This window comes from Uloborus diversus, chromosome 2 (genome assembly GCF_026930045.1).
Source record: "Uloborus diversus isolate 005 chromosome 2, Udiv.v.3.1, whole genome shotgun sequence".
In the NCBI taxonomy this organism is placed as follows: Eukaryota; Metazoa; Arthropoda; class Arachnida; order Araneae; family Uloboridae; genus Uloborus; species Uloborus diversus.
This window is the reverse complement of record NC_072732.1, coordinates 112,576,973-112,721,151: the sequence shown is the minus strand read 5'-3', so window position 1 is coordinate 112,721,151 and position 144,179 is coordinate 112,576,973. Positions and strand designations below refer to the sequence as shown.

The 144,179-nt window shown below is 32.3% G+C and overlaps 3 protein-coding genes across 4 annotated transcripts in view; 2 read left to right on the top strand and 1 right to left on the bottom strand.

The window, feature by feature from the left end:
• Positions 1 to 33,292: 33,292 nt before the first annotated feature.
• LOC129215993 (basic salivary proline-rich protein 2-like) lies at positions 33,293 to 72,649 on the bottom strand. Its single transcript, XM_054850125.1, has 9 exons — positions 72,583 to 72,649; positions 72,365 to 72,453; positions 71,499 to 71,712; positions 55,031 to 55,168; positions 51,466 to 51,534; positions 45,220 to 45,768; positions 43,089 to 43,301; positions 35,565 to 35,654; positions 33,293 to 34,349 (listed from the first exon to the last, which is right to left on the bottom strand). The coding sequence occupies exons 1-9, from the start codon at positions 72,604 to 72,606 to the stop codon at positions 34,242 to 34,244; spliced, it is 1,494 nt and encodes a 497-aa protein (XP_054706100.1). The 5' UTR covers positions 72,607 to 72,649; the 3' UTR covers positions 33,293 to 34,241.
• Positions 72,650 to 73,102: 453 nt separating this feature from the next.
• LOC129217253 (N-acetylgalactosaminyltransferase 7-like) lies at positions 73,103 to 118,519 on the top strand. The gene is made up of 12 exons (XM_054851527.1): positions 73,103 to 73,239; positions 74,844 to 75,007; positions 80,028 to 80,263; positions 81,397 to 81,563; positions 83,273 to 83,480; positions 83,845 to 84,021; positions 85,804 to 85,921; positions 88,749 to 88,874; positions 94,252 to 94,470; positions 100,146 to 100,244; positions 111,597 to 111,722; positions 113,277 to 118,519. Exons 2-12 carry the CDS (start codon positions 74,885 to 74,887, stop codon positions 113,412 to 113,414), a joined length of 1,737 nt encoding a protein of 578 aa, XP_054707502.1. The 5' UTR covers positions 73,103 to 73,239; positions 74,844 to 74,884; the 3' UTR covers positions 113,415 to 118,519.
• Positions 118,520 to 129,343: 10,824 nt separating this feature from the next.
• LOC129215991 (isoamyl acetate-hydrolyzing esterase 1 homolog) overlaps positions 129,344 to 144,179 on the top strand; it is a 34,340-nt gene continuing 19,504 nt past the window's right edge. For both annotated transcript variants that reach the window (XM_054850124.1, XM_054850123.1), the window contains exons 1-3: positions 129,344 to 129,540; positions 136,943 to 137,001; positions 137,819 to 138,032. In XM_054850124.1, coding sequence (XP_054706099.1) covers positions 129,481 to 129,540; positions 136,943 to 137,001; positions 137,819 to 138,032 — 333 coding nt within the window. In that variant the 5' untranslated portion in view covers positions 129,344 to 129,480. The remainder of the gene's footprint in view (positions 129,541 to 136,942; positions 137,002 to 137,818; positions 138,033 to 144,179) is intronic.

Sequence of the window (144,179 nt, the reverse complement as noted above, 5' to 3'; positions counted from 1 at the left end):
TGAATCGCGAAAAGACTCAAAAACCTCTAAGTTAAGTCTTGGAGTAAATGTTAACTTTATTGACAATGAATATCCTACACTCCCTGGACAATGAATTAGAAACCCAAGATCAATATTTTATTGAACCACCTTTTGCACGGATTACTAGTCTGATTCGTTGGGGCATCGAGTCCACAAGCTTCTAGAGTGCATTTATATCCAGAGAATACCATGCACTGGCAATGCAGCTTTTCAGATCTTGTAAATTAGATGGAAGAGGAAAGTGTTGTCGGATACGTCTTCCCACCATATCCCACACATTTTCTATGGGTTTAAGATATGGGTTGTGTGGTGGCCAGGGAAGGTGTTCGAGGTCAGACCAGTGGTTGGAAGTAGCGCGCTACAAGTAGCGACGCTACTGTAGTAGCTACATTTTTGAGTAGTTTGTAGTGTAGCGCACTACTTTTTTAAAAAAGTAGTGTAGTGAGTAGTTAATTACAAAAAAATAGTAGTTTGTAGCGATTTCTGGAAACTACTTTTAAATAAATTTTAAAAAAAAAATAAAATAAAGGTTCAAACGAATTTGACTGGCACAAATTTTACACAAGTACATCAGCGGAGGCAATGAGAAACAAGACTCATAAAAACAAAAGCTGACCTCAGTCATTTCATTTTTACATCATACGTTATATCTGTTTGACGCCATTAGTTTGTTTGCCGTCGTAATTTTCATATTTCACCAATATTTATATTGAAAAATGCATTTATTTTCGCAAAAATGAAGACATTAGTGATTTTGCGAGTTGAAAATTTGGTGAATTTTAAATGAACAGACCGAAGATTGAAAAACAAAAATATTTTAGCGAGGCTTAAATTTTCGATAGTATTCACCAAATAAAAAGAAGCTACTGAAAATGTTATAAAAAAGGATGAAATTGAACTGTTCTGGAGGACTTACAATACTTACGAGCATTAGAGTGTTTGAGAGTATGATAACGGATATTTTTCTTAGTGTCTTCTGATGAGCTAATTAATCACTTTTTTTTGTTCAATCCTCTTACGGTGTGTGTGTGTATTAAGGTGTCCCCCCCCCTCCCCTCCCCCCAAAAAATAGAAAGTTGAATTTTCAAGTCGCACACTCTCTTACATTTTATTCTTTTTCGTCAAAAAAAAAAAAAATCATTTAATTTGAACAACAGCAACAAGTGCCTATTATATCTGAAAGTGTGAACCAGCGCTTGTGTAATGCTAAGCCAAATTAAAATAAAATGTTTTTTTAGAAACTCAAAATTTCTGTTGATAAAACGCTGCTCCTATACCCCACATATGCACCACAAAAACATTTATTCAAATTAAAAACTATTTAGATATCCCACACGTGGCCTAACATTTATAATTTTCTTGAAAAAAATAAGTTTTTGATACATACTTTCAGAAATGTAAGATTTTATGAAATTATCCGCTGAAAAATATATAGAAAAGTAGGTAATTAGCGTTAAATAGAAATTTTTATTTTCCTGCATTTTTTAATTCTCCCAAATAGTACTCAAATATATGGATTTTTTCCAGGTTGAGTTAAAGTTCTCAGTTAAAATACATTATTTTTTTATTATTCGTTTGTTGTTGATCTGTAAATGTGTTCGCCAGTATTTCTTTAACTTGATATTCTATTTAAATTTATATGTAATTTTTTAAAAGATAACTGAAAAAAAAAATCAATTTTTTAAATAAAATTATAAATTTTAGGTCAAGTATGGCATGTCTAAATGTTCTTTAATTTGAATAAATCTTCTTGTGATTCGTGTGGGGTGTTGGATACAGGGGCAACGTTTTATCAACAAAAATTTCGAGTTTCTAAAAAAAGTTTTTTTTTTTTTTTTTTTTTTTCGATTTGGCCTAGCATACAAGTACTGTTTTACACTTTCAGGTGCAAGTCGGCACGGGTTGCTGTTGTGCAAATTATATGAAACTTTTTTTCACGATTGTTTTGACACAAGAGGAAAAATACAAGAGTGTATGCGACTTGAAAAATTGACTTTCATTTTTTGAGGGACAATTGTGTATGCTTTTTATTTACTTATTTTTTGGAAAGTAGCGAAGTAGCGACTATATTTCAAAAGTAGTTTGTAGTTGCTACATTTAAAAAAAAGTAGTTGTAGTTGTAGTTAACTACATTTGTAACAAAGTAGTTGCAGTTGTAGTTCGCTACAAAAAAAATGTAGTTTTTCCAAACACTGGGTCAGACTGATGCTCAACGAACCAGTTTTCAACACTTGTGGCACGATCGAGTGTCGTATTATCGTTCATGAAGTATCCATCACTATCAGGATAAAAATGCATCATTGCAGGGTGCACTTGATCTGCCAGTATATCTAGGTACCACACGGTTGTTTGTTAACCCTCGAGGAACAGCAGGGCACCACTTCCATACCAGCAGAACATGTTCCATATCATGATACTCCCTTCTTGCACAGTGGTAGTAAGGCAAGAAATTTCTCTCAAAGGTTCTAATTCATTGAACAGTGAGTATAATTACTAATATTCATTTTTGCTTTTATCAGTGATTGAAAAGCTTGTCCCACCAACAGACAGAACAAGTATAATAAAAGCTCATCAAACAGGTGAAGTATTATGAGAGCACTATTTTAATCATATAACGCTGATTCAAATCTGAAAAACCAATTTTTTAAGAATATAAACCATAACATTTTTTCAATAGCTTTAAAGCAGTAATATTTTATGTAGTTTTCGATATTCCATTCCTCTTTGTTATTATAGTTAAGGATTTATGCATAGTCATATCTACTATTAGAGGAAAAGGTGTAAAATTGGGCATAGCTTTAAGTATGGGCACCCCTCCCTAGCGGCTATAGAGGATTCTGAAGACTGGTGGCGAGTGCTGTAGATGATGTCATTTATTGATACAGATATCAGAAAGCAGTGAGGAAAATTATTTCAGATAGTGTATATGCAGTGTGAGTTATTTTGGAAATTGGAGTTTTTCTGGACTACAGACTTTTAAGACATATGTGAAATCGTTTTATTTTCATGTTCTTACGTTTAGTTAAAAACAACTTCACAGCGATAGCCAGAAAGCGGGGATCTTTAACTACTTTTTGAAGCACACCGTTAATCATCTATGCTTTTACTCTGCATGTAAAAGTGGCCATCTTTCTTAGGTTGTAGTTGGTGTAAATATGAGTCCCCGTTTAAAGGGTGCGTATAAGTATACCACTTTTTTTTTAAACCAATAAAAATTATTTTTCAAGCGATGCAACATGCATCTTTCGTTAAGGAAAGTTCTCTCAAGACACTCGGGAAGAGGTGAGTGAAATGTGTTATGTGCCAAGTGTGGCCATACTTAGATTGTGTTGGGGCTGAAACAGCCAGTTATGTTTGCTATTAATTTAAATATTTTTTTCTCTTGTTATAAATAAATTCTCAACCATTTTGCATTGCTTTTATCCTGTTTTAAAGCTATTTTTGGTGACTTTTTAAGAGGTCCCTTATTTACACCCTATTTTTTCTGGCGCTTTTTTTAAAGCTTTTTGAAAATCGCCGTTTTTGAAATGAAATCATTGTTTTCCTTCTAGCATTTAGGATACTTGTTATAGTTGTTAATAGAAAACTAAAATCTAGAGCTTTTCGAATTAAAAGTAACTTTAAATCAAAAACAAAAGAGAGTGCTCATATTTACACTTTTTCCTCTAATAAAGCAGAAAGTTTGTTTGGGTCTATATCTGTCTGTCTGTGTGTTACATGTGCAGAGCTTAGACTGTTCGGTCAATTTTCGTGAAATTTGGCATTGAAGCATTGGGAGCGGTTTTTTTTTTTTTTTTCAAAAATTCAATTTTTTTTTTTTTTTTTTCTATTTCAATTTTATCCTCATTTTTCCTATACTTTAACAAAATAGGGGAGAAATATTTCATGAACAGTTTTAAGTTTTAGGTCATTTGAAAGCTTGGAATTTTCAGAATTGGAAGAAATTTGTTCGAACTTTTTACGTGCCTTTGGAGAGCAATTGGATCTGTTTTTAGAAAATGCGGATCCGAGGTATACCTTAATCAAGCCAAGTGATTTTGAATGATTGAGCCCGAGAATAAAATGAAAAATCAAACGATGAATGAAAGCTGTAATAATAACTTTTAATATTATCTACCTGTTTCCCAGCGTTGTGTTCGAATAAAGCGATCGGTTAGCGCTAATTAAAAGCGCTCTTATAAATTACCTATTAGCCGATTATGTATGAAAACATTTTATGGACACTCATCACACTAACGTCATGAAATCAACCGCCCGGGTTAACCGGTAGCTCTATTTCAATATGACCTATACGAAATTTTGAAAAATTTACTTCTAAAATTTCAAAAGCTTTGGCCATTTTTTTCTTTCGAAATTAGCTTCCTTTTATACGCAAATCAATATTTCTACGAAAGCAAACTTAGTGAATTTTTTTTTTTCAAATATGTCTTCATATTAAATTCAAATGAAGGTAATCCTCCAACAATAAATTAAATACAACTCATTAGAGTATTGCAACCTTCAGTTTATATGACATTCGGCGATAATATTTCATTATAGTTAGTATTATGTCATCAAAACAAAGTTGGTTGATTTACAAAATTGAATTTGAAATTGAAATTAAAGGGATTTCTTGTGATAACTTATTCTTGTAATACGACACTGTACGCGTTTTATTACAATAGCTATCGCATCTGTTTTTTCAAGTAAAGCCCACACTTTACCTGCATCTTAAAGCGATTCCCCAAAAAGTCATGAGTTATTAGCATAAAATGACCAGTCTATCCGACATCTTCTTCATTCTTTATCTTTATCTTTATCTTTATCTTTATCTTTATCTTTATCTTTATCTTTTCTTTATTATTACTAATAATAAAGCTGAAAGTTTCTGTCTGGATGTCTCTATTTATTTTTCATTGCTAGTCTTTTATCTTTATCTTTTCTTTACTAATAATAAGGCTGAAAGTTTCTCTGTCTTGATATCTGAATCTCTGTCTGTCTGTCTGGATGTCTGTGACGCGCGTAGCGCCTAGACCGTTCGACCGATTTTCATGAAATTTGGCACAAAGTTAGTTTGTAGCATGGGAGTGTACACCTCGAAGCGATTTTTCGAAATTTCGATTTTGTTCTTTTTCTATTCCAATTTTAAGAACATTTTCCCGAGCAAAATTATCATAAGATGGACGAGTAAAGTACCAAGTTATCACAGCGTGGAACCGTAACATGGGCAAGTCAATTGGCGAGAAGTTAATTTTCAATATTTGTAAATACACAGGCGAACCAAAACACCTTTTAATTTTCTACTACAGGCAAAGCCGTGCGGGTACCACTAGCTAATAATAAAGCTGAAAGTCTGGATATCTGTCTGGATGTCTGTGACGCGCATAGTATCTAGATCGTTCGGCCGATTTTCATGAAATTTGGCACAAAAGTAGTGTGTAGCATAGAGGTGTGCACCTCGAAGTGATTTTTCAAAAACTCGATTTTGCTATTTTTCTATTAAAATTTTAAGGACATTTTACCGAGCAAATTATCATAACATGGACGAGCAAATTATCATAATGTGAATGAGCAAATTACCATAACGTGAACGCGCAATCTACCATAACATGGGCGAGCAAGTTAACATAGCAAATTGGCGAGAAACTCATCATTTATTATTTGTAAATACACAGGCGAATCAAATGAGCTTTTAATTTTCTACTACGGGCAAAGCCGTGCGGGTACTGCTAGTAAGTAATATTTCAACAATACAACCGATTACTTCCAAATAAAAAGTATTCTAAAAACAAAACATGCCATCTCTAATGCTAGTAAAATAAATTAGTTTGTAAATTTTAAAGCATGCTATTATTGTCAATTACGTTTTAGTGAATAGCTATTTCTCTGTAAAAACGAGTTTTTACGTTGCGCATAAGGGAAAAAAAATCCATTATTTGAATAGCTCAATTAGAATGAAATGGAAAACACAGCAATAAACGAAGGCTCAATAATTGTGTAAATGCTACAAGATGATCCAAGAACACTGTCTAAATTGCACTAAAGTTGGAAATTATGGTGCCATTAGCTCCTGTAATAATGATTACGCACCTCGAAAACTACACATTGCCACCGAAAATAAAATTCTTCAGCGAGTTCAAATACGCCATAATCAATCTAGCCCATTAGGCAGATATTCATGAAATTGCTCCAACCGCCGGCGTTTCGACAAATTGACTCAAATTCGAAATTAATTCATTTTAACTGGAAATCTTCCCCTACTTTAGTTTTGCGAAGTATATATTCATTTCCGTTTGGCATTGTAAGTTCTTATTCCTTGACCAGTTGAAAAATGAAGCTTAATCTGCATTTTCGAATTTCTGCAGCTCGTTTAATTAGAGTGGTTTAATGGCCTTCTTTAACTGCGAATCGATGTTTCCTTTCCTGTCTTCGCTGGTAATCAATAGAGTGGAATATTTAATCTCAATGGAGTAGCAGGAATTAAATTCCGACTAAAAGTTATGAATGCCGACAAAAATTACTGCCGATCACGTAATATGGTATAGAAAGAACAGAATAGGAAAGAGAATGCCGTTTGACCTATGAAAACGTTAAAGATTTAATGGTTTCACAGAAATACACTCAGGATCTGGCTATGACTTTTGAGGATACTGGGCACAAACTGTATTTGGTGTCGCTACCCCCTGTTTATACTAAACTAGCAGTACCCGCACGGCGATGCCCGTGCTAAGAATTTAAAGGAAGTCCGTTGAATAAAAAAACTCCTCCCCCCCCCCCTTCTGATGTGAAATACGTACACACTTTTTCAAAAAAACCTATTAAAGTCTATTTGGAATTTAAAGCTATTCGCCAAAACACTACAGTAGATTTAAAACTCAAAATAATCCTTCAACTGTGTAGTTCATCGCTTAACGTGTCGAACAACCACGCTACTACAACCTTGCCTTTTAGTGAAGCGGGGATTTTTTTTTTCCGCTTCAATTTAAAATGTTTCATCAAATACACACTATTATAATAAAAACGTTAGAAAGCAAAACCTAACATAAAAATCCTACAAAATCAAATTATGTAACTGAATATCGAAGAAAAAAACGCATTAAAAAATCAATTCACTGACCATAACAGTCTCACAATAGCGTAGCCAACCACGCGTCTGAGCAGCGCGGCATGGTTGTTCGCAGCTATCGACACTGTCGGCCAGCGCCCTCTCGATGAGTTAACCTACCCCGCCATCATAGGAATTCATATAACTAAACAACTAATTAAACATTTAAATTGCAATTACAAAAATTTCGGTTAATCTGATTTTTATTTTTAAAAAAGCTAAAGCCTTCCTCAATAAATGGACTATTCAACAAAAAAAGAGTTTTTCAGTTCGAACCAGTAGTTCCTGAGCTTAGCACGTTCAAACAAACAAACAAACTCTTCAGCTTTATATTATAAGTCTAGATTTAGATATTGAAGTAAGAAAATATCAAACCCCGGCAAGGAAAGTGACACAACTCAAAACTTAGGTAAAACGTACTAACAACACTGCCAAGGCAAAAAAAACACCTTCAAAACGTTTCTGACTGAACTCTTGCTTATGTAAAATGACCCCCTGAATCCAAATATGACCACTATTTCCCCAATCACCTCCCATTTTTGGAAAGGTGTCCTCCAATTTTTTTCAGTTTTCGACAGTTTCGTTGCTATTATTTTTATTTGAAGGGAAAGAGAGCATTAACCCTTCTGAGGGACCAGTTAGGTTCAATGTTCAAAAGCATGAACATTTGGAGTAGAGGTGGACAATGTCGTTCTTTTTAATGATCCGTTCATCTGAGGATCGCTCATTCTTTTGAACCGTTCATTCAACTCCGTTCATTTGAACGACTCCGTCCACTTAAAAAAGTTGCATCTCTCTGAACGACATACTCACGTACATTCTAAATGTTTCTTTAGATCAGTTGTAATCTTTAAACGAAAAATAATTAAAATGATCGAAAAAATAACTAAATGAAGTAAGAAAATATGCCTATGAAAAATGAATCAAAAAAAAACTTTGGTCAGGTTTAGATGCATAAAGCAATTATAGTTCGTTTTGTAAGATATTTCTCAGTTGCAATTATTTTATTTTAGCAAAATTCGAAACAAAAGGAAATTTTCCCCTTTTGTTAAAAAACAGCAATGATTTTTTTAACATCAAAAATTAATGCCTTTATTTGTTTCTTTCCCTGATTATAGTTGATCAGTTTTCCGGTAAGATATGTTTTCCATTCCAAAAATCGCAGGTTCTATAGCAGCATGTCAAAAAAAATCGAGTATTAAATTTTTCCCGCTACAGCACATCTCGGTGAATATTGGTCTTACAAATGTGAAACGTTTTGTGTTGGAATTATTTTTTAATGGAGATTATTTCCCTAAACATAAATTAGGAAACCTACGGCAGTATATAAAAAAAAATAGTATTTTTTTTAAATCGTTGTTATTTTTGCTTCAAACTTTTAATACCTTAACTCTGCATCTGATTTTGAACATTTTTACAATTGGAAGTATACATCTATGACTAACGTTTGCGAAAATAACAGTTTTGCAGGTTAAACCGGAATATCTTGTATACATATAGTATTACCAATAAACCATGTACAACGAAAAAAGTAACAAGAAATGTATCAGTATCTCAGCCGGAGTACCGGATAACTTAATTTAAAAAAAAGACTGAGCTAAAAGTATTAAGGAGTTTCAAAATTATTCCGCAGTACCGATGAGAACAGAAAAAAAAAGAAACACTTTTTGTTTCAAATTTATACAGTAATAAACCTTATTAAAAATCTCTCGATATTGAATGTAAAATAAGAGACTTGGAAGCAGGGCTGTGGAGTCGGAGTCGGAGTTTAAGAGTCGGAGTCGGACTGATTTTGGGGTAAAGGAGTCGGAGTTGTTAGAAAACATGCCGACTCCGATTCCGACCTTCTTTTTTTCTTTCCTTTTCACTGATTCTCCTTGCATTTTTTGAAAATTTACTACCAATTGGTTCGATTACGTGTATAAATAGCTACTAATGAGAAAATAACTGCCTTGAGTGCTTACCGAACTTTCTGTAGCCGTCCTCTAGTTTGCTTGCTTTTTAACTTAACTAATAGCAACTGTCAGCAAACGATTTTATTTTCTAACATTTTCAAGTAATCACTTTCAAATAAAAATATAAATATAGTGTTTTATTCGATCTCAGTTATAAAATAGCAAAAGAAACGTAACAAATTAGTAAGTCGAGGCCCGTAGCTAAGGTTGAAATGTTTAAGGGTGATCGACAAATTCAAAGAAGTTCTGGCGCGAAAGCACGAATCCAAAAGATTTGATGAAATAATCTAATGTTTTTTTCTTTTTTAAGACTATTTTTATAAGCTTGGCTCTCACTAAAAAGTATGGAACGAAATAAGTGTAAATGATTTCTTGATTACAATTACAACACTCAATAATTGCAGTTAATCTTAAAATCTTTATATTAAGGTTAATTCTAAAGCAGCCAATAAAATTTAAATTAAAAATTTAGAGAAGAATATAGGTATAGTAAAAGCTATTCGTACAAATTTGTATACCACCGCATTTTGTGTAAAATTAGCTACTGACGTATATGTGCCCTATTTTCGTTGAAATTTTATTGATGAAATATAATTTAAAATATATTCGCGAAAATTTTCAGAATTAAAATACTTATATTTTTTACAAACTCTGAAATTAACTTTGGGTGTCATCTACCAGATGGGTGTCACCCGGGGCAAACCACCCCCTCTCAAGAACTTGGATTTAGAAAAAAAAGCTTTTTTTCTCTATAGTTACAGCTTTAAAAATTTGAAAGCACACGATTTGATCAATATCTATTAGTCAAACATTAAAAGGGGGCAAATTACAGATAATCCTTTTAAATTTTTTAAAAAGGGATTTTTAAGTCATCTCACTTTTTAACTCGTAACTATTGGAAAATTTGATTTTTAAATTGAATTTCTAACGCTGTATGCGTCTTGGGTTTACAATAAAAAACAAAATGCGAAATTTTCATAAAAAGGAATTAATATTTCAATCTCTGTTTAGAGGTTCCCCCTTCCCCTGAAGGGAGAGAGGGAATTGAAAAAATACAATAAAAATAAAATTTAAAAAAAAAAATCCGGAGTCGGAGTTGGAGTATCTCTCTCTCTCTCTCCCTCCCCTTTCCTCTCTCTCTCTCCCTCTCTCTCCCCCCTCTCTCTCCCTCTCTCTCTCTCCCTCTCTCCCTCCCTCTCCCTCTCTCTCTCTCTCTTTTTTTTCATTTTTTTAATTGAATGATCAATGACCTGACATAACACAGGGCCCACAACATAATCTACCTTCTTTTTCAAAGATACTTTTATATTCTGTACTGTAGTGCCCTGGGTGTTACCCTTTTGAAGGGTGACATCCAAAATGAAATCGCAAGCTTTTGAAAAACATAAAGCTAAAATACATTTTTAAGACTGAAAAACCATTATTATTCCCTTCGTTTGAGATAAATAACAAATATCATAGGTTTTGCCCCCAGTTTCACAGACATTTAAAGTTTTCTTCCCCCTTACATATATAGGTCATTCTCCAGAATGTGTAACTTTTGAACGAAAATATTTTTCAATTTCAAAACCTTTTGTATCTTTTTTTTTTTCTTACATGAAAGTGTTACCTACTAGAAGTAACCATAAACAATGATTCAGCTAATTTCTAATTATTTTACTCATAAATAAAAATAATTTTTAAAAAACATTGTTCACGGAAGTGAAAAAAAAACGGGGAAAAAAAGGTTACTGTTTGTAAACAAAGTCCAATTTAGTATCAAAGAAGTAATTTTGTTAATTGTGCAAACAATTAGCTATTTTAATGATTAGCGTGAATCTTATCATAAGCTCTCTTAATTATAGTACGGCTTAAAGTTTTAGTTATTTTTTTAATTCAAATTTGAGTTAAAACATAGTATAGAATCAATGTATTTCCAAATTTGAAAATTTGAGAATATACCGGTGATTTATAATTTTGGTAGACTGCCTAAAATTGATGTATTTCCGCTCCATCATTTATTCTCATTTCAGAAATAATGACATTGATCTCTGTCACGGAGCTGAGATTTACGGAGGTGAGGAGTTTTCTATTAATAGAGGCCTAATGGATACATTTTTCAGGGAATAATTTCTTTTTCTTCGTTGCTATAATCAGCACATATTAAGCATATGAAAATATGTGCACTTCTTTTTTTACATTAATTTATATCCCTGAAATTCAAGTTCACGGAGGGAAGAATTTCCCATATTCACGCTTGGTTTTTTAATACAAAGTCTATATTGATGTTTTTTAACAAAAATTTCACAACTTCTTTATGACTGAAAATAAACAAGGGGCTCCCTTGTATCATGGGAAACAAAATGAGAAATGGCATGTTATGTTTTGCTAACGGAGGTGAAAATTAATTGCGTGGCATAATTCCTTATCCTAATAAAAACAAACTAAAGCATACTATTAAAAAATTAAATATACTTATTAATATTTGAGAAAATTGTGAAAAGAATAATAAATAAATAAATACATACTTTTAATTAAAGAAGTTATTAAGCAACATAAACAGTCACACCATGCGTCTATCATGCCACGGAGGTGAGAATTCCCATGTTCCCAAAAATATATTAAAATAAAAATCATTATTAAAAAAATTGTTGGCAGGTTTAAATAGATGTATTTTTGATGAAATTAAAAAAAAAAAACTTTGTCGAATAAATTGTCCATTAAAGTTTTTGCAGTAAAAGACTTGTGGCATCAAAGTTACACTTTTTAAAGAATGGCCCATATTAAAAGGTAAAATTGAAACTGAAAAACAGAGGGGAAGAAATTTTTGGATCTTGAAACGTCTCTGCACACATGCGTCTAAGGCAATTTATATAAAAAGCGCTCATAGTTTTTATTTCTCTTTTGCACATTAACCCACTTAAAATTTCATAATAACATAAATGTAGTTGTTTCTAAAAATTGTATGAATTTCATGTTTTTATAGAACATTAAAACCTTTTTTTTTTAAATTTTTTTGGCGTTTGTAGGGGTGTGACACCACAAACTACCACCCCGGTTGTCACCCATACTAAGTACGATACTGCTGTACAGTGACTCAGGGTAACTTTGAGCAATTACTTATTTTATTATTTCTTTTCTTTTATTTTTATTTTTTAAACTACGAATGCACTCACCTCACAATCTTATGAAATAAGTTTCTTACTCTCTGTTTTACAAAGAAAATGTTGTCAACACTGTACACAGTTCATTTCAACATTCAATAATTCTGAAGTTCCTGTTTGGAAGTTATTTTTGAAGTTGTTGAAAGCCCTATATTGTAATATTCCATGCAATATAAAAAAAAACTGAAATCTTGTCAGGTTGCGAAGTACAAATGGGGAGTTTTTCAATATTGAGAAAGTCTAATTTGCTGCATGAAATTTATACTAATTTTATTAAGATACTTTATTTTGCATCTCATTTCTGATGTTGCTCCTAGTTGCCCTAAGTAGCAGGATAGCTAAATACTTGGCTAATAACTCATTGTAAATGAATTCACCAGTTATTATTTCTTCATTTTAGACAACTATGCTCTAGTTTAGGAGTGTTTCTTTTGTTTATACCAAAATATTAAAAAAAAAACCTCTTGAAATAGGAGTGGGGCAGTTTGAAAAAGAGAATTTGCGGCTCTAATTTACTTTGAATGACTGTACAGTAAATTTTTCTATGAAGAAAACTATAGCTCTCTTCAAAAATTAAAGGAATGAAAGTTTTGTTTCTCGTAATGAAAAAAAGTGACTAAATATGATTCAATCATGCCTCATCTTTAAAATTCACGTAACTAAATTTGTACCGCTAAATTGTAGAACTACAGTAGATTCTTTGTTCTGAACACTCATGGGACAAGGGAAAGTGTTCAGATTACGATGGTGTTTGTTATAGAGGGAGACTGGATTGGATAATGCATATTAAATCGCTGGAACCATCAAAATATGTTCGAAATACCTGAGTGTTCACTTTAGAGAGTGTTCAGATAGAGAGAGTCCATTATTCAGCAATTTATTTTGATATTTCTTTTTTATTTAGATAGCAAAATCTTTTCCTATCGGTTGTGTTGGAGTAGCTGCGTATTATATAGCTCAAACAATACTCAGTTATTCCACTACGTAAGTTTTAACTGAATACTCATGCATTGGAATAATTGAGTATTTTTGTAATATATATAATGAGTACGGAAAAATCCCTCCTAACGGACATCCCTCTTATTCGGAAATTTTTAATTCCCCGATTCCAAGACAAATAACATTATTAAACCCCTATCCTGCGGACACCCCTCTATTGCGGACAAAAAAAATTGTCCCCTTAGTGTACGCATTTGAGGGGTTTTACTGGATTATGTATTACGAAAATAGTATCTATATCTATATTATGTGTATCAAAACATGAAAATTTATGAAGAATTGATAGTTATTTATTGTAATAATAGTGTAGAAATTTTAAAAACATCTTCTGAATAATATTGAAAGGATTGCAAAATCGGTGGTACCAGAAATTTAAAGGCGCAATTATTCATCTTTAATTGAAATTGCAACCTTATGTAACTAAATGTCCTTAATTTACCTTTATTACCTTTTTAAGTACAGTTTTTAAATTCATTCTCGCTATTTAAAATTATTTTTGCTTTCCTTTATATTGCGAAATAAAATCGTTTTAGAAATATTGAAAATGATGAAAAACATTCTCCCAAACATGCATATTTATATAAATAAAAATATATATGTCAAATTTTAGAGTTGTTTATTTATCATAGATGAACTTGTATTCATGACGTGAATGGTGTCACATATAGTCTGAGCTCTTATTTTACCAACTTTATGTTTCCAATATTGTTAACTAATGATTATCCCCTGTGTCTTTATAAACATTCTTATCAGCAATGATCAAAACATTCCAAATCAATTCATGCATTCACCAGTTAGATAAAAATCTTTTATTATCCCATCCTCCCATTCAAAAGCTAATTATACTTATTCCTTTAATGGGCAAAACTTCTCTTTCTCGAAATGGCAACATGAAAGCACTACTTTTGAATAGCTTTAAATTGCCTTCTGCAGAAAGTAAATGCTAAAATTATCACTTCTTTTCTTTGCACAGCATTAACATTAAAGGGAATCTCCGAAAATTCACATTTTGAACGAACATTTGACTTTTCTTACCTGTAAAAAAAGCGAAGAACAAATATCTTAGTCTCCGCATTGGTAGGAAACGAGGCACCAAGTTTTATTGAGCATCGGTTATTAAAATCACAAACGATCGAAGAGAGCTGGGGCAGGTTTTTCTAAGATTCGCAGTTTCATTAATATTTGGCAATGTGCCACATCAAAGTGGAGCGCTCTTCCACTATCTTTGGCGATGCGGAGGCTCATCTGGACTAGGGCCAACTTGGATCCCATCACTCGCTCTAGGGTTGCTATGTGCATCCGCAGCTCCCGCCAAGATTTCGCCACGAGTGACGAGAAACATTACGAAATTAACAAAGCACTACTAGAAAATCTCAGACTCTTTTTGCATGGGAAAAGCAAAAAAAATAATAATAATAACAAATGAATCAATAGTAGCAGTAATAATAATAGTAGAAATAATAATATTAATTGTAATAATGATAATTATTATTACAATAATAGTAAAAATAACAATATTAATTATAATAATAATATAGTTATAATAATAATAATAGTAAAAATGATCGCAGTAAATATAGCGTAATAATAATTATTGTTAATATGCCAATAACGACAGTAATAATGATGATGATGATAAACAACACATGAATGATTCTACAACGCTGGGGAAGCCTGCGTTCTATACTTATACGTTAGATTAGTACATTACTCATATTAGTAGTACTACTCATACATTCATACTAATAACAGCTTATTAATGTGGAAAAAAAGAAAAAATAATAATAACAATAATTTTAAAAAGATAATCAATAGTAGTTTAAAAAAATTATAAATATAATAATAATAGTAAGAATAATAATTAATAATAATAATAATACAATAGTTGTAATAAAAACGTTATTATAGTCTGGACTATTATTATTATTACTAGCAAATCGCCCGTCAAGGTATAACGGGTGAAAATTGCTTCTACATTTGAACGAAGCAATTGCCTGTTTAGTGATATTTTGATAGTTGAAATTGTAACCCTAACGCTAGTGAATTAACCCAAAATTCCAGTAGATTGCGTTCATTGTTGACTAGTTTTTCGTTTCTTCATTCCCCTAAAATGACACAGTCTTACCAGTAAAACAGTTAAGTTACCAAATCGAGTTTAGCCTTGTCAAAATAAAGCCTTTTCCTGTATGTTAAACATTATCAAAACATATTGTCAAATTATCATTCCGTGTCGCAAGTTTCAATGATGAAACACGCGAGTTACTCGATCATCGGCTATTACCTATTTGAGGATTATTATTGTGCCAATAACAGGAGTAAAAATTATGATGACGATAAACATCATACAATGGATGATTCTACAACGGAGGAGACGCCTTATAAATTATAGGTAATTATGTTTTTCGTAATAATGATTAGGAGCCATTCGTAGAAACAAGAAACCCAACGAATAGAGTCCTGTCGCAATTCGTGATTGCAAAAAAACATAATTTGAATTCAAGACGTCAAAATTCAAATTAATGACAGGGGCTGGATGCTAGATGTAGTGTGCTGGCTGCTGGATGTTGTGTACTTTTTTTTGAGCAATCATCACGATTGCTTATTGTTTTCCTTTTACCGTCCTTGACGTCCGATTCCTTTTTCAGAATGAACCAAGGGCCTCTGCAACACCGCCGTCCACCGGTCCATGCTGAAGCTGATCCTCTGGTCCTGGGACTCCACTAGTAGCACCGTCCACCGGAATACCCTCCTCCTGGGGGGGGGGGTCCATGTCCTAAATACACACACTCCTCTCACACACACTTCTACATACACACATATCTACACACATATACGTTCTTACACAGATACACAAACCTAGCCGCCCAGGAGGAGGGGCAGGCTTGGGAGGACAGGCGTCGTTTCTAAAAACCATAGCCCCCAATGAGTAGGGTCCTGTCGCAACTCGTGATTACGAAAAACATAAACATTTTAAATGTCAGAATTTAATATATATATATATATATATATATATATATAAATATATATATATATATATATATATATATATATATATATATATATATATATATATATATATATATATATATATATATATATATATATATATATACATATACATACATATACATATATATATATATGGGGGGTGTTTGTGTGTGTGTATTTCTTGTTTTTCTGTAGGTACAGTTAGTTCAGTTATTGTCTCTTTTGACTGCGTGTCATCTAGTTTGTCTTTTGCTGTGATGTATGCAATCCTAACAGTCGTCGTTGGCTGTTTAAATTTCGCCAGTTTCTTTCTGCATACATGTTTTCTTATAGCATTCTTTACTAGTGGTTGTTTGTGTAGGTGACAGCGTGCTTGCAATTGAAAATTTCGAGGTAGGTGTTCTTATTCTCTGTCATTTATGTGTCCAGTTAGAATCCAATGAACTGCAAATGTGGTCAAATTTTGATATCATACTAAACTTTTGCAATTCTAAGCTCTTGGCAGAAGTGTCGCCTCAAAAGATTCGAAACTGATCTGCTTTTGCTAGAAACTTTAGTAATAGTGTTTTGTCATTCACATGCCCTTTTCTTTTGTTATTCACATGGCTTTCTTGAAAAGTGACTGGCTCAGAGATTTTAGACGATGGAAGCGTAGGTTTGTTTGTAATATTAATATTTTTTTAAACAGGACAAAGAAAAATTTTAACTCAATGATTTGTTTTTAAATTGAAAGGTTAAACTAAAGTTCTTAATGGCCAATAATAATCTTAGGAGAATGTAGTAACAATCCATTTATTTGCTGATCGTCAAAGATTCCATGTAGTACCTTTTGTGCTTTATATTCTACTTCAGTGATGAAATACGTAGAATAGCATAAAATTAAGCCAACGATAAACATTTTTATCACATAAATATAATTTCTAACCATTCTTTGCTTAATCACTTCTAAATTCTTTTCTATTATTTGATATACTATTCGATTTACTTAGGTAATACTATAATACTGCATCTAGATTTTACATTCATTATAGTTGTACATTAGTTATCGTCAGTTCTAGAGCTTGAATACGCCACCTTGCGGTTATTTATGAAATCAGCTAACCAGGTAAACATTTTAATTTTGCGTGGACAAGGCAGATGTCTCATTGAACAGGTTATATGTGACGTAAGTGGGTTGGTCTTACTTTTAGTGGGTTAGTCTCTTTCAGCCGCCATTGACCAGAGACTACAGCGCCTCCTATAGTGTACTTGAATTTCGAATAAAATGCTTCCAACTTAGATATTTAAAAACATTAGTCCGTTTTATAAAAGAGTCTGTTATGTCACTGACTTGTATTTTATGTCTGTACGAAAAACAAAATTACAAAAATACAGTAAAATACAAATATGTGAGCTCTGTTGCTGTCTAATTTTCATTATGTTACCTGTAAAGTATCTTCCAAATTGTTTTCAAACTTTTAAACCATTTCTTCCCCTTTTTTTTCCATTACTATTATTATTATTATTCTTAACTTTCATTAATTCCTAACTTTCAACTTAATAGTTTCAAAATATAATATTCAAAAAGAAATACTGCTATAAAATATTATGTTAGATAAAATGCATAACGGAAATCGACTCTTGAACTTTGATGAAAATGAATACCTTATTAAAATTTTTATTTTTAGGATAGTTCCTTCAGAGTTAAATTCTTTTAAAAGATATATACTATCTACTCTGACATTTTTCTTTTTTTAATATGGGATATTTTAAAAATTAAGGTAAATATTTTTTAACAAAGCGTGAATAACAGCTTTTTTTATATATTATTATATTTTACACCTATTACAAACCTTTAAATTACCTCAAAATGTTTAAAAAAATCGTAACAAAAAATTTGATTAAACAACAACGTTTTTTCTTTATTCAAGGACAAACGGTTCAAAAAAATGAATTGTAAAAAATACGAATATTCTTCTGAAGTAATGTCTTAAACACGTTGGATCTGGAAAATTCCACAGCTAAGAACTCGCCAAAATCGAAGGTTTGGGGCGATAAATGTTATTTCTGATCCCCCGTGTTTACCGTAACGGCCGCCCTCTGAAGGGTCCAGTAGTTGAATGAATCCGCGCTTTCATACCTGTCTTCTATCCGAAAACAGCCAGGTGGATGTGGATGCTGCGTTTTTTCACTTGCGCTAGGACTGAAGTGATTTATTTGCGCTCTTACTCAACCATTACGGAATTCTTGAAGAAGTAAACTGAGATATATTATTTCTTTTCCTTTCGTCATGTTCATGACCACTCTTTCTCAAGTTTTGGGAACTATTTATTGTATGGCATTTCTCAAAAAGTCCTATTAGCATTTCCTGTCGAAATAACAGAACTTGTCCTAAATTGATTCAAAGTGCTTCAATTAATTTAACCGTTATTTGAAATTGGAAGTTTTTGTTTCAAGACGTTTCAAAGAAATTCAACAGTGCTCCTTTGCTCTAAAAATTTCGTGCTACGCAGAAACTATCGTATTTTTCAAAAATGTTACTAAACCGATATTAAAAGAATCACTTTACACTTCATTATCATTGTTCTCCCCTATAACGAAAATCTAGGAATGGGTTAGATTTTTTTTTTTTTTTTTTTTCAAAAAATCACTAAAACAAAAGTAGTAGAATAATAGCACCAGTGACAGACATGCTTAAGACATCGCTCTCAGATTAACTCAATTTTATGAGCTTTTTAATGTATATTCAAACTTTTAAACTATTTTTCTCTCGTGAAACTACATCTCATTTAACATTTGGAGACAGTTTAAAAAGACTTGTCTGTTCTAAGACAGCTAACAGTTTGGATCTTCTGAATTAGTTAATTATGTTTTTATTTGCTCAATTTCAAAAAAAAAAAAAAAAAAAAAGTCCTACCCCCAGTAACAGACACCGAAAAATCTGATGATAGCCAGCAACAAATAGGATGAGTAATGGACAAAATACCCTTTTTCTCTCCAAAATGAGCAAAAGTTCTTTATTTTTAGAACTAAAGTCTCATTAAATGTAAATGAACATAAATCACCAGCTGACTTCGTGGTGGCTGTTCATAACCTTCCACCACTGCATTGTAAGTACCAACTGACTCATGAAATTCACTCTGATTACACTAAATGGTTGCACCGTATTCATGGGTCGCAGCAGCATCAGTTTTACCCGCCTAAAATTCTTATTATTAAAAGCCAAACTTACGACTGTCTGTTACTCGACCCTTCTGTTACTGGTGCCGTTACCCTACCCATTTTTCGAAATTCCGAGATTCCATTAAAACTTTGATTCAAAGTTCCGTCAAAACTAATTGGAGTATGCGTAATAAGAGTAACTTTGATCAACAGTTGCTCTAGTTTCAATCACTGAGAAGAGATAAAATGGAGGGAGTGAAGACTTTCTTACGTGAAACAAAGACTCCAAGTCATGTGATTGATTTTAAAGTAAAGCATTCTCGAAGAAATCAGGTTTCTTTCGCTAGTTTCACGCAAAACGTGTCAACCGTTCGTCGTTGTTGAGTCACGTGAATTGGAGTCGTAGCTTCAGCTTTTGCTAAGCTAATGATTGGACTTGCACCCTCCATTTATATTCCTGCTCTAAGGTTTTAATTGGCTTACTCATATTTTAATAATATTACTGGATGTAATGATATAAAATTGAGAAGTATCTAAAGTTTCGCTGAGATACCAAAAATTAAGAAATAACAATTGTAACGAGAAGTTTCATCTAGAACTAAACTTGGTGTACTTTCCTGTACACCAATTTCCTAGCATCACATTCATCAAGATTCTCGCAATTAAATAAGGTTGAAAATTATTTCCAACGAAACTTGTTTACAACTAAAACTGATTCATGAAACTAAAAATGTCCCGTTCATGTAAAAAGGGGAAAAAATATTTGATGATATAGAATCTGCATCAAATTTTATTTCTTAAATTGTTAGATTTTATTCCTCCGTAAATTTAAAACGTTAACCACTCTTCCATCAGAAATATTTTAAATTCATCTATTTTGTCTAATATGTAACTGTGTTTTGCGATAGGCAAGCTGAAGAACAGAACTCAAGAGAAAAAAAATTTAAAAAAAAAAACGCAGCTTCGAATTTGAATAGATAAAAAATTAATAAACAATCAAAAAACTTCCTTATTTTCAATACAAACGCTAGCTCATACATCAGTTATTCTACTTAAAATTTTCTAAACAAAAGAAATCAATGCGAAAATAATTAAACGAAAGAAAAAAAAGTTAAATATTAAATTCCATCAAAATTGCTTTACTAAAAAAGAAAATCGTTTTCAGCTCTTTCTTTTCGGGGGAAGAAAGGCACCTCAGAGTCCTTTTTTTTCACTGTTCACAGAAATATAAACAAAAAAAATTTAACTTTAGAAAAAAAATAAGTCCAAAAAAAATTTGAAAATTTTTTATCATATACCGATGATTTATGTAAGATAAAACAGTTAGTATTTGAATGCTCAGACGCAGCATTCACACACAGTATGCAAATGAAACTTGAGATGAAATAATTCAACTTATTTCTGTTGGAAATGAAGCAAACAGGTGGATGTCTCGGTAATTGGTAATTGTGGGCGTCGAAAACTTTGGTACAAATAGGGAAAATTACTAAAGTTCTCAGTTATTGAAATCTGGAGTCTTTTTAATTAATATAGAGGCCTTAATATCATATATATATATATATATATATATATATATATATATATATATATATATATATATATATATATATATATATATATATATATATATATATATATATTGTGTGCATGTACACTAACGATTTATATAACATAATTTAAAAAAATACAGAAATAACTGGTAGGAACAATTACAAAAGTCGCTGAATTTTTCATTGCTTCCAGTAAACAAAGACGCGTAATGTATTATGACGTTTAAAGAGATCTTAATTTCACCATCATTTGATTTTTGTATTATTAAACCATTTGCAGCATTTTCTTTTAGGTAAACAATAAAGTACTCCAAATTTCATTTTTTATTTTCCGTAGCCAAAAATGTTTTAAAAAAAAAAGTAATTAAAACGATAAATTTTAATTAATTAAAAAAATCATCTCAACTATCATTTTTCCAGGATAAAATTATTTGTTTTGAATTCACATCATTTTGATTCAGTCAATCAACTGACCAACTTCTGTCTATGTTAAGTCTACGAGAAATATTATTTCGGTTTTTATTAGCAACTTTTTTCATATTTTTGAGACCAAAACTTAAGAATAAATTCAGAATCCTCACAATTTTTCAACTCGTCGGGAGTAACAAATATTTTTAGTGATGTTGATTTTTTATATAAAAATGTTTGAAATTCTACCTTAGGCATACACATTTTAATTTTTTTGAATGTTTTAAAAAATACCCTCAATGTACTCAAATCAAAATGATAAACCGTTTTATACTGTTCTTCTTCAAGAGATTTTTCAAACAAAGCGTGCTGGAAGTAAATTCGTCTTTAACTTCGGCTAAAATGGCTTTACTATCTCCGTAGACGGTAATGTTAAGTTTTTGAACGGTTCAAAGTTGAACGAAAAGGGGAGGGGGACTGATAAACCGACAGACACACATTTCCCTATCTCAATACACTAATTTCCAATTTTTCAACTTTTCAGTACTTGCATTTTTATTCAATTTCTATTTCACGTTTTTTTTTTTTTTTTTTTTTTTTTGGCTCAATTTTTACAGTATACAGTACTTTATTTCTTGCCTTTATTTATTTATTTAGTTTTACGGAGAAGTACAGTAAAAACCTTTTAAAACAAACAATTAACATGGATCTAATAGCCCAGTAAATTTAGGCCAAAAATAGGGTCGATGCTCCACAAATTTATAATTAGCTGAATTTTTCAGGATTAGTTCCTGCACATGTGTAGAACAAATCCTGAAAAGTCCCCTAAGTTCCTATGTGAGTTTCCATCCAAAATGGCGGATCAAAGATGACCGCATAGTACTTTTTGTTCTCCTTATAACTGGGTCAAAAATGAAAAAATTTAGTTTTGAAAAAAAAAAAAACTGTAGGCTCTAGAAGTATTATTGTTTTGATATATAACTTAAAATAACCAATAAAAAATTTCTAACATTTGTTTTGACACCAAAAACTGAAATTTCTGTGTTCTTTGTAACATGCAGCAGAACACATAAGCTACTAAAATAAATAATTTTTCACATTTTTTGGGGTCTTTTTTTTTTTAATATTTTCCCTCATACATTAGTCAATAGTTGTTCTTTTCCAGTTTTAAACAAGAAGTTCTGTCTAGAACTAAACGAGCCTACTTTCCCGTATACCAATATCGACTTTCTAGTATCTGATCAGTATTCTTAAAATTAGCTGAAATCATAAATTATTTCAAACATATTTTTTAATATTTTAAGCTCATTTCGAGAAATAAAGTAGGTCTCGCTCATTAGATACGTAAAAAATCAGATACGTAAAAAATAAATAAAGGTACAAATAAAATAGCAGCACCTTTTAAACAAAGCAGCTAAATACATTTTTTCCATCAAAAAAAAAAAAAAAAAAAACTTTCAATCGCTTTCAAAAAGGAAAAAAAAGGATTCAAATTGAAAGCTCATTAAAATAATCACATCAAAAAAAAAAAAAATAGTTCGTTTTTCTCCTGTTGCCAAAAAAAATTTTAAGAATGAGTTAATGCACTTTCAAAAATAAATAAAAACAATAAAATATCAAGTTTAAGAAATAATTTTCATTGTCGAAAAAAAAATCGTCTGCGCATATCTTTATGCAGAAACATAAAGGATTTCTCTGCCAAAAAATGAATATACATAAATTAAAACTTTAGCTTGAAAATAAAATCAAAATATATTTAAAACAATTATTTCACAGTAAAAACCATGGCTGTGGAGTCAGAGTCGGAGTCCATCTGATTTTTGGACAAAAGAGTTAGATTCGAGAGCCGAAAGTTTTAAATTCAAAGACTCGGAGTTGGAATCGGTCATTTCCCCCAAAAAGTCCGCAAGTCTACCAATATTTGCAGAGACGGAGTAGGACTTATTATTTGATACAGGAGTTGGAGTCAGAGTCGAATTTCCAAGAGTCGGAGTCAACCATTTTTCCTCCGTGCATACATTTTTGCCAAAACTACGAAGTCAGATTCAGAGTCGGGAAGTCAGAGTCCGAGCAATTTTCGGACACAGGAGTCGGAGTCGAAGTGAGAAGCACCAAAATTATCGGAGTCGGAGTCGGGAGTAGGTCGTCAAGAGCTATTTCCAACAACGTTTGTTTGAAGCAAATCCGCCTTTACGTTCGGTATCTATATTGACTTTCAGTTTCCCCGTAGGCGCTAATGTTAAGAGATTTGAACTGTTCAAAATTGAACGAAAACTTATTCAAATCAAAAATATATTTACGATACATGTTTTTCATCAAAAGCTTTTCCCTACAAAGTTTGTTTGGAGCCACTTCGCCTCTAAGTTCAAGATTTATTTTTCTTTTGAATTTCCCCGTAGGCGATAATGTTAAGTTTTTTTGAACTATTCAAAATTGAACAAAAAATTGTTCAAATCAAAAAATAAATTATGGGAATGAGATTTCCTCGCCGAGATCTTTCTAACAAAAAAAAATTTGTTCGAATCGGACTATTCATTCAAAAGTTACTAGAGGGGGACAGACAGACAGACCGACAGACATTTTTCCCCATCTCAATACCCTACTTTCCAATTTTTAATTTTTTAATATTTATCTAACTATTTTATTTATTTTTTACTTTTTTTTTTTTTGTTTTTCGGGATATTTTTAAGATGCATTAAGCCTTCTTTCATGCTTTTTTCTTCTTTCTCTGTCTTTTACTGGGAAAGTAGGCTAAAAATGAAATGTATGTCTGAATTGGTGCTAGTGTTTTACCGACATTTCCTCATAAAAAAATTATAAACATATATGATCTGGAAATTGTATTTTGTTTGAAATGCAAAATTTTCGGTGTGAAAATTCAATGCTGATCTGTTTAGTTGTTTGAAACTACCATAAATCGTAAAGTAGCGATTGCTCAATTGCGATAAAAAACATGCCAGAACAGCTCCAGACCAGTCGCAGTAATAGGTACTGATACAGATCTGCTCTCGATTTTAATTGAAAGAGGTATGTCTGAAACATCACCGAATATTTTACCCCCAAACCAATTTAATGCAAAGAAAAATGTTACAATATATTGAAAGTACAAGAAGCCTTGGGTCCCTTAAAGCCTTAAAGTATCCTCTTCTTTTGCTCCACGCAGCCACAGGATGTGACTCCGACTCCACGTCAGCTATATTCAGAAAGGGTAAATCTTGAGCTTTCAAGTTGCTAAAGGAAAACTCAAACTGCTTTCTCTGATCTCACAGCTCAGTAGTTTTAAGCTTGATCTATCCAAAAAAGGTCACATAGATTGTAGAAGTGCTGCTGAAACATCTTTTTGGTGGGAGTAACACTTAATTCTCTAATCATCTTACAATACAACCGCTATAATCATTAAGTAACCTTAACTCCTTCTTCAAAATTTAAAGCTTGGCAACTCTTCCACCCACAAGTGCATTTGCTTCACAGCATCCATTTTGTGTTTATCCAATAGTACAACAGTGGCTTAAGAAAAACATGGATCCAATTAAATGGGGATGTGTTATGAAAGGAGGTGGACTGTTCACAACGCTTTTGTCACTTCACGAAGCTTCCGAAGGAATTCCGCATTTAATGTTTTGTGACTACAAATTAACAGTAATTATGTGAGACTATGATCTAGATGCCAACGAAAACGCAGACCTTTAATGTTCCAAGTTTTGCATGCATTGTTTAGGGAAAACATGTACAGTAGGCGCCGCTTAATGTGATCACGGTTAATGTTATCATTCGCTTAATGTTATCAGAATCACGAAGTCCCGGAACACTTGTATGTTAACACACGTTAAAAAAGTCGGATATTGTAATCGGTGTCTTCGTTTATTGTTATCACTTTTTCATAAACTTTAAATTTTTTTCACGTTTTTGTTCCTTAATTAACAGAAATACATAGGCAAACCCTGATGAGACTAACTTTCTTTGTAGCATATTGTGGTTTTCAATAGCAGTTCAAAATTTTTCTAGGAATGAAGCTACAGAAAGTTCGCCCCCCCCCCCCCCCAGTGACCACAGACTCCCCCTAAGAAAACTTTCTTTTGCACCTAAAAAAAATTTAGTCGCTGGACATGTTGCAGGCATTGATGTAGGACCTCCATTGTTGCCATTATTTTGTGAACTATTAAAGAATTGTGTCGAGATCGAAAACAAAGCGAAGTTAAACTAAAATTTAAACAACATGCAAAACCATGCTGGAAAAGATAGAAAAGCAGAATGTTCTTTGAAACTGGTTTACGAATGTCAGGGAAAACGGTCATATTTTACTTCACCTTTTTACTATGTGATAAAAAATTGCATAATTTAGCTTTAACTTTTTATAATTCAGATATTTCCATTCTGTTAATTTAATAATTTATAATTTAAAACTGCGTTCAGTTGAGTCATTGTGATTTTAATTTGAGGTTGCCAAAATAAATGCACCTTAATTGGAAAAAAAAATCATTATTTTGTGTCTCCTGCATTCTTTTCGGTTATTGTTATCAGTCGGTTATAGTTATCAAATTGTATTTGTCCTAAAGTGATCACATTAAGCGGCGCCTACTGTATCGATTTAACTTCTGTGCACAGTTTCGAAGAAGAGGATGACGATATTGAATGTTGATGTATTTTTTCCTCTAGATTTTTACTGACATTACTAACTTCTCTTGATATATTTTACATTCTTTTCAAAAAGATATTATGTGTCAGTTTTTAAAGTACTAAATAAATGATGTTCTGCAATTTTTTTGAAAATTAATGTTTTTCGATAAACATTAATTTTCAAAAATAATGTTTTTTGACAAACATTATTAGGGGATATTATATTACTTTTTATTTATTTTCCGAAGCATATTTATTCATTTTGTATTAATTATTTTTTGGCAACAGGGGAAAAAATTCGAGGCGCTTTATTTTTCCGGAAGAAAGAGAATAACAAACGGGGTTTTATTATATACTAGCATTCCCGTACCCGGCATTGCTCGGGTAATGGAATTAGCTGGGGTTAACAGTGCTTGGTGCACCTAGTTTCGAAAATCCCCTGTAATAATAATTACTTATCTTAATATATAAAAATCTTCTGTGCGGACGTTTGTCATCATAAGGCTTTTAAACGTCTGGACCAATTTTGATCAAATTTTTTGTGTGCAAGCATGGTTTCGAAGGGCGATGTATCGAATCGGAAACGCTTTTGTTAATTAATTAATTTAATCATTGAATGGTTATACCTCCCAAATGATTAATATTTATTTTAACCTATTGTTGAGCGAGAACTGAAATAAATATTTAACCTGTTGCCAAAGGACAATAAGAAAGCCAGTTCTGCTTTTTGTAATGAAATTTCCTACTGTGACATGTGAATTGAGAATAGATAAAACGTAGAGAGAGAATGAAGCCTTCCATTTCTTAAAAGCAACAATTTTAGGTCCCGTGACATATTTTAAAGTAAAGTACTGGAAGGTTCACGCAAAACGTGTGTTCTGTCGTCGTAGTTGAACCATGTGACCGGATCGGTGCTTTAGATTTTCCTAACCAAATGATCAGAAAGTACCGTCCGTACTTAGCAACATTTGTTTCTCGGCTGATATCCATCTGAGTTTAGGCACCAATGTCAAGAATACGTTAAGGATTATCTAACTAATCAGTACATTATTAAAGGAAAAGATTGAATTTAAAGACGAAACAAATTTTATTTTCGTCCAGATAAATTACAATAGGATAGTTCTGTACACGAAAGATCAGTGCAGTGGGAGATCTTTATCCTTGGTGGAAAGAACAAACTAGGCAATATATGAAGTTTAAAAAGTTTTCGTTCAAAAGATCGGAGCGCTAATCGGTCGGAGTTGGCTTCGCTCACTGATCGGCTGGATTACAGTAACGTGGTGGCTTGGCGACTTTGCTGTAAACAATAGTTGTGTGATCATTTGTTTACATTTTAAAGCTACTGTTAATGTAATTTATTGTATATTTTGTTTATTTGGCGAATAATTTCCAATTGCAAAGAGTTGCTTTTCGTTTTTAAAGAGTTTTTAGTCATTTTAGTTGAAGAAATCGTTTATTTTACATCGTTAGGGGGGGGGGGAGGAATGAGTGATTTTCGCTTATTCAGAGAACTGTTTTTTACCTTTATCATTTCTTTATACGATATCTTTTTCATTGTTTTATTCTTTTTCATATGGGGGATGTTGCAACGGGATTTCCTGTTTGTTCTAGATGGGTAGTTAGTTTTTTACACTTAATATCTGAGGACGCTTTTTCTCCTTTGAGTATGGCTGAAAGAACACACCATCAAGTACGGGAAAAAAAATAGTTACTAAAACAACTGCTCAGTGGGCATTAGATAAATCAAGTTGTAATAAATATACGCATTCTGACACCAAGCAGCTTAAAACCTTTTCTTTTTTCTTATTTTTTTCAACAAAACGGTTCAAACACTTGATAGTTTATTGAAATGTTTTTACTTTTCAATTTACAAAGTTTGAGCAGAACAACGTCTGTCGGGTCCTCTAGTTACCTATAATTTTTGCTAAGTTTGAGAGGATCCCGGGGTCCCTGGACTCCTTATATATATGCCCTTGTCCTTAACCGATCTTAAACTGTTATTAACGATCCTTTTAAAGTATTGATTATCTTTGCAAACACAGACCATCCACATTTTATTGTTATAACCTATGTTTAAGCAAGAACTTCTTTGTATACAACATTTTTAGTTTTTTTTTTCCTGGTGCTATAACATTGGCCGTGTGAAAAAAAGTCTTCTCTTAAATCGATCCCTGCTAATTTTAATGTCTGTCCTTGTGACTTATTAATGGTTATTGCAAAGCAAACTTTAACAGGAAACTGCACTCTTCTAACTTCAAAAGGATAGTCCGCCTGTGATGATGTTCTTAAAAACTTCGTTTCTAGTTTTGAAAAAATGAAAGCAGAAGACAGAAACATTATGATTTGACTTGAGAAAAGCCTCGAAGAATCACGTGAGAAACAAAAACAATATCAAATTTATAGTTCGCTATCGACTAAAAGTTGAGATGAAGTACTGAATAATGATTTGAATGGAGGAAAGTCTTCGAAAAAAAAGGGATTTGAATTTCAATGACAGGTTTTAATTTCGCAGAAATTAAGAGGTTTTAATTAATTTCTCCCGAACTAATTGAGATTTCAAAAAATCCTTTCTTAGAAGTTACTTTCGTAATCATGCGGACATGCCTACCAAATTTCAAGTCTGAAGCTTCAGCGGTTTCGGCTGTGCGTTGATATATATATATATGTTATCTCAGGACATTGATTTTTATATATTAAGATAATGTATTTATTTTGATCAGTTTTATAGTTTTATTATTATTATTATTATTATTATTATTACCTTTTTGAAAGCGATTTAAGACTTTTTTAGGAAAAAGGTCTACTACTATTTGTTCGTTTATTGATATTTTTACGTATCTCTTTCATCAGATAAGCAAAGCATATTTTGATTTTAGAAATTAATTTAAAATGTTAAAAAGATGTTTGACATAATTTGCAGTCTTAGTAAATTTAGAGCATCCTACTGATTAGATACTAGAAAAGCTATATTGGTATACGGAAAAGTGGGTTCATTTAGTTCTGGACGGAACTTCTTATTTCAAACTGTGAAGATCAAGCGAAAACTAAAGACTTAACTATTTATTTCGTTTTTTAATTTTTCCCACATTCAGGATGCCAAAGCACAACTTTTTCTTGCTGTTAGAATTCGCTAATCTAAAATATCAGTTTTTCGACCAACACGCTGTAAAACTGTTTACGCCACTACTCCTCTCTTGTTGCAGAGAAAGCTGCTACCGGAGCTCCGCAATAATTTATTGCAGCTGAGGTCTATGCGACAAGAAACAAAATTGAGAATTTATACTAACATAATTGAAGTTAATTTTATAGGAAGCTCATAGTTTTTAATTATAATTTTAGTATTTATCATCAGTTACTCTTTCAACATTTTTCACTACTCTATTTATTACTAAAATAAAACTTAAAAAAAACACGCTTTTGTAGCAAAATGAAGCAAAAAGTAAAAAATAATCTTTGGATAATAAGTTTATAAAGTAATTGACCAAACACTTAATTTTAATGTAGTAAAAAAAACCGTGGGGTGCTGTCTATTTGTATTTTTGCATAGACAACAAATGGAAGAAATGCAACACAACTGATAATAAGCCCCCACGCCTTTTTGTATTACATTAAAATTAAGTGTTTGGTCAATTACTTTATATACTTATCATCCAAATATTATTTTTTACTTTTTAGTTAATTTTGCAACAAAAGCGTGTTTTTTTCCCCCTCTTAGTTTTTTAAACTATTATTTTTTCTTTTTTTTTCTGTTTCAAAACTTTTTATATTCATGAAATTTGCCCCCCAAAGAAAAGCGACTAAAGGTCTCGGGTGACATTCAAAATGCGGTTTCTCGAACTCTAAAAGAATAATTATACTCCTTAAAGTGTCTAAAAACGTTCAACTGTGCTGATAAATTGCCTGTCGAGAAATAGTCTAATCCAGCTAATCCGTCTCAGTCATCGATGTATGCGTACGAAAATCCTATTTATCTTATATAATTAAAAACTGAGCGTATGTATCTATGTGTATACCTATATATGTATCTATATCCAAGTTTCTTCTCCCGAACGACATTGAACTGACCATGGAACCAGGTATCGATGGATTCGCAATCTTCCCGTCTTTATGTTTCCCCGTTCTTGTATGGCCATCTGACGCCAGGTTAGTTTTGGGCTATCCAGCTTCCTCTTGCCATCAGGGGTCCACGTGAGAGCAGTTCTTGTTGGGTCTGTTGCCTGCATTCTGAGAACATGGCCTATCCATGACCATCTGTGCTTTTTTATCAGTGTGATTATGGGCTTGCAATTTGTATGTTTGTATAGGTCTGTATTCGATATTTTATTTGGCCAGTATATGTTTAATATTCTTCTCAGACTTTTAGTTTAAAAGGCATCAAGCTCTTTTTCTTGCTGTCTAGTTAGCTTCCAAGAATTGATGCCATAGAGTCGAACTGCTCTAACTGTTGAATTGAAAATTTGTATTTTGAGTTTTGTGTGTACGTTGTTAGATTTCCAAATTTTATACAGAGATTTGAAGGTACAATGAGCTTTTTAAATTCTTATTAATATATCATTATTTGCACCTACCTCAGATGAAACATATGCTCCAAGGTAAATAAAATTGTCAACTTCATCTATTTCCTTTCCATTTATGCAATTTTTTTCATTTTGGTTACTTTTGATTTTCAGCATCTTCGCGTCTTGGCTTCATTTATTTTCAATCCGACTTTTCCTGCATTTTCTTCCAGCTTACTTGTTTTTAACTTCATAGTTTCAAGGTTTGATGACAATAGTACGATGTCATCTGCATAGTCTAAATCTTTAAGATGATCATGCAAAGCTCAAAATACTTTCCAGGACACACCTATTAAACTTTTGTGTTGAAACATTCTCCCTGCTCAAACTTTCTACATAAGTGTTGAGCATTTATGAGCACTACCGGACGCCATCTTTGATGACCTCAGAGCAGGAAAACGAACCAGTGGAAGATGTTCAACCAAGTCCAAAATTCTTTCTAGGACATCAATTGAACATTTTTGAAAAAAAAAATCTCCCTACTCAAATTTTCCAACACGTGTGCTGTCAGATTCTAGACTAAGTGGAAAAAATTAAAAGATTAAAAATAAAGCACCCCGTATCTGAATACTGAACTTGTTTTCGGGGGAAAAAAGGAAGGGAGGGTTTTTAATTGCAATTTGTGTTGCGGTATATCTCCGTTTTAACAAAAAAAAATCATACTGACATGCTTAGTATAAAGTGAATTTTTAATCAAACCCTTTCGTATTTAACAGTTTATTAAAAATGCTACAAAAAAAGGAAAATTAAAAACCACCGACCGAGTCGCAAATGTATAATCAAGAAGGAAAATTTAAAATTCTTTTAAAAGCCTTTTATAGTATTAAAATCAATTACAAGCATTTTATTTGATAACAAATAGAAACTGGCAACAGATGAAAATTCAGTGGCATGGCAACAAATAAAACAGATAAAATCATTGCTTTTAATTTCCTTGTCTGCCAACAATGGATTCGGTTACCAATCCTGTGAATAGACTTAGCCGTATTTAAAATCTGCTTTAAAAAAACAGTAATAATTCGAATTTTATGTAACATGGAAGTTCCGAACACATTCTATCAGACGCAGCAAAAAATACTCTTTATTTTGTTACCAAATTTAAAATTTTTTAAAAATGTTTTCATTGCAAAAATCGCGAAAAACCTTTTAGAGGTTTTTAATTAATATGTTTGTTAATTAGGGTCATCCGAAGACGCAACCTAGCTAAGAACACTCTCGATGAACTCTCCTTTTCAACAAAAAAAGTTTTCCAAAATTGGTCCATCCGTTTAGGCTCTAGAGTGCAACAGAAACATACACACAAACACACAGACACGTCAAACTTATAACCTCCTTCTTTTGTGTGTCGAGGGTTAAAAATACAACTTGATAGAAAAATTTTAAGCAAAATGTGTGGGGGGGGGGGGGGGGGCGGATTTTGAAGCTTTGCCCCACCTCGGAAACTTCCTAGGTCCAGTACTGATAATTTACATTCCTTCATTTAATAACTCCCATTTTTATTCTTTCATTCACTTATTACCTTATTCGTTCAATCATTTTTTTTTTATATATTAACTTATTTATATATACATTTATTATTTTATTGTTTCATTTCCTTTTCATTTATTCTTTTGTTTACTTATTTATTCGATCAAAATTACCTAATAATCGAATAAAAACTATTTCATTAGACAAATATTATATTTTTCATTTTACCCCATGAAAAAAAACAAGTAAAAATTTCCCACCTTTTTTTGGAGGTACAAATTTAATGCCAAAAATAAAAAATGATGTTTCAACGCAAGCTTTGTCATAAAATATATTGTTCTTTCCTTATGTGCCGCAATTTTCAGAGCAAATCTTCAACTTGTTTATTCTGAGAAGAGCAATTTATCTAACTATTTCACTTTACCCCACATTCCTCTACTATTAATATAAAGTTTACAATTTATTTTATAATCAAAGAGTTTAAAATGTTTATTAAATAAGGGAAATTATAACCTTTAAAAAGAGGCAAAAAAGATTGCTTTTTAATCTCAGCATAAATGCTGTTTGATCTACAAACTTCGTTATTGGTAGATATGAGTCACATGATCAATTTTAATTTCATTGAATAACTCCTACAAAACTAATCACACAAACTTTATTTAAATGAAATTTCAGTCAAAACTCAGCTATGTTTTTTGACACAAAAAATTTTAAATTATTTCAAGATTTCCATAATAATGGGACATAAGTAAAAAAAAAATTTTTCTAGGTGGTTATTTTTGTTTATAATTGTTTTTACGTCAAAGACATAATTTAACTGATAATTTATATTGTTGCATTTCTCATGCAAATTACATTTTAAGTCCTAATATTTTGAAGCTGGGACATCTAATAATCTCCTTATTATTCCAAAACAAAACCTATTTTCATGAGTGCAACTCCAACATTTTAGAAAAGTCACTAGCTATAGAAACATGAGAAATGCTATTTAATAAATTTAAGTACTACTGAAATGATAACAGAAGTTGACAAATAAATTGATTCAATAACGCCCCAAAACCAAAAAATATATTCCGGTTATGCAACTGAGATAAAGGATTATGGAACATAAAATTCCAATAGCTTTCTAGAAGCTCTAGAAATAAAATTTTAAGTGAGGAATTATTGAAACATATAAATCCTATAAGGAACAATTAATGATATCAATCAGAAAAGAAAATATTCCAAAATGACATTATTTGTTTGCAGTAACTCATCAACTAATAATGACATTTTTAAGCATAAACTAAGAAAAGATACAGTTCAAATTGTTAGTGAAAAACTTAAACTCACAATAAAAACAAGAATAAATCAGACCAATTTCTGGAAGGATAATTTTATTACTCAAAACTGAATAACTTCAATTCACATAAAATCAGCAATAAACTTTAAATTGTAAAACAGCTTTAACAATATTTTATAATACATATTTTATTACATAAATATAATTAACTATATTTAATATTTATTTAACAATGTTTTACACGCTTTAGCACCAGCATATAAAGTTCATTTTTGTCAAATACTGACGTATAAAAAGCATCTATATTATCTATGTTACAAATGCATAATAAGACACTTTAATGCAATTTGAATGCCAATTCTTGAATGCCTATTTTATCAATATCTATCCCAAAACTTCAAATTCAGAAACTGCTATGATAGTACCTTATTTAAAATAATACTTAACTCATTAAAAATTTTATATAAAATTTATGTCTTCATAACTATCCGAGTAATTATGCAAAAAGCGGCTCAGACAAAAGTTTATGAACAGAGAAAAATAAACAAATAAAACTAGAAACTTTGTTCTGAAAGACGTACTATATATTTTTCAAAATAATAATATTCTTTTAAGCAGGAAATTTCTGAAAACAATATTAATAACACTTGAATTATTTTTCATACAAAAAGTTTCGTTTTGGAGCGTTTAACAAAATTAATTACAAAACTTTTTAATTCTTAACTCAACAAAATGCATCTTAGCTAAAATCACAGTTTGAATTCTGGCAACTAACTCAACGTTTTTAAAAGTATAGGTTTTTTAAAGCAAAAATTATTATAAAGCAACTTTTTTTAATCAAATTAATTTTGAAACATTTTTATTTAAAAAAAATTTTTAAGTAGATTTAAAAATATTGTACATAATAAATTTGAAGTAATGTTTCACAAGTAAAAAAACACATGAAATCACACTGGAAAAAAAAAAGTCTGATCAGAAAATGGTAATAAGTGGTTTCATATATGGCATATCAAATGAGAAAGAGACTATTTTAATCACTGGAACTACTGCTACTACTGCTACTACGACCACCCCATCCACCCTTATGCTTGTGCTTGTACAGTTTCTTCATCTTTTTGGGCTTCATCATTTTCCCAACCTTGATAAATAAATTATTGGATAAAATATAACAAACTCATTTTAAGACCTTGATTTTTTTTTTTTTAATTTGAACATTTAAATAAAAGTACAACACTTATAAAGTATTCAACAAACATTTCATTTTTAATTATTTTACTTTAGATATGGACAGCTCAGAGGGATTGCATTTAACCAGGCACGTGCGGTGGCCCAAGCTGCTGTAATCTAATTGTCTTCATATCATTATTCATACTTTATAATGTTTGTTTGAAACATATCTGTGTTTTCAGAGTAAAATGTGTTAATGCTAGTAACTGCCATGTAGAATAGAACATTTTTTATGCAGCAGGTAATACATAATACTGATTCATTACAAAAACACATTAAAATGCATATTGGCAAGATGTTAAGAAAATAAAAAATGACAAACTAGGGTCGAAAATATATAGCATTATAAAGTTCTACTAAAATACCAACATGTTTAGATTTTAGAAGCAAATACTGCATTTAATTCAACAGTTCATTTATAAATGAATGTCATGACCCCTATGACCGTCCCTTTGTATTTGCCACTGCACTCTGATGGGAATCCTTCAGCAGGTGCTTGTTGGGGCAAGTGTGTTTGCTCCCACAATACAGCAATGACGAAACAAATTCTAGGTTTTAAAAGATAAGGTTCCAATGTGAAGGAAACAAATGGAATTTGTTGAGGAATAATAAATTGAATTATTAAAACAAAATAATGTTTATGGCCATTCCACTAAAAACTCATTTTGTCCTGCATGTGGCAGTTCCTATACTTCATTAAAAAAAAAAAAAAAAAAAAAAAAAAGAAAGAAAGAATTTGATATGATAGTAACATTCTTAAGCAACAAAACTTTGTTCATTATCCTTTTAAATTGTTATTTTTAGTGAAATGTATGAAGTGTCATGTGTAGGACAAACTATTTTCCATAGAATAGCTTTAATAGCATTTTTTTTTTTTTTTTTTTTTTGATATTTGATGGTCCTAATAATGTCCTAAGATTTTGTCTAATTGTGTCCTAATTTTTTAAAAATCCCCACTCCAAACCTTGTGATACAACCAATATTGAAAACTCAAGAGATTATAAAAAGGAACATTAAACACAAAAATAATGCAAAACCAAATACTTTAAATTGAGATGACTTTTACCTAGACTACCGGCAAATACATGAAAAACGAATTACAATAAAAAGCTTTTTCCATACTTACAGGACTCTTGCTTAACATGTAAGCTCCAGCCAAAGCTGCTGCTCCACCTGCCATAGCTCCTCCAATAGGCATTGCACTACTACCAGAATGCTATTAAAAGCATTTCAATGCATTAAAGTTAACCCAAGCAAAATAAATATATATATCTTTTATTACAATTCTAATACATACAAAACAAAAAGTTTTATAATTTATATAAATATTTTTGGTCAGTGTTTCCTATGACCAAAAAAGGTGCAGGGTACTTCTAGATAAACAAGCACTTTAATCAATTAAAATGGCACTTTTTAAATAGAAGTTTTGTAGCAAAAAAGGTGCTTCTTTTTTACTTTTTTGTATACTATGTGCATACAAAACACAAGTATTTTTCAACAGTATTTCTTTTTCTTTAAACAAAAAAAAGTTTTTTAGTACTTGATTAAAACAAAAAGCTGAAAACAGAGGAAATTCTGATTTGCAATATTCAAATCCAATTCTAGTGGATGAGAAAAGTGATGGTGATGCATTTCAAAGTCAGGCTTGGTTTATTTTTGAGATGAAGTTTTGTTAAAACATCTAAGGGGCAAGGATGGTGATCGTTAACATAAAAGATTCAGGGTGTTGTACCTTCCCAAAAATGCCAGGGGGAAACACTATATCAGCAACACTGACAGCTTCAAAATGAACAAGAATACAGCTACTTAAGCTTTTTGCCTCCAACAATGGTATTAAATGCTCTTGTCCTTTGAGCAAGTTTTCTAGTCTTTAAGGCTGAGGTTTATGCCATCCCGAAGTGTTGCTATGAAATCAAGGCTACAGGAACACATGGGTTCACATCTGTTTTGATAGTCAACCAGAATTCTTTAGATTTTGATGAATAGTTCAGCTGCTAGTGACTGGTTTAAACGTATTTTTGCCTTTAGCAGTCCTTGCCACAGACAAAAACTCATGAAATAATTTCACTACTATGTTTAATGGTTGAAAGTTGATGCATTGAATTTTTCCCATTTACTACTTTGTTCGATTAAAAGTTTCATTACTTCTGTGTTTTCTTTTTACAGTAACATCTTGACGCTCTCACGTTCAAAATTTTACACTAAGATTTCCCAACAATGACACCAGATTATCATGACCTTTTAAACCAAACCCCTTAAATTCCTCCAACACTTTCTATTTTTCTCTAATGTATGCATGCATAACGACTCCCAAGCAACCACTAGCACTTTTACACGATGCAATGGTACATTTTGGATTATCCACTAAATAAGACCAACTTTTTCAGGTGGGTTTGAATGAGTTTGGTCGTACAAAGCACAACAAATACCACAATTAGAATAATCTGAGCATTATTTTATTAGATTATTTTAAAAGGATTAGCAAAATGTTTTATTACAAAAAATAACCGAGGTAAATGTTACATCATACGAGGTGTGATCAAAAAGTACGGTGAATGAATTTTTATAGCAGCAACTGCATAGGCGGATTTAGAACCAAGTTCCTGGGGGGGGGGGAGGCAGGATTTTTTTTTTTTTAGTTGTATTGATTACAACTGGCTGGATTTAGACTCTACGTGTCTCTAAGCCATTTCAGGTTTTGGGTCTCTTTAGTAGTCCGGACAACTTTTCTGTCAGTGACAAAAAAAGGCCATTTTTTAAAGCTTCCTACTCCCCACTATGCTTTAAATATAAGGTCTAAAGTGAAATAGAATATCCGCAATTTTAAGGGGTCCGGGGGTTTCTCCCCCTAAGGAATTTTTGTAAAACAGATGGAAAATTCTGCTTTTTGAAGCCTTATAAGGGGTAATTGGAACTACAAAAATATCGGAAACAAACAGCAAAATATTCTTTTGCAAATTACGATAATACACAATAGAAATTGTTTCCGAATTGACAAATCAATGACAGCAGTCCTCAGAGAGAAAAAGCGAGGAAGAAGAGAAGATTATACATTGTTATTTGCTTACATTGATTGTCGGTTCAATTCAATTAGTTTTTGATCTTGCCTCCAACCCACCCACAAATACAACAATGAATTAAATACAAAATGATCAATAGTAAAAAATGCTTTAAAAGAAATGATGTATACATATAGGAAACAAGAGAGCAATATGCTACCCATTTGGACAATTCATAATTTATACACTTGATAAGAAATAAAATTAAAGCACACTTTGCTTAGGAATTTCAAAAACTCATCTATAATCCGTTTCAAGGACTCGAGAACAATTAAAATTATTAAAGGCACTTCATTTGCCCTTTCCAGTCCCTGAAATTTAGTATTAGATTGTACAGTTTTCTATTTTAAGTTAAAAAGAAAAAAATTAAAAATTAATTTGAATTTTTACATTTGAAATTCAAATTATGTTTTTCGCAATCACGAGTGTGTGTGTGTGTATGTAGGCGTGTGTGTTTGTGCCTGTGTGCAGGTATGAGTGTGTGGGCAGTTGTGTGTATGTGTGTGTAGGCATGAGTATGTGGGTAGTTGTGCGTAGGTGTGTGTGTATGTGTAGGTGTCTGTATGTATGCGTGTGTGTGTGTGTATGTGTTTGTGTATGTGTGTAGGTGTATGTATGTGTTTGTGTATGCGTGTAGGTGTATGAATGTGTTTATGTATGTGTGTAGGTGTATGTATGCATTTGTGTAAGTGTATGTATGCGTGTGTATGTGTTTGTTTGCACGTGCGTGTATGTATGCGTGTTAGTGTAGGATATTGACGCAACCTGGAGACGGCTTTCGCTATAGGAGCAGCATCGTGAGGCGGCCGGTCCACGGTGATGGTGCGGCGGGTGGAGGTGGGAAAATAAAATGATAGGACGCCAAAAACAGTCAAGTGAAAGCAATAAGCAATCGTGATTGCTCAAAAAAAAACGAGATTTCTCATTACAACAATTTTTTTTTTCAAGTAAAAGCAGTGCGAAAAACAAAAAAAAATAGAGGTAGTGTTTTTCTCCCTCTGCGCTGAACAGATTAACAATATGCAATAGACACAAAGCAATACAAAAGAATTTCCAAAATTACTGCACTTGGGAAACATCAATGTATGAAGCATGTGAGTCACAAAAATTTATCTCAAGTAATGTGTTACAGAAATGTGAGAACCATGATTTTTACATTTTTGATGCAGGAAGTGGCAAGGAGCTAAATTTGACACATATCGACATTTCTCCCCCTACCGTCTCCCATATGTTATAAATTATGTTTATGGCTTGTAGACACACTTTTCCAAATTTTCAAGGTTTTCAAGCACTTTAAAAAGAAATTTATTTTTTCAAGTACTTTTCTTTTTTTTAAAGAACAAATATGAAGTTTTCAGGAGTTGGGGGCCTTCAACGAAACGAGTGCCCTAAGCAAAAGCTAGTTTAGTTTATAGGTAAATGTTTTTTTTTAAATCTTTGTTTCAGTTTCTAATTTGTTGAAACAATCTTTAATAATTTTAAGTATTTTCAGCTGATTACATAGCTTGTTCAGCCGATATTTTTACTCATGTACTTGCCCTAATGGTTTTCAATTCAAAGTAGTCATTTTCAACACATTTCAGCAACCCGGTGATGGCTTTACTCTCTTGTAACACCCCCAGTGTACGGTGCCCCCCCCCCCCCCATCAGAGAAGGACAGTCGCTATTCTCTACATCTTCATTTCTGAACTATTCAAAAGAAAAAAAAATCATGATTTTTTCTTTTATGATTTTGGAAGATGTGTTGTTACCATTTATCGAGTCCTCCCAAGACTGGGGGGCATTGCCCCCTCTCGGCCCCCCCATAAATCCGCCCATGAGCAACTGCTGAAGATACATCCATATGCTGTGATTTATCCAGTAATATGATCATATGAGACAAGTAGGGACTAGTTCTAACACGTTTGAACATGTCAGTCTTCAGCCAGAGCCACTAGAGTGAGGTTGAGTTTATTGTGTCTCTCTCGCAAATGGATTCCAAACAACGCATGAACATAAAGTTTTGTTTTAAGTTGCAAAAATCTCACAAAATGTTACGGCAATAATGTGGTAGCTCTGAAGACTGTGTACAAGTGGTATGACAGATTTAAATACGGAAATGATATTGTTGAAGACAAGCAGAGTGTGAGATGTCCATTAAGCTCAAAAACAGAAGTTGAATGTGCAAAACGTGGGAAAAAATGATTTGTTCCAACAGATGAATGACTATTTAAGAGCTGTAGGTAGATCTTAGCATCTCATATGGTTCCGTTCAAATCATATTAACTGATGAGTTGCATACGAGACGAGGGAGTACAAAATTTCTTCCCAGACTTTTGAGTGATGAACCGAAAGAAGATCGTGTTTTGCGAGTTTTTGGCCGGAAAAGTGTTTCTTTCTGTCCACATCCGCCATACTCAACGGATTTAGCATCATGCAACTTCTGGCTCCCCCTGAAAAGTAAAACTGTGCTTAAAGGGAAACGTTTTGAATCATTGTTGATATTGAGAGGGCCACGACCGAGCAGCTGAAAGCCCTTCCGAAAGACGCTTTCCAGAAATGCTTTCAGTCATGGATAAGTGCATTGCTCGCCAAGCACACTACATTGAAAGAGATTAAATCAAATTATATGTAACCTTATTACTTTTTAATAAAAAATTATTTACCCTATTTTTTGATCACACCTTTTATTTACACTTGGTATTAAAAAATCTTCTTTTATGAAACATATAAAAGATAATTCTTATATCAAACAAATTCATGCAGCACAGTAACTACTCTATCAATTCTATTTTCAGAAGAAGGTGTATACTTCAAGGAATATTTTCCTAAATTATAATGTAGTTAGAACAAATTGTTCATTAGATTAAAGATTAAATGAAATCAGAGTTCTGGTTTTACAAGATATTTATTGCAGTTACCATGCATAGAAGTGTTAATTAAGCTGACAAATTTTTAGCCTAAACATAGTTTCCTGACCTAAAAAATGCGATATAGGACATCTAAAAATTACTTCCTGAAAAGATGTACTATTTATGTACATCCATAGCTGCCAACCTCAAGATAAAAAAAATAGGAGCACTTAAGGGAAAAAATAGGAGCAATGAGGGTTAAAATAGGAGCACCAAATCGTAGTCTGTGCTAAACCTTTCTTCTGTACCGTAAGCTTCTATAAATTCTAAGCACCATTACAATGCGTTTCTGAATTTCCATGTTATAATTTCAACAAAACTACAACCAAGTTTAAAATAAAATTATTTTACATTAAAAAAGCATCATTACGTAGGTACATATTGAAAAGTAAAAAAAAAAAAAAAAAACAAGATTACTGTTTGATTTAATAAAACTGCAACCCTTTTTAAAAATATTCTTCTTTCATACATATCCTACATGTATTGAAAATGCATTGCATAAGAACACATTGAAGATTTAAAAAAAAAAAACATGATTACTTCTTATACTTGGAAGTAAAGAAACTTCATAGTAAAGGTCAAGACTCCGAAACCTTCTAAGTGGCCAGTGGCCACTAGACTCCAAAAGCTTAGTGGCCACCACTGTCGCCAAGTTTTGAAACACAAACTGGAGGGGGGGGGGCAGTTTTTACAACTTTCATTAAAAAAATAGATGAATAAGACTTTGCACATTCTAAAATAGAGTTATTCAATACTTTTTTTGTACATGGAAAATTCAAGTTAAAACAGGTTTCTGATTTATTAAAAAATAAATAAATAAATAAATAAATACATAAATGAGAAGTCAGCAGGAACTTTCATTTTAGATGAAATAGTTTCAGTTTATAACAAAGCCTCCGAGACAATAAGGATCAAACACATAAAATTTCCCTTTCAAAAAAAAAAAAAAATCAATAAATAATAATAATAATAAAAAAACATAACTCTTTGCCTTTTGTTATTTTTAATAGTTTACATTGAGACAAACAACCAATTCTGTTTTCGGAAACTTAGGCTAATAATAGTCTTGTCTACTTTCATGTTGCAAATGACCAAACATGGCAACAACGCGAAAAATTTAAGATGATAGATTTTTGAATTTGTTGCATTAAAAGTAATTATAAATAATTAATAATCCTTAAAAAACTAAAATTTAGATGAAATAGATAGTTTTTAGCACATTAGCATCTAAACCAATCAAGATAAAATAATATTCTGAAGAAAAAAAATTTTGCATTTTTCAAGAAAAAATTAAGAATTTTCCGAAAAAAAAAAAAAAATAAGAAGCCCATTTTGCATTATTTTCAATAGTTTGCATTGCAATAAACATCTAATTCCAATTTTGAGAACTTGATCACTTTAAGAGTCTTGTGTACTTAAATCTCGCAAATGACCAAATATGGCGACTAAGTCAAAAATTCAGATATGAAATTTTGAATTTGTTGCATGAAAATAATTTAAAAATAAAAAATCCCCATTACACTACAATTTAATTGTGAAGTTTTAGCACATTCGTGTCCAAAGCAATAGGGATAAGATGAAATTTTAAATAGTATAATTGTTTTCATTTCTCAATAAAATTATTTAAAATAACCAGAAAAAAAAAATATTTTGCAGCACATTCTGCTTATTTTTATTAGTTTGCAGTTAAAAGAAACCCCCAATTCTGTGTTGTCTTTGAAAACGAAAGCACTTAAGCATCGTCTACTGGGGCATTCCAAGGTATTTTTGACATTTATATAGAGTCCGTAACGTGACCTTTTTTGCCATAACTTTTTAATTTACTGTTTGATTAGCATATTATTTTATTCTGATCTTTTCCTACCAACACACCAGCTCAAATTAAAATAATTTGCAAATCAAACGGTAAATTAAAAAGTTATGGCAAAAAAAGTTCACGTTACGGACTCTACATAATGTCAAAAATACCTTGGAATGCCCCTACTTCCATCTTGTGAATGACCAAACATGGCGGCTACGTTTTGCACATAACTGAAATACTCGATGAAAAAACGATGTTCTCCGATCAATCAAACGCTCCCGCTCAGTGTTTATCCTACACTAATGCTTCCAGAGCATCAAATTGCTTTCTTTTTTGTTGAGTTTGTGCACAATTCCTGCCTTAAGGAAATTTCTTCTTTTTCCTCAGAAATCGAAAAGTGTACAAGCAAAGTCAAAAAAACGGAGTTTTTAGGAATAAATCGGATTTTCGGAGTACGCAATTAAAATCGGAGAAACTCCGGGAAAAACGGAGCACTTGGCAGCTATGTACATCTTTTCACAATTTTGATTTAATTCATCATTATAATTTTATATTTTATGAGCAATGTATATAGTCATACATGAATTATTCAGTTGATATCCAAAAAGATGTACTTTTAAATCGTAGAATTATACCATGAAACAAATATACTTACATGAAATTTATTTATATGAATATCTTAAATGTAATTAGTTATAGAGAAATGTAGTTAATTACAAAGAAATGTAATTAATTATATAGAAACCAGCAAGAACAAGTAAAACTAAATGCAAATGCTATGCATATGAAATTCCTTCCACACTTTAAAGTGTATTCAATATTGAGTGATTTGTATGTATGGTAAAATTTGAAACTACAGGATCGATAACAGAAGAAAGAGTCAACCACCTGCAACTTACACCATGCTTGTTTCCACCCAAAAGTGAAGAAACGCCTCCTAATAAGGCTCCAGGTCCAGCCCCCATTCCAGGCATACCATGCCCATGTTTATTCTTTTTGTGGTGCTTTCCTCCCATTAAAGTAGAACCGGCAACACCAGCCAAAGCAGCTGCTCCAGCTGCGGCTAAAGGACCCAAATTCATGCCACTACCACTTTTGTTTTTCTCTTGGTCCTAAAATTAAATGCAAAGAACAAATATAATTATTTCAAATTGATACTAGAAAAAAATTAAAACATTATAATTAAAAAAATATAGAAACTTTTTTTTAAACATATATTTGAATGGATAAAATAGATGAAAAATTTTAATAACAATACATAAAATAAAAAGTAAAAACAATAAGCAAAGTAAAAATCAGAGAAAAAAATTCTATTTATCTGTTAATTAAAAAACTCAAGTGGGGTGTTTCTAATTTCGTGTATTGGATAATCTTTTCTTGTGGAATCTCTAAAACACCACTACATTTATATGGGTCATTTTTCAAAAAGTGTAACTTTTCTGTCACATGCCTTTTACAGTAAAAACTTTAAGGAAAAATTCATTTAACAATACTTTTTAATTTCATCAAAAATATATCTATTTAAAAATGCCTCCATTTTTTAACAATAATTTTTATTTTAGTGTATTTTTGGTTCACAACATGTGAATTCTCACCTCCGTGGCACGTCACACTTTGTGTGACTGTTTATGTTGCTTAATAACTTGTTTAATTAAAAGTATATACTTATTTATTTATTATTCCTTTCACAAGTGTCTCAAATACTAATTGTTTAAATACATTGAATTTTTTAATTTTGTGTTTTAGTTTGTTTCAGTAGGATAAGGACTCATGTCATACAATAAATTCTCAACTCCATTACCTAAACACAAAAGGCCATTCCTCATTAACACGTTGCAATAAAGGCATCACATTTTATTTTCCACAATACAAGGGAGCCCCATTGCTTATTTTCAGCCATAAAGAAGTTGTGAGATTTTGGTCAAAAAACAAGAAGATAGATTTCATTTTAAAAACAAAGTGCAGTTATTGTGACTTCTCACCTCGGTGAACTTAAATTTCAGGGATGTAAATTAATGTAAAAAAGAAAAAAAAAGTGAACATGTTTTTATATGTTTAACGTGTCCAGATTGTAGCAACGAAGAAAAAAAATATTTCCCTGAAAAATGTACCCTATTAAATGGTGGCCTATATGAATGGAAAATTGTTTGCCTCCGTGACAAACCTTATCAATGTCATTATTTCTGAGGTGAAAATATATGATGGAGGGGAAATTCATCAATTTTAGGCATTCTACCAAAATTATAAATTGCCAGTATATTCTAAAATTTACTAAATACTATTTTTTAACACACATTTGAACTAAAAGGATAACTACTAATTAAAACAATGTAAGCGAGAAAAAAGTAAAAGTTAAAAAGAATTTATAAAACACTATTTAATTTGAACATTTTTCAATGAAGCTAAAAAGACTAGGAATGATAATCAACAGACAAAAGTAATAGTTTGAAACTGATTTACTGTATTACTGGTTGCAACCAAAATTTAAAATAAACTTGAGGGAATTTAAGAACCCCAGAATGGAACGACGATCTATATGCACGCACACCCCTCAACCCCAGCTTTCTAGTGAGTTCCGTAAAAACCTTCATTGCACTACATCCCCCCCCCCCCAACCTTCATTTTTTGTGAGAGAAACAGTCTAAAGTGGAAAAAAATATTGGAATGTCTCCAACTTTTTTTCGTTATGAAGAGATTTTTTCAATGTATTGAAATAATTTTTCTATGTAATGGAAATGGAAATTTGCTGTGAGTTCAAATTTGAGAAAACTCTATGTGTGGAAGTTCGATATATGGAAGTTTAACTGTAATTATCTTATATGAAGCGAAGGAAACATAATTAGTCATATTAGCGGATTAATTACATGTGTTTTAAATATCATAAAATTGTTTTCAAATCAGTGAACTATTATTACTCTTTGCTCTTATTTATACTCTTTTTTTTTCCAAACTCAATTCATGTAATACTTTCAAAAGTATAACTAGCAGCAAATTATTTAAAATGTTCAGAGAAACAAGCAAGTTACTCACAGGATAAACAACATGTGTTCCTGGATAAGGTCCAGGTTGTCCTGGATAAGTACTTTGGGATGGATGCATTCCCTGAGAAGGATATCCACCATGTTGTGAAGGGTAACCACCTGACTGAGGTGGGTATCCACCTGCCTGAGAAGGATAACCACCTGATTGAGATGGGAATCCACCTGGCTGAGAAGGATAACCACCTGATTGAGGAGGATATCCACTAGGTTGAGAGGGATAACCACTTGGTTGGTGTGGATATCCACCAGATTGAGAGGGGAAACCACCCGACTGAGGTGGATATCCCTGTGGGTTTGCATTTGAGCCAGGCACTGGACCATAAGGTGTTCCACTAGATGGAGAAAACGGTGAAACACGGCCTGTAGGATATGCATTGCTGGGTGAAGTTGGCCCTAAGTTGGAAGCTGGAGGGTAAGGATTGTAAGCACTTGCAGGAGATTGAGGGGAATAACCGCCTGGTGTAGGCCCAAATGTTGGATTTGTTGGGTATGGTAAAGATGACATATCATATGGAGAAGCTGGTCTCCCAGTTTGAGGCTGTAAATAAGAAAATGAAAACAATGAAAGAAATATCCCCAACAGCTTAAATATAAAATCCTTAATAATCTAACAGATTTGAGGCAAATAAGAATACATTTAAATAATACAGTAAACTCAGATTAGATATGGCATCACAGAAAATTCTCTTCAAACTAATAGGCTGTATGTTTTAAATTTGTTAGCTAAAGTACAGAGCTAGATAATGTAGACGCATGCATGCACGCCATGTGCAGATACATTCATTGACGTGACACATTCGTCACGGAGTTGCACATTGTCCGATAATCGTAAAACTTCTTTAATAAAAGATAAAGATTAGATCAATTGAAGATCAATTTGAAATGAATAAGAGGTAAAGATAATATCTTTACCTCTAATTTGTTTTAAATTAATATAGAAATTATTTATTTAGATTGCAAAAAATATTACAAGATAGTATATACGCAAGTGCGTTTGGTGGATGAATTCGCTGCTATCTGGATACTAATAGCCACAAAATCTATTTGAGAGATATTCTCACCAATTCATTTTAAAAGCTAAGTGGAAACTAAATGTAAAGTTTCTACTCACTTGTATTTCTTTAATAATGAATAAGCATTTAATATTGTCCCGTCCCTTTAAAGGACTCTGGTTTCAAATCGTGTATCGGAAAAACAATGTGCAAACATCAGATCGACTTCAAACGACGTGTTTGTCAGGAAGAAGGACGTGACGTCAGAGCATGAGCAGATGTGTGATGTAATCTTCCGATGACTCCGAAGCAAATTGATTGTTCTGGAAGGATCAAGACTGGTTCTTACGTACGCATATCCGGAGTGACGTGCCGCGTGTGCGGTGATAGGATATAAGCTGATGGAATGAGAAGGAAATCACTTCTGCTCGCGTTTCTCATTTTCGACTGACAATAGTCATATTTTTAAGAGGATCGTTCGCTGTTGAAGCAACGTCCTGAACTTAGGAGATGGCTGTTAGGATTTCGCCATGAGAGTTAGGGACTTAATTCTTTTTTGAAACATTTTAGAATATATCTTGTTAGGGTGTCAAATTTTTTTTTTGGAAAGATGTCCTTTTGGAACATGAAGATTGATTTGAGTATTGTTGAAATCCCTCATACTTGTTTATACTATTTACAGAGGTTTTTATGATTTACAGTTGTTAATTATTAGATTTATAAATAAAATGATTTAGTTTTTCAATTTTAGTTCTGACAAATCATTCACTATATAGCTACAGAAATGCGAAATGGAAAGGCATCTGCTAAACCTTAGGTGTTTACCTTCCTTACAGGAGTTAGACACAAATTGTTAGGTCAACAGATACATTCACTGCCAGCACGCGCATCTCGCAATAATCATTCAAATTCTCACTGCGTAATTCTAATTTATTTTAAACTGATATTATTTAATTAATTTGTAAAAGTTATAAATAGATAGCATAAACAAAAGCGCGTAAGGTGTATACATTCGCTGCTGTGCGGATACATTTGCGGTGGGCACACGCCTCTCGTGATAATCGTTCAAGTTCTTACTTTTCACTTTTAATTTGCTTTAAACTGATATTATTCAATTAATTCGTAAAAATTATTAACAGATAGTATGTACGCAAGCGCGTAAGGTGAATATACTCGCAGCAGTGCGGATACATTCATTGTGAGCACACGCATCATGCGACAATCATTTAGGTTCTCCTTCTTTACTTCTAATTTGTTTAAAATTAATATTACTAATGTAAAACGTAGTAATCATAGCTAGAGAATATAGATGAGCGCAGATACATTTTCTGATGTAAGAAAATATTTGCTGCTTTGCGGATATATTCATCCCGGACATGTGCATCTCGCCATAATCACGAGTAATGTTCTAGTTTCTCACCTGTCCTTTTTTTTCCTTTTGATAAAAAATTATTAAAATGTTGAGCCTCCCTTTTCTTCTATGCATCAAGTGGTGACAACTGAGCAAATCTTTTCATGTGCCTTTGTATTTCCATTTTTTCTCTTTATTTTGTGCTTATATCAAATCAACAAAGCACCTCTGTGGCTTTAAAGCTTATCATATGGGGCCAGCAAGTTCACACTTGCCATATTTTTGGAATTTTGCACTGCACCCAGCGTAAGCGCCACTCTTTCAGTTTTTACAAAAAATTTGAAAATATAAGTTGTTTCTGTTTTTTTTTCTGAAGATGTCTGGAACGTAATTTAAACAGCTTAAATATTTCAAAAAAATAAAAATTCTTAACTACTAACTGACAGTTAATAACTCTAAATCTGACAACCACGGACTTTGCTGAATTTCGGATCGCTGTTGAAAATTTTTACATTGAGCATGAAAAAAACTTTGAACGATCGCCTTTATGGATGTTTAAAAAAGTTATGAACTTACTTTGAAATAATTGCAGAATAAACTCACTTAAATTTCTGCACCTTAGTTCAAAAAACGATGCTTAAAGCAGGAGATTCGAACATTACCGCAAAATAAGAATTCCGCAAATTTTCCCAGTCTTAACTCGAAAGTTTGGACATTTTTCAATTTTAGCTCAATTATTTTAACTAAAAAATAAAGACATAAAACACATTCTGGCATAATTTTATATTATCTTCCCGTTAAATAAAAAAAGACTTAAATTACAGTAAAAGCTAATTAGCTTGCAGATACTTTTGAGTTGCATGCGTAGATACTTTATATTTTTATCTGACTCTGCTTAAGTATTGTTTGGAAATGTGTTAACTACATGAATAATATTGTACAAAAATTTTGAGTTTTAATTTTAAATATCTATGTTTGACTAGTTTACATGTTTCAAAATATCATTGATAAGGAAATAAACCTCTGTGAGCAAAGATTTTCCTTTACTTTCTTGTACAGACATTTTGGAAAAGAAGTATTAAGTTTTTTCTGAGAAAAAAAATAGATTGCCACACCGAAATGAGCAAAAAAATTCTACCATTTCTACAGGAGATTGATTCCCCCCCCCCCCCCGGTATTTTTAGGAGGAAGCTGCACCATGCCCCCTTTCAGGCAACATTTGATAAACTCTGCCAACTTGCTCAAAAGGTAAAAATTCACTCCAGCATGGTTTTGAAATGTGACTCTTGTCATCCTTGTCCTCTAGAATGGGTGTGGTAAGAATATACAACAACAATTGGTTCTTTTTTACTACAGATTTCTTTTGAGAAAGTCAATTGAAGAAGTGGTCTTTTACCAGGATGCACCTTGTCCCATTTTAGATCTAGGGTGGGGGTTCCTGAACTTTTGCAATTCAGGGCACCTTGGCCTATCTTTGTTATAATATATGCACTAGTTGCGTTGCCCAGCCTTGCATGGTCTACCTCGAAAATAAAAGTTACGTCAAGTGACGCATGTTCAACAATCAGGCTTCAACTAGAGGAAAAAAAATACTGTAAAATTTCCCGTAAAAGTAATCTTTCTCAAAGAATGAAAACGGCAAATCCAAAATTCCCTAATAAATTAAACGCAACCTTCCTAATTATCTTCTGCTGGCAGTACAAAAAAAAAAGAAAGAAAGAAGATAAATTGCCAAATAATAATCAAAAGGAGACATTTCTATCTCAAAACAAAAACAAAATTTTAATCGGCAACAGTTGAGAAAAAAAAAGTGGCAAACTTCTGAATGGTTTTCATGCTAATTTAAAATGAGATAACGCGCAAACAATAATTTTCCGACATGAAATTCTCTTCCATTAGGCATAAAAATGCTTTTAAATTTTTCCTGATGTTTTTACAGCCTTGGTTCATTTTTTGAAATTCAAAGGAATTAATCATTTTCAGATGTATTTTTGCGGGCTTTCGAATGGCGGATAACTATCGGATAACTATTTTGTGTAGAAAGATCCATTTAATGCCATTTTTGGGCCCTGAAACTAAAATTCAAGCGGCTCGGTACTTTTTAAATATTTACCCCCCCCCCCCCCCCCTACGTTCCTTCTAGGGTACCTCCCTGCCAAATTTGGTTGCGATCCAAAGTAATCTGCGGATTTGTATTGAGAACATACATACACACATACATATTCTCTGTTTTATTTATATAGATAATTATTGTGGACATTTTGCGGCACCCAGTTTGTGAACCCCTGATCTAGGCGAAACACTAAGAATGCATTTTGTAATTTTAGCAACTATTTGAGATAAATAAACTCAAAACCATTTTCGTAAAGTATTTTTCAGAGAACCATTGTTGGTGTGCAATAAATATACAGTCAAACACACTTATAAATAGCACAAAGGAACCATGATATTTGTTCGTTACAGCCAAGTGCTCACAAAAACTGGGCTTGTGAAAAAAATCATGAAAATTCATATGCACTTGCTTTATTATTTTTTTTTAATTTCTGTACAATACCAAAGTTAGCTACGATTTGCTTTGAATGGTTTCATTGTTTTTTTTTGTTTTTGTTTTTTTTTTTTTCAAGAAATACTCATGGTCTGGAAAACATTGTCATTTGCACCCCAGGCTTCAGAAATTTTTTTAACATTTTTCTGCATATCAAAAGCATGAACTATGAAGAGCTTGAAATGTTTCACAATTGTCATTATCATCATTAGTGTTTTTTTTTTATATTTATTTATTTACTTTAGCTTGAATTTGCCCTGCAATATCTTTGGAATTGACAACATCACTGTCAGCAAAAATATAACTTTAAAATTCTTCCACAAATTAAAAAGAAAATGACCATCACCACTGGTTCTTAGGATTAACGGCTCATCACTATCTTTGGGTTGAGTTTAGAATGATATGAGAGTTTGACTGTATGTCATTGCATCTACTCTTAGAATGTAATCTATACTAAGATTTTTTTCATTTTCAACTTACTGAAATAATCTATAAGTATCCTAATTCAACTAACACTAAAAGTCAAACACTTATTTATCTAACATTAATTAAAATACTTATCATGAAACAAAACTTAAGACAAATTTGTTTTATCAATGCATCAGATGTAACTTGTTCCATTTGTAACAAGAATCCCCCCCCCCCCCTAGGAATAAGACTACACCAAAAAAAAAATTTTATAAACATCCACTCAAAATGATGAATACTGCAGTGGGTTTTTTTCCCCTTTTATTGAGGGCACCACTGAATAATTATGTGCAACGTGTCCTTAAAAAAATTCCCCGTCCTTGTGTTATAGTATGTGGAACTACAAAATAAGGTCCAAGAAAAAGGAAAGAATTCCCCTTCTTTAGTTTAAGTATAAGCAATTCTTGTTGTTATCAAGTTTTTTTACATGATACAATAACTTTAAAAATGTCAATTTCAGATTCTAGGTTCATATAAACACAAAATCACTTAAAATAACAGAGATTACATAAAAAAGAAAGGAATGTACAAACAGAAAACAAATGTAGAGAATCAGGTATCCAGTTTCAATATGATCTCTATATCTGATCAACAAGAGATACCGGAATTCTGATTGCAAAATAACTCCCTATCTGAGGCATCTCAATATATAATGGTATGGTTATTTTTTTCTCCATATCAAGTATTTTAAGTGAACATTTAAGAGATTGGAAACATGAAAGGTTTTCAAAGGCCTAAAATCGTTAATGAAATTTAAACAAATTTTCAAGAATTCTCAAATTGTGGAAATAATGTTCAAGAAAGTTAAACATTCAATAGAACTATGTACATGCGATGAAAATATATCAACAAAATTTAAATCAAACAAGTAATACAAACCGTGATATTACTCTGAGTTCCAGGACTTAGAACAAATCCAAGGGGCTTTACTATTTCTTCACCTGATCCCTAAAATATTCATATACAATTATATACAAAGAATATTGATGAATTTGATTTTCCCTATACAGAAAATTATAAAATGAATGAAATGGTGTTATTTGTCTAGGGCAATGATGTTCAAATAGGGTATACTCCACGTACCCCGTACACTTTCAAACATTTTTTAGACATATAGCATATACCCTCAAGCTTCAAAATTTTTCATATTATGATATATTATGTATATGATCGCACATACTTTTTGTGAATAACTGATACTGGGAGTATACTCTCAGAAAAATTGATAGGAACATCATTGGTTTAGGGTTGTTTTCACAAGAAATTTTACAAGTTATATAAAAAATCAATTAGACAAATAATTTTTTGCAACATCCAAAATTGTTACTTAATTTTTGTTAATTTTGGAAAGCATCATCCATTCCCACAAACCATATTTTCAAAATAAAACGGAAAAATTTTTGATGGCCTGTCATAAATTTCTAGTACACAGGGTTGCCACGGAAGTTCAAGAATGAAATTCCCTGACATTTCCAGGTTTTCCAGGTGGTTTTGAGAAAAATTCCAGGTTATCAATCTCCATCTTCATTTTGCAATTTTAATATATACATCTCAAATTTTGATAAAACTTACCTCATTTTCAAACTTTACAAACAATGGCTACCAAATTTAATTTACTCAAGCTGAAATAACCAAAAATATGTACTAAGGGTGGTTCAATTTTTTTTTCTCTCTCGGCTCGAGTCCAAGACACCCCTTATTTTTTTTAGACTTACTAATAGTATTGTGCTGTAAAAATTTTAGCTTCTTGCTCAAATTTTGAGAGGGTGCTCAATGACCCCTCCATTTAACATTAGCTCTAGCATAGAAAAAGTCAAATTTAGAAACATTTAATTTCCCCAGCTGTTTTTTTTTATGTAAATAATTATTTTATTGCAATGAATATGCATATAACTCATGTAGATTATAGTATGTAACATTGTTTTTTCAGTTCAATGAATTTTTTTAACCCCCTCCTCATACTTATGAAGTTTGAGGGAGGGGGTCGAGCACACTCTTTCAGTTGGAATAGGAAGTTAAAATTCCCCCAGTATTTTACTATCCACAAGTCTAAAAACAATTTGTGGTGTCCTGTTTTCTAGGAGAAACCTTTTTTTTTAAGTGTATTTTTGAACTACCCTAATGTACTAACACAAGTGAAGCAAATCACTGTAATAAACAATTAATGTAAATGTAGCATATCTAATTTTCAATAGCGAGGAGCCACTGCCTTACATCAAGTGAAAGAACTGCAGAATTAGCAATTGTGACATCTGTATCACAAAAATAAAGTTAATTGCTAAAATATTCTGAACTAAAACTTATGAAACCTAAACTTTTTCAATTATTGCTTTCTACCCCTCCAATCCATTGAACTCAAAGCGCCTTTAGACTTTGGCCTGTAAAAAAATCATGCACCTTTTAGTTTCACATATTTCCCCTGTTTGTTGCTCATAAAACAGGGGTGCTCCCCCCCCCCCCAAGTTCAATAGAACCCCCCCCCCCCCAATATTTCTGAACGCCTTAGCGCTTTTTTTATTTTTAACCCTCTTTTTTTATTTTTTTTAACCTATTTATTTATTTTTAATTATTATTGTTTTGAAAAAAAAAGTGTGCTCGCTCCCCAATAAAATACACACACACAGATGAAAATAATAAAGTAAAATAATATGAATTTTGTCATCTTGAATTCAAATTATGTTTTTCGCAATCACGAGTGTGTGTTTGTATGTGTGTGTGGGGGGGGGGGGGGTATGTGTATGTGTGTAGGCATGTGTGTTTGTGTCTGTGTGCAGTCATGAGTGTGTGGGTAGTTGTGTGTATGAGTGTTTGTGTGCGTGGGGGCGGGGTATGTGTATGTGTGTGTGTAAGCATATGTGTTTATGCTGCGTGCAGGCATGAATGTGTGGGCAGTTGTGTGTATTTGTGTGTATGTGTAGGTGTCTGTATGCATGCGTGTGTGTATGTGTTTGTGTGTAGGGGTATGTGTGTGTATAGTGGTGTTTGTGTATGTGTGTGTTTGTGTGTGTGTTGGTGCGTGTGTGTGTAGGATATGGACGCAACCTGGAGACGGTTTTCGCTAGAGGAGCAGCATCATGAGGCCGGCCGACGCGACCGGTGGTGCTGGCAGAGGGTGCCGCGCCGGTGGGAAAAATGATAGCACACCAAAAACAGTCAAATGTGAAGCAATAAGCAATCGTGATTGCTCAAGAAATAATTAAAAAATCCCCCCCCCCCCAAAAAAAAAAAATTTGGTGCAACTTGCGCCATAATCACTCCTGTGGGCACCCGTCATAAAGTTAAAGTTTGAGCATTGCTCAGAAACTTCTCTGATGTGCAGATTTTTTTTTAATCGGATTACTTTTATTTTGAAAGAAAGAAGCGCATTGGAAGTCTTAAAAGATCACTACCAAAATGCTAAAAGATTAGCGATACTTCTGTAAAAAAGAAACTTTCTAAGTTTAAAATTGTCTAATGAACTAAATTTACAGAACAAAATTGTTTAGAATAATACGATTTCATTAATTAATTTAAAGAAATAATATAAAATATGAAAAGATTATTGCAGCTCATTAAAAACTTCAGTCGGCACTCCCAGACAAAACAACGTGCTGTGCATCATAACAACTTTAGAACTGCTGACGTAAACAAGCAGCAGCACTTAAACAGAGCCCGCTCAAACGAGGAAGAAAAGAAGTACCTTCTGTGCATGTCCGCCTGCTATGGTGCACGCCGACTGCTATGGCGCATGCACGTGCCAATGACAGAGTTGTTGATAAAAAGAACTGCAGGGGGAAGAAGAAAGAGGGGAATGACAAAACGACGAATGGGAAGGGAATGGCGGCGAAAAAAACAAGGCAGAAAGTTTTTTTTTTGATGTCATAGACCACAGGCCACGCTAAGAAGGATCAGAAATATGCAATTTTTCATTTTCCCGGACATTTCCCTGATTTTCGGTCATTTTCATTTTCCCTGACAATTCCAGGTTTTCCCGGTTTTCCCGGTGCGTGGCCAGTAAAACCTGTAAAGTTGACCACCCTTCTAAGTTGACCACCTGTCTAAGTTGACCGCTATTTTCAGGCAAATTAGACCTATATCATATAATTCAACCTCTATAAGCTGATCACCTCTTTAAGTTGACCACTGAAGTAGTGCACCGCAAGTGGTCAACTTACACAGGTTTCACTGTAGTAAAAGATTGCCTGAAGGAGCTATCATTTACAAAAAAAAAGGATTTAGAAGAACCTTATCTCGGCAATAAAACCTTATAATATTGCACTAGAAAATTCATCATACACTGAATGTCATAAGGTTACGAGAAATGAAAAGCAAAATTTTATTGATTCAGAATAGAAAGTAAAAATCACAATTCTACAGCAAACTCTTTTCAAAAATTTAAAGTTTGATCATGATAAAAGTTCTATAACATATATACTAGGGGAAAAAACAAAAACAAGATTCTTACTTGATTCATTGGAGAAGGGGATGAACTTTCAATTTTTATACAATTAACTATGACATCACCATCAATGGCTAGATATGAAACCTTTTCTAGAGGTAGTCTGTACCGAAATTCAGCAAAATGCTGTCCATTTATTGCAATCTAAAATTAAAGAACAGATTTGGATTTTTACGTATGAAATAGAACACACAAAAAATAAAAAAAAGCAAGATTATGTTAAAAAATAGTGTTAAATCACAATGGCCACAAAAAACTGATTTTTGAAATGTTTCAAAACAGTTAAGAAAGCAATCAAGTTGCAATCAAACACAATTATTTAAAGTTGACAATTGAGTAATTATCTCACTATAATTTCTTACTTTTACTCTTCAAATCATCCAATAGTAAGCAACATGTACATTTTTTACAAAAACAAATGTAGTCATTTTTATCAGTCAATCTATATTCTTCAAAATGTAATAATTTCATTTTGAAACAAAATCTTCTGTAATTATGAACATTAACTCAAATATAATATACACAACTATGTACACAAAAAACTGCCAATTTACTACTGGATTGACTAGCATAGCTAGTACACATAACCAATTTCAAGGATAACCCACAAGATTGAAAATAGCAAATAAATCAGTACAAATATGCATTTTAGCAGTTTATACATACAGACACAAGAGCAGTTGCACATCCAGAAAGGGGACTACCAGCACAAAGCCCATGCCCCAGCCCAGAGGTAGAGTAGAATGTTTTTCAAAAACTTTTCTTGTTATTAAAGAGAACAAAAGAACTCGTCTAGGGAAAATAAAGTTATCTTAATAGAAAAAGTGTGGATAAAAATCTTTCAATACTTGCAGACTTTTGGTCAGCTAAATATGTCCCAGCCCTCCTACTCCTTTTTTTTTTCATTTTTCCTTGTTTGTCTGAATATAAGAAAATCTTCAAAAAGTTTTGCCTTGGAACCTTCTCGCCCCTCCCCCTCTCACCAAACTCATTAATCCAAAACCATCTCGCCTTGTTTCCAATACTTCAATATTCTAAAAGTTCCAGGGGACAGTCCCTCAACACCTCATTTGCCAACAACATCGAAAGGTGTTTAACATTGATTTTGGGGCTCCAATCCTGAAAATTGCCAAGCAGGTTCAAGCAAGAACTTCCGAATCCTCTCTTTCAAATACAGCCAATTTGCGATAACTCGAATCTAAAGGGACCAACGAAAAACTTCGACTTATCGGAAGTTTGACTTACTAGTTTCGGTTTTTGAGACTTTAATATTAAAAAACACCGAATATTTTAATTAATATGTACATAAAAAAGACAAAAGTACAGAACTTAAAAGTTTTTAAGCACAATATGCACAGTTCAAAAATATTGATAGAAAAAAAAATCAAAAGCATGGTTTTGATTTCAATACTACTGGAACCACTTGAATAGAGCTGATGCAACTTCAGGAAAGGTGCACATCTTCATTCGTTTCAAATTCAGATTCATGGATTCTACTGCTTTAGAAGTTTCTATTTTTTTTTAAATATCGTTGACCGAGTATTTGCTGAGACATCTTTAATAGTAAAGAAAACTCACTCTGTTTCTCAGGAAGTGATCAGCAAATGATTGAACTAAAGACTGAAGGGGAAGGCATCTTAACTATGGTCAGCCTTTGAATAAAGGTACAAACAGTTAACTTGACAGCTTAAAAGCAGATTCGTAGTCCAACAACATGTCAAAGTGTAAACAGTACAATACAACAAAAGAAAACAAGCTAACTCACTTCCACACGTGTAACTGCTTTATCACACATTGGCTCAACAGGTGTTCTCCTTGCTTTAGAGATCTATTGGGCAGGAATTGCAAGTGAAGGTGAATTAATTTTTCTCTCATAATCATTTGTATCTTTCTTTTTTTTTTTTTTTTTTCGTTCTTTCGAAAAAATTTCAAGTCTTCAAGCTGTGACGTCGTGAGTCACAGATGTAAAGATTAACAATTCCAATCTTTTCATTAAATCAAATCACACCACGAACAAGGAAGGACTAAACCCCTTTTTAAAATTAACGAAAAAAAAATTTATTTACAGAAAAAAAAAATAAAAATCGTTACATTGATGGGGTTACAAATTCAGGCAAACACAGTTGCCTCAGTGGTGGTCACGAAAAAAAAAAATCACGGTTTCCAACGAAACCGGAGAAATGCCTAAGGGCACCTGTTTCTCTCAAGTCCTAGAGCAATCTGCTTTTCAAAAGTGTGGATCGAGGTCTTTTTCGAAGAAACGGGGCTTGTCCACTAAGCCCCCTTAAAATATCCCATTGGTGGAAACTTGGTGACGAACACTGCTACGTTGTTTTTGTAGAAGAAACCAGGGCCCGGATTCGTTGGTCGACCGGCGCCTCATTAACATGGAGCACACCTCCCCGTCTGCGGTTTTTCGGCAACGACAAAGTCGGACACCGTCCAGGGCTGTCAGGCAAACTTGTCACACCTGGTTTTAAAACTGTCCGAAGTGGTGCCAGACAGTCTAGTCCTTTATTTAGAAGCGGTATTCCAACAAAGGCACAAAGGCGTAGAAGAAGAATAGCTGTCCGTCAGTTCCACAGAGTACGGTCGGGCATCCCCGTCGCACAATGGACGCGCGGCATCAAAAAGGGCACAGGACTGAAGATGCCACAGCTCCTTCAAGTTAAAGAAAGTTAACTTCGAGGTATTGAGAATAATTAGCATGGAATTAGAGACAAAGGGGTCGGGACTAGATAAAAACTTTGAGTTAATGTAATATTCAAGTCATCGGACTTCGAGTTATCGCGAACTGACTGTATCATCCAAGATCATGAAAAACTGAGTGTTTTAAACTACAAGAGTGGCAATGAGAAACAAAGGGATGCAAATGGACTTTTTAAAGTTTCGAGAAAAAAAATGCATTTGAAGTTCACAGATCCTATGTGGCTTTCATTTACTTTTTTTTTATTAAACATAATATACATTGGCTTTTCACTCCAAGGCGCCCTGTTCCTATCACTATTTGCGGTTCAACCAGTTGAATGGGACCCTGAAGACAGCTCTGATTTTTTGATTCAGAAGCCGAGCAATCCGGGTACAGCACCCAAGAGGTACCGTGTCTCACTTGGAGGACTTTGCGCCCATGAGCATATTTAACGTTCCCCAGTCACCATCAATGAAGACGGTGGATCTTCTACTGGTTAGGATCAAACTCGGACCCTTCCTGTCACAAGTTTGATGCCTTACCGATCAGACCGTAAGGCAGTGGGGACCATACGGTCTGATATCGGTAATGATCTGATCGGTCCCCATGGCCCTAATGGCCTTATACATGATAGAACCGCTGCGGACCTCCACCAGAGTTTCCTCTGGTCTTCTTGAATGGCCCTAAACAGCAGACCCTACAAGGGCTACTGGTACTATCCTTTGCACCAATGCAGAAAAGATGTTCTCCTACCATTTGTACAGCTTATTTAGAAATTTTGGCACTTATGCATCCCTTTGCTTCTCAGCGCCTTATTTAAGCGAAACATTCTATTTAAATTGAGTGAGCAGATGCTGACTAAAATGAAAACTACAATTTCAAAAAAATTAAGGTGAGAAGCCTTTGAACCCTTTCTCCTAACATCATTGAATATTGCTTAAATACTTCATTCTTTGGGATTTCAATTAGTAAAAAATTCCAGAGAACCCCAGAACTTCCCTTCAAGTAACATCATTAAAGGTTACAGGGGCAGTTCTCAAAAGGTGGGAGCAAACACAGATCTCAACTTTGAAGCTTCAACACCAAATAACTTTCATTTGAATTGACTCAAAAATTTTTGAGTTAAATAATAATACTGTATAGAGACAAGAATTGTCATAAATTATGGAAAAAATGCTCTTCAAATACCCTTTAAAAAATATTTTCTTTGCTAAAACGCACAATTTTGGACTTTCAAAAGGTTAACTGAGCAAATAAACCATTAAAAAAATTGTTTTAATTATTTCCAAATGTTTCAAAAAAAATTAAGGGTATAAATCTCAAACTGAATATTTTTTTAATAATATTTTTTACAAATTAAAAAATTAAAGACAGATTATTTATTGTGTAAAAAATTTTAGAAAAAAAGGAAGTTGGAAGCTTTTCATGTATGTCCAAAAGTTACGATGTTGACAATGCTATTATTTGAGGACTAAATATATGATTTATATGTTTTAAAGGTATTTTTCGATATTAAAAATCAAATGTTAATCATTTTAAAGTGTTTTCATATGTTTTTATGCAGTATCTTTGAAGCAAAATCATTTTTTTTTAACATATATGTGAGAAGTCCAAATTGCGTTACGATCTAGACGCCGATAATTATGTCCATTTATTGAATATTATAATATGATCTTCTGTCTTGTAACCTTAATAAAAAAGGCTATTATAATGTTAATTTCTTTAATCCATTGGTATTTTGCACAATTAATACGTTATGCATAGAACATTACATAAATAACAGTAGAAACTCAAGTTATGATCGTAACGAATAGCAAACAAAATGCGGCAAAAATCGCCAAGTAAACCCCGACTGGCGACAACTCACAGCATACGATAAGCAAATGGTTACCAGAGAGTAACTTAGGTTTTTGCCCACAGCGTCGGTTTTGGCGACTTTATCACCTGCGCTGGCAAAATGGATGAGGGGGGGGGGGGTTCCGATTCTATAATATCGAAACCATAACAAAACTTTATTATTTTAAGACCAGTATATAAAGTAATTCATGTACTGCATAAATCCTCTATTTTTCAATACAGAATTTAAAAATAGATAAAATTTTCATTGGAAAAGTTCAAAAACTGAAACTTTCATTATCATGATGTCCAAAATCTGTTACCTACTGGGGACACAACTGTACATGTCCAAAAACTGTTACCTACAGACCAATCATTAAATTTGCTATTCAGGGGTCGATCCAGGTTTTATTTTTTGGGTCCCCATTTTGTGAAAAAAGGAAAATGTTTTTGTAAAAAAGACCTTCTCGTGATTTTTTTCTTGGAAAAGATTATATAAAAGCTTTTTAGCTGTCGTATCGTTATAGAAAAACCCTAGACAGGTTTCAGGGGTGATTGCAAGTTCTTGAAGAATACCTGAAAGCTGTCAAGAGAAAATGCGCTGGGGGGAAGTAAGACCCTTAACATTTTATTCGTAATTTGACACATACGTTACATTTATTGTTTTTTACAAATATACATATGCAAGGCACACTTTCTTAAGGTGAAAGTCTCACAACAGATTTCCTGTTTGCCCCTCTCAAATACTTTTAGAGCAATGAAAATTGCACATGGTGCTGAACGTAATGATAACTCCTAATAAATACAATATGAACAGACTCAAAGATATCACATATTTCTTAACACAGAAGGGAAATACTCATTAAAGATGCCATGTATGTGTTTGAAAAACTTAAAAGTAATTAAAACCCAAAATAATACTGCACCAGTATTCAGCGTTTAATTTTTTTGACATTTGACGTTCTTACAAAGTAGGTATTTCGTTTAAAACTTTGCAATTTAATGATGTTAATAAATATATAAAGAAATTTTATTTGTTTGCCTCTTAACAAGGTACAGTAAACATCAAAAATGCGAAAAATTCGTTTACCATGGCGGATGTAAGAAATCAAGATCTTCAAAAGAAATAAAAATATAAAAACATCATATAAAAGAATTATTTTAAGTAAAGTTATTTTAGAATTGGATTTTGAAACTCAACACAAATTAAAACTAAATATATATTACGTAATCAAAGTAAAGTTTAGGATTTTCCTGAAAACAACGGAATTTCGGTATTTTCAAAGATAAATGTTTTGAACTGAAATTTTTGATAAATACGTGGCATTCTTACCACAAGTTAGCAAATGTTTTTTTATTTCATTGTCATCTAAATTTTCTCCCAAAAATCTAACTAAAGATTCAAAATTCTGAGAAATGGCCCATTGCTTCTTGATTATAAAGTACAAAATTTGAATAAACTTACCAATCAATTTTCTGGGGTTTTTTGGCTTCATTTCCAATCTCTGCACTTTCAGTTTTTTTTTTTTTTTTTTTTTTTTTTTTTGAGAATTCCTTCTTTTGCACTAGATTTATGTATATTGACAGCCTCTCTGTGATTTTTTGCTGCCCTAATGTTTTTTTAAAAACTCTGGTGACGGCTTTTCTTGATATCAACTCCAATATTTACTCAAGGTTTGCTCGAATCACTAACATTCATGAAAGATGAACATATTTTGCACAAAAAACCCTTAGCTGAATAACTATAGTAAAGCCAGCTATACAGCTTTTCATAATTTGCAATATACTTTTCATTTATTGCATGCTTCCTATTTCCATTTGTACTCTCAAATACAATGCTTGAATCATTATTTGATGGCTCAATCTCAATATCATCATTAGTTGAAGTTGCTCCAGATTCACTTCCAGTATTCTCTGCCTCAAAAATCATTATACTTTCGCGAACTGCCTCACTGTCATTTGATGTACAATATTTTACCGCATTTACCGAGTGCTCTAAAACAGGAACATTTGCGTTACTATCTTTTACCACATTTTCCGATTGCTCCAAAACGGGAACATTTGCGTTACTGTTACTGCATGATGAAGTGTTGGTAGCGATTTTGGAACCCAACGTTCCAAGAGCGAAATTTTTTAACATAATACGCAGAATTTCGGGAGGTACCTCCCGTTGTAGGACTTCCTCGTTTCATATTTTAATTTCTTGATGAATAATTTTCAACGAACAAGCGATCTCTCCAAACTGAAATTATTGCGGCTGCTTCCTCCAGCGCTCCATTATCCGCTAAAAACGTAACGAAATATTTTGCAAAACACAAATAATAATCGAATAGAATAACAATTTATTCTTTGATGCGCTTAAAAAATGTCCACTTAAACATGCGAAGGCGCGAACAAGCTAACTACGAAAAATATCGTCTGCGCTCCTGGATCGCAGACGATCTGTTTCAAAAGAAAAATTAATACCGCGAAAGAAAACGAACTGGAATAATACACAATTACCACATTTTTTAAATTTATCGTCTGCAGTTTTTTTTTAATTTATCGTCTGCAGATCCCACTCAATAAAACTTTCTTTGTGCGCTATTCCCATTGCTCACCATTAGCGGACATACATTAAAAAATTGCAAAATTGCTCATCTCGAAGTTTCATATTTATTTTAAGAAGACAGCAAGATTAAATAGAATGACTGACGATATTTTTCAGCTGGCATTGTATTTCATCAATAAAAGAAGGAATCTAGGAATTAAACTACAAAAAAAAAATAATAATACCGTTATTCTTTTGGTTCACTGTATGCTGTACGCTCAAACTAGCGTGACTTTGGAAGCTATCTTTTGCTTCTACACGTACAGTCTAGAAGAAAAATAGCAGGAAAGTAAAAATGAATGATGCATTTTAAACCAGCAATTCTCCGCAGGCGCCAGTCCGCGAGAAAATTTGACCAGTCCTCGAAGAATTATACCCGTTTCCAATAAAATGAAATTTCCTTATTTTATTTTTATTCCTAATTTTATACGATATATTATGCATTAATGTATCCATTACTTTGCATAAGTTTTTTGGTTTCTCTCCAAGATTTAGTCTCTTATGAAAATGTACACAAATTAGCTGCGCTTATTTTTACATTCAAAGTGTGTAAGTTATTAAAATCAATCTTACAATTAACTTTTGTAAGTTTGTTTTAAGTAGAAGGTTTTTCTTTCTGGCATTTGTTTTTAAAAAAAGGTGAAAACAGGTTAGTTGATTTTAGTGAAAAAAAAGTAAAAATTTTTACTGGTCCGTGAAATTTTTTGACGAAGCTTTACCAGTCCGAGTGTCAAAACAAGATCGAGAAACGCTGCTTTAAACTAAAGAATATGAGAAAAAGTGGGTACCCCTGGCCTAATCACACCCTTTTTTTTTTTTTTTTCATTAAATGCAATCGTGTCAAGTGAGCTTTCGAGAACGGACAGTATCAACTACAGACTACAGGGAATTTCGCCAATCGGTTGTTCGGCGTTTCCCGCGTTGTCACTCATACTCTAACAGGATTTAATTAATTGCCATACAATACGATTTGCATCAGCATGTGCCAGTATTCAATGCGAATTTCTATTGCTATTGATTAAAAAAAGGAAAATATAAGATTTTCGAGTTTTCTTCTTAACCTTTATTCGGGAATAATTTTCAGAAATTTTGCTCGTCCGTTCCGTAAGATAACCCCTCAATTATGAACCTTAAACTTTTTCAAAATAAACTGAAGGAAATAGGAACAAATTGAAAAAACAGGAGAATATTTAAAAAATTAAAAAAAAAGAAAAAGGGGAAAAACTAGAAGATCTGCAACTGGCAAGGTTTCAATTTGCAGCTAACTTTGAGAATTAAAAGTGCATAATTTGACAAAATAATATGGATAAATGAAGGATGTGCGTGCAACTAAGACACAATTGAAAGTTACAATGATTCAAAGGAATATTTAATTCAGAAGTATTTGGACATTGAAGCAAATCAAACCAACAGAATATAGGTGATAAATTTGCCGTGGCGTGAAATGAGTCAGTCTTCATTTCGCACTCATGGAACAGCAGAAAATCCTCGAATCAATTCTTCATCACGTGCTCATTTTTTTTTCTTGGTTTTTGGCTAGCCACCAACCACACCTCTCCCGTCCCCCCTTCCGCGTAGATGCGTACACATTTGCGGTTTAAAAATATTGTGAAAAGGCTGCTTTTTTATAAATTTTTGTGAAGGGGCTGCTTTTACGACGAGGAATTTTGTGAATGGGACCGCTTTTGCGATGGGGAATTTTGTGAATGGGGCCGCTTTTGCAACGTGGAATTTTGTGAATGGGGCCGATTTTGCCATGCGGAATTTTGTGTCGGCCCCAATTAGGCGCTGGATCGACCCCTGCTATTTATTAATTTTTATTAGAGACGTACCGAGTAGCACTTTGGCCGAGTAGCCGAGTACAGAGTACTCTGCCTTTCACTACTAGGCCGAGTACCGGGTTACCAAGTACTCGGCATTTCACTACTCGGCAGGGTTACCAAGTATCAATTATGTTTTAAGAAGAACCACCGACACATATGTGATGAATTTTGAACTTATTGGAATAGTAGTATAGACCTCCTTGTTTATATAAAAGTTTTTAAAACTAAATTCCTGCTGAAATTTAATTACGCATCATATAAACAATTTTGTTTGTGTCAAAAATTTTATAAAAAAATTATTTTTAAAATTAAAAATAAATAAATAAAAGGTATGATTAATTAAGTTGGAATTAAAACAAATTACAGTAAAATCCTTCTAATGCGGACACTAACAGGACAATTTTTTTTTGTCCACAATAGAGAGGTGTCCGCAGGACAGGGGTTTAATAATGTTATTTGCATTGGAACTGGGAAATTAAAAATTGTCCAAATAAGCATAGGTGGATTTAGGCCAAAAATTTTGGGGGTGCAACAATAACAGGGATCTTGGGGGGGAGGGGGTATTCCTGGGACAACAAGGCAGTGACAAAACCAGAAAATAATTTTAGAATGGAATGGGGAGCACTTTTAAAACTGTTTTCCTCATCGAATAACGAGCTCCGGGGGGGGGGGGGGGGCTCTCCCTGGAAAAATTTTGATATTGTGATCCTGAAAACGCAGTTTTATGCTGTCTCTGGTGATATAGGAGAAGGAAAAGTTCGCGGAGACTGCTACGAAAAGTTTTAGGAATTGAAATCTTAAAAACGCAATTATAGGTCATATTTGTTGACGTTAGGGTAACTTAAGAAAAGTCCTTGATCGATTTTTTGAAAAGTAGAGCAAAATCAATCCCCCTCACTGCATTTTTTTTTTGTTATTGAAGTTCCAAAAACGCAAGTATAGACAAATTTTGATGATGTTACGGGGAGAGAGGTTCTGGGTTTTTTTCCTAGAAGCATCTCGAAAGAGAGAAGTCCTGAGAAACGTTACAACTATATTCAGTGATGTTAGGGAAAAAGGTTTCAAGACTCTCTACCTTAAATTTTTAGATTTTTTTTTTTTTTTTTTTTTGATATGATAAAGTAATTATCCTAAATAATCCTTCACAATTAATATCTTAGACCTTCTTGGTCATTTAAATCAAATTTATCTTTTCCGGGACGTGAAGTAAACCGGCCAGGACACCGAGATTTTGTTTGAAAACCGGGACGTCTGGCAAGCCTAACTTCAACTTTCCTATACTAATCTGAGCTTGATTACCCATCAGGGTTAGCCACTATAGAAATATTTTTATTTATCGCCTGAAATGGTGCCTTTAAGATTCAACATCGAAAATTTTCCAAGATCAGTCATAAAGCACCTCTTTCTCACTTTTAAACACTTCAATTTCGAAAAAAATCCGGAAGAAGCTATTGAGCCCCTAATGTCACTAAAAATAGTTAAAAAGTTACTTCAATGTTGGTAAACTTATGGAAGGACACCCTAAATTCCATTTCTTGCATCATTACCAAATATTGCCTAAAATTACGATTTTTGACAAAAACTTCAAATATTCTATTAATCTAGCCACTCTCCTAGTATCTATGACAGCAGTTGAAAGACAAATTTTTAACATTTAACGAGTGTGGACCAATTTAAGTCAACGTAACATACAGTGACATCGAAGTCTCTGATTTAGAAATAACTTTAAAAATTGTTGTAAAAAAAGAGACATTTTAGTTTTTAAGTTTTAAAAACTTTTTCTTGGTAAATTTGAGTGGATTATTAACACTATTGTAGGTAAAACGCATCAGTATTTCTTTTCCTAACTAAGAAAATATTTTAATAATATAACTCATGCATAAATTCTGAGGTTGTTTATCCTTTTAAAAAATACTCAGAAAAAAATAGGCATAGGCGGCTCGGACGAGGGGGCAAGGGGGCAATTGCCCTCTCACTTTCAACAGTAAAGGAACTTTACTCCTCCACTTTTCTAAGTTAAAACTAATGGTTGAATAAAAAATGATAAATGATCCATTCACGAGTTTAAAGAAATAACTGACTTAATAATTGCTTGTTTTATGCGTTTTTCATGTTATTATTTAGTAAAAATTAAAATGGAACTTTAATTTTGGTAGGAGGGAATTTTTTCTGTGGCCATCTGGTCCCGCTTTTTGAGTCCATTTCTCAAAGAATGAGACGCAGGGACTGTCCCCAAACGATTTTTTGAAAAACAAATAGAAATATGTCCCCCCCCCCCCACTACGTCTTTAATTATTCATAATTGAAGTTCCAAAAACACAATGTAGACAATTTTTTATGCTGTTACCGAAAGGAGGGTTCTGGAGCTCTCCCCTGGAAAATTTTCGAAATTGAAGTCCTAAAAATGAAGTTCTTATGCAACATCCTATTGTAATAGGAAGAGGATTTCAAAGGCTGATGTTCCAAAAGGTTCTCCCCTTAAATATTACGAAATTAGTTTTGAAAACCAAAATATTTAATCTTTGACGGTATTAGAGAAAATGGGTCGGAGGCCCTTGTTCGAATATTTTCCAAAATTAAAATCTCAAACGCATGAGTGCAAGACCATATTTGATAACGTTAGGGACACTGCAGTTGTTCAAAACTGAAGCTCCAAAAACGCAATTTTAAACGATTCTTGATGTTTTTAGGTGATTGGAGGATCTTCCTTGGAAAATTTGTGAAGTTAAAACCCAGGAAACGAAATTTGAGATACTCCGGAATAACTTTGGATGAGAAGAGGGCTTCAGAGAAGAAAAATTTTGAAGACTTGCTTATTTTGAGACGAAAAAAAAATGGAAAAGGGGGGGGAGTTAAAGAAAGAGGGGAGAGGGGGATGAGGCACACAATTTACCGCCAATAATCTGAAGGCGTTGAAAAATTTATATATTGAGATTTCTCTATTTTTGAAAGAAAAGGGTTTTTTCCCAACATTATTTTTTTCTTCTTAAAATCACTGCATTTTCCCAAGATGCGTTCTTTTGTTCTCTGCAATGATAAAGAATATTTTTTACAAAACATCAACTCAGCATTCTGTGAGGTGGGGTGGCACCGGTACTGTGCCCCTCTGAATGCAACAATGCAGCAAGAAGTCCGGGAGTCCTCCTTCGAAAAAGTTTGAAAATTGGCCTTAAAAATGTTGGTTTTAAGTTGATTATGAAGCAGATTTTATTGATTAAGTTTGTTACAATAGTCATGTTTTTCTTTTTTTTGACTTGATCAGCCATAGTTGTTTTAAAATAGAAGAAATTGTAATGATATACCAATAAATACCCAATTACAAAGCATACAATTATTCTATAACACATCACTGAATAAAAAAATTGTCAATAGAAATTTATTTATTTGCATAAAATTATTTATTACGTTTTTTTTTTTTTTCAAATCGATAAAATTATTTTAATTATTAATATGAGCACAGTTATAATATATTTCTCGCACTGGCGACATGTGGTGATACACTGGATTTGTTTCAAGTAAATTTACTTGCATTGTACTATGAAAAGAGAGAAAAATCCAACTGCGTTTCTGGGAGAAATATACTAAATTTTGATTTTTTCAAAACCTAACAAAAATGTTGGGGGTGCGGCGCACCTCCTGGCACCCCCGTAAATCCGCCTATGCACATAAGAGGGGTGTTCGTTAGGAGGGGTTTCACTGTATACCAATCAATTATAGTTCTAGTCCGCCAAACATAATCGATTTTTAAAAGCAGATAAAACAAATGTGCAGGAACACTGCAGACCCCCCCCCCCCCCCCCGTTAAAAGGAACGTCTTTTTCAGTGCATAACATGTGAGCTAAAGAATGTAAAGACATTCGACAAAAAAAATCCGACTTTTGTCGGATGCCTTTAAATCCACGAGCTCCCATTTTGTGCATTGAAAAAGGAATTCCTTGTATCGCCAAAACACGTGTCTGCAGTGTTTCTGCACTGTGCTTTTAACGTTGTTTTATTTCCTTTTATTTTTTAAGCAAAGGTATTTTTATATTTTTTATAACTAATTTTTGTTTGTAGCAAAAATTCATTTTTAATATAAAAATTCCATATTTTCTATACTTACCTTTTTTGCATAATTTTAAATAAATAAGTTTTATTAACTTTGGGGACATTAAAAGAGAATTATTCCATTGAAGCATTACTGAAGCATTACAAACTTCATTATTCTCAAAATTTAAATTTGACTTATAAATTTTAATTGTAAATGATCGCAGAATATAATGCTTGCTCTTTTTTTTAATTTTTTATAAATTTTAGTATCTGTCTTGGACAATATTCAATTTTTTGTGACTACTCGGTATTGGCAGAGTATCTGATCAGAATTTGGCCGAGTACCGAGTAGTTACCGAGTACTCGGTACGTCTCTAATTTTTATAAATACCTGCTGTCTTTTTATGTTTGTGTATGATGTTCTAGGTGTACATGCTTTTCAATAAAAGCAAAATTGATTTCAAATTCCAAAATTTTAAAAATGGCTCAAAAGTAACGTTTTTGTACCCACCTTTTGAGAACTACCCACAGTTGAATTTTCTAAACTCCAATGTCGAAAATTGAAAATGGGGTGAGAGGATAACAACATTCTACATTTCAAAAAATCAATAGCGGATAGTCTATAAGCGCTATTGCTTTACCGTAACGTCAACAAGTATTGCCTCTAATAGTTTTTTTAACCGTTTACCCCCCGCCAATGTTCCAAAAATGGAACATCATATTTAAGTGAAAATTTTCCCAAGAAATAACGTTAAAATAAACAAGTTTTTTTTAACACAGTTTAGTCTTATTTCAAAGTATTTTTTGATTTCCTGCTTGATTGTTTATATGTTTTCAATTATTTATTGCGATTTTTCAAAGATGAGTGTTTTTTTAGCTTTTTGCAACTTTTTCTTATAAAATTTACCAAAAATTGGTTTTTTCAGAAAATGTGATGATATTTATTATAGTTGTGAAAAATACTTCAATGTATGATTTTAAAATGCTTGTAGAAATGTACAATGATATTTCCGAAAGGTGTACCCCTTCAAAATAGCATGTTCCAATTTTGGAACATTGGCGCTTTTAGGGAGTCAAATTTCCAAGAAGTAAATTGTTCGATTTCCAAGGGGAAATTTCATTTTTCGTAATATATGTTTCTTTTTTTTTTCTCATTTTGAATGTACTCTGATGTAGATGTTGGCAAAACCAAGTAAGTTTATATTTTGAAAGGATATGACGTTTCGTTTCGTTAGCAAAGAAAATAATAACAGTCTTCTGTTTGACGGACTATATGGCTCCGAATCCACACCTGCTTGGACAGCTGCATTGTCACATAATAATAAAAAATAATATTAGTGAGAGTTTTATTCTTCATATTTTAAATGCAGTTCAATAATTCGCTAGCTTTGTTTTCGGGCGAAACGAAATTCTGTTTGACGTATACCAACTGTTCATAAATGTTAAAAAATGTCTACAAGATTTCTTACTGTAAAACAAGCTGTGGCTTATTTAGAGACATTGTCAGATTCGGATTTGTCAGATGTAGATATATGCCAATTACCCCCTGATGAACTAGGCAATATCACTGAGGAAGAATAGATGTTGACAGAGATGAAATCCTACAATTTTTTGGTTTGTTGCTATTGAGTGGGTACCATTCTGTTCCTTCTGAAGATATGTATTGGAGCAGTACAGAAGATACATCTGTGCCAATTGTACTAACAGTTATGCCTCAAAATTGTTTTCGAAAAATAAAAAACAACTTTCATTTGATGGACAACCATGAATTAAAACAAAATGACAAACTAAGAAAAGTTTTCCTTATTTACGAAGAATTGTGTAAAAACCCTCAACAATTTGGTGTATTTCATGAAAATTAAGCATAGATGAATCTATGGTTCCCTACTACGGTCGGCATTCATGTAAAATGTTTATTAGATGAAAACCAATAAGATTCGGCTTCAAAATTTGGATGCTGTGCTCTTCAAGTGGATACCCATATTCCATGGAGATTTATTCAGGCAAAAAAGAAGGATCCCCTGATGTGCAATTAGGATCCAGAGTTGTAAATGATCTATTATCAGTTTTGACTGACACGTCTAAGCATGAAGTATACTTTGATAACTTTTTTACATCATATGACTTAATTTCTCAGCTATCAAAAAAAAAAGTGTACGAGCAACAGAAACAATTCGGGAAAACCGAACTGGCCATTGTCCACGGAAATCCAAAAAAGCCCTTTCTAAAGAAGATCGCGGAAATTTTGACTATCGATCTGATGGATCAGTGTACATGTGCAGCTGGAAAGATAATGCAGTGGTTACAGTAGCATCTAATTGTTATACACATGAGCCACTTGCATCTGTAAAATGTTACTCAAATGCGCAGAAATGCAAGATAGATGTGCCACAACCTCATCTTATCAAGAGATACAATGAAGGAATGGGGGGTGTGGACGTCTTGGATAAACTTTTAGGGAGCTACAGACCTCATTTGAGGAGTAAAAAATGGTGGTGGAATCTTTTTAGTAATGCGCTGAATATTTCAGTTGTAGCTAGTTGGTTACTTCATTATGATTTACACGAAGTCAAGATGAAGCATTTAGAGTTCCGAAGAGAAATAACTCACCTCCTTAGAAAAAAAGTACGAGTGGAAAGTCCTCCAGGGCCTCGTTGTCATTTACATAAAAGGTCAAGAATGTCTGACGGACATTATATTGTATCTGCATCCCAAGGACGTTGCGCGGTGTGCAAAAAAATACGACTAAGAAATGTTTCCATTGCGACAAACGACTTCACCAGCAACGCTTCCTTTCATATGATGGGCATTAGATATTTCAGTATTGGATTTTCTGAATTCTGATATGTACACAAATGCAATTTAAAATATTATTTTTTCCGCAATAAAGTATGCTAAGATAAAAACCGCATTCAAAACCTCTTAGTTTAAAAAAAATTCTCTGAAAAAAAAAACTTCATGCAAAACGCCAATGTTCCAAAAATGGAACACACTGAAAATCATAGTAAAAAATTTTTTTTCTGGAAATTTTATTTTATTTCTGTATTTACTAGACATAAATAGACATAATTTCAAAAAATTACTCAAATTTGATCATCCGTCAATAGTTCGGCGGTTAAACGGTTAAAGCTTCAAACAGAGGAGTCGCAGAACTTTTCTAACCCTAAGATCATTAGAGACCATCTGAGACAGCATCTTTAGAGCAACGATTTCAAACGTTTTCCAGACCCAAGCGGGGGGGGGGGGGGGGGGGGGGATACAAGAATGCTCTGCCTAAAACTATTTTCTGGATGTGCCACTGCACAAGAGGTAAACATGAACATATTAATTGAGAAAGATCATAAATCTGTAAATTTGCTTCTTCAGAAAAGTAGACAAACATTTCTGTATTGAAATACAGTGAAATCGTGTTAAAATGACATTCAAAGCATGACAAATTTTGTTTGTTGTAACAGATATTTCATTCTAATATATTGCAGTTAAATTTTCTTCCGATACATACATTACCTTAAAATGATCAGTCTCAGCAAGAATTAAAATTTCAAATCCTTGATCACAAGAAAGTGGAAATTGAACTCCATGACTTTCTTCAGGTCCCCAATGTTGATTTTCTAATGAATTTCTCACAATTCTAGGAGGAGGTGAAAATACTGGACTTAAATGAAGGGCTATGTCACTTCTCTGATAAGTATTATCACTGTTTTGAAGATTTATTGAGAAACTAAAAATGAAAGAAATTGAATTCTGTAACTGCAAAATGATATTTAAAACACAAATTCAAACAAGAGTAGACCTATAACAGACATAATGAAATCCAAGCACATAATTATGCTTCTAAAAACCATGAGCCAATTAACTCCCTCCGATTCCCTAAATGACTGGCCTGCTTATTTTGTTCTTCACTTTACGTCAAAAATGAATAAATTGCACTTGAAATAATATTTTAAAAACCAAGCAATGAATTGAAAGGTAATATTTAGAAAGCACTTGAATATCATTTACAATATTTTACAGAGAATTGAAAGTAATTCATTTATTCAACTCAAACTTTAAGAAAAAGAGGGGGGAAATCATTGTACACATAGCAGAATCGTAGTCAACTCACAAAGTTGGTTACACATTTTTTGTCAAAACACAGCTAAACTGATAAAACTCTCGCGAAGACAAAAAAAAAAAAAAAAGTTTTAATAAAATTTATGAAGAATTTGAGAAAAGAATTTCATAAAAAACTACATTTGTCCATAAAATTTCAGGTTTATTTCGGATCTAATATATAAATACTTATTATATGCTTCATTCCAAATATTAATTATTTACTTTTAAACATATTTAGAAAAAAACAGAATAAATTAATGAACATAAAGGAAGCAAACCATGTGGCAGAATGAGGTACGGAGCCAAAAATTCGGATTAAATTTCCTGGACGTAATGGATTCGGTAAGGCTCCTAGGTATGGAATTACCTGGAATAATTAGCATAACTTTTAGCATGACACGTAAACTGTAAAAAAATTCAATGAAAATAATTATCAATAATTTCTTAGATAGAGTAAATAGTCTGACGATTTAGAAAACAATAACTTTTTCCTCACGGGATTAAACGTTGTCGAATCCATGTTTCTTGAATTTCTATTTCCCGTTTGTTTACATTTGTTGAGTGTGTGTGATGACATAAGAATTACGGTTATAGATTGTTTAATATTTTTATCCTCATTTATTTAAAGGTCTCGATTTGGTCAATGGTGTAAAAGAGGTTGCTACTTCAAATGACACATGTTAATACAAAACTAGGTTTGTGCAATAAGTTATGTATTTCGTGCAAACATTTCAGTAGGGAGGAGCACATTTCAGTCAAATCTGAAGGAACGAAAACTCATACCTTTTCTATTCGTTCTGCTCTTTATACAGAAAAAGTTTTCTTTAGGAAATCTTAGCTGTAAAGATAATTAGTTTGTGCTAGTAATTAAATTTCATGTAAATTAAAATCGTTGATTGCTGCGTTTTACAACAGATCGTCGATCGCAGAAGGTGCGAGAAAAAGTGGGAGCGACCTCCGCTCCTTGAAAGGAAACCTGTCAAACTTCTCTTTTCACTCATCTGTGCTGTGATGTGTGCGGTTGTGTGCCGTCTGGTATATTTACATCATCAGCTCAGCATGTTCTCGGAAACATTATTCTTTCCAAAGACAACATAACTATTCTTCGTTGAAGAACATTCAATCATTCTTCACACTAAATTTATTAAAACAAGTAAATGCTACATCATTTTTTTCAAGTAGTACAAAATAGACAAAATACACTAGTGAACAAGCAACCTTTGTGTACAAAGCTCAGTTTTTAAATTTCCGTGGAATTTTTTTTGCTAGCAAGTACACATACTGTATATTTACTTTTTTAAAGATGCTCGGTAGTTTTCTGAGATAGTTTTGTTTTTTGCTTACACAATATCTTTTCCCTTTTTCCGAAACTTCATCCAATATGTGTATAGGTAATTTCAAACGTTATGCATGACGTTCGCCTGCATTTCCTTTTCATCTGAAATATTACCTGTATATTATGGATGGTTAAATTTGTAGTTATGCACATTTGAAACTTTCTATAAAATATTTTCCATTTGCCGGTATCCTTAGCGATCGCGGAAAACCGGTTTCTGCAAATTATAGTAGTGAATTTCACAAACTTGGTCGATTCTTTTGAGTGTTTAGCATCAAAAGTTTAAATCATATCTGTTTCTAGTTTGAGTTTTTACAGAGCATAAAGGTATAATCAAATCAAGTTGTAAAATTATTATTTTGCATATATGTTATTTGCAATTTAATTATCTTTTAAATTTATTAGAGTAAAGCTTGCTTCCGTTCTGTGTGTGTATATAATTTAGCATCTAAACTTGATCTCATAAAATATCTGGAAATAATGAAGCATGATTTTAATTACATCAGGAATTTCACTGAGCAGCATCTAGTTAACCACAAATTTATTTTTAAGATCTGTCGAGAAGAATCTTCCAGTTTGTGAAAGTTAATGTTTTTTATAGTTTATGCAACAAGAGTATAATTTAAACCCCTTGAAAATTGTAGTTGGCTACTTCTATTTATATGCTTGGGGTTTTATCTAACTTCCTGATCTAAGTATTCCAAAATGTTCCAAATGTGTGTTTTAGTCACACCTTTACGTACTGGATCGGCAGTTAAGGCGCAACTTCGAAGTTTGCCTTTGGGCAAAGAAAACTGATATTTTGCTCTAGAGTATTGCCACCTTTTCGGCATGTTATATCATGCTTAATAAGAAATCAGCTGTTACTATCCTCTCTGGTTATATGCCACTGCATATTTGCATACCTTTTTTTTTCTTTTAATATTCCAATGTATGCTACCTGCAGATTTCATTCCTTAAAATATTGTATTTTACCAAACTCTAAAAATTTTTTTTCCCTTAGAAGTTCTAGCCCCCCCCCCCCCCCCCCCCCCGCAAATCTTTGAAATACGTTGTGTTATTTATGTTGCTGGAACAATGATCATGATTGAATTTTGATCATTAACATTACATATTTAGGTTATAATCTGCATGGGAACTGAGCTCCTGAACTTTTTAAAATTTTATGTGAATTTTTATGTATATTAAATGTGTTATTAATGTTTAATTTTTATGTAATTTAAATGTTAAAAAAATTCTCTGAAGACTACTTCTTTTGTCCCAAATCAAACCTTGTGATACATTAATGATCAGGTCATCAATATGTTTATTCTATCTAGGTAACTGTTTGCATGTTGTAAAATAAAAAAATTTCATTCCTGTATTTATTCACTGATATTTCAGTGTGCTTCTCTTAATATGTTTAATTATTTTCTTTACAGAAAACACGTTTTGTTTTTGAAAAATAAATAAAGACTAGACCATGAAAGTTATTGGGATAAAGAAATCTCGTGTGATTAAAATATGCTGTGGTGTTGCTTTTCTAATATTAATGATAACTCTCCTTCTGCACAAGCCTAAAGACAAAGATTTTTTCTCAAAAAATGTAAGTTTTTTCTGTGTTAGCTTTTCCTAATCTTTGGTAGTCCGGGAGTATTTTGAATTCAGAAATCATGCTTTGAAACTTTTTTATTCGACTTCTGTAACGATAGGAATGATCAGAAAAAAACAGAAATTTATGAGGGTGGAGTATTTTCCCTGATGGGTCCATTTCTATTCGTGTAAATTTTTGAAATTTCTAGCACATAGTCCAAGGGTGGAAAACTGCACCAATTTTCAAATTCTGATACAAAACAGCCAAATTCACGATTTTTGCAACAAACTGCGCCAAAAATGCGATATTATTTTTCAAAAACATTTACTGCATGAAAAAAATAGCTGTTGCATTCATTTTTTTGTCATTGAAAGCTAAAAAGAAGCATATAAGTAAAAGAGGGGATAAAGAATCGCTTATATTTGCCAAAAATTGCATGCTGTGTTTTAAATTTCAATCCTTTTGCATCCTGTAAATTTTGAAAAGTGAAAGTTATTTTCACCTATGGAACCTTAAATTGGCTTATTTTATTTTGTATTTTACAATTATTTCATGTTTTGAATAAAATTAAGATGTAGGGGAATGTGGGGAAAAGTGAAATAGCAAGGCAAAGTTTGGAATGGGAAAATATTTACTCTGCTTTTAGCATCATCTATCTAGTAATATTTTAACTATGTAGTAACATATGTAGTCTACTTTAGTCAAGAAAAAATTACGTCTGAAAATCAAAGAATATGATAATACAGTAGCCCCTCGTTATATCGCTCATTCGGATATATCACTCTTTTCTTCTGTCTCCCCAAATATTTAAGCTTAAAATAAGAAATAAAAACTTTGCTTTAAGTTTGAAACCATTTCTGAAAACATATGGTATTGCTCAGAGAAGGTATCTTTCTTCTTTATTTTCTTGATAAACAAAAGAAAGCTATTCTTCTGAATTCGCTGGAAAAGCAGTAGTAATTCCTGTCATCCGAATGTACATACCAGTGCAGTATATTTCAGTTTCAAGTTTGTAAACTACTTGACATCTTTTGTACTGATACATTGCCTTTACAATGGGTGAGGGACATCAAGCAAGTGTCATACTAGCCCATGTAGATGAGAACATACGCCCTTTTTTTAGTACAGAAAAGATTTGCTTGGTTGCACAAACCAGGATTTGCATCAAAGAAAGGAAGAATGATTTGGACAGGCAAAATAGTTTTCTGTAAACAATGACAGCAAGTCAAACGGATTAGAAAGTCTATTGGGAATAAAAGGGTACTGGAATGCTCACTCTTATCTCACAGTAGCTCAGAAAGATTGTCTTCATTCGCCATTTGATGTTTTTAACTTTCTGATGGTGAAAATTTACTTAAATTTCAATCATGTTTAAATATCAATAGGGGTGATAGTATATTCGTGAACTGCATCGAAACCATTAGAAAATCATTTCAAAAAGAACAAATACTAATTTACTTGTGTATTGGACTTATGACTATTTTTAATGACCTCTGTTACATAGCACTTTCGTATATATCGCTCTTTTTCTTTGTCCCCCGAAAAGCGCAATGTAACAAGGGGTTGCTGTACAAGCTATTTCCAAAAATAGATACTCATATTGTAATATTTTGCTGTAAGTCAAAAATTAGTTTTGCCATTATAAAGTGATAAAGCACTTGAAATTAACGTTTTAAATAATGATTTATACCTATTAACATTCGGTGCAGTATTTATTTGCTTAATATTATACTCCTTTATATTTTAAATGCTTTATACGGTTCGTAGTTAGCAGGGCCGGATTTGGAAGTGTGGAGGCCCTGGGGCAACGGAGGAGTGAAGGCCCCTAATCAGGGTTCGAAAAGATCATCATATTTTTGAAAATATCCTATAGTTTGATATATATCCGAATATTTTGATATATATGTATATATCCGATATTTTCGACCCGTGAAAATTAGGATATTTTGTAAAAATTTTATTGTGGGGACCCCTTTGTTGTGGAGCCCCCGGAGCAGTAGCCCCGCCTGCCCTCCCCTAAATCCGGTCCTGGTAGTTGGTCAAGTGCATGCAGGGCAAAGCGGATGAGCCACGCAAACTAGTGAAATAGGTTTCATTTACTTATAGAATCCTTTATCAAATCACTTACATATTCATTCATTAACTATTTCCTGTACCATCCTTCATTTAATAATTCCCTTATTTATTCATTCATTTACTTTTTTTTCTTTAATTCAGAATTTAATTCCTTCATTTCCTTTTTCTCATATTTTAACTTAATTATTTATTTGTTTATTGCTTCATTTCCTTTTTATTAACTCGGTAATTATTTTCTTTAATTTTACTCATTTATTTGATCAATGATATCTTAAACAATCAAATCTTTACTAATAATAAAACTCAAAGTCTCTCTGTCTGGTGTCTGGATCTCTGTGACTTGCACAGCGCCTAAACCGTTCGGCCGATTTTCATGAAATTTGACAAAAAATTAGTTTGTAGCATGGGGGTGTGCATTTCGAAGCAATTTTTTGAAAATTTGATTTTGTTCTTTTTATATTCTAATTTTAAGAACATTTTACCAAGCAAAATATCATAACATGGACGATTAAATTACCAAATTATCATAACGTGGAACTGTAACATGGACGAGCAAATTGCTATAGCTAATTTCCGAGAAATTCATCATCCATTATTTGTAAATATACAGGCAAACCAAATGACCTTTTAATTTTCTACTACGGGCAAAACAGTGTGGGTACCACTAGTAGAAAATATTTTCTTAGAAAAAACTATTATATTTCACTTTGCCCCCATAAAGATATAAACACTTTTATTTCTTCTAAGTAAATCTTTAATTCATGTGGTTTTTAAAACTTTATTTTATTTTCAAATCTTTCTGGCGAAATGTTTTTTGCACCCACAAACTTTACCTTTCAAAAGTCAGATTTTTTTCTTTTTTACCAAAGTAAAAAAGAATCTCACATCTTTATACTAGCATCTCCTCCCCTCCCTCCTCTTTTTTTTTTTTTTTTTGTAATAATTAGAATGGTTTTTCTCTCTCTTTAGCTTTGTATGTAATAAATACACAAAAGACATTTTCGAATTGAAATCCTTTAGTTGTTGTCTGTGTCATATAATGCAAATATTTGTCAATAAATTTATGACAAATGTTTGCAACAACTGCTCAGAAACAACTCTGTGGCTGTTTGTCAAAAGTTAATATATCGAACTAGTCATCTTTTTAAGAGAGTCAAAAGAAAAGATGATATGTTAAATTATCTTTTGATGTAGAATTATATGAAAGTTTTAATTACATCAGGTTTGGCAGTTCATATGTTTTTCGCTTAACAAATTCTGGAATAAGAAAATAACACTATAAACATATCATGATCGGTAAAGTAGAACATGGTCAAATTTGACCAGTCAACTCTTAGCAAATAACCAGAGAACTAAATTAAGATTCTAATTAGGTATGTATTATGATTAATCGTACCTTTACTAAAAGTAGTTTTTGCACACTTTTTTTTAAATTAGAATATCGCTACCAAATTGGGGTTTTAAAAATTATTTATGTACTTTTTTGCTTCAAATGTTTTGCGTTTGCTTCAAACTTTGTAGTGACTGTACAAAATTAAAAATTTTGTTACGAAACCGTGCATTCACCCGATACAAAACTTATCATTCTGATACAAAACTGTTCGTTCTGATTTAAAATTAACATTTTTGCTTTTGCTGATACAAAGCTGATTCAGAAATCAATTTTTGATTTTCCACCCCTGCATAATCATGTATTCAGAAATTTAATACTTAATCTCAATGCTGTTTTTGTGTGTTTTTTTTTTTTTTCAATATTCCACATGAAAGCACTAAATTTGCTAAAATGCAAGGGTCAATCCAGATTTTATTTTTAGTTCTGCATTGAAGATGTCGCACAGCGGACAGAATTAGCATCTGAATCGACCCTTATAATGCAAGCTGTAAGATAACCTAATTTCCCTGTACATTAAAGTATTATGTTTGCTAATTTTCTCATCAACACTATTTGCATACACAGAACAGAATTAGTATTTCAATGCAGTCAATTAGTTGAAATGTTTAAATGAAAATTTTAGTTTATTTGTATTTAATGTGCAAATATATGTACACTCATATACTGTGTTCCTATTTTCAACCTTAATATTTGCATCATCTTCATTAGAAAACCAATAAATTTTGAAAAATACATGGCATTTCAATAGTTCAAAATATCAACCGTAGAGGGCACTGACAGCCGAAAAACTTATAATAACGATACTGTCAATATAATTGTCCTTTGCAGCAATAATGTAGCATAGTTGCACAACAAAATTTGCACTTACATGTGACAGTGTCTCTGTTGAAATAGCATCACATACATTACAGACGCAATTTTCCACGTTGGGTTTACGGAATAGCTATATTTTCAAAAACGTCTGGTACTTTTTTCTGTTGTGAGTATATATTTTCATTTAAAACTCTGAATTAAGATCAAAAGCTTAAAAACTTTTGAAATTTATTTTGCTAAGGAGTTATGTTTGCATCAGGCTTTTTTTTAACTACAAACTTATATTTACTTCTGAAAGTTGTGCACTTTATAGAGAATTGTTTAATAGGTTGGCATTTAAAAGGTATTCCACTGTAATATTAATCTCTCTCCCAACTTATATTTTAAAAACCTGCATTAAACTCAAAATTTTTGCCATTAAATTTTTACATGTAAAGTTTCACCAGTTTTATGCATAAGTATACCTAATTTTCAGCTTTCTTCATGTTGTCACATTTAATTTTGCAACTATGTTGTCATTATAATTCATTGGCTACTTATTAATTGGTAATTGGCTGATTATCTTTGGCCGGTAATCAGCCAATTGCTTATTGATGCATTCCTTCTAGATGTCGATATGGAACTTTAGGGCTGTAAACAAAGAAATATTTTTGAAAAGCTCCATTTATCGATTTGGCTTGTGAATGATTTAATCATACAATTTCTTGTACATGTATATTTTTAAATAATTTGATTACTTTTTTTTTTCAGAAAAGAAGCATGCCAAAACGAGAAGGAGCCATATTTAAAGAAGGAGTCATTGGGAATTTTGAACCTCCAGTGAGTGAAACAGTAAGAGAAGGCCCTGGTGAAGGTGGGAAACCTCATTATGCTCGTCCTGAAGATCAGAATGAAGTTTCCCAATCTGTGATGGAGTATGGAATCAACATGGTTGCTAGTGATCAAATAGCATTGGATAGAGATATTCCTGATAAAAGGCTCTCTGAGTAATAGTTTGTTTATAATTATAATTTAAATTTCAATACATATTTATACTGCAATGGGAAAGTAAAGTACAGTATCTCCTTTTTTTTTTTTTTTTTTGGTATTGTACTTAAATTTTACTGTACACGCTTGCTTATTTGGTTATTGCCGAAAATAAAATGTGAAAAAAGTCAAATTCCAGCATTCCACTTTTGTTAGTAGGAATTCAAAACGTGTTTCTTCAACTATCTCAAATCTCATTTCTACAGATACTAGGTTTTGCCTTCCTATGGCAGAATAGTTTTCTAATGTTCTTTGTCCTAATTATTTTTGTACATTGACCAGTTTTTTTTTATGATTTCATAAAAATTAAATATATTTCCATATTTAAGTGTTTTGAAAAGCAGGGATAACTTGTCAGCCTTCAAGAGTAATAGTATGCTCCTCAAAAGCTACCTAGCAGATTGAAAGTACTCTTCATGAAAGTGAAATGTAAATTTAGCTTTCTGATTTTCAGCTCACTAGAATTTTATTTTGTTGTAAAAAGTTAAAAAACATTCATGATTCAGCTTTGACTAATGTTCTAAATTTAGAAATATTAATTCTCTTCTCTCTCTCTCTCTCTCTCTCTCTCTCTCTCTCTCTCTCTCTCTCTTTCTTTTTTCTCTATAATTAAACTCTTCCATTCTGATTTTTTGTATTCTTGGGCTATGTGTACGTGTGCCAATTTAATTATTTCTGGAAGTTATAAACATATTTTTATTTCATAATGTCTTTGAATCCAAGGTTAGCTATTCTCAAAGAGTAAACACCCCCCACTCTCCTCTCCACCCATCAAATGCTTTGTAGCACCCCACAAGAACAATATGAGATTAAAAAAAAGAGAGAAAAATGAGATAAAACCCTCTAAAGTTATCCCTCCTAAAATTTCAATAATTCATTCTTTGCATGAGCCCCCCCCCCCCTTCCCCCTTCCATGTTCTGACTTCCTCATCAAATGTTCCTTTCTAACATGACTCCAATTTGTAACAAAAGTGATATTGCTGTAGAGGTAGACATATAACAGAAGAAGTTCTTTGAACTCCATTTCTGATTTTAATATGATTGCTTTATTTTTAACTACAATCATTTTCAAAAATTATTACCAATTTTGCAGGTGTAAATATTGGCAATATCCAAAAGATCTGCCAACTACAAGCGTTGTTATTGTGTTTCATAATGAAGGATGGTCCACACTTTTGAGAACTGTGCATAGTGTCTTAAATAGATCACCACCAGAATTCTTGAAAGAAATTGTTTTAGTTGATGATTTTAGCGACAAAGGTAAAAATAAAATGAGCTTGCTTTTATAATAAAGTAATTTAATAGTGCATAACAGATACTATTGTTTGTATCCATCATGTCCTTTAAAAATTGTTTAAATGTTCATAAGTGTGTGTGTATTTAAATTTAGTCAAACTTGCTTATAACTAGGCTTGCCAGACATCCCGGTTTGAATGGGACAGTCCTGGTTTTCAAACAAAATCCCGGTGTCCCGGCTGGTTTACCGCAAGTCCCGAAAAACGATAAATTACAAATGATCAAAAAGTTCTAAAAATAATTAACTGTGAATGATTATTTAGAATAATTACTTCATCATTTTAACAGTGACTCTTAAAATTAATACCAGATTAGCTTGTGAGGATTTTTATTAGATTAAAACAAAGAAAGACTGTCTAAAGAAGTCCTATAAAAGGAACTTTTTCTCTAAATATTGTTCAATTTTTTACTCCTCATTCAAAGTGTTTTTTTCTAACTAAAATAAAGTCTTAATATTTGCATCTAAGAAATGAAATGTTCAATTGTTAAATGTGCTATTGGCAATTTTTATTACCTTGTTTTAGGTTCATAATTTATTCATAGCATTGAGAATAAACTGCCCTATAAAACACTCCAAAAATCAGTCACAGGTGTGTTACCTTTTGAATATGGGGGGGGGGGGGGACGCATTCTGGTGTCCCGGTTGAACATTTCAGAAATCTGGCAAGCCTACTTATAACGAGCATGAAGGGACCATGATATTTGCTCGTAAAAAAGGGTTTCGTGAAAAAAAATCATAAGAATTTATACCTGCTTACTTTGTTATTTTTATATTTCTTCAAAGAAGTTGGTTATTTGATTTGAACCGTCTTATTGTCTCTTTCTTGACATTTTTGAGGAACATGGGGTCCGAAAAACATCGTCATTTTCATCCATGGCTCAAAATAGTTGGAAGTTTTTCTGCTCTTTAGAAACCAAGTATGTCGATGGCTATTTAACTTCAAATTTTTCACATTTGTCTTATAGTGGTCGCTTTCATTTTTTTTTTCTCTCTCTCTCAACTTTCTGCTAAAATACCCTCAAAAGTATATCTCAGAAAGGATAACATTCGCTTCAACAAATAATAATTTTTAAATGTTCCTCTACTCCACAAATTTAAGAAATAATGGCCATGGCATCACTTGATCTCATGATTTATGTCTTATCTCTAACTTTCGATTAAATTCAAAATGTTTTAATGGAATTTTTCCAAAACAGAAAATTAGAAAAAAAAAAATAAAAGTTAAATTATTCTGTTACTGACTGAGCTCAGATATTCACCCATCCAACTTCTGACTTAAAACTCTGGAAAATTACAAATACGCTAACAGTATCATTTTTCAATTTTATTTTCTGTCAATTAATTTAGAGCCAACCATTAAATCCATGCCATGTAATGAAATCTTTCTCATTTAAATATAAAAATTCTCCATTCTACATTCATTGCAATGTCATTGTATTAATTTTATTGTATTCATCCAATAGGGTTTCTTTTTTAAAATAATTGCTTTATTTTAATGTCCTAAACTTTAAAATGTGTTAAATTTTGCTATCTGTGGTACATTTAGTTATTGCAAATTTAACTTTTTGAAAGGTTTTGTTTTTTTGTAAGGTAAGGGGAACTGGTTTGTTTTCTAAGATTGCTTATATGAGAAATTTTAGTGTTAAAGCTTTTTTTTTTTTTGTGTGTGTAGAAAACTTGAAAGGAAAGTTGGAAGACTATCTTCGGCAGTTCGGGCAGAAGGTGCGTTTAATCAGGAATAAGCAACGTGAAGGCCTGATTCGATCACGGACATATGGTGCTCAATATTCAAAAGGAGAAGTTGTTCTGTTTTTAGATGCTCATTGTGAAGTTAATATCAACTGGTTACCTCCTCTTCTTACTCCCATTTACCAAAATCGGTTTGTTTGCATTCATATTATTAGTTTACAAGAAAGTTGACTTTTTGTAATTTTATCAAGCACCTCTTAAGAATTAAATTTCTTCAATTTGAACCAAAGTCAGATATTCATGTTCACAAATTTCTCCCTCATTTCATGTAGTTTTACCACTAAGCTACTGTGGAGAACATGCTGACTAACAAGATTTTTTCCAAAAAATTCAACTATAACTGCATTTAACTTTACTCTTTGAACTAGCAATTTTTTTTAAATGATGTATAATGCATGTATAAAATTGAAATGGAAGTTCTTTTTGGATTTTAATGTTAACTATTGATTTTTAAAAGTCAATATTAAAATGGGTCACTTTAAAAATATCTTTCAGGACAGTTATGACAGTTCCAGTAATTGATGGAATTGATAAAGATAACTTTGAATATAGACCGGTGTATCATGGAGATGTACATTTTCGTGGCATATTTGAATGGGGAATGTTATACAAGGAAACGGAATTGCCGGAGCAGGAAGCAAAGAGAAGAAAACATCACAGTGAACCCTACAAGTATGTCTATTTTTTAGTTTGATATCTTCAAAAGCTGCATTATTTGCCAGTGCCTTTAAATTTACAAACCATTAATCAGCCCTTTTTAATTCCTAAATGCTGGTAATACTAATAACTAGCCACATAGTTCAGGTAACTAAAATATGTACATGCGTCCCTCGTATAACAGGTACTTTTACAATACGATTTCAATATTACACTGTACCAAATCTGCGAATAATTTAACACTGTTTCGATATTACACAGTACGAAACTTGAATTTAATACTACACGGTTTCGATGTAACACGAATTTTAAAAGATGTAATTTCATTTTTGTTTAATACACTGTTAAAAAATGTATGATAATAACTCTAATAAGTTTTTACTTTGTTCTTATGAGACTTATATAAAACATTGTCTGTATCCTTCACGAAAGTTTGCTTTCCCTGCATAACAGTAACTTTTAAGTACTTTACTTTTCTCATCAATGTTCTAAAACAAAAGGATAAAAATTATTTTAGTTCCCAAGCCTTGTAAAAAAATAACATTATTATTATACATATACTAAATTTGGCAAATTATGAAAAACAAATGTAGTCAAAACAAAATGAAAAATAAAATAGAATAATTCTGTTTATTTTATTTTGTATTTTGTTTCATTGTTGTTGCTCAGACAAACTTTATTGCTATAAAAAGGCTTAGATTTTTTTTTCTGATAGGATGTGTTTTGTTCTTAGTAAAGAAAGTTGATTAAGTTTTTTCTTGTTGTAGGTAGGTAAAATAATTAAAGTGTATCGTTTATAACAGCTCTTAATGTTCTATTAAGCCAAAATTTCAGCTATTACAAAATACGCAGCTTAAGACTTGGGTTCGATATAACACGGTACAAATTCCTTTATTTACATTATTTCAAAGTTTCATATAACACAGTTTCGATATAACACAAAACAGAGGTACATATACAACACGGTACATATTGACCTGATTTATAATGTTTACATGATTAATTAGTTGAAAAATATTTAAAAAAATCTCATATAACACAGCTTTGATACTACACAGAACTGTTTAACAAAAGCATATACAAGGGATATCTATGTATGCTTTTGTCTTCCACACCTTATCTTTTAGCTCAGGGTTTCCTAATTTTTTCCGATTCAGGGCAATCTTTGAAGAAATATAATGAATGATGTTTCTCACCGCACCCTACTCTATCTGTTAAAAACACATACATTGATACCATGGACACCTCACGGCACCCAGTTTGGGAACACCTGTTTTAGTTTATAGACTACAAATTAGATGGTGGTGCCCACATATTGCAAGTGTAAAAGGTGTTCCAAAAGCATGTTCTGATACGTCAGTGGACTAAAAAGTGTTAACTTGTTAACCGCCATCAGCACGAAATTCTATTTTGTTAAAGTGTGAAAATATATAAATAAATAATGCATTGAATAAAAGTTTTCTCAGTTTATATTTTGCATTAAGCAATTCCCTTTCCTAATTTTAAATTTTACACAGCAAAATTACTATCACTTGCAAGGAATGGAGAGACTCACTGTGTCCATTAAGTTATGTTAGTTGCTTCTCTGTATATCAGTGTCTCTTATTTGTGTTGGAACTCATTGAAAGGCCACTTTTTATTTTAATTCATTATTTTATTTTTATTTCTTTATTTGTTTTGATATAATAAGAGCTTTATGTTAATTAGCTTTTTGAATGGAATTCTTGAAGAAACTACGGGAAAAATGATGTCTTTTTTGCATTGTTTTATAGTTATTCTCACTCTCTTTTTATTTAGATCTCCTACTCATGCTGGAGGCTTATTTGCCATTAATCGGGAGTATTTCTTAGAATTAGGTGCATATGATCCTGGCCTACTTATCTGGGGAGGAGAAAATTTTGAATTGTCATTCAAAGTGAGTAGATTATCATCTCATTGCTTTATGTCTTCCATTTTCACTGTCTCAATTAGTCGAAACTGCTTTGAGTTTTAAAGAATTTAAAGGAGCTTAATTGTGATGTGAAAGTTGAGTGCTGATAAAATTTAATGTTAATTTATTCCAACTACTGGTATAGATGTATTTTAGGATAAATCTTTCCTAAGGTCTCATTGCTACAAAGTATGACAAACAATTACTGGGAGAAAAAATGTTTAATGCATAAAATGTGTTTAAGTGTTATTGTTTTTGCTAGTCTTGCAGTTTAGAATTAACTGCGAACATTCTGAAATTTGTGTGATATCCATGAAGTTTTCAATTTCAAAACTTGATGCCCAATTAATCACGCAGTGGACATTTTGATGGGCGCAAAGATATCATGATTGCTGTATTTACTTCCTTTTATTGTGTTATACTCTTTAATTTCACATGAAAAGATATTTAAAAAAATATTTAAAAATCACTTGAGAGGACTAAAATATTCCATTAAAATATGCTGAGTCATAATGACAATAGTAAACCATGTAGTTTATTCTGCTAAACCTTCATAGACGCATTAAAGGGAAAGCCGTAAAAATGGGGTACATTCGTGTCTGAAAGCAGCTAAAATTTTGCTTTAGTGTGAAACTTGTTTCACTATCTAAACAACCAAGTGGAAGTTACATGAAATACACCGCCAGCTCAGTCAATTCCAGCCGAGGACTGCAGTTTCATGCTTATTAGCACTCATCAGCCCGGCATAGGAAAGTAACTGAGCTGGGGGTGGAAAACCTCTTAAGGAAGCCAAGAGTGCCGAACAAACTGATAGCTAATACAGAATTAGCGCTGACCAGACAAGTGACCAAAGCAATGGTTCGGTTCAACTTGAAGATTGAAGGCAAGACAGGTAGGTAACTTACTGAATAAGTGGAAGTTAGTTCGTTAGTTATCCTAGTAAGGGAACATTTCTTCCCACAAATTAATTGAGCTTCCAGTCAACTTGTTGGGGTGTCTTTTCTTGCAAGAATGGTAATATTTCTCATGATAAAGCTTTTCTAACTATAGTTTATTTTTCTAACCACCAATAATGTTTCAAAAATGAAATAGAAAAAGTGAAAATAATGGATAATGACAGGCATATCTGTCATCTAGAAGGCAGGGGGCGGCAATGGATCCCCCCTGACTTTGAGAATTCAATCTATTTCCATGTATGTAGGAGGAGTCTTTGCTACATAGTATGTATGACCCCCCCCCCCCCCCTCCCCCACTGAAAAAATTTGAAATGTCTGCTAACAGGCTTTATTTGAAAAAAATGGAGTCAAGTACAGAACACTGAAATAATTAAATAGTTTAGTGAAACATCATATAACCAAACAAGAAGCAGTGCCATCCTTTGATATAAAGCATCAAGTTCACTATATTTTTTTTTATAATTCTTTATTCAAAGAAAAGCTAACAGTTTAATGGTTTTAACACAAATTTTAACTATTTCCTTATAAAGTTTTGTTAATTTGTATTACTTTTAAAAATTCTCTTTTCAGTGAAATCCAGTTTCAGCAAATACCAGTACAACAAAATATTCATTTCAACGAAATAAATTTTCAATCTCGATTTAATTTTTAGTACATTGCTTGAATTCTATCACAACAAAATTCCGGTCACAATGAATAAAATTTGCAGTCCCTTAAACTTCATGCTAATGGGATTTCACTGTATTATAAATGCTTAATTCTATATTTGTTTTTAATAATGTTTAAATATACCTTGAATAAATTTGTAATTTATGCTGGAAGTTTCTTGATGAAAGTTCTGTCATGTGACTCATACACAGTGTGCTGTTACATGTGATCATAATTTTGAATACCGCTCTTATGCTGGTATGGCTTATAATCTGATCTAGTTAACTTTATCTTTAACTATTTGAAGGATGTAATTAAAAAATAACAATAATCTTATCTAGTCCTTGAATAAATTCCAATAAAAAAAATCAAAATTCTCAAAACATTTTTACATTTTATGTCAATTCTTCACTATAATAATGAGTCCAACTCAATTAACTAATATCATCATTCAGAATGACAATGAAATTGAATACTTGTTTATAATACTTGGTAGTTAAAAAACATGTCTACAGAGTTCTAATGATCAACATTATATTTTCTTGATGTGGTATTATCCTTTTTTTGATTCAAAACTGCTATATTATATTGTCACCTCTGAGCAACAGTTAGACATTTAAGTCAGAAAACAACGGTAAACTGTCCTACTGTTCCTTTGTGGCGATGGTGTATGTTTTAGTAGATATCTTTGAGTTACATGTATTAGTATCAAATTATAAATGTTCATTATTGTTTTTTTTTAATATAATTTCACTACAATTTCCTAGAAGAATAGGTCAGTATCTTTAGAGTATGAGAAAGACTCGAAGGAATGTTATAAAGTTTAAGAAATCCATTTTTTAAAAAGTAAAATTAAAGATAACACATGCTTCATAATTGAGCCATTCATTATCTATTTTTCCCCCATGAAAAAATAGTTATTGAATTTTCATGAATTTCAAACTATATCACGTACGAGCAAGTACATTGCAAAGTTTGAGAAACAAATTACATCTAAGTTAGAAACTTTTGCTCAATTTTTCATTTCTTACGTTTATCAAGGTATCTTTTACTTAAAAAATCTATTATTTTGTACCTACTTCTTTTAACACTTATTTATTTATATTTTTAGTGCTTTATCTTTAAAATGCATCTTCATGTTGTGTTCCCTGATTGCTGCCTGAATAACAGATAATTAAGAATTTCAAAAAAAAAAACATTTTTTTTAGATTTGGCAATGTGGAGGTAGCATAGAATGGGTTCCTTGCTCTCGCGTAGGGCATATTTATCGTGGATTTATGCCATATTCCTTTGGTAAATTAGCTGAACAACGCAAAGGGCCTATTGTTACCCTTGTAAGTATTTTTGATCAAATTTTTTCCTTCATTTCATTTTCTGTAAAAATAATATTGAAATTCATATTTACTTCAAACTGTTTGAATTATATACATTGACTTCTTGAAAATCTGTATCCTCGATATATGTAGTCCCTGAAGCATTTTATACTATCACTAGCTGCGTTGAACGGCTTTGCCTGGTCTACCTTGAAAAAAAAGTTGTTCCTAGTGACGTATATTCAACAATCAGGCTTAAACAAAAGAAAAAAAAGCATCATGCAAAGTTTCCCTTCCAAACAATGACAGAAAATAATTTTAAGAAATTAAAATGAGAAAGATGGATTTAAAAAGCATAACCGTAGAAACACAAAATTGAATAGTTAAAAAAACTTAAAGTGAGAAAGATGGAAAGAAACAATGGATTTAAAAAGCATAACCATGGAAACACAAAATTGAATAGTTAAAAAAACTTAAAGTGAGAAAGATGGAAAGAAACAATGGATTCAAAAAGCATAACCTTGGAAACGCAAAAATAAAATAGTTACCAACTTTGAATGCAGATGAGGTTTTTCGAACTTGATTTGAAAAGGCTTGTAACTTTTTTTTCCCTTTGGAGAAAGAAGCTTAATTTTTGACCAACCGTCGAGATAGATCTGGAGTAAAAAATGTTGTTCTATCCAATGGTTTCAGAAAGAAAACTGTGGGTCAATTCCTTTCCTTTTTATTGATGTTTTTAATGAAGAAAGTAATGCCTAAATTTCAGCTAAGCCTTGAAAAAATTCGATCTGAAAACGCAAGTAACTCCTGCCGTAACTAAGTTCGACCATTGAAACAAATTTCGTACAACGCGAAAAATTCTACCCTTTCCAACATAATCTTTATACATAAATGGCTACTTTTGTGTGTATGTATGTCCGGGGTAATCTTCAAAACTACTGGACAGATTTCAACCATTTTTTTCACTATAGATACAGTGAAACCTGTGTAAGTTGACCACTTGCGGTGCAGTACTTTGCTGGTCAACTTAGACAGGTGGTCAACTTATAGAGGGTAGTAACAAAAACTTTTTTTTTGTCATTTCTTCCCCCATGCATTCATTTTTTAACTAATTGGAATACTTTAAACTCCATTACATTGTTTAACATTACTTTAATACAATAAGTAAAATAGTTTAAAATATTTTTAGAGATTATTTACCAGAATGACGCGTAAATTATCATACAAATTCAAAATGTCTGTAAATCGATCGAAGAAAAATGTCTCATTGCGTATGAAAAACTACTTACTTGACATGAACAATTCCTAAAAATTCATAATAAGTCAAAAGTGACTTAAATTCTTTGATTTTTTTCTTGTACATTTGTAACAATAGTAATCTACTTTTCAACAAAATAACTTCTTAATGAAGTTTGGCGCATTTTCTGGGATTAACATAAACCCAATGTTTTTAGATAGAAACATAAATATTCATTGGTGTTTTTAAAAATGTTTGGTTGCTTATTTGATGCATAACTGATTACACTTTTAGTACAATCTAATGCTTTTGCCAAGTGGTCAACTTACAAAGGGTTTTTTACAATACTCCAAACCAAAGCTGGTGTATATTAGTGGTCAAGATAGACAGGTGGTCAAGATAGAGAGGTGGTCAAGTTACAGAGGTTTTCCCTTCATTATATAAGATAGGACTAATTCCGTTCCTGACAAAAGCGGTCAATTTAGACAGGTGGTCAACTTACAAAGGTGGTCAACTTTACAGGTTTTACTGTAGCAACATTATCAGGGAGCAACTTAGGCTATAATTTATTCCTAAAAAACTTAGTTTAAAAAGGTTATGATGGCAAACAGTAAATTTCATGTAATTTCCCATTAAATGATCAAATATAAAACCCATTGTTACGAAAATTTGTTGCCTTACCAGGGTTCGCGTTTACGCGCTATAGCGGGTTTTTTACGCAGATTCGCGGGAAAGGGACGCAACTTCCGCGAAAAATCGGGTCCCAGGGACCCAGAAAACCCAAAAGATAAGAACCAGAAAAAAAAATGGGAGAAAATGCTAAAGATCTATTTAGTAAATGCTTTTAAGCTTCAAAATGACCAGGAGAATCAACAGAAAGGGACTAAAATGACCCTATCTGTTTATCAGCTATTCAAACACACCCCAATTGTGGACCAGTCAATGGAATTTTAGTGTTAAGACTGGAGCTTACAGTGACCTCCTGGGCAGAGCTCAGGGAGCAAGTTCACAAATAGCCCATTGTACTGTATTCTAAGAATAAGCTTTCCCTCAACTTTTATCTTGAGGAAATTCCTGAAAACAGAAATGAAGACTAAAAATAAGAGAGGTTTTCAATGCAATCTTCAGGATTAATACAAGACAATTGTACAGTAAAAATATTGCAATTTGGTATTCATGTAACCAGAATTACTTTTGAAAATCATCATTTTGCATCCCCAATAAAAAGAGGGGAGAAAAAAAATGGCGAATATTTTCCAGATCGCGCTAAACACAAAGAGTTCGGAACTTTACATTTTTCTTGTTAAATTGCTTATGAATACTTGAATTTTATACAAAAGCACTTTAACCTTGTTCTTTTTCTAATAATTCATCTCTTTCTGATGGGTTATTTTTATTTGGACTTGCAAAAGTCGGGTATTAATCGATCGCGCCATTTTCAAAATGGCGCGATTTTAAAAATAGAACAAAAATCAAAACAGATATTTTGAACAAGTCAAAATAAAGTCAAATATACTGATTTAAGATTGCAAATGAGCAATTTTCACACTCATATGAGAAAATGTTTCGTTTTTGCTATCGCGATTTTTGCGTTGGGTTTATTCGCTTGCGATTTATTATTATTATTATGTAATTGCCAATGATGATTGGGAAGGGGGGGGGGCTGTTTGCTTTTTTCACTAAGAAAAATTTCCAGGAAAACAAAAGTTAAGGCAGTGCTTTTTGCTAGATCAACCAGAGGCACTTGTTTTATATTTTATGGTAAAACCCATTTTTAAAGTAAATTTTGAGTTAATCTCATTGTAACTGACCAAATAGTTTCTCACATAACTGAGTCTTGCAAGTGTATTATTTGAAAATAATTTTACAATGATAAAATCACAAAAGAATTAGGGCAAAAATAACCAATTTATTTTATTTCATGCCTCCCCCCCCCCCCCAAGTATAAATATTTTTATATTATTCATTTATGCTCTAAGATTTTCTGTTTAAAATTTAAGGGACTCATTTTTTCCACCAAAGGACCCAAATCTATTTCATTAATGGGTCCCTGGGACCCATGTTACGGATAGTTGAGCGCGAACACTGCTTACAATAGCAATATTAAAAGTAATCATAATGAAAGTTTTGAATCAAGGCTTCTCCGAAGCAAACATGAGTTTAAAATCATTTAAACATTTGGAAACTCTAAGTGTGCAACTTAGGGAAACATAGTAGAGAGCTTTTGTTTTTTTCTTTGTGTGTTTACTATTTAATTAAATAAAGCGCACGTTTTTTTAGTGATCTTTGTTTTTGTTAGTTCATATTTTGGAATTTTTTCAAATTTTTATATGTTTCAATTCGTGATTTCAATTCTAAATGAATACTCGTTCGTTCTTTATACTTATTGTTATTTTATGTTTATAACTAAGGAAAAGCTTGATTTTTAATCACGTCAAAGTGATGTGTTTTGATTTCTTTCAGTTAAAACAGAAAACGAAAGAAAAAAGCCATTGTTTCTCACAATTATCGCTAACCCAGGCAACGCTGGGTATTTTTGCTAGTATTAATATATGCAAGTAATTTTTCACCCCTATATTCAGGGATTTATGTGAAAATTGGGCCTAAGTTGGAAAAACTAAAAGAGCTATTTATCGAATTTTTTTCAAACTGGTCTGCAAACTTTTCCGGGGCTGGGAGAAAGATACTCTGAAAATTTCAGCGAAATCAACCAGGTAGTTTTCGAGTTTTGCGCATTCACACAAACAGACGCTTTTTGGAGACTTCATTTTATACTATGTAGAGATGCCAATCATGAAAGTGACCAAACAGAAAAACTTTGCAGTCAAACCCTTCATCCTCAAAAGCTTGTTGAAATTTTGCATTAGTTTTGTACCGGTGGGCTCTGTGTAACGCAGATTTTCAGAAATTTTCTCCAAGGATTTTTTAATCTGTTTGATTATTTTTTGATTGGTTTTTCTGAAAAGAATTCTGTTTTTTTATCTTCTTCTTTAAACCCGTATTGTGACTACAGTCTGCATATACAGTGGACAGGATTGCCAGACGTCCCAGATTTCAAGGGACAGTCCCGTATTTTGAAAATTTGTCCCGCGTCCCGGGGAACTTCCATACGGGACGGCTAAAGTCCCGTATTCCATCTGATAACAATATTTTACAAACGAGAAATTAATTTAAGAGAAGAAAACAAAAAATGTGAAATAATGAGCAATAAGAAAATCATGTGGCAGCAAACGCAAAAGTTATTTTCTTTTTGATTTGGTTTGTATGTTTTTGTTTTAGCGGCAGACCATGAGGAACCGAATGGTTGCTTCTTCTTTGCTAATTGACTAATGTTGGAAATATATCTCTGCACATGCGTCGTAAATCGCAATGAAAACGATTTTTATATTTTGCAGTAAGTTATCGCCCTAAGCCAGGGCTAAGACAGAACTTTATACTTTGAGAAGCAACATTTTGTGAGGTTTAATGCTTTGTTGCAATTGAATTTTTCTGATTTATCATGAATAGACGTCTTAAAAATGGCCATTCCCCCCCCCCCTCCATTTCACTCCCAGAAGCCTGTCCCGTATTTAGTGTTCTTAATTCTGGCAACCCTGACAGTGGACCCATATTTTACAGGAGTTTATTTTATGCCAATAAGAGTACACGCAATTCAAGATTTGAAGTTTCTATTTTGTTTTATGCAGATGAGTTTTGATTTCATGTAGAAGTGGCACTGCAAACGTTCCCCTTCTTCAAAATCCAAACCCCTGTATAACTGCTTATTTTGTTCATATATTTTCAAATAACTTAAGTTCTTGTGCTTCGAATTTAAATTACAAAAATTTGACAGCATTTTTAATTGAAGCGTATTACAAATATCTATTAAGAAAACATATGGTACCATAGTTTATATAGTTTAGTAAATATAAGTATCTATGTCGTTTAAATGTAAAGTTTTGAATTTCAGACTTTATTCTGGCCATTAAAATTTTTCTGTGCTTGCATAGGTTTATGCGTATCTTTGAGGGTTTTGTTTTCTGTAATTTTGCTGTGATTATTATTTATTTTTTCATTTTTATTTAATTGTAAGTTGTTAAAATTTGTTTGTTCTGTATTAAAGAATATCTAACATGAAAAAAAAACATTTCTGACCATTGAAATTGCATTACTCTATTTTAGAATTACAAACGAGTCATTGAAGTTTGGATGGATGAATACAAGGAATATTTTTACACTCGGGAACCAATGGCCAGGCAATATGACCATGGTGATATCTCTGGACAACTTGCAATAAAGAAACGACTTCAGTGTAAACCATTTAAATGGTATATGGAAAATGTTGCATATGATGTTCTCCAAAAATATCCTATTTTGCCAAAAAATCTATTCTGGGGAGAAGTAAGTTGTATTTTATGATTTTTTATTTTATGAAATGAGTAGTGTGTAAAACTATAAACAAGCAAACAGTTGGGGAAAATTTTTTTATTCAAATCGAGTAAAACCCCAATAATCCTACTCTAGCGACCAGAGAAGTGTTGGAAAATCAAAATTGTTAGATAATCAGAGAGTCATTTTCAATTAAACTTTTAAGTGTGTAAACATTATGCTGCTTACTTGCATTGTAATTTTTCTATCATAAATAACAATACAATCATGAAAAAAAAATGAGTGATATATTTTTGTTTCTGTTTAGTTACTGTTTTTCTAGCTGCCAGATTTTAGATTCGTCGGAAGTATAGCAATTGAAGAGCGTCACCTTCTTGTTTTTCAAACCAATATTAAATTTGTGTCAAAAGGGGTGATTAATTACTTTCTTCTATATCTAATACTAGTGGTACCCGCACGGCTTTGCCCGTAATAGAAAATTTAAAAGGTCTTTTGGTTCGCCTGTATATTTACAAATAATATAATGTATTGTGAATTTTCTCGCCAATTGGCTTGTACCCATGTTAGGGTTCCACGTTATGATAATTTCGTATCTCGCCAATTGGCTAGTGCCCATGTTACGGTTCCACGTTATGATAATTTCGTAATTTACTCGTCCATATCTTATGATATTTTTGTTCTTAAAATTGGAATAGAAAAAGAACAAAATCGAATTTTCGAAAAATCGCTTCGAGGTGCACACCCCCATGCTACAAACTAATTTTGTGCCAAATTTCATGAAAATCGGCCGAACAGTCTAGGTCAGTGGTTCCCAACCTTTTTTGGCCCATCGCCCGTTTTGGAAGTTAAATTACACCTATCGCCCCCACGTTCTTCCCTTAAAAACACAAATTAGATGGTGCTGATTTTAGTGAAGATTAATGTTTCTGAATGCCTAATTTTAGTTTAAAGCTTCAAAAAGTGCATGATAATGCAATAATTAGCTTTAAAACTGAATTTTTTTGTTCTTAACCCCTTCCCCTCCCCCCCCCCCCCCCAAAAAAAAAAGAAAAGACGTAATTTGAAGTTCTTTAATTAATCAACATCATATACATACTTAGCAAAAATAGGAATACTACATTTTTCTGGAACATGCTTTTTTTTTAAATTGAAATTGGGAATAAATTGAGAATTTGAACTGTTAAGATTTGTTCTTTTTTACCTTTGAAATGGCTGCCTTGTGCTTGATGGAACTCCGTTAAAGCTTGATGTCTGGCTTTATATTAGTGAGATTTAATCTGAGGTCCCCTTTGAGACAGATGTCCAATCTATTTCTTTGCTTCGTCAGAAGCTGCACTACAGAGCTAAATCCTCTTTCAACTAAATATGTTGAGGGGAATGAGATGAGGAGCTGTTCAACTTTTTTCCAAAATTGTGGGCAAGTACTCATAAGCTTCACCCAGGCAAGTTCGTAACCGTATTGCTTGAAAGTAATTTTTGATTCACAATCAAATTTCAAATCCATAAAATCTGTCTGCAAAGAGTTTTCCAGTTCATCCACATCTTCAAAACTAAATGGGTCTAAAATCCAGTCAGGAATTTGTAAGTTGATCAAATCTGCAAACCTTGATTCCATGTTTTTTTTTAACTGATCAAGGTGATCAATAAAAATTAAAATATTTTCTTCTGGAAGTTCATCATCCACGATTAAGCTTTTTTTAGAGTTGGAAACAGGATAAATTCTTTACGTCCAATATCTGCCTTGTGGATTTCGAATTTGGCAATGAATGCTGAAAATTATGCTTTTGGCCTTGATGAGGTTCATCTTGTTTCCTTGAAGCTTAATGTTGACTTCGTTCATTTTTTTCAAAAATATCTGTGAGATAAGCAAGTTCCAATTTGCGCTGTTTCAAATTCTCACTTAAAGCAGGATCATGCAAGTCAAGAAACTCAGCTACAGAGTCGAATAATTCAAAGAAACGGCGCAAACAGTTTCATTTGGAAAGCCATCTCACAGACGTATGTAAAAGCACGTTCGAATTTTTCGTCATTTTCATGGCAAAGCTCTCGAAACAGGCGATCATTGAGAGAATTAGCTTTGATTTTGTTAATACCAGTAATGACTAATAGTAAGGTTTCATGTAAAACACCACTCATTTTTTTTTTGCAGCCAAGTGTTGACGATGAATGACACAATGGATGGTAATCACTTCTGGCACTTCTTTTTTAAAGTGTGCAAGAAACCCAATATGACGACCCGCCATGGCAGGGGCACCATCTGCTGCTCAAGCACTTACATTTGTCAATGAATTTCTTTTTCTTCAAAATAATCCTTCACCACTTTAAAAATCGACGATCCCTTTGTATCAGTAATCAAAGTTCTGGCGGACAACATTTCCTCAGTTATCTCTTTCAGCTCATTAATAAACCTCACGTAAGCTAAAAAAATAGCTCTATTATCTGTCACAGTTGATTCATCAATCTGTAGTGCAAATTTACTTTGTTTCAAAACATTTATGAGTTTACACTCAATGTCAGCAGCCATTTATACAAATACAAATACAAATGTGACGACCAGCAACAGGCTCTGGGCCCAGCTAGGCTGGTCCTAGTCAATTAATTAGTCCCAAATGAAGATCAATGGCCCTTTTAAAGCTATCCACTCCCTTGCTCATTACCGCCTCTTCCGGTAAGCTATTCCAAGTGCCCACGACCCTGCTAAAGTAGTAGTTTTTCCTGATTTCCAAGTTAGCCTGAGATTTAAATAGCTTAAAACAATGACCCCTTGTCCTGCTTTCCCCGCAAAAATTTAATCCATTTACATCTTTCATTTTGATAAATTTAAATAACTGAATCATGTCCCCTCTGACTCTCCTTTGCTCTAGGCTATACATGTTAAGCCTATTAAGTCTGGTATCATAATCTAAATCTGAGAGTCCCCTTACTAATTTAGTTACCCTTTTTTGAACCCTTTCCAATACAAAAATATCTTTCTTCAGATAAGGCGACCAGAACTGCACAGCATACTCCAAATGAGGTCTTACTAAACTCCTATATAAAGGCAGAAGAACTTTCTTAGATTTGTTTGAAATAGATCTATTGATGAACCCAAGCTATCATCTATCACCCCAAGCTTTCATCTATTCTCCTGGAAACTGTGTTGTTACTCGGTGGGAGAGCTTGACTTATCTTTTTACTGGAGCCCTCACCAAGCAAAATTTCAACTATTTTTTTCGCAGCCGGTAGAATAAGAGATTCGCCAATCGTATGAGGCTTATTATATTTTGATATCAAAAGAGACTTCGTAAGAAGCAAGAAGCCCTTTGTCAAGATCTGTTGCTTGTCTTCTGAGTAATTCACCCACCTTTGGCCGTTTATCCGCTTTTGTTTTGACGTCTTGAAAATAACTAAGAGTTTTATTTACTTTGTCACCATGTTCTCTTGACAAATGCTCTTTCATTCGCGAGGACTTCATCGCTTCATCGTTAGAAAATGTTTTATCGCACAAAAGACAATGCGGAAACTGCACATTTTGCGGTGACGTGACAAAACCAAATTTTAAATAGTCAGCTGAATACTGCCAGCATTTCTTTTTCGAATTCATATCGAACTTCCACACTACGAAACATGCACAATTAAACAGAAATTCACTAAATTAAATCAAACAATAGAAACTACGTAAGGAGGTTTATGCGCTGATTGCAAGATTCTGAATGACAACTGATAAGTAAATGTAAAAATCCATTCCTACACATATCCATCCACTTTTCAGGCGTTAAATATATGCTGGCACCAATGGTCAGACAGTGCTTACAAGATTTTTTTTTCTTCCTTGTGAAAATGGCAATAAAATAAAAGATATTATTTTTCGCTTTTGGGACTTTTTTTTATCCGAACAGATTTGATTGAGCATTAAATCATACATGCCTTATTTTCTGGGAACGACTTTCTTCGATTTGACGTGCCATATGCTTGGTTTGATATTACACGACATAGGTATTCTGAAAGATATTTCCGAATTGTGTACCGATTTGTTTTAATAAATATAGTTTTTGAAAAGTCAAGAATTTTTCATTACCAAGTATCCGAATACCGGTCGCTCCCCTATCGCCCTCTAGAAGAGTTCGATCACCCCCAGGTTGGGAATCACTGGTCTAGGCGCTATGCGCGTTACAGACATCCTCCGGACAGAGTGACTTTCAGCTTTTTTATTAGTTAAGATAAAGATATAGAAGAAAGTATTGGATTAGTGCAAATTTTCGAATTTCGAATTTTGACGGATTCGAACGTTTTGAGGTGTGCTGACTGAGGTGTGCTCCATTCCGACTATTTTTGGAAAATATCTGTCTGTCTGTCTGTGTGTGTGTATGTCACGTCTGTGTGTGACCAGTTTTTTGTGGCTGTTCTACAGCAAAACTACCGCATGAAATCGAACGAAATTTGGTACACATATGTGCCGCTATGTGAACTTGTGCCCATTGGTTTTTGGCACGAATTCCTCCAAGGGGGTGGAGCAATGGGACGTTTTTTGAATTATGCGTGCTTGCTATTCCTCAGGAAGTAACTGACGGAATCAAACAAAATTTGGTCCATATGTTGCCATTAACAGGAACAGGTGCTGATTCAATTTTGGTGTCAATAATTCAAACAGGGGTTGAGCTATAGAACGTTTTTTGTCGTCAATTGTGACTGCTGTATCTGAAGAAATAATGAACGGAATGAAAGAAAAATTTATCGGCAAGTATCTTTTAGTGGGTATAAGAGCTGATTTTATTTTGGTGTCAACAGCTAAAAAGGGGGTAGGGCAATCACGCGTTCTTTTTTTCCATTGTGCGTGCCCTATCTCAAGAAGTAATGCTACGTTCTGGTTGAAATTTGGAATATATGTGAATCCATATGTAAACAGGCTTTGGTTCAATTTTGACACCAATCGCTCAAAAAGATGTTTTTTTGCGAATAAAAATAGCTTTATTAATGCAACAATATGAAAGATAAATCATAATAGATTGTCGTCTGCGTATTTCTCGTGATTTTAATTGTATGGAAATGATCGGGAATATTATCTCAATGATTTAAAAATTTTAACTGTTGCCATCTTATGTTATAACATCTATATTACAAATATTTTATTTGTTAAAGGTTAACAAATAAAATATTTGTAATTAATTCAAGCAAGGCTTTTAAAATAACTTTCAATTTTCGCTCTTTGCTTTGCTTTTGCAATAGTTTTTGCATGTGTAATGTTGTTTTTGTTGAGAATATTGCTTCCTCATCAAGCATGGGGAGGGATCAGGGAAAAAAAAAGAAAAATATAGAAGAAAGTTTCGTGATGGCCACAACATATTAGTTTTGATTTTGATGTGTGCTTCAGATAACCAATGTCGAATATCTGAAGTGTTGGTATTTGAGCATCAGTTATTCTAAGTTTTACTGTACTGTAAATTAAAAATTTGTGTAGGTAATAGAAATAAAATTGACTATAAAGATTAAAGATTTGTTTTTATGAGTGGCATTTTTATCAACTCTATAAAATTTATAGCTTTTATGTGATAGTTTTCTGACTTTTAGCATTAACCAAAATTTTGCTTTAAGTGAAAATTTTATAATTTTGAAACCAAACAAAATAATACTTATTTATGTATGTATTGCATCATCTTTATGACTTTATCTAATGTTTATTTCTCATTTGTTCTTTTCTTGTCCCTTAGATTCGCAGTATGTTAACTAGCCAGTGTCTTGATACTATGAGTTCTCATCCTCCATCAATTGTTGGAATGAGTCACTGCCATGGTTCTGGAGGAAATCAGGTCATTTTATAAAATTAAGCATGTTCTGCCTTTCTTTGAATTCTAATTTTCAATCTGTTTTCTTTATTTGAACCTCCAACAGTTCATGATTAGTTATTTGCACATTAATATACTTAGCCTAAGAAAAACTACACACTTCTAATTATACACGACAAAATTTTGCCGACTCCCTGAACAAAAGAAGTGGAATCATTCGGCATAGAAGGCCCTCCACCACGCTCCCCCCCTTTTTTTTTAAATCTGTATAAGTTTTCAGCTAACTAGATGAATCAAAACAGAATTTTATGCCTTGGGTAAAATCCCCCCCCCCCTCTTTTTTTTTTTTTTTTTTGAGAATTAAGGATTGTTTCATTTTTCCATCTGGCTCTTTTTCTTGTGAGTTTTTTTATTTTATTTTATTTTATTTATATGTATAAAAGCATTTTTTAATTGATCACAATTTTAAAAAAATACTTATGATTTTTTTTTAAATTAAAATTTTTAAAAAACCTTTACTTCCTTTTACAAAAAAGAAAGCAAAAAAAATTTCACTCAAAGAACAGCCTTAATTTCCATTTTGCTCGCCCCAGAATAAATATTGAATTCTTTTTTCAACCCGACCACATGTACATATATGCCTAAGAGCGTACCCAAGTAGCATTGATCATCGACTCCTCCTAAACTCTTCGCTTAATGCACGCTGATATCGTTGTGATCAGAATCCGAGAACGGTTTTCGATGAGCTGTTTCTTATCGGAAAACTATATCCTTACGATCAAATTTTTCAATGAAAATTTGCCGAGCTGTATTTCATCGGAAAAAGAGATCGTAACGATCAAATTTTCCGATGAGAATTTGCCGAGCTGCATTTCATCGGAAAAAAAGATTGTAGTGATCAAATTTTCTGATGAAAACTTGCTCTGCTACATTTCATCGGAAAAAGAGATCTTAGCGATCAAATGTTCCGATGAAAATTTGCCGAGTTACATTTCATCGGAAAAAAAGTTGGTCGTTTAAATTTTCCGATAAAAATTTTCCCAATCTAAAATTTTTGGAAATCTCCCAACTGTTAAAATAGGATAAGTTTTAATATTCGAATAATCCGACTATTGATCAAACGTAAGGCTATATGAATTAACACTCAGGGTTGAGAATCGGAGGAAAAATGACTGACTTTGACTCCAAATCCGACTCCTGGATTTTGGAAGAGTTTACTCCGATTTGCTGCAAAATCAATTCAACTTTAACTCCACGATTCCAACCCCGATTACCTCACTGGATTTGCGAACAAAATGAGACTCCCACTGTTGAATGATTTCTCTCTATCTCCAAAACAATTCCACTCCGTTCAATTTGACTCCCAAAAGTACTAACTCCGACTCTGTTTGCGGCCAAAATAATCGACTCCGACTCTTCGCTAGCTGGTGCCACAAGTATATTCACTGAATAAAATTCTCACTTTCCGTTCAGAAATCTGTCATGGCCTTGCCCCCTGATAGGTGGCGCCACAAGTGATTTTCCATTTAACACATTACTTTCCTCCTTGGAAAGAGCATTACTTGTCTAGTGGTTAACATATGAATCTCATATTCCATAGGTCCAGGGTGCGATTCCCGGCTAAATCGACTTAGATTGAACTCATGAATCACGTTCATCAAAAGTAAGAAATTAGAAATTAAATAAACAAGTTATTAAAAATAATTAAAGTATATTAAATAATTGTTCCAAGTGGCGTCAACCGAAAATTTCCCCCCTGAAAGTTTTAAGATGGCGGAAGGGTCACGTGATCATCCAAGATGGCGGACCCCCCTCAGGGCCTGATTAACGCACGGTCCGGCGGGTCCGCGGACCTGGGCACCACAAATTTAGGGGCACCAAAATGGCCTAGCCTGAATTCATTTACTTACTTCCATTTTTTTTTTTTTTAAAAAAGAAGCTTATTTTACTTTTTCTCAACTTTAAGTGAGAAGGGGCTCAAAATTTTTTAAAAATCAGCTCAAAAACTCATAAAGTTAAAAAAAATTGGCGTAAAGAAGTCGTTGTTCCTTAGCTCTGGAATTTCAAAAAAATTACTCGGATGACATAGATGAACATTTTCCAGAAGAATTAACACATTTTCAAATTTTTGCAAACGTAACCCTTCTCCTGGAGAATGTTTTAAAAGGATAAGATCACTAAACATTACACATACATTTCCGAATGTGGATTCACCCTTGCAGCTTCTTCTTACCTTGCCTATCAGCAGCTGTTCCAGTGAACGTTCTTTTTCAATTTTGAAAAGAATCAAAAATCATTTGAGAAGCTGCATTTCTCAGGATAATTTACAGGTGTTTTCCTTATTGACCATTGAAAATTCTGTGGCATCAAACATAGATTTCGATTATTTGATTGACATATTTGCCTCTGTTAAAGCCAGAAAGAAGTCTTTTTAAAGCTCGCTGTCAGAATTAGTAAGATTTTTTTTTTGCAGTTTTAAATTGTTTTTCATCTCTTTTTCGCCTTAAGAGGCAATTTTAACTGTGATTAGTTTGGTGACTATCGAGTGTTTGGTATTCAAATCCCAGGTTTCCTTTTTTAAATGTAGTAATGTTCCTTTAAAATGTAGTTTCTAGTATGAAACACGGACTTTAAAATTGCGCGGATTTTCTCATGGGGGGGGGCACTAAATTTTACTCAGGACCTGGGCACCAGTTTGGCTTGATCGGGCCCTGACCCCCCTTCCCACTGTTAATTTTTTTTCCTCCTGCTTGTCCCTATATCGCGGTTGTTACTACTTCTCATCGTATTTTCATCCTAAATTCATCGCCTCGGAACAGCACTGCTCGTATATTGCTCCAAATCTCATCGGTATAGGGAGCAAAATTCATCAGATTTCGATGATCGGATTCTACTACTGCCGATGAGACATATTGGAGCAATTTCCGATGAAAACTCATCGGAATCTGATCATCGGCCGATCAAGGCTTGATCGGATTCCGATGAACGGCCAATGAGTTGATGTTACTCGGGTATAGACTCCCAAAATATCCATTCTGACGACCCCCAAGTTTATTACAACGAGTTTTCTCGTGGGGTCTGTATGTACGTATGTATGTGCGTATGTAGCTCGCATAACTCAAGAATGTCCTAGAAAGTTGAAATTTGGTACATAGACTCCTAGTGGGGTCTAGTTGTGCACCTTCCTTTTTGGTTGCATACTGATGTTTCTAAGGGGGTCTTTTATACATTTTTGGGGGGAAAATTAGGACTCGACCGATGCATCGGCGCCGATGGTTCAACAATTTAGCCATCGGCATCGGCGGCCGATGCTAACTTGGATTAAACATCGGCTTTCAGCCTTAAAAAACATCGAAAAGCCGATGGAATTGACCGATGTTTTCGAAAAAAATGATCTTTGCTGTTTTACTTTTTAATACAAAGTAAAGGGAATTATTGTTTTCATACAAATTTTTCTACTTGAATTTCATTATGAATTTCTATTTTAGTCACCTCTGAAAGAATTTTTAATACTGCATTCAGGTACAAACAAGTTAATTATTGCGTTGTTTTTTGCAGCTGGATGCACGTATGTATCTCTCATAGGTCATAACTCAAATATAGTAAGCTGTAGAAGGTTAAAATTTCGTATGTGGGGTCTGAGTACGTTCCAGTTGTGCACTTCCCTTTTTGTTTTCAATCGGGTGTTCTAAAAGGCCTATTTACTCATTTTTTGTGGCTATCAATTACTTATTTCAATGAAAAACTAATATAGCGTCTTAGACTGATCATTTGGTGATGTATTGCCGAATTGAAGACTAACTTGGAAACAAACAGGAGAGGGTGGTCCAAAGCGGGTAGGTTTTCGAAGAACGCTCGAAAGTTGTAGTTTTTGGATCTTTATTGCAACAATTTCGGTATTAATTCCTAGCAGGGCTCTTGAACTTCAAAATAAAATGATTTTTGTATTATTTCAAACCCAATATTTTATTTATTATCAATTTTTCCAAACATTGGAAAAAACCGCTTTGCCCTACCATGGAGCTCAAAGGCGGGTAAGCTTAACTAATTGTGGTTTGGCACATTTGCCAATCAAATATGAAGTTACTAGCAAAATACCCGGCGTTGCGTGGGTCAGTAATAATTGTTAGAAACAATCGCTACTTTCTCTCCGGTTCTGTTTTAACTGAAAGAACTCAAAACACACCGCTTTGACGTGATTAAAAATTGAGCTTCTTCCTTACCCATAAAAGTAAAATAGCAATAAGTATAAAGAACGAAATAGTACTCAGAAACGAAAGCACGACATTTAAGCATATAAAAATTTGAAGAATTTCCAAAATATGAACTAACAAAAACAAAGATCACTAAAAAACCGTTCGCTTTATTTATTAAAAAAATAGTACACACAAACACACACACAAAAAAAAAGTAGAAACAACTCTCTACTATGTTTCCCTAAGTGTTGAAAAAGTAGAGTTTCCGAACATTTAAATGACTTTAAATACATATTTGCTCCTGAGAAGCCTTGATTCAAAAATTTTCATTCTGATTACTATTAATATTGCTGTTGTAAGGCAACGAATTTTTGTAACAATGGATTTTATATTTAATAATTTAGTGGAGAAATTGCATGAAATTTACTGTTTTCCATCATAACCTTTTTAAACTAAGTTTTTTAGAAAAAATTACAGCCTATGTTGCTCCCTGGTAATGTAGCTATCTACAGTGAAAAAATGGTTAAAATCGGTCCAGTAGTTTTGCAGATTACCCCGGACATACATACATACATTGCATTTGAGGTAATAGGGGGGGGGGGGGGTACTTGACTCAATTTCAGAAATAAAATGAAGGAGTTTTGAAGGAGTAAAATGAGATTTTGAAGGGGCACTAATGGGCTGCCATTAAATGATGTCGCCCTTTTTTTCTACATATTTGACCCCCTTCCCCCTTTATTGCAAAGTGTCACAATTTACGTAACTCCTCCTCTTGTCACATGTCAAATTTTTTATAAACATATTGTTACAATAACTGTGTGATGTCATTTTTTGCCACTCTCTCTCTTCCCCTTGTCACACTTGTCATGAACCCGTCTCCTCCTCAAGGCATGGCATCACTTGTGGATGACCCTTTTTATTATATCATAACTGCGATTTACTAAACAAGTGTTTTTTCAGCACAATCACTTAATGTAGTACATTTCCTTATGTAGTTTTAGATATTTAAATAATAATTAGACAACCTGCCTTTTGCTGCTGAGAGTGTGGTAGAGGAAAAAACAATAATCATAAAACTTGAAAAAATAGCCAAGCACCATTTTTTACATCACTTATCAAATGTTTTAGTCTTCTAATAAAATTTTCACCTTCAACTTTTATGACTTAACAACGATCAATTTGTAAATCACATCTTTATGAAAAAAAATAAATGCACGAAATTACTACATTAAAATCACTCTTGTGACAAAGTTAGTCAGGGGTCTGGCCAGAGGATATTTGGGTCCGTTAAGGGACCCTTCACAAAAATCCGATCAACCAAAACGGACCTTTCACAAAATCCCGATCAAACAAAACGGACCTTTCACAAAATCCCGATCAAACAAAACGAACCCTTCACAAAATTCTGATTAACAAGATCGGGTCTTTCACAAATTGTTTATTGAAAGAGCAAATCTGAAAGCAAAATAATGCATATTTCTGTGTATAAACCGATAATTTTTGGAACCTTTTTTAAAATCAAATTAGAGGGATCAGCTTATACAAAATCGGCTAATTTTGAAAAAAAAAATTGCCACTCTTGCGATGCTCCTGCAAGCGATAAATAATTGCTACTGCCAAATAAATATAATGGTTGTTTGTTTTATCACAGCTAATTAGCAGCGGTGTTGTTGTAAACTTTTCTGAAAAGGCATTGGTAAGCACTTTTCTACCCCCTCATGATTTAATAAACAATAATAATATATATCTGCGAAATGAACCTAGAACTGCAAAGGGATACGGGAAAGGGGGGATATGGGTGGGGAAAAAATATGATCGCTTCAGATAGGGTTACCAACTTCAAAATTATAACCACTTAGCGTCTGGCGTTGAACCTTTATAATGACTTGATTAGAAAATATTCTCATCATTTTACCAGTTTGTCAATATTTGCGTTTTTACGGGTGCGGTGCGATGTTTAATTGTTATTTTGGGAGAAAACTATATGGGTTTTGATTTTTCGATGCTAACAAAGATGATTAACTTTAAATAAACTCTTTTAATTACCGTTTTTTTTTTCTTTAGATGTCAATATTTTGAAAAATGCTATCTTTTAACATCCGATATGAGAATCATATTTTGTTCTTTTTTCAAGCTAACTTCGCTTTATTAGGATGCAAGTAAATGAAAAAGTCTCTTTATTTCTGTTAGAACTCTCTTTTCAAGTTTTTAAAGCAAAATTCCATTTTCTGTTATGAGTTAAAAATTTAAATGCTTAATAGATGGTTTATTTTATTTTATTTTTATTTTATTTATTTTATTTTATTTTTGCATCAAGTGTGTCCACAGATATTAATGAAATGTTTATCATAGGACTCTAAAATGAAATTTTAAAATAATTTTATCAAAAATATTTCTTTTACAAGCCGTTTTTATACTTTTGATGCCTTCGCTTTGAGAATTGCGATCTCTTTGCATCCGCTATGGGAATCCGATTTTTCGAATTTTTGATGATTATTATGCTTTGTTAAGAGGTAAACAATTAAAATATCTTTTTATTTTTGTTAAAATCACGGAATTTATAAGTTTTAAACGAAATTCTGTGCTTTTTAAGAATGTCTTGGGTCAAAAAGTTAAATGCTGAACCCGATTCTGAATTTTATTTATTTATATTTTTGTTACAATTATTTTAAATACTGCACAGAAATATTTCTGGTATAATTTAACATAATGTAGAATGGTAGATAAATATTGATATTGAGAGAACGAAGCCACCCCCCCCCCCCCCCCGCCAAATATCAGAAAAACACCCCAGAATGATTTTCTCGACATAGAAGAGGAAAACACTCAACTTTAAGTTTAATTGATGCAGTTTGTACCATCTCTAAATTCTAAAATTTCGTTTTTTTTTTCTTTTGCGAAATTATTTGATTTTGATTTTTCACAAAAAACGGACCCTGTGAAAAATCCTGGACAGACCCCTGAGTTAGTTGTCGATCAAAATATTATAAGTTACTGTCATAGAGGAAGATTAAGTAGTCTTGAACTAAAAAAGAAGGAATTTTGAAGGAGTTGAAACCAAAATGAAGGAGTTTGAAGGGCCCTACAAAAAAAATTGTCCTAAATGAAGGAGTATTGGAGGAGTTTTGAAGGAGCGTGCGAACCCTGCGTGAGACCCGTGGCGTAGCTAGGGTGGGGCGGAGGGGGTGGTTCGCCCCGGGCGGCACTTTTTTTAGTGGCGTCAAATTTACCCTCAATATTTTGGAAAAACAAGCGTATTTTCCCAAAAAGGATAGTATATTTTTAATCTATGTTTGCAAACAAAAAGAAAATCTCTTAGAAATGTAAGTCTTTCGTATCACTACCAGAATGAAACTACTTAGATACCAAACAAGAGAGTTTTTCTTGATAGCATATCAGTACAATTCCTTGTTTTTCTGTCAGGGGATGGCAGAGGAAATTCATGGATTTTTTTTTCTACTATAGAGGTTAACTCGAGGAGGAAGAAAACAATGAAGTTTTCCTAAATTTCGTTTTTAGAAAAAGTTAGCACTTGATTATAAGAGTTTCTTGAAAACCTCCTAATAAAACAAGAACTTCCCTTTTTTAACATCAGGAAAATGATGGCAAGAGTGAGAAAGAAAGGGGGAAGGATTCTTCAAATCCCTGACGATCTTGGCAATTTTTTTCCGTTTGATTTTTTCTTTTTTGCCATCGGCCATCTTAGAACGATCGGCCAACAATCGGCCCATCGGCCAAAAAATGCCATCGGTCGAGCCCTAGGGAAAATCATTGTTAATTTCAATGCTTATTCAAGTGGTGTTATAATCATGGGCGTCTCGGCCGGGGTGGTCCGAGGGGTCCGGACCCCCTCAATAATTGAGAGTCGGACCCCCATAAAAATTTGTATTTGTTAAGATGAAATTCATTATTTGGGGGGAACTTATTACTGTTTTAATTCTAAAAAAGGACGATAATGCACAGTTACATAACACATAATTTATTCTGTGAAATACAGTTGTGAAATGTTAAATTATTAGATAATTGAGTCAAAATGAACTTTGCTTACACAAAAGGAAAGCAACTGTCTGCAATGAAAGCTTAGACTATCTCGCAGTAGGTCCATCATTTCGAATTTTCACGGAGGGGCAAGGGGGGGGGGATTAAAGGGTATATACACAATGTAAATTTTTTCAAAAAAAAAAAACTATGTCGAGGCCAGAAGACAGGTTTAAAAATGAACAAGTATATGATAAACGAGCAAATACAATAAAAGTAAATATATATATATATATATATATATATATATATATATATATATATATATATATATATATATATATATATATATATATATATATATATATATATATATATATATATATATATATATATATATATATTTCTTTTCTTTTTTTTTTTTTTTTTCTAAATGCAATTTCACTTTTTGTTCTAAATGCAAAACCTCACCTGGGAGATCGAAGCATGTTTTAAACAGAAAAAAAAAGCTGAAATACTGCGAGAAAGTTGTAAAATATTGTGATGAAATAATCACACCAAAAGTTCTAAGTACTTGAATGTTCGAAAAAAAGTGAAACAAAAAATTTTATTAAGATTTTCAGGAGGCATGATATTTATAATAAAGTGAAAAAATAGACCTAATGTATAAGTGTTAACAATGGCGTACCTACCATGGGTGACACCCGGAGCGGTAATTTGTGGTGTGTCACTCCCCCTTTCCCCACAAATGTAAAAAAAAAACTTTAAATAGTCTGTGTAAAAAAGAAAACATGAAATTCATACAATAGGCCGTCAAAAGGTCAAAAAAGTAAGGGTGTGTGTGAAATTGATGGCCTTTTAATTACGTCAAACATATCTCAAACACAAGTGAAGATAATGGGACTTTTTTTTTTACAGGAACTCACAGCTAGGCTTAAGTATTGACAACATGAACCTAATCCTGAGAATAGTATTCACTCTATGACGAGGAGTAGGAAAAGGGGAAGGGGGCGGTTCGGGAGTTCCCCCCCCCCCACGGAAAATTTTAAATTTGTAGTCTTAAAAATGCACTTTAGCTTCATATTTTTCAAAAACTTGAAATTTTGCTTTTCACTTTGGGTTTAACCCTACATACGGGTGACACCCGAAGGGTACCCCGCCTCGTCCCGTCCCCAATGGCGACGTGACTGGTGTTAAGTAAATTACACTAGTCCAAAATGTTTAAAGTGCTTTTACTGAAGTCGCAGACGTATTTCAAATGAATATCCGGCTTGAAATTGAAAATTTTTGTATAGAAAACCAAAGCATTCAAATGTTTTTGAAAAGGAAAAAGACTCTCCTCAAGCCTTATCCATTCAGGACTTCTTAAGAGATCACCTAAAATTGTGTTTTTGAAACTTTTATTTTGAAAGCAAGGGAGAGTATCTAAATACCATTTCTTCCCCTAACGTCAGCAACGATAGCCTACAATTGCATATTTACAATTTCAATGTTGAAAAACTACCAGGAGACAGCCCTCACTGTAATATTGGAAAAACGCCCACTCTCCACTATCAGAGATCGTCTTGACTTTCGTCTTCAGGGCTTCATCTGTGAAAATATTTCTAAGATCCCTGAACCTTTCTTCCTAACCAAAGAGCATCTAAAACTTCGCCGTTTATACCTAAACTTTGGAAAAAAAGTTTGGGAAAGAAGCCTTGAAATTCCTTTTCCGTACACCATCGAAAGTCATTTAAATTCAACTTTTTCGGAACTTCAACTTCAAAAAACTGTTTGTTCCCAAACATAGCCTACAATTGTGTTTTTAAAACTTCGATTACAAAAAAATTCCGGAGACGGCCCCCGAATCTCTCTTCTCTCAAACATCACCAAAACGTCTAAAACTGAGTTTATAAAACAATAGTTTCGAAAATTTTCCGGGGAAGAAACTCCCGGACCCCCATTTCTGAGTCAAAATTATGCTTCAGTAGGTTAACTAAGCTCAAAAAGTGATACAAAAAATACAACAAACATACACAAAAAGTGATCAAATCCTGTTTTCTTGTGTTAACACTTCATTAGAAAAAAATCGCAGAGAGGAAAATAGACACAGTTATTTTTATCACACACTGGCTAGGAAAAGTCTTTATTTTGTGTGTTTAACTGATAAAGATGTTTCAGTTTTTAATATTGTGCATTAAATGACAATGCTAATCCATTTTTTACTATGTATATATATATTTTTATACTTTTTTTTGGAAGCAGCTTGAAATTAGCAGTGTTAAAATTGTCCCCCCCCCCCCCCCCCCCCCAATAAATGTAATCTGACGACGCCAATGGTTATAATTTAGCAAACACTTGGTGATATATCGGCAAGCTTTTGGTCGCCAAGTTTTGTCGCCAAGATCTTGCCAACAAATTTGACTTTTTTTTAAATGTTTATTATTTTTTTAATCTGGTCTCAATTTAGCAAAATTTAGAGGTCTAACTATTGAATCACATTAAAATTGCCAATATTGGGAAAATTTATACGTATGAAAGTTGTTTTTTTATTTGGTTCGCAACAAACTTGGGGTGAAAATATTTCAAGTGTTTCTTTGCTTACTTCGAGGCACTTTTATCATCAAATTGGAGTAAAAGGAAGTCAAGGGATCCACACATCAACTCATTTTATATTTTTTATTCAGTCGAAATGCTGCCTCCCTATCTGCTGCGCTCCTGGCAAGAGCCACTCTTGCCAAACCCTTGGTACGCTACTGTTCCTCATGAGACTAGTGCAAGAAACACCACTGTGTTTAGCAGTTTTGATACAGGAGCTACGCAAAAGCAAACAATCTTGCGACAAAAAATTTAGTTACTAGATATTTCTTCCTAGGGTTTTTTTTTTTTTTTTAAATTTAAGAAATTAAATCTAGACTAAAATCAGACAGACAGTACAGAAATCTTCTGTATTCATGTGAATAAAGGAGATTGGAGTGGAAGATAAATAATTTGGTTTTCATCATTTCTAATCTCAAAAACAAACAACTTTTATGGGTTTTAATTAATCTCTGCTAATGTTTTGTTGAATATTTTCTTATAAAAATTTTTATGTAAAAAATTAAATTAAGAAATGAAGAAAATTTTAAAACCTGATTGATCCACAAAAGCATTTAGCTGTTTATACTTACTGGTAACATTTTGGATAACAGAAATATCATTTGTTTTGTTGTTGTATTTCCAGGTTTTCCGTTTAAATGCTGAGGGGCAACTTGGTGTTGGGGAGAGATGTGTTAATGCTGATACAAATCATATGAAACTTGTTTTTTGTCCTTTGGGCTCTGTAAATGGTCCGTGGGAATATAATCCGGTAAGAATGAATTTTTCTGCCCAACTTTCTTTGTTTACTTAAAAGGTTATGCTTTGCATTTTACCATAGTTATATAGATAATATGTTTAAAATTGAAGTTTAAGTAGATAAAATAGCAAATTGAACTGCGGAGAATTGACTTTTATGTTTATCACTCTGTCGACATATTGTGTTTACTGTATGTATACAGGGTGTTCCGTTTTAACCTGCGAGACTTTTATTTTCGCAGCCGTTAGTCCTACATGTATACTTCCAATTGCAAAAATGTTCAAAATCAGATGCAGAGTTACGATATTGAAAGTTTGAAGTAAAAATTAAAATAGGTCAAAAAATACAAAATTTAACTTTTTTTACGGGCACTAGGTCCTCTATCTTATATATAAAGGGAAATAAAATAATGAAAAACTCTGTAACAAGTGTGTTGGGAATTGCTACTCTGCCATAAATGTTTTGTTAATAAAGGTGCCTTCTGGCTGTAATCATTCACACTGGTGAATCCAGGTAGTGATTGAGTTCTGTGGTCACTTTTGCTGCTATTGTTCGCTTTTTAGAGATAACCATCCACTTCAATACCCGTTGGTTTCTTTTACTGAGCTTCTCTTTCCGCCCACTATATTGATTTGCCAAGCTCGTCTTATCCTGATGTGTGTATGCTGTCATGACTTTATATTCTGTACCTCTAGAATGGACAAAAAAATTGAGATGTTTCAGTTACACTTGCTCCAGCTAGATGCGCTCCAACAATTTGGCCTCTTTTAAAATTTGATAAGTCGGACATTTCACACGCTTAAAAAAACCAAGACTTTCAGGACTTCCATTAAGTTACCATATACTATCAGAATATGAACATTGCTATTTATAAAAAAAAAAAAAAAAAAAAAAAAAAACAGATATCTAGTTTTATTCTTCATTACTTACAAAGCACATTCAAAAATGTCACTTTTATTCACAGGTGTTTCCATTATTTTGATAACTACCTATATGTCTGGGTATGTATTAGCATGTACATGTTGAAGCTGAAAAGCCTTTATTTTTAACAGTTTGTCCTTCATGCATTATTTTTGAAAAAATGCTCGAACTGTTATTCTGAGTTGAGGATATTTTTTAAAGAAGATGCTTATAAAGAATAGTGCGATATGCGACAAGAGGAAGGATGGGGAAAGGTGAAGGAAGACACTTTGTGACAAAAAGGGGGAGGAAGGAAACATGTTTAGAAAAAAGTGTGATATCATTTGTTATGGACAACCCCTTAAGACATTAAATATGACCGGAGATAAAAGGGAAAGTACACAATTTAAATTTGCATTTAGCCACCATGTCACTGCAGTCGTATATTCATACTTGTCCACACACAAACTGAAATGAATTATGGGAGTTGCTTAAAATTGCAATTCTTAATTATTGAAACTGCACATTAAAGAAAGAAAATAATATTATTATGGAGCATGTGATTAATTTTCTTTATTCTGTTGTTTGTATGTAATGATGTATTGGTTATATGCCTAAAACATCAAAATGTATGTCTTCATTATGTATTTTTTTTTTTTTTTTTAGAATTCAAAAATGCTGCAACATAAACGGCATCGTAAATGTTTAGAACTTAGTCACCACAAGGGAAAATTGAATTTGCAACCTTGTAATAATGCATCAAATGGTCAAAAATGGATCTTTAAAGAACTGATTGTAAAGTAATACTTATTGTACTTATTTTACTCTTACATTTTATGCTTTAAAACGTAATGGTTGTACATTCTCGGTTGAAGCAAGGTATAAAAGCTCAAATGTTTTGTAAATATTCAAGCGGTGATAGTAATTACTTCCTAAACTACTACTTGTAGAATTGTTGTTGTTATTAAGCTTTGCTTTTATTATTATTTATTTTTATGTTAAATTTATTGCATTTTTTGTTGTTTAGGGTTATCTCTTCTTAAAACATTTCCAATTTTGATTCAACAAGTGAAAATCAAAAATAATTTGTACTTATTGTTATTTAATGTTTAATGCTTTTTTTTTTTAAATGTAAATGTTGGTTGGACCAAAATGCTTAACATCATTGTAGAGATTTAAGAATTCTTTCATATTCTAAAATGTCATTTAGAAGTTCCTATTTTCATATTTATATGGAGTTTGTATTTGTAAAATAAAAGTAAAATAAATATAATAATTTGTATAATAATTAGATAAAACTAATCACTGATTTTTATGGAAAATATTGTGGGGTTACAAATGAAAAATAAAATAATTTTCAGACTTTTATCCTTTTTTGGCCTCAAAACTGAGTTGTACTTGGGCACTTCCGCGGGTAATTGAGTGACATTTTCAAAGCAAAACAGTAAGCATGTTGTTACATTCAACCCAAAATATACATTTTACAAACACAATTCTCTCACTGAACGACATTTTTAAAGCAAAACAGTAAGCATTTTGTCACATTCAACCCAAAATATGCATTATATGTACAGACAAACATTTCTCCTGTGTTATTATATTTTTAAAGCTGAATTTAATAGTATAATTGAATTCCCAAAATATATTTTGGATGATCTTTAAAATATAATTAAAAGCATGACAACCAACTGACATGCTACTTTCATTATTGGCAGTCAGGAATTATGTTTTCAATATTTTTTATAAATTATCCAAAATATATTTTGTGAATTCTGTTGTAAACATTATATTCAGCTTTAAAAAATGTAATAATTCAAGGCAAAAAAACTGCAATGTAAATTATTTGTTGAATGTCACAAAATACTTTTTGCTTTTAAAATGTCATTAATGCACATAGAATGTATTAAAATGCACTAAGGTCATAGCTTAATTTATTTTCTTCCCCCCCCCTCCCCCCCCCCCCCCCGAGATTGGGTAGTCAGGTTAAGCAGTTTTGTTGTCGTAAAAGTAGCAGAACTAGTATACTAGGTGTGCTGTACTTAAATTTAAAAATAAAAGGGTATATGTTGAAAATTTAAAGGAAAGAAGATGATGGTTAATTAAATTTAAATGTAGAAAATAGGTGCTAAGAACTTTGATTTTACTGAAAATACATCCCATATAGCATTGTGCAAACTTGTCTTGCTCTTACCTATTTTTGGTTTTACATCAGTAGTTGAACTGTGATTTGTTAACCATGATTTTATGAGGTTTTTTTGGTTGACATTGATCATCTGGTAGTCCATCAGCAATAATTAATTATTTGTGTGATTTCACAAATTTGTAAGTTCAGTCTTCCCGATTGTTGTTTCAGTACCTTAGAGGCTGAGGCGCAGCTTGCTGAATTATAGTTAGTCAAACACTGATAACCAACTAGCTAAGACCAGTGAGCATGATGAAAATTTCTACCATTAAATGTTTTCTGCCACTGATATTGTTTTGTAATGTCTATTTTTTTTTTCTTTATTGTTTTTTTTTTGTTAATATTTTTTTAATTAAATGATATAAACATCAAATTGATTTAAAATCAGAGAGATTCGCTTTTTTTTTTTTTTTTTTTTTTTTGGAACAAACTAGAAGGCATTTGCTGTTTTATGCCCCATACCTTCCAATACAACACAGACATTAAGTATTCTGTTCCAGTAGTTTTTACAGGTTGAAACAGAAATGTGAAAATGTTTTTGACTAAGTGGGTTTCACTTCTACCCCCACATAATATATCAATTGAACTTTTTTTTTTAACTGATAGACTTACTATTTTGTTTTACAAAATACAGCAGAGTACCCACTCTTTGGTCACAAAAATCTTCGGGGTTATTAAAAAGTTTTAAACATTTGCATTTTCTCCACTATACAATTACTCATTTCATTCATTACATTACATTTAATAAACTCAGATAAGAACTGTGTTAATTCTATGTATCAAAATGATTTCCATTGTATGAAATGTGTCTATGAGTGCTTTTAATTCAGAGCAATGTCATTTTTACTTAAAGATTTTGTGATCCATTTGTGTGTATTTATAACTATTTTTTTAATAGTTTATTTAAAGATTGTAATTGTTTTCTTTTCCCTAAATATACTTCATTATTTGAGTAACCAATTATAATGTAATGGAATGAATAAGGAATTGCATTCAGTATTATGAAGACTGTAAGAAATTTAGCAGTTCAGTCTTTAATATTTGCTAAGGTGACATTTATATTTTTTGTGACCTTTAAAATGAAAAACAACTTTTTGATTCAATAATAATCAAAATTTTTATTGAAATTGAGGGTACAGTCGACCTGCACCATAATGACCAGATCTGGACTTTCCTATTCTGGTCAAATGCTCAAATTTTTTGATTCAGAACATGATTTAGGTTGGTATCTTAAATGCTGTGAAACAAAACAATTGTAATATTTAAATAATTCCTTTTCCTTTTAATTTTGTTCAAACATTACTTTCAAATTACACAATACTTTTGTCATGTTGACAGTGAGGGAAGTGAATATTCTATTTCAAAAAGAGACTTTTTCTTTTTTAAAATGAGGGTGATGCAGTGTTACAGCGCATCTGCATCTTAAATCTTTGGGTGTAGGTTCAAATCCGCCTCTGGTCGGTGTATTTTGAAGGTGCAGAAAATCTTCAGAATTCATGCTATGCAACTATGAGTCATGTTAAAGATCATTTGAATATCTATTTGTCTTAGATACTCTAAATGAAATTACTAGTGCAGTTGCATATCATGAGCACTAGAAATACCCCTATCTGAGAGAGTGTCAAAACTCTTAAAGGCTATTGTCATTCCACCCAATATTGGTGCCAAATGAAAGAATGTACGACAATCCTGGGAAATGCAATAGATCAGCAAATGGCTAATGACAATTTCGCTCGTTTAGTTCAGAATCATTATACAGGTCTTAACATTAAGAATTTCATTTCATGCTTTTGAAGTAACATTAACTTAAACCTGAAGCCAATAAATTGGTTCATTTTCAAAATTCATTATAATGTAATGGTGTTTTTCAATGTAAGTTGTTTACTACATTATGGATAAGAATTTACATATATTACAGAAAAACTAAGAAGTAATAATAAACCAAACCCAGTGGCACGACAGCTCATGGGAGCCAAGGTCTACTGTGCCCATCTCAGTCTTTCTGACCATAGGCTCTGGGGTGCTAGGCAGATGTTCGGGTTATTTGGTCAGCCGAACATGGAAACCCCAGGGTTTAGTTCCCAAGCACACTTGGTACTCATTTTATCCACCCGCTGAAGGGATGAATGGCTGAGTAGAAGTAAGAATAAGTTGATAAAAAGAGTGCAGCAAACTCGGAGGGAAAAAAAAGTAAAAAAAAATCAGCCAAATTTGAACAACTAGAATAAAATTTACAGCGTTCTAATTTTTAATTTGCACTTTAAAAAAATGAGAACTAATTAAATTTGATGCTCACTGTGTAGGATGATTGTTTAATATTGTTTTACACTTGATTTACATTATCAGATAGAAAAATATAACTTTAAAACCATAAGGAGTTATAATTAATTATAAATAGATACAAATTTAAACCATCTAATTCTTCTCTTATGCTCAGCCTTTCTTTTGCTACATATAGAAAGGACTTAGAATCTTCTGGGTTATTAGATTTAAAGATAAATTTTTAAAATCAGTTTTAGTTATGCAGTCATTATTAGTTAAGCATTTAAATTCTACTAATCATATCAAAATATAAATTTCTTTCCAGTTCTTTTTAATATAAAATGTTATGAAGACTTTCTCGATGTTTCCCACCAATATTTTTCCATAGCACAGTATTATAACATAGCAAAAGTTTCCTTTTTTTTTTTTTGCATAGGTTATATCAATGAACATTTTTCCCTTGGTAAAATAGTTATAGTTATTCCAGTGATATAAATTTCATTTTATGGGTGAATATGAAAAAATTATAAACTGATATATAGCTAAAATATATGCTACCTGAGAGTCAAATGCCTTGAATGCAAATTGCAAGCAAATAATATTCTACAAACATTCCATATAAGTCATTCAATGAGCCAGTTTACGTTGACCAAAAAGCTATTGCAGATATTAACAAACTACAATGAGGAATATCCTATGCTGGGAAAAGAAGCAGATCATTGGGATAGTTCAGAGGTGGTATTGTTCAACTCGAGGTTGCAATGTAATTAGGTGATATCAAAAATCCTTACTCCCGGTTTTAAGCCAGTTCATTGCATTTTCTTTGTAAATATGTTAAAAAAACATAATCAGGGTAAGAAATAAATAAATCCCTTTGTGCGGAGAAGTAAATGGTAATCAACAAGGTTTTGGCACACAAAACTAGCAGATTACTCAGTAAACTAGCAAATAGTACTATTTGAATTGAAAAATAGGTTTCCTGAAATCTCAAAACATGTGTATGCAGTAATCTGCTTTCTGCACCAAAACATTGTTGATCACCATTTATTATGATCAGGGTAGTATTTCTCAATCATAATTTAAAAAATGAAAATATTTATAGTAATCAAAAGAGCAAATGGCTTTTAAAAAAATGAAATCATTCAGAGAAATTCTTTTAGCTCCCTCATCTCCTATTAAAATCTTCACCATGGCTCTGAACATGATTGCAGTAACATTATGTATCACATCTTTGATAGATCTTTGTAGATCTTTGATATCTACTTATGTAAAAGTGCCTTTTATCATCAAATAAATGTAAATTTTAAATGCAAAATTGATTCACACTTGTACATGTTTTATTAATAAAAATATTTTTATATGCATTATGAATAATTGGTTTATAAATGACTCAATGTTTTTGTATATTTCTAATAAAATATTTAGAAGGAAAAAACCCTACTATTTTTTTTATATTGTGAACGGTGTAAACTGGTTACTTAAAGTATTTATTTGATAACATGAGAAAATATGTTTTTTTTTTTTCATTAAAGAAACAAGACACAGTGATACAATGAAATAATTACAACACGAAAATATACTGTGTAATTTAATACTTTTTTTTTTTGTGCAAAATTCTGTTGTAACAAAAAAATATTTTAGTCTCCTTAGTTTCATGTTAAACCTGTTTCACTTAAATATTAAATCAAAATAATTACATAATAGAAAATCATTGACCACTCTGAATTTTTTTCTTTAAAAGTTATAAGTAAAAATCTGTGAAATAATTGAAAGATGTAATGTATAATTTTTTAATTAAAAGCAAAATTAAAGTGTGTGAGAAAAAAAGTATTGTATTTTAATTTTTAGCAAAAAGTCCTTTTAGACTTAATTTAAAGGCATGTTTTATAGAATGCTCAAAATTTGTTTCATTCAACTTGATCATGTATTTAAAATCATATATACTTTCCCTAAAATTTATAGCTGCAAAACTACTTTAATATCCAACTTTTACCAAATTTTCCCTACTTTAATATCCATTAACAAAAGAAAATTAATCAGAAAGAATTGTTTCATTAAGTAGGGTAAGTGCTCCAGTAGTCGGCCACAGGGACATAAAACTGCTTATAAATAGAATATGTATAACTCAATATCGGATATGATGCATTCCCACATTCTTTTACTTGTCTCCAATTATCATCCAATAACAGTGAAGTTGGAGTTACTTTACATTAAGTAGTAATGAATCATTTTATTTTAAATGGTGTGCCCATCATCCTATTTTGCGATTCTGTTTATTTTTTTTTTGTTAAGAAGACACATCAGCTTTAAATGTTAAGTACTTTTCTTTTTTTTCATTTTGCTGTAAATTTGCTTTTACTTATGTTTTAATGGATTGTATAACATAACGTTTCAATTCAAATATAAACTTCTTCTTAGACTCAATTATTTTTAGAGGGGTGGCGACCACTGGGTACTGAATTCTTCTGCATTTCCAACAGTTGGGCATGGCAGATTGTCCACTGGTTCTATACTGTTTAGTTGATGTACCCAATAGTCGACTAGGTACTTAATATGGGTTTTCTAAAGTTCATAAAATAATCATTAAAAGAAAGTATTGACACTGTGGCGATTTAACTGTTTTGAGTAAAAATTCCCTTTCTAATGTTATACCTTCAAAAGAAAATGTTTAAATTTTGTGCCTTAACTTCTTCTGACAAATAGAGTCGTTTCATCATTTTACTAATTCTAATGTTGGTTTTAGTGAAGAATTCTTAAAAACAGGGTTAAAAACAGGTTGTAAATTCAGTCCGTCATTGCATTTAGAATATAAGTTCTAATACTCAACTTGTCATTACCAAATGGTAATTTATCGTTTTTTTTTTTTAAATCAAATCATGATGCGTTGATGAAAGTGCTAAAACAAATGATCAGATTGCAATTAGTATTTAATTGGCAATAAATAAACATTCCCATTGTAAGGAATTAGGAGGTAATACTTCAATAGTTACATTAGCTCAAATTGTTTCAATGAACGTTAAAATTGTGAGTATTCTTTCTATTTGCTTCGCCAAAGGTTTAAGAAACTTGTATTTTATCCAGACTAATTATTCTAAGTATTGGTACCACTTCGTATCACTGCTTCTAACTAAATATTTAATTCATTGGGGAAACCTTCACTAGGAAATCAAAATTTACTTCTTGTTTAAAAGTATGTTGAATTTGTTTTAAAATAACATGGTTTCAAAGTTGCATTACATTGCTACCCACTCCATTTTAGTTTATTCATGGTTTATTAATGTTCTTGTTGAAAGCTGTAAGATTATCTTTGTCTCCTCCCCTATTTTTCAATTTCCATTTACCCACATACAGGCCCGCCATCTGGGCAATAGGCGGAATGAGGGGGATGCAATTGACCCTCTGTACTTTCAAAACATAATTTAAATCTGCATTTTTCTATAAAATCCACTGAATTCATACCCTTTGCTTACGATTTGCCAATCTTTTAAGTGCTTCTTGAACGGATTTTTACTTGCTTTGTTTCGAGGTGAAATTGTTTCCAAAACTACAATTTTAATTTTATGTTCTGTATGTTGAAGTTTTGTTTTAATGAACATGGACAAGTCAAGTGTCAATTGTATTGATCGTTTATTTACTCTTTATTGATCATGAATTTCATCAACTCTTATTCAGTCTTCATCTTAGCATACACAGTTAAAACTTTTTGCGCCAGTGGCGGGGGGCAAGAATCTACGTTCTCATATTTTAAAAATTCCTTTAACAAAAAATATGGGTCTTTTCCAATCTTTAATTTCTAATTTTGTTTAAATTTATTCACTCATACCCCAAAAGAGTAAAGAAAATGAAACAGCAGACTACTAGGCTCGTACGTGGCTGAGCACTGGATTTCTATGAACGACTACTGGAGCATTTTCTAGTGTTAACAATATTTTAGTTTTTAAAATAAAAATAGTTTTATTTCTGAAACAATTTAGTGAATCATTATCAGAAAGGCATAGCCTAAAGCCTTACAATGTTTTTGTTGTTGTATTGACTGCTGAAACTTATAGGTTGACCAAAAAACAGCAATAGCAGTCTTAAATGGTCAACTACTAGAGCTCTTACCCTATGTTAGTTTTTTATGTATTAGCTGTGTGTGTGCATGTATGTTTAATCTTCAAGAAAGAGAGAGAGTGTGTTATCTGAAAAATGAAAATTAGAATGAAGTGTTTACAACTCAGAAGACAATAAACATATTTTAAATAAAAATAGTATTATCTTACTTAAATTTAACATAATACTCAACATAACAAGCTCATCTATAAGTTAAAATTTTCCCAACCTGGAGTTTGGAAACACACAAAATACTATTTACAAATTATTTTTGGCTTATAAGCTGTTTTTCTTTTTCATCCTAACAGACTGTTAATTATAACAAGTATTATTTTTCATTGTTTGCAAATCTATGGAATGATTATTAGCATATGTGATTGAGTTTAAAATAATGTACTGCCATGTCTTTTTAAGAATCTTAATAAATAAATGAAGTATTTAATCAATCTAATTATACTTATATTCATAGAAGTAAAGGAAATTACCTATACAGGGGATAAACTACCCTAAGGAAATTTAATATTATGATTTGTTACAGCATTGAAGATTTATTTGCTAAAGCAACTACAGTATAACCTCGATTTAAGGATTGTCAAGGGACTGGAAAAGTAATCGTTAAATTGAGGTAATTGATAAATCGGGTATTGTTGAAGTTATACTGTATATAAATAATATAATCTCATTAAAAATATTTTCAAAAACTCTGAAGAAATGTTTTACTAGAATAGCTACTCATAAAGAAAAACTTGTTTCAAACAAAAAATATTATTTAAAAAAGGGTGGGGGGACATTCTTAAGCTTAAAATGGTTTTTTAAAAAAATAAATACACTAAGCTCGAATATGGCCATATACATTTGAGAAATAATTTCATTTGATGTCATTTAAAAATTACTTACTGTAAGTCCATCATTTTGGATTTTTGTATTAACTGTATAGAACAGTAAATATTTTTGTGATGAAAAATATTTTTCAAAATAATTTGTAACAAGCTAAATTCAAGTGTGCTTTAATGCCAACAATGGGATTCTGAAGTTAAATGTAGTGGTAGCATTGGGTTTATTAAGCTTACAATATATTTTTTAAACTATTTAAAAATAGTTGAACGTGATTTCAACTAATGATAAGTTATTGTAAGATTTAATATTAAAATTATAATCTAAACAATTATAATAAAAGCTCTTTAGAAAAGTAACCTTCACCCGCTTATGTTATTGTAACTTCATGACCTTGTCTGAATGGTAAATGGAATAAAAGGGATGATAGAGAAAGTTATTTTAAAAATCAATGTCTGGTTCAACACAGCATCCATATAACTTAAAACTGTCTGAAAAATGCTGGGGAAAGGGGGGAGGGGAGTGTTTTGTAGAACGAAGAACATAAATAAATACATAAAAGTAACAACACTTAAGCTGGTCGCATTCAAATTATCGACCCCTAACAACGATTAAGAGGCCTTCTAAAACTGTTTCCCCTACTGCAATAGCAGCTGCATTCAAATTGAAGTAGTTTTTATTAAGTTCAAGATTAGAAATTCATATTAGTTAAATGTATTTTTATTCATGTTCATTTCCAACCTTTCCACCATAAGTCACCAAGCAGCTCAAATGTAAAACAAAATGATAGAAACTATTTTGAAAGCACTGTTCAAAAACATAAAAAGGAAAAGAGTTGTCAGCAACCAGGCGTTAAGCGTAGATGCTCTACATCATGGAAGTTTGTTAACTTCTTGTTTCTTGCAGAACTTATTCAAAGGATGGTCTGGAAGTTGTAGACTAATTTAGAAAATTTTATTGATATTTCTTGGAAAAGAAAATATTTAGATTTTTTTTTTTTTTGGAAAGATTACCATTATTTCCATGATCAGCACTAAAAAGAAAATTACATTGTATTTTCACTAAATAAGGAAAAAGGTTTGATTTGGCAAAGTCTGATATGAAGTATACATTGAATGTACAAAAATAATACTTTAATGAGAAAAAATTGTTGATAAAGCGACAGCACATGTAAGTTGTCTCTACCACTGAATGGTATTAAAACAGATAATTTTCAAATGAAATCTAAAAATGCAGACTTTTTTTAAGGGGTTTAATTATTTATACTAAGACAAATAATGTCTTGTTTGTTGTTTTAAATTAAAATAATACCCACTTCATTATTGAATGAAATTTACTGCTCAAGAATTGTTTATAATATTAAAAATACCTAATGTTTCATGCTTTAGAAAAAACTTCGAACAATATAGTTTAACCGAGCATGATTTTTTTTTCTTTTGATAGTACCCAAAAAGAGGGAGGTTTTCTTTCCTTTTTTTTTCTTTCCTGTGCGTGTGTCTAACAGAGTATAATTACAAAAACAGAAGATGTCCTAAATCAATATATACTATAAAAAATAACACATTTCTTAAAATTTTAAGGTGATTTGCATAGATTTTTTTTATTGAAAAACAATATTAAATAATAAAACATTTATTGCGACTGCAATGTGACATGAATTAAGTACCAATATGATTTATTCTACAAGTGAAAGCTATTTACAATTAATAAATATTTACTTTTTTTATCATGAATTCTTGGATAAATGTCTGATATTTTCATTAACTAAATTACTCACAGTTGCATATGGACTACTATAATAACGTGCAAAGTCAATTTTATCTGGAAAATTTGAGCTTGACTTTTCAAGCAATGAGCGTAAAGTGTCGGAAGGTTGCAAAGTACTGTTTGATTGTTTTTCACGAAATGCAGGTTTGAAACAAGTTGGAGTATGTCGCATTAACTCATTGATATCATTGAAGTTTTCATGGCACATACTGCATTTAGCATTAGTTGGAAGATTATCATAAATACCATCACTCAAGTCCATTTCATCGACTTCGTCAATTTCCATTGGCAACTGAGTAATTTTATTAGAAATTTCATCACCAGAAAAGTTTTGAGATTGTCTATTTTTATCAACATTGTCTAAAGTTTCTAATAGGGTGCCTGTTTTTTTACTTAAAAAACTACTTTTGGGGGAGTTTCTATTTAATTTTATTTCCGCAAAGGAATGTGTAGTTTGTGAATTATGTTTTGAATAATCAAGGACACATTGTGAATTTTCTCTTGAAAAATCAAGCGGTTCGTCTAGAATCTGGGTTTTTTTAGTGCTAGAAGAAGAATGTCGAATATTATTAGACGTTGAAGTTTTTTGTTGCAGAAAAGCTGTAGTTTGGTTAGGATAACTGGATGCATGGCATTCAAATATATTTTCGTTTGACGTAGTATTTTCTAAAAAATTAGAAAAGTCTAAAATAGCATGAGATGGATTTGGCTTAAATGAATCTGCTTGCTTCTGAATGCCCGCACAATTAGAAGTTTCTGAAAACTCACCACACGATTGATTGACATCAAATTTCAAACACCTGTTGGCGTTTTGAGTCTCTTCGACAGCAAGAGTTGGCAGAGCACCAAAATTATTGATCCTCATATCAACACATGAAGAATTGTCAGATGTGGAAGAGCTTAAATGTTTTTGTTCTTGTGCTGGAGAAACTTTTAAAACATTTTCAAAGCTTTTATTAAGGAGAATTTTCTTTAATGGTGAATGTTTTGATGGTGATTCAGTCTGAGGTTTCAAATCTTGTTTCTCCCTAGACTTTTCATCTGACCTAAAGTTTTCAAGAAGATATCTAAGCTGAGAAAAACTTGTATCTTCTTTATCGGGGGAATTTTTTTTGGAAGCAATGGATTTATTAACTGATTGAATCTTCTTTCGCTTCATTTTCAAAGCTAACATCTTTTTGTCATTCATTAGATTGTTTTGGTCATCAGATTTTCTGGGAGGTGAACATAAATTATCTATTATTTCTTTATTAGTCTCATGCAAGACTTTGGCTGGCTCTTGTTCAGATAATATACCTATTTCTTCCTCATTTTTGGATGGGAACACAACTTTTTCAGCAATCTGCATTGAGTTACAAACTGAACTTTCAATAGTACTATTTGGCATTGACAGTTTGTCTCCGTCCAACTTATACTCAGTGAATGTCTTGGTATCATTTAGATCATCTATTTTTAAAGGATCTTGTTTCTCAGAAGTTTGTCTTAAGTTTTCAGGAAAAGCATGATCTACTGAAAGTTCAAAATTGATATCTTGCATGAGATTTTCAGCACTGATTTTTTCATTAGCTGCCTCTGTATGATTTTCACTAACATCTTTAAACTTTTTGGGTGAATTGTCAATGGATTCATCATCATAATTAGAACAAGTAAGCTCCAGTGTTGGTTTAATAGAGTCTTTCTGTAGAGAAGTACATGCATTTTCTTCTTCATTTAATGAACAGTGTGAAACAGAATTGATTTCTTCTGTATTTTGACAGCAATTTAAAATTGGTGGAGATAATTTGCTATTATGATTTGTTTCATGACATATTTTTGAAGTAACAGCAAAGTAACCAAATTCTTTCAATGGAGGTAAATTTGGTTCAATAGAGCTTTCAGTACTTAATAAATCAGTTTCTACAAGTGTCTTATTTACATCAGATGAACATTCAGGGATTTCATTTTGTTGTTTTTCAGCTAAATGTGGCAAAACAGGATCATAATTATCCCCAGAAACAACAAATGTCCCAACTTTATACATATGCATGAACATGTGCTCTATTACATCCTGTTGTGGACCACAAAAACTGCACACTACACATTGATACCAGTCAATTATTTTGTGGCTAATATTTTTATGCTGTGATAACAGTTCTTTACTTTTAAACTGTTGCATACAGAGTACACAAAAGAATTCTGAAGTTTCTTCAGAGGCACTCATCAAAGAATTTTCTTTGCTTTTGAAAGAACCATTTTCTGTGTCATCATTTTCACTCTCTATGTTTTGTTTCATCAGTTCTGGAGGAGACATGTCATCAAATGTTTCTTCACATGGTATATTTTCTTGCATATTCAATTGTAAGTTGTTTTTAGTTGGTGTTTCCACTTCTTTCTTGAGGACAGGAAAACTATTATCTTCAGAATAAGATGGTATATTCACTTCAAGATTTTTATGAAATGTACCAGACTTTCCAGACTTGTTATGAATAAGCATATGCTGTTCAATATCATCATTATTTGCAAACAATTTCAAGCAAACACCACATTTAAACTCTTGATTAATGCTCTGGACTAAAATTGATCTTGACATTTTCACAGACTTTTTCTCAGATTTCAAGCCAACTTCTAGATTGTTTTTTATTGAAGTTAAATCTTTATTTGGTTCAATTTTAATACCATCAGATAAAGGTTCTTGTTTCACTGGGGTTTTCTTTAACGAATTTTTATTTTTACTGGGTCTTCTTAGCTTTACTGGCATAAATGCACTTTGTTTATGTTCAGCTAAAACATGTTCTTTTAAAAGAGAAGAAAGATTAAAATTCATTTTGCAATAATGGCAACAAAATACATTTTCTACAATTTTGGTATGAACATTTACCTCATGACGAATATAAACATCTTTACGGAAAAAAAATTTACCACAGTATTTACAAGTGTACCACGGATCCCCCGAATGCATCCGTTGGTGACGTAACAAAGTAGATTTACTACAAAAAGAAAAGTTACATTCACTGCAAAAAAAGTCATCAGAATCCTCCTCTTTGACTTTGGGTTTTCTTCCTCTCTTAACTTTACATTTATTTAACAGTTTTTGTTTTTTTACTTTGTTTAAAAGTTTAGCTTTCATTTTGAATGATCTTTTTACATCAAAATCATCTTCAAGAAATGAACATCTCCTACCGACCAATCTAGCACTGCGCCTAGTACTATCAATAGAGTTCTGTGCAACTGATGTATTGTCTGCTGTAGTTCCAATGAACGAATCTGTTTTTTCAGAAGATTCTAGAACGCTGGGCTTTTCTCCCGAAATTTTTGCTTCTTTCTGAAGAGTTTCACATTTATCTGTAGACTGATTTTTGGTTTCATTTAAATGTTCTTTTATTTCAGCAGGTTTAGTAACTTTGACTACACTTTTGGCTTTGGGGGGTATTTTCAGAACTAATTTCTTTGGCTTGATAGACTTAAAATTGTTTTTAGGTTTTGAATGCTTAAAGTTTTCGTTTCTATTTTTTAATTCTGAACATGTCTTCATGTGTTCTGCAATTTCTTTTTTATTTTTACACAATATTTTACAAGCACCACACTGAACTGTTATATTTTCTTTCAGTGTTGTTTGCTCCTTACATGTTTCATAATGTTTATCAAGCTGCTTTTTTGTTTGTGCTTTGAATCTGCAATGACGACATGAAAAGGGTGAAACAGTATGACTTTGAACATGATTGCGATATTCTTCGACAGATGGGGACATGTGGCCACAATAAGCACAATTATATTCAATTTTCTTTTTACACACTGAAACGTGAGCATTAAATTTGTCTTTGTTTATAAAGTATTCTTTACATTGGGGACATTGAAGTTTAGGTTTAGATTGGGATGGAATATTCGATTGTACATTACAAGTTTCCGATTTATTCTTTGGGTGTATCTTTTTGAGTTTGTCATTTTTATTTCCAGAATGTCTCAAATAATGACACATCAAAGCAGAAAATGTAGCAACTTGATGATTACATACGTGACACACATAGTCCGGTTTATTCCCATGCGTTAACCTGTGCTGCTCTAAGAGTTCTGAAGAGCGGAAAGGATGGCAACAAAATTTACAAACAAAATTATTTTTTTTCTTGGGAGGTAAATTAGCTTCTTTGGTTGAATTTTTCACAACAGCATGTACTGGTTGTTTCACCTTCTTCCTTTCAACTGCATCTAAATCACGATTTTTCCCCGAACACTTTATTGATTTGAATTCGGGAGCATTTGGACTGTTCATTTGTTTGTAATGTTCATCTTTTCTCACAGAATTTGAACTATGAGGAACATTTGGGGCATGAAATGTTTTCATGGCCATTCCAATTAAATTATCCCTGCCATCTTCTGTTCTAATAGGCTTAGACTTGATGTGGTGTATCATTTTACAATCTTCTGTATCAATAATTTTTTATGGGTACATCAAATAGAGATTTTGAATGACAAGTTTTGGTCATTTTCTTTTATTATGGGCAGTTAAGAGAGTAAATAATTTTCAGTTATTTGCTTAGGTATGGAAATAGCTTTACATGAATGCAGACAAGTACTTATTATTTTTAATTGGTTCTTATTCAGTATGATGTAGAAGCGTTTCTCTTTTGAACTGCACATTATTTTTAGAAGCATGTAGTTTATAGTATAAATGTGTAAAACTTCCAAAGCTCTATGTTTAATAATTTAAAAACTCAAGTTATTGAACTTGCAACTAAATCGATCTGGAAGTTAGGTAATTGTAAGAATTATCTTCGATAATATCAACTATCTGAATACACGAAATATTCTTTTCATAATGATTATTCTAAGATTTAAATGCAGATGAGTTTTTCAGCCTTTTGCTATATTAAAACCAAGCGTTGGAAACGTATGTGTATAAATTGAAGTTTCTGTGATGCATCTGAATAAAAATGTCAGAGTAGTAAATGAATATAAGTTTATTTTTCACAAAATCTTTCATTATCATTGCAGTTGTTGGATGCAAAGTTCAAAGTTAGATTTGCACCGAGCCTTTAAAAACACACACAGAAGAGTTTCGTCTTTAATAAACACAGCAAACTATGGTTTAAAAATATTATCATAAGCATAGCTATTAAATCAACACAAAACTATAAACATAACTCGCTTGTAAACATCAATTAGGAGAGACTCTCTCTGACACCTAGCAGTTACGATTAAAGTCATTTTTGACTATTTAATTTTGATTCACTTTCTTTTTTAGGACGTGGCTATCACTCCTTTTACGAACGGCTTTCATTGGCTTACTGTGATAGAAAAGTGTTACTTGTTGGCGCACTGCTCGCGTTCTCTTGGCAGAGATCTGCAATTTTTTACTATCCTAATATATGCCAATCTATACAGGTTGTCATAGTGCTGCAGAATTTGTAGATGCTTCACTTTCTAACACAGCAAACTTTTTTAAAGAAAATGTAGTTTGAAATTACAGAAACAACTTGTAGCATACATAACTCTTAAGTTACTTTACAACAAATTCCTGGGTACGAGTTAAGAATTATATCTATTAATTGCTTTGTTTTTTTTTTTCCAGTTAAAAACAGTAGCCGAAACCGACAAAAATTAATTTTGTTTGTTTTGTTGGTTTGGTGGAGGAGCAAAATTTTAAAAATATGTTTTAGGGCCTCAGTGGCCGTGTGGTTTCGCCAACTCGCGTAATTGAAGTTGTTGAAGCAAAAAAATATTTTTTTGACTTGGCTGTAATTGATATAAATTAAGAGAATGAATCTAAGCAAAGTAAATTGGCCCAAAATAGTTTTATTTGGAGATTCTTTAACACAAGTATGTACATTCTACTATTATTTTTGCCCCAGGCCCGAATCTGCATACCCGCAGAGCGGGGGGAGGGGGGGGGGGCATTTCCTTAAGGACCCCAATGGTCCAAGAAATTGAAAAAAAAAAAAAAAACTAGCGCTAAGACTTGTTAACACGTTGCAAATACTATATATAAACCTCTGGGTAGGGAAAGGGACCCAAAATTTATATGTGCGGGCCTGTTTTGCACCTGTTCAAAGGAATTATTGTAGAGTTATTGTTGTTATATCTTCATGTTTTCATAGTTAACGTAATATTTTTATCTAAAAGCATTTCTTTTTTTTTTTTTTTTTCATTATATCTAACAAAAGTAGTTTCATAACTTTCCAAAAATTCCTTATTTTTTCTTTTTCTTTTTTTTAATTTCTTAAAATTCTTGAAACGTTCAATTTCATCCTAAATATCCTGAAATTCTCATTATGGTTCACTTCAATTTTTACCATCAATAGAGAAAGTTCCATTTAAATTGTACAGATGTTGTTCTTGTGCAGTTGCAGTGGTGTATCTTATATGTTTTTATTTTGGAGGGGGCCCATATAACCAAGATTATAGGACATTAAAATTATTATTATTGCATTAAATGCAGTGTATTATATAATTCTTAGAACTTAAAATAAAATATTCTACATTTAGACAGCGCAAATGCAGGTAAAGTGTTATGTATATTATATATATATCTCATTTAAAGTCTCACTCGTAAGTGGCACACTAGCAAGTGTATGAAACAAAAACAACAAGAAACGTATAAGAATAATAAAAGTATAAATTGAAAAACCATGCGAAGTTGAACAATACGAACTTCAGAATTTTAGAATGGGCAGTAACTGCTACGTTATCAAAGAACTGGAGCAGTTGGCATAATATATTAATTTGCAGGTTTCTATAGAGGTCGGTAACGTATATGTCATAGTGCATTTTCATTCTTATCATATTATTAAGTATTAACTTGCCAGTTTGAATGTGATAAATTTATTAAGTATTAACTTTTTATAAAAATTGACGAGTTTTTTTTAAATGCTGGCATGTACAAGTCCAACCCCCCAGCTCTGACCTGCAAAAAAAAAAAAAAAAAAAAAGAAAGCAGTCAACTTACACAGCAAAGAATACAATTACCAAAATTTGAAAAAAGAAGACATCGAATATATAAACAATTTGAAAAAAAGTTTTATTTTTGTTCCAATCGACGAAGCAGCCAACAACTATGCTAACATCTGTAAACAATTCTACATCAACAGAGTTTTGCAAGAACTCAACTCCTCGTTCTATTATATCAAATCTGACCTCAGCACTGATAGTATTCTAAAGCAGCTCATTGCATATAAAAAACTCTGCAACTCCAAGTTTTCCTACAACTTTCCCATTTCAAATTGTCGATATTTGCCTTTTATTTTCATGACACCCAAATTCCATAAAACGCCAATTAAATTCCGTTTCATTTGCTCAACAACTTTAAGTATCGGTAGAAATATCAACATTAAGTTGCAACTAATTTTAAAACAAATTTGTTTTTTTTTTTTTTTTTTTTGAAAAACAAATATATGCATACTAGCTACTTCTGGAGAATTGACAACAGCTTTGAAATTATTGGAAAATTACAATGTATACCCAAATCTGTTCATACTTTTGACTTCAAAATTTGTTTTGTAACATTCCTATTGATGATTAATACAAAACTCTATTAAAACTTTTTGATACCTTTCACATTGATGAGGAGCTTGGAATTGATAAGAATTTTTTCGACAGTATCTGCCATTTCTGTTTTTTCAACAATTTCGTTACTTTTAATGATTCTATTTTTAAACAGATTCATGGAATTGGAATGGGCACAAATTACTCTAGCACAGCTGCAAATCTATATCTATTTTTCTACGAATTCAAATACACAGTTCAATATAACAAAAAATACAATATTTTTAGGTATATCGACGACATTCTGATCCTCAACAGTAACTTAGAAGATAAGTTCAATCTAACTTACCCACAAAGCTTACTATTAAACAAAGCCAATGATGACATACATTCCGCTAATTTTTTGGACATTTCTTTCAAAATTGATAAATCTGGGCTTATCACCGATGTCTACGATAAAAGAGATTACTTCAATTTTTTCACTAATAGCATGCCACATTGGTATAGCAATCTACATAAAAAAGTTTTTGTAAATATAATAATTGGATAATTAAGCAGATTTTTTAGGATTTGTAATAACAACGTTCATTTCAGCAAACAATGTTTTAAATTTGCTGCAAATTTATACTACTACAGTTTTTATCCTGCCAATTTTACCTTCTTTTACTTTAATTTATTCAAGAAATCTTTTATAAAAAATCGAAAACTATAGTCTCTGCCCAAATAACTGCGAATGGCAACAGGTTCGCTGTAGGCATGAATGATGGGATATGCTTAAAATCTTATGCAAGGGAGGCATTTCTTGGATGCTGAGCCTTCGGTCAACTGTCGGAAATGAACTGAAACTGGATTTGGTTTAAATGGATGACTGATTTCTTGGAGTTCTCGTTCTTCTATCAGAATGGGTAAGTTGACTGCTTTCTTTTTTTTTTTTTGCAGGTCAGAGCTGGGGGGTTGGACTTGTACATGTCAGCATTTAAAAAAAAAACTCATCAATTTTTATAAAAAGTTAATACTTAATAAATTTATCACATTCAAACTGGCAAGTTAATACTTAATAATATGATAAGAATGCAAATGCACTGTGACATGTACGTTACCGACCTCTATAGAAACCTGCAAATTAATATATCATGCCAACTGCTCCAGCTCTTTGATAACGTAGCAGTTACTGCCCATTCTAAAATTCTAAAGTTCATATTGTTCAACTTCGCATGGTTTTTCAATTTATACTGTTACAGTAGAAGACCGTTATAACGCCTACCTATATAACGCAATTCTCTATAAAATGCACAACTTTTCAGAGGTAAAAAATCTCTCTGTTTTGCTTTGCAAGCACTAAAATTGTAAGAAAAATCAAATTTTGAAATAGTTTCTCATTTTTCCATCTTAATTCAAAGCTTTTAAGAGAAACTTAGTACTTACAGTTAATAGAAAATACCAGATGGCTCTTGAAAATGCAGCTGTTATGCAAACCATGAAGCTAGCAGAAGTGCAGGATAATGCACTTTCTTTTGATTGTGAAACATATTTATTTGTGAACAACTAATTGTAATATTGGTGCTTTAATACTCATTGCAGATAAAACTCATTCTGAAGTGCTAATATATAGATATATTCTGAATATTAGTTTCAAAATTTGTGAAATGATCTATATAATGCAAAAACCTGTATAACGCAAAAGCTCTGGTCCCAAGGTGTGCGTTATAACGGTCTTCTACTGTATTATTCTTATATGTTTCTTGTTGTTTTTGTTTCATACACTTGCTAGTGTGTCACTTACGAGTGAGACTTTAAATGATATATATATATATATATATATATATATATATATATATATATATATATTATTTATTTACCTAAAGAATTTATTTAAATAAGCTGTATATCGCCGTATTTTGGATAAAATTTGCTCCAGAAGTACATGTACCCGACCTCTCCCACAATATAGTGAAATATTTTCATTGAGTTTTTTAAGATGAAATTTAAGATTTAGGGAGATATTATTGGGGATTTTTTTCAGAATTAAAGCATTTCAATTTTTATAAACTCTGATATTAAGTTGAGGTGATACCCACCAGATGGGTGTCACCCGGGAGGGGGGGCAGGACCGCCCCCTGTAGAGAAAAGTTTTTGACTAAAAAAAAACCTCAAGTTACAGCTTTCAAAAATTGAAAGCACAGGATCAACATTTGTTAGTTAATCATTAAAGGGGAGCGAATTAATCCTATTCAATTTTTTTTTAAAAATGGGATTTTCAAGTAATCTTAATTTAGAAGTTGCAACTATTGGATAATTTGATTTTCAAATTGAATTTCCAACGTTGTTATACATCTTAGGTTTGCAATTCAAAATTTCATAAAAAAGAATTAATACATTAATCACTGTTTAGGGGTTTTCCCCCTTCCCATGAGAAAGGATGATTTAGAAAAATAAATAAATATTCAAAAAGCCGGAGTCAGAGTCGGACGTTTCAAAATCCAGGAGTCGAAGTCGGCAATTTTTCTTCCGACTCCGCAGCCCTCGGTTTTAGGGATCTTCCTCCGAAAACTTTCAAAGTTGAAATCTTAATGGCACAATTTCAGACTATTTTTAGTAGTAACCTTCGTGAAAGGGTGAAAGGATGTTGGTTCGTTGGTTAAATTTTAATTTAAAGATTTCTTTTTGAAAGAATTGAGATTTGTTCCCCAACATTATTTGCTTTTCTTTTTCGAAAAAAAAAAAAACTTTCCTTTCTCAACACATGTTCTTTTCTTGAGTAAGGGGTACGGATCCCCTGACCCCTTTTGAACACCATTGCTTAATGCCATCTAACGGAAGGTTCCCAAACTTTAACGATTCACGGCACGTTTTGAAGAATTTTAATTTTCTCATAGCATTTAGTCTATATTTATATACATATTAGCAGTACTCGCACAGCGATGCCCGTGCTAAAAATTTAATGGAAGTCCGTTGAATAAAAAAAATTGACACCCCCTCCCCCCTCTAATGTGAAATGATCCTTTTTCTTTGTATGAAATGCATACACACCTTTTCAAAAAAAAAAAAACTATTTAAGTTTCTTTGGAATTTAAAACTTTTTGTCAAATCATTAAATTAGATTTACAGTTGCTTTAAAACTTTATTTAGCGAGTGAAGCAGTTTTTACTGCAATTTAAAATATTTTGCCAAATAAAATAAAAACATCAAATAATATCTTTTATATGTAAAAAGAATTCCGCAACACTATTGTTTATCGCAAAACTTGCCCAACAACCACGCTATCATAATCGATCCGTCTAAAAAAACATCTCGTGGAGGAACATTCAAAAATCGTCGTCAGAAAAAAAAGAAAATGTCGTACATTTCACTCGGATAAAAACAAATCAAAAGTTTTTTTCTTTCAAAACAAATAGCCAAAACAATGAATTGCATTGACGGTTGCCTTGAAACAATAATCCTAGACTGAACTGCTCAGCACCAAGTGACCACGCTACCGGAACATAGCCCTTTTGTGAGCGAAGCAGATGTTTTTTCTTTGGCAATAATAAATGTTTCTCCAAACAAACAAAAAGGTATAAAATCACATTAACAGTAGCTTTCAAATCTTCATATATTAAGAGCTGCGTTGCCTGGCTTTGCCCAGTCTACCTTGAGAATGAAAATTGTGTCAAGTGACATATATGCAACAATCAGGCTTAAGTAATAAAAAAGAAAAAAAAACACCATGCAAAAATGCCCTTCCAAACAATGACGGCAGATATTAAAATACTTTCAAGGAATTAAAATGCGAAAGATGGATTTTAAAAGCGTAACCATGGAAGCATGAAATAAAATAACTTTGAGAAATTAAATGCAAAATAAGGAAATAAATAATGGATTCAAAAAGCGTAACCGTGGAAACGTGCAAATAAAATGGTTGACAACTTGAATCAAAATGACATATTTCGAAATTGATTTAAAAACGCTTGTAACTTTTTTTCCTTTGAAGATAGAAGCTAATTTTTTCGACCATAGGTTGAGAGAGATCTGGAGTAAAAAATGTCGCTTTTTCCAATGGTGTCAAAAAGAAAACTGGGACAATTACTTCACTTTTTATTGATATATTTAATGAAGAAAGTAATGCCTAAATTTCAGCTAAGCCTAAAAATGTTCGAGCTAAAAACGCAAATTACTCCTGCCGTAATTAAGTTAGAGCATTGAAACAAATTGTTTAGAACGCGGAAAATTCTACCCTTTTGAACGATACATAATATTAATATGTGGAAGTAATTTTTCACCCCTTTACTAGCCAATAATAGGCAATTTACGTGAAATTTGCGTCTAAATTGGTATAAAAAAAGAACTATTTATCGGATTTTTTTTCGAATTATATCCTATGTTACTCAGTAAGAAAGCACCTTTCATATAGTGAAGTTATTTTTCAAATAGGTGCAGTTGTTCCAGAGATTACCTTGAACATATAAACACACAAAAATCTGCCCTCTCTCTTTATAATATTAGTATAGATTATTGCAATTATGGACACGGCACCCCTCACCTCTTCTTGCAGCATCCAGTTCGGAAATCTCTGATCTACGTATTATTATCATTATTATCACTGTTATGTATTCATTTATTCTTTTTTTTAAGCTAAAAGTTAAGAAATTATTTGTGAGCAACTGAAACCAAAAATAACTACCGGTATTGAATTTTTATTTCCAGATTTTGGAGGGGGCTCGGGCCCCCTCAGCCCCTCCCTTATGTATGCCCTTGTGCAGTTGTTTGTGGCAGAAATCACTTGTTTGTCAAGAAACTGCACCTTGTAAGATTTCAATTCGGTGAATTTGTCTCCAAATCTTAACTTATGAAAGAGAAGACCTGATAAGATAAATAAATACCTTTATGCTGAACAGTAAAATAAGAAAAAACGTCAAAAAAAGAACAAATTGCAGATTACAGCAAACACGTGTTCAGCGTTACAGAGAACGCCTGTTATGAGCTTATGGATGAAAAGACATCCAACAATAGATCGTCCGAAAAAAGACGTTCCATGTAACACTGAAACACGTGTCTGCTGTAATCTGCAATTTGTGCTTTTTGACGTTTTTTCTTACTTTAGAAGACCTGATTGTTCAAATTTTTGTTTAGTACCTATACCTCATAACCAATTGACACTTAAACCTATTTATTGATCTTAATAGCCACTTCAAGTGGGATTCTTTATTAAATAAAATAATGCAATTTCTAGGAATTATAGTAAAAGGAAAGACGTGGAGGGGCTGTGGGAGTTAGAGGGAATATGACAGACTCCAAAAATTTTTATAAGCCTTTGACTCCCACTCTGCAGCTCTAATTCAGAGCCCCCTTCCTAACTTAAGTTACAGCTTTTAAACTCATTCATTGAAAATGAAGTAATATTTTTTGTATTCATTATTAGTTAATGTATTGGCAGTGAAAAAAAGTCATTGAAAAATTCAAAAAATTGGGCAGGGCTCAAGGTGCATCAAAGGTTAACATTGCAGGGGCGGAGCTCCTGCAATGTTCCTCTTAGGGAGTGCTCTCCTAAAACAACCTGGGGGAAACCTTAGCACTGATACAACAAGATGCTGTGCAAAGAAAATTGTATTCATGATTACTACGTACAAGAATTTATCTTGATCTATAAACACAAACTTATAAAATATATTTATTTATTTATTTATTTTTTTTTTTTTTTTTTGTATTAATTGTTTTGATATATGCCTATTTAAAGCTTTTTTTTTTTTTTTGTTAATTTTAGCGTAGTTTTGATCCAAATGATGGTTTATGGGGAGCATTACTTGCAAACAGACTTCAAAGGTATGTAAGTTAATATCTTCTAATTATTTAATATGCCTACTTGAGTGCCTTTAGCTCTGTGTGCAGGTGTGAAATCCTGTTTGAAGGTCCATCTTTTGTTTCCCAAGAACTTTAGCGACCAAGTTAAGACAACACTTCCAAATGCATTTGCGATATATTTCTTGCCTAATTTTATCGCCTAATCAACAAAAACAAGTGATATTTTCCCACTAGCACATATTGCACCCCAAAACATTGGATTGGGGTAGTTGATGCAGTGCAAGAAGGTCCTTTAGACAAGGTTGTGTGCTAAACTTCCTAAAAGTTTGGCATTCCTACAGAAATCCTTATGCAACGAATGGGATAAAATATCAGCGAGTTGCGGCCCACAGCCGAAAATTTTGTGACACCTTTAAAGCTCTGTATTAATCCTAAGGGTAGCCACTTTGAAAATTTGTAAATATATTAGACGAAAGAATGTATTCATATTTATTTTGAAGTTTGGTCGTAATATTTTCATTAGCATTAAAGTTATGGTGTATTATGTGTGTCTAAGTTATTTCTTGTCACCCTGTTATATGTACACTACACACATTAAAAGATTTTATAAGTGTCCTGATTTTTGTCTTGTATTTTTGTAATATTGTGTCTTGATTTTTTTTTCAAAGCCATTACGAAGTCTGCTATTAAATATCAGATAATATTTTCAGCCACGAATGACTACACCTACTTCCATAACAATATGTTGCACTATTTTTATAATATGCAAATTATTTAAGTACTGTTGTTAATGCCATGTATTATTACTATATTATTCTAACATTTGCTTCTTTTTCAGAATTTGTGATGTAATTAACAGAGGATTTTCTGGTTACACTTCTAGGCAGTGTAAAATTGTACTTCCACACCTTTATTCTGATAAAAATATTTCAGAAATAAAGGCTTTTGTGATTTTCCTTGGTGCTAATGACTCTTGCAAAGAAGGTTCGGCCCAGCATGTACCATTATTTGAATATGGAAAAAATCTCACAGGCATAATAAAATATTTAGAGGTGAAAAAATTATTTTAATTATCTTAGTTGACAGTATTATATGTTTGAGTGATGTATTTAATAAATAACGTTAATATTCATTCTAAAATTGAAATTTTAACTTCATACTTAAATTCTAATATGAACAGCAATAAAAAAATAATTTTTATTTCTGCTTTATTTGTTAAAAGAAAAAAAATTACTTTTATGATTGGTTTTGTTTACTTAGTAACATTGAAAAAATGTCATTAATGAAAGGAAAGTCTATTTTCCATCAAAAATTGATGAACTATTATTCTTTCAATATTACCTAAGATAGCCTAAACTTTTTTTACAACTTCAGTTAGGAAACATGTTACAGGGTTATCTCCCAACTTTTACCCTTCTCCTAATATTGCAAACAATTTGAAAAATCTACTGGGCAGGCAATTCCTAAATTCCCTTCTTTTCAGCTTTCTCAAAAAAAATTTTTTTTAATACTCTAGCTCTGAAGATTCCTGAAAGAGGAGCCCTAAATTCCTTCTCCTAGGATCTCAAAATATCACCTAAATCTGCGTTTGCAAGAGTAAAGTTTCAGAATTTTTTTATGAAAAGCCCATGAGTAGTGATGTGGATCGGGTAAATACCCAGCGGGTAGGTAAATATTTTTTGGGTATTTACCCAAGGCCTGGATAAATACCCAAAAACTGGGTATTTAAAAAAAATGCAAAAAGTGAATGGGAATTTTTTTTAAAAATCTAAGTATGAAATAATTGGTAAACTGATACATACATATGTATTACACAGTTTATATTTTTTTTTATTGAAAGACTTGATGAAATTATGAAAGAAACATATCGTGAAACAAAGAATCTTTCTTTTCAATGTCATAACTGGAGAAGTATAAGAAATTCAATGATGAACTTCAGAATTTCAAAATCACAATCTAGGTTAGTCATATCCAAAATGAAAAAAAAAAAAAAATGAAGCATGAGGGATGTTTGGAAGAATAAACTGAAAAATTATTAAGACACTGTGATATTATTTATATATTTTATTGCTGTATAAGTGATAACGTGGCATATATAGAAAGTTTTCACATTATTAAGCAAAACAAAAAGAAAAAAAATCAAAATATTGTTTTCTATTGCCTTGCTCATTTGCATTTGCTCCCCGGTACTTCATGATGAAGATTTATTCAAACTATTTTTAATACGCGCAATTAGTGATGTAAGGTAGAAGGTAAATATTTTTTGGGGTATTCATCCGAAGGCAGGGTGAATCCCCTAGTAATTGTGCATTTTGAAAAAAAATTGTATCAAAACGTGATGATTTTCTTTTTAAAACATAAACCGTAAAATGAAAGATTAAAAATATAAAAATTTATGAATTATATTTTTTTTAATTAAAGGTTTAAATAAAATCTTATCAGAAAAACTGTCAGAATTTAGAATGAATTATTCTAAAACTTAAATGGGATGTTTGCTTTTTTTTTGTAACAAGTTAAGCTTTTTACTTTTTGTAGAATGGCTTTTTATATCTGAAATTCCGCTTTCAACATTGAGTAGGCATATCCAGCGCATTTAATGTGAATATCATATTAGATTGCTAAGCTGTTTCACACAATAATTATTTAAATATGTGATCTAAATACAATTTTTGGGCAAAAATTTATTGTTTTGTATATGGTTGGTTATATATACATAGTGGAATACAGAAAAGTATTTTAGTTGAATATAAATTTTTGAATTAAATACCCCAGGTATATACCCCTAAAAATAAATGCCTGGGTATTTTACATCACTACCCATGAGTCATCCCCAAAAAATAGCCTGAAAGTCCTTCAATTTTTTTTCCAAAAAGGAGCCTCTGAACCCCCTCCCCCTTATTTCAGCAAAAGAGGGCTTAAAATAGCATTTTTAACTTCAGTTTCGAAATTTTTTGCGAGAGAACATCCAAATATTTTGTTCAAAGTACAACGAAGATGGTCTAAATTCGTGTTTTAAGACTCCAGTAACAAAATTTTTAAAAGGAAACATACTCCACCCCCCCCCCCCTCTTTACCTCACTAAAGAGAGCAATGAAGACTTCAATTTTTAAAACGTTTTTTGAAAAACCTCAGTTCTTTTTCTCTCTCTCTCTCTCTTTGTTCACTCAAAGTCAGAATCCATTCCCGACTTTAACCAAAAATGAAGTGGACTAAATTTGCCCTTTTAAGACTTCAGTTACAGAAATATTTCCTCTCACCCTCAACTTTTACATCATAAAAGAGTTTAAAAAAAGGAAAGACTTTTGGTGGAGGAGTTGGGGGGTGTTGAATAGTCTCCATCTTAAATATCTCAAAAATCAGTAAAAACAGTCTTTGTAATACTAGATTTAAAAAACGTTTTCACATTAGAACAGACGAAACCTCTGAATAGACCTAGCGTTTCAATGCTTTATTTAAAAAAAAAATTGAGGGAGAACGTCTCAATGCCTCAACATTCTGCATAGAATCTGCAAATTAGGAAACATTAAGTTCCCACAAATGACACTTATTAGGCTCAAAACTCAACATTTTTGCACAAAAATAAAATATGTGATGGTTACACAAAATCTCTAATAATTCAAGGAAATGGTGTTTCTAAAACTTGAAGCATTTTACCAATTTTTTTTAAACATTGCATAAATATTTTCTTTCATTTGGTTTGTTGACAATCTTTGGTAATATTCAGGGCCGGATTAACATCTATTTACACCCCTAGGCCAAACTTAGAGATTATGCCCCATCTCACATATCCGATCTCTATTGAAATCGTATCACCCCCCCCCCCTCCCCCAGTTATTCCCAGAAGCTTAGGCTCGGGCTCCCATGATTGTTGACAAAATGAGGGATGGATTTCTTTGTTTGTTTTCCTTCGCTGATATTCAAATGGATGGGGGGGGGGGTCTTCCGGGAATTTTTAGAAATTGAAGCATTGGAAATGCAATTTTTGGCCATCTAAGGTGATTTAACGGAAAGTAATGGCATTCGGAATTTGCCTCGGAATGTTTTCAAAACTGAAATACGTAACCTGCGTAACTGTATCTTATGTTTGATGTTACAGAAAGGGATGAATTCGGGGACTTTCTCCTCTCCCCCCCCTCCCTCCTCACGTCGCAATTAGTCTTAAAAACAAATCTTATAAGATTTTCAAAAAGATGGAAGTAGGGCTGAAATCAGGGTCACGCCCCAGGAAAGGTTTCAAACTTAAGTTCCTAAAAATGAAATTTTAGACGATCTGTTGTGATGTGAAAGTGGGGCGAAATCTTTCTCCTGGAAAAAAATCGAAATAAAAACTGTAAATGTGCATTTGTACTACCTTAATGCAACTGATAGTGCTGGATGACGGGATAGAATTGGGGACTTTCCAGCGGAAAATTTTTGCAATTTTAGATGATCTTCGAAGTGTTGAAAAGAGTCGGGGATCGGCAAAAACACTCTAAAAATAAAAAAGTTTAGATAATTTTTGAAAATAATATGGAAACGGGTTCATGGAATTTCCTCTGAAGTTTTTATAAAATTACAGTTATAAAAATGCAATTTTAGGCTACCTTTGGTGAAGTAAAAAGATGGGGTTTTGCTCAGAAAACGCCTCCTTCCCTTTATTTTGCTTTGGTCGCAATCTTTTTTTTATTTTTAAAAATATGTTGTAAAACATCCTGCCCCACTTTTTCTTTTCCAAAAATATTTAACTGTTTTAGTTTTCCCATAATGTAATTTTCAAATTTCTCCCTCAAATTCTTGTCTGTTTGAAAAACGACCGTTTTCAGCCACAGAAAAAAAAAACTTTTGGCGCTTTATACTGAAATGATCGTTAGCAGTGATATCTTATGCAATATTTTCCGTTTTATTTAAATTTAAATACAATGGGTCCTGAATTTCTTCATACATTTACGTGTTTCATCCATTTTTACCTTAGGAAGATTTAGAACTGCTGGTGTCTCTTTCTTTACTTTAAAGTTTTCTTCTATTTAAAACGTATTTCGGGGCATCCCATGCATTTTTATCCACTTTTTTGTGATCTTTGTGATGATGTTTTCACTAAAAATGTTCACAAAAGTAATATGTTGAAAGCAAACCTCGATAACCAATATTATTATCAAAAAGTATATGTAAAATTGTGTATAGTAAAATATTTATTAGGAACTTGCATGCAATGCATGTGCGTGTAGAGAAGTAAAGCAGTCTATGGTGCATATTTTGTGCAAAATAGGTGATATTATTGCCAGAGGAGCCTCAATTGGGGGTCACGGGTGGTCACTGTTACATCCAAACTTTCCTTATTTGGCAAAAAATATCCGACAGTTTGGAAAATTCGAAGACAACATGATAATATTTTTGTTTGTACGGATGTCTAACCAGGGGCGGCAAATAGGGGGTCAAGAGGGGGCGGTCACACCCCCAATTTTTTTTTTTTTTTTTTTTTTTTGAATAGAATGATAGAAAATGGGAGAATTCAATTTATGTAAATCGAGAATCAATGTTCATTAAGAAAAATCTCGCTGGTTCTCAGTAACTATTTGATGAAACTCGACACATTCCCGGACTAGAAAAAGTGTTTTTCGTTATTTGGATGATGACTTAGAAATTCATGAAATATTTTCCGGCCTTTTCAGAACATAGAAAGCTGATAAGGAACCATGGGTTAATTTTAACTAAGAAGATATTTCTTCATATTGGCTAAATATTTCATACTTTTGTTCCCAATATGAGTCTGATAGTATGTCCAATATGAGAATCCCGTGCTAAGTGGTGTGGCTGCAAGGTTTTCACAAGAAAATTCCTTGATATTTTACTTTCACTTTTACGCTCATTTTTTAAGTGTATAATTATTTAACGAGTGTTCATCGCTTTCTTCTGCTAGAAACACATTTCAGCTGCTCAGTGCATTATATGCTTTCATAGTAACTTCTTAAAAATGCATGTGATTATTGAATTTAAAAAAAAAAGAAAACATATCAACAAATACCTTTTATGGGGCTCTATAATTATGCAATCTCGGAGTGACACAAGATGGTCTTCAAGAGTTAAAACCATAAAAACATTTCTCGATAACTTCAAAGCAGCGATTTGACGACTGGAAGAATTATTGCAAAACGATTCTTTCAATGGTAAAAGAGCTCATGCCCTTTAGCATGTATGATTTCGTTTGAATTTGTATTCAATTTGTATTGAGGAAAGTTTTTGAAAAATGCTTTACTCTATCGAAACATCTTCACAATCCGTTACCCTTAATTTTCGGACTATTCAAGCCACAGTTCAATCTGCAATTGATCTGTGCATCATACTACCATAGTGCAATCTACAATTGAAATTGAAAATAGATTTTACATAGATGTATATTTCAATCAAGCGTGATTCCTCCGAGCCAATTTTTAAAAGAAAAAAAAAAGTGACAAAAATCTACATGATGATGTGAAGTCAAACACTGATTTTTTTTTTTTTTTTTTTTTTTTTTGTATGAAGTAATAGATTTAGTTTCGAATGAAATTAACACAAGATTTGATGATAATTGTTTTTCTATATGGCTGGCTCTATATTATCTGGATTGGATTTTGAAAACGAAAAATAAAATGTTTCAATTATGAGTAGAAATTTTAGCATGAGGCAAGAAAAATTACAAGCAATATACCGACAAGACCAGTTCTCACATCCAGAGACTGCAGATTCGCCCTTGTTAATAACAGCTGGAGGCAGATGACATCTCATTGAAGCTGACAGCGCCTACGAGACTAGATTATTCAATGATGAAAAATTAAGCCCCTCACAAAGTTTGAAGTTTCCTGGGTGATTTTGAAGAGCAAGATATAAAAGGTGTTTTTATACATAACTTTGTTACTTCAACTATTTTTTTAACTATTCCAATCAGCTCAGCTAGTAGAGAAAGATTTTTTTTTTTGTCTCAGGAGGTTAGAGAATTATTTTCGAAGCACAATGGGCAAAACATTCCAACGAAGTCATACATGCATAAGGGCATGAGCTTTTTCACCATCTTTTCTATTTAGCTGCACTGGCAAAACAGCACGATATTGGCATTGATAGATTAGTAACACCTGTAGTAGTAGGCCCCTGCGTTTCCGAATTCCAAAAATCACGCATTGAAACTTTTTCAAAAAATATAAAAACTTTAGTATCGAGGTGTTTTGTATGATAACTTATTAGAAAAT

What these genes read in the sequence shown, in the direction of transcription:
- LOC129215993 (XM_054850125.1), bottom strand. Translation starts at nt 72,606, where the DNA reads ATGGATTCGACAACGTTTAATCCC. An exon ending in GTACCTCATTCTGCCACATG is followed by an intron (nt 71,713 to 72,364) that starts GTTTGCTTCCTT and finishes TTTCATTTTTAG; the next exon opens with TTTCTCAATAAATCTTCAAA. An exon ending in GAACTCAGAGTAATATCACG is followed by an intron (nt 45,769 to 51,465) that starts GTTTGTATTACT and finishes TCTTATTTACAG; the next exon opens with CCTCAAACTGGGAGACCAGC.
- LOC129217253 (XM_054851527.1), top strand. Translation starts at nt 74,885, where the DNA reads ATGAAAGTTATTGGGATAAAGAAATCTCGTGTGATTAAAATATGCTGT. An exon ending in CCTGATAAAAGGCTCTCTGA is followed by an intron (nt 80,264 to 81,396) that starts GTAATAGTTTGT and finishes CCAATTTTGCAG; the next exon opens with GTGTAAATATTGGCAATATC. An exon ending in AAGGGCCTATTGTTACCCTT is followed by an intron (nt 88,875 to 94,251) that starts GTAAGTATTTTT and finishes ACTCTATTTTAG; the next exon opens with AATTACAAACGAGTCATTGA.